Here is a 144,179-nt window from a genome sequence, read left to right on the forward strand (position 1 = left end):
AAATCTATTTAACATTTATTAAAAGAAAATGAAAGCATGAAAACTGCAGAAGATGTTTGAGTGTTACTAACTAATGCTGGTGGTGTTGCTTTCCCCACTAGTACTGTTTTCCTCCCCTTTCCTGGTTCTTTGACCAGTCATTTCTCACATGTTTCCTGAGCATTATAGGTTTGCATTTCTGCAGTTGATCCCAGGGCAGATGTTTCCAGCCAGGGCAACTCCATGGTCAGCCTGTGCCCCAGCACTCAACCTCTCAAGTTCTCTTCCTCAGCACACCCTGTGCCCCCCATCCCGGGGCTCTGCTCTCCTACCAGCCTGCACTGCCCACTGCAGCCTCACTACGGCAGTGCCCAAACCCCTCCTCCTGCCCGGAGTCAGGACTTGCTGCTGCTCTCTGCGTCAGTCCAGGGTTGTACCCTGTCAAGGCAGAAGCACCAAGAAATTCAGCAAGGGGGAGTACGATGTCCTGTCCCTGCTTGCAGTGAAAGAGAGGTGGGTGAGTGTTCAGAACAGACAAATGAGAAAAGAAAGGCCCAAATGATGAATATTATTCATTTAAGACTTTGCCTCACCTTGCCTTTCTTCTGCTGGTGAATAAAATTGTGGAGAGGAAAGGAAGCCAAGGTGTGTGTGAAATCCCACAGCAGACAGCTGGGGAAGAAGGCACTCAGAGCATCTCCCTACATCTAGTGGAAACAATTACAAGAAGGGGTGCATCAAAAATGAACAGGAGATTGATTATTTTAATATTTTCAAACTTTTTCACTATTGAATCCCCGCTGCCACCTCTGCTGGGAGGAAAAACAGATGTGTGCCACAGGTGTTTGCTGCAAGTTGCCCTGGCAGCTGGGAGAGAGCAGAGGGGACACACAGTAATTCATTTCACCGGGAAACAGCTCTAGAGGCACTCGAGTGCAAGCACTGGAACACTGCAGCCGTGCTGTCTCGAGTTAGGTACAATATGTGGAGATGTGGAAAGCATCTCCGAGGCAGCACACTCCCCCTTCTTGCAATACACAGACAGCTGTGTGCGAGGATCACTTGCATTTGCTCCTGACCAGGGAAAGGCTCAGTGTGTCGAGCAATGTGAGTCCAAAGGAATGTAACCTGTTCCTTTGTGTTTGGATTTACTGACCAAGCACTGAGCTGACTTGGCTCCTGGGGACTGGAGAAGCACATGAGCAAATGCACTTTTCTCCCCTGGTGGGAAGCTGGTTTGATGCCTTATTACTGTAATTGCCAAATCCATCAGTCATTGCAGGCTGTCTTCAAGACTTCATCCTCTTTCACCCTCTGTTCAGGAAGGAGAGCCAGCTTATTTTGACAATGCTCACAGAAAAGTGCTTGGCATTTGTTTATTCTGCACTGTATCTCTGGTCATCCTTGCTCTTCTCACTCTTTAAAGGTAAGCTCCTCTGTGTTTGTCCAGGGCTTTTGTTTTTTGGTTGGTTTTTTTTTTTTTTTTGGTTGTGGTTTGGGTTTGTTGTTGCTGTTGTTTTAATTTGTTGTTTGAGTTTTTTTGTCTTTGGTTTTGTTTTTGTTTTGTTTGTTTTTTGTGTTTTGGTTTTTGTTTTTTGTCCTCTGAATGCTAGTTACATCCAACCCCAAATTTTATTTTCAGGAAGTCTTATATCTGCTTGTATTTTGAACTTCATTACAGTCCTGTGCTGGTTTAACTCACTTTTGTAATCAGTTTGGGTAAGTTTGTGGATCTTACAGTGCTAGGCACTTTTTTTTTTAAGAAGGGAAAAAGGTGTGTGTTTGTTTTTGTGTTTTCTTTTTTTAAATTAAAGGTGAGTAATTTTAGCTTTCATAAATTAATTGAAATGGTTATGTTTTAAAAAAAAATATGTTCTTGCTTCCCTGAAAAATGTAACCTTCCCATACATTTTTGATAACAAGGTATTATAACTTCAGGCTGGGCAGAATGATTTGAGAACCTTGTAGGTGTGTGAGTGCAACGGTGTTCTACAGAGAATACAAGCAGAAGCAAATTCATAACTATTTATTTTCTGTCCATCATGTAGAAAGATTAAATCTGTATAAATACATAAATTTAGTAATTCTGGTTTCTTTTTATTAAACATACTCTTCATACACTTATTAAAAACCAGTTAAGACGGAGATGGATATATAGCTGGAAATATCTAATAAGTAGAATAATGGGATTCTGTAGTCTAAGGTGTCAGCTCTGACTAAGCTATCTTCAGAAGTTTCAGCATGGTGCTAACAAAAATAGGAGCTGTGTGATTATTTCAAAACATTCAGGATAGCAAGGCTGACAATAAAGTATTTTTAAGTGAGAATGTTGAAATAGCCACAGTCATGAAAGATATTCAGTATTCTACACAAAATGTGCTTTTATGGCTCCCTTTCAGCTGAAACATAAATGCCTGCAGCAATCAAAAATTCTAAAACTGAGTATTCTAGGTGTGAAGGACATGTCTTGTTACTCACAATTTATCTATAAAGCAGGATTGTCTTTTTAAAGCAGATAAAGGTGTCCACCTATTTCAGAAGTGCAAGGACACTGGAAACTTGCATGTATGTGATGTTGCACTGGACTATTCATGCCATATAGATAAATTCCTCATTAATTCATCTGAAGCTGTAAAACATCTGGGCATTTCATTATTACAGATCCACATTTCATCTGCCTAATGTAGTAATGGTACTGCAGAAAAATGTTTCCCTACCTTACTAAATTAAGAATCTTGCTATCTTTAAGACATTTCTCTGCTACTGTAGGAGCTGAACTAACAGGCGGGTTATAGCATCTAGTTATGAGATAAGTAATTTTGTGGACATTTCCATTTTGAGAAGTTGTGTGTCATGTAAATCCCGCCTTTTAAATAATGAGTAATCACTAATTCATCGGGGGATGCCTAATTTCTCTCAGCATCACATGAAGACAAACTGCTTTTATAAATAATTCAGATAATTTTTAGGTGCTTTTAGCAACAACTTACAAGTAGGCACTTTTAAAGAAAAAGGCTAAAGCAGAATAAAATTAATTTCTAATAATGTTGGTCTGTAATTGACTTCTGCTTTACAGATTTTTTTAAATTAAAAAAAAGGGGAAAAAAACCCAGAAATACCTGCGGATTGAGCAATTGGGACAGAAGAGAAAAAAGTCAAGATGATATTAGCATGTTATCAGTAGCAGGGTTTTTTAACAGTAAATCCAGACAAACTCCCCCCTGGGTTCCTTAGTTCACCCACATGGAAGTCATGGCAAATTCAAATCATAGCTCACATCACTCTCACGTAGCGCTGAGTTGTTTCAACACTGTTCATAGCAATTTATCAAGTACTGAAAACTCCTGTAGGGCTGTTTGACAGGCAAGTTGTCACAAGAACTAGATGAAAACCAAACACAAACAACACATGAAGAACTCAGTTTTTTTCCCAGTTCTTTCCTCAAATGTCTGCTTCACCCAGACTTTACTCACAATATGCTAGGAGCCCCGGTAGTCATGTCATTTAAGCTGGGTCATTGCAGCCCTCCTTCCTGAAGGGCTGATGATAGTTTTTTTGAGACATGGGTCTAAGGAAAAATCACGAAACTGGTTTTCAATCTTCCTATATCCCAGGTGAATGCTCTCAGGGTCAGACATCCCTTCCAGGCCAGGGGCAATCCTTGAAGGGGCACCCAGAATGTAGAAGTACCCAGTGAGTCTCAGCAGCTACCTAACAACCTTGGGTGGAGGGACTTGAAAAACCTGGTCCAGGGATTGGTTGAAAGGAGGGATAGACCCATTCCTGCTTCTTTTTTTGAGTGTGGTGCAGTCTGAGAGATAGGGTGCAGACAACCCTGCAAGGACATTCTGAGAGACATGTCACAGTGACCACACTGATGCATAGCCTCTCTGAGAAATTACCTTCAGCTCAGGGCACGGGCACCTAGAGGGTTTAACAGCCAGGGAGGTTAAACATGCAGTTGGCTAGTCGCCAGTCAAACCATGTATTCTAATTACTGTGCCTTTATATCTTTTTTTATTTCTTGAGTGAGACCATTACAGGTCCCACATGCCACACAGAGCAGAGTCAGACCTCTCAGTTTCTTTACTGTGTACAGACTGCCATCAGGGTCCTATCTGGCCAAGTGGCTTTGAAAAGCGCAACAAAGGCAAAGGCAAACTGAGGACAACAACCTTTCTCTGCAGTCTGGTGGGATGTAAGTGCTCAGCTGTATGGGACAAATCCTATGGCAGGGGATGCTGCAAGTGAGCTGACCAGCTCAGAGATGTAAATGATGAAGTAATTCAGCCTGACTTGGTGTACCCAGCTGGTGCTTTTCTTTGGCTCACTCACAATACATATTTGAATTGGGGTGCTGCACCCAATTTCATGCTTTTTCACACTTTTGCTTATTTTGAGGGGGTCTAGTGATCACATCAGAACAGAACTGATGATTTCTTGGAGCAAATCCTCACAAATTTCTTGGTTCACTTCCATGCAAGCAGGTGCTGTTTCTGCAACAGCAGAAGCATTGGCAAGATAGCCTCAAAAGGCCAGATTCCACTGCCAAGCTGCAATTTCTCTAATGTGAGCTAATTAGACTGAGGTGACATGAGTTTAGAGATCTGTGTAGTAGGAAGAACAAATCATGTTACTTAAATACCCATATATGGAGTTTAAACTTCAGGCCTCAGCTGTTTAGGCCTGATAGAACTGCACTAATGTGTTTTAATCAAACTTATTTACTCCAAAGAGACACAGTTGAACAGACAAAAGGATCCCTGTGCCATAAGAGAGTACAGTGTTATATCATTGGTAGTTTAGGTGGTGAAGTAGCTGTATTTTTACATTTCAAAACTGTTATCAGAGTAGAACCAGGTGTGAAAGTTAAATAATTTAAAATCTTTCATACCCTTAATTAGAGATCTGAAAGTTGTATTCACCTCAGCTCTTCATGTTCTCTATGTTGATGCACTGGATGATACAGCTTCAAAGATAACAATGCAGCTGATACACATTTAAAATAGAAAATATATGAGCTAGGCCTTAGCTTGTACTGGTAGCTCTTTTTTTCCATATTGATGGCATAAGAAGATGCCACACGTGTAACTTGCATACATAGGAAATTGTTGTCAGATCCCTGCCATTACTTTAATATCTAATAGCACAGACAGCAGGGCTGATCACTCTGAATGCTGAGAGCGTGCTAAGGCATTGCATATGTATGGAGCCAAGGGAATAAATGTACTTGTCCATGGCATGTGCACATATGTTCTGTGATTAGGAACACTAGTGTGGTTGATATGTGTTGATACATTTAAGATGGGCAGGCAGGGTCCTAAGCAAACCCCTATTTCCTCTGCATTACTGTCTGCTACAGTAACTTGCTGTCCATGCTTGCTTCTTGAGGTTGACTCAATAGTTCGATGAACCAGACCTTGTGTTCAGTCAGTAATCTTCTATGTGCATTCACTGGCACAGCTCTGAGGCTGATCTGTATTATCACAGGCACAGCTGTGACAGTGGAGCTGGCCCAAACTTCTGAGAAGTTGCCAGGCTCCAGAAAAGTTGGAGGTATTTCTATGTGCATTTGCTGATAGTGATCTGAGCTAAATCTTGTGTTAGTTCTTCTCAAATGTCACTGGAAAAAGTGGTCAGGTCCAAAAAAAGCAACTGAGTCATGACATCACCAGTGCCTATTGTTACATGCACCTATTGGTATAGCAGTCTTGCATGTAGGGAGGGGTCCAGAAGCAGATACTATGCATGAGAATGTAGCACCCATCTGGTCTTTGGGATGATGCCAGATGGCATCTTGCATACCTTCAGTCTTGCTTCAGCTCATAGAGTTTTCTGATGGTATCAGAGCAGAAGTTCTCATTCCAGGCAGAGGATTAATTTCTTAAAGGCAGCTTCAGAACTCTTTTTTCTCTCTGGTTTATTTTCCTAAGGCTTGTGGAAAAGAACACGAGTTAGTGGTGGTGGTAGCATATACAATTTCATTTGTATGTGACAAGCAAGGAGGGACGTATAGTCTCTTCAGCTCTAGAGTGTGGTTATAGGAGATGAAAACCCTTTGGATCAGTCCTGACATGGTTGTTTTAGATGTCTACTGCCTAGAAATCCTACCTAAACTAGTTAAGAAAGAGATCCAATCTGACTGAGGCAGGTAGGGCTAGCACTGGCAATCAGTATCAACCCAGGAAATGAGAAAGGCAGACAGGAGTTTATTGCTGTTTTAGAACACACTCCTGAGAAAATGCAGCTTGAAGAAAGAATTTTGCGTATCAAATACTTTCTGCATTGAGCAAAACAGCTGATGAGAAGGCTGAGCCCAGAACCAGATGGAGTGTTTGCAAGTAAGAATCTCTCCACCCAGGGCTTGCAATTAAGTCAGTAAATTGCAATGGAAGGGGAACCTGTAGTCAAATGAGTACTTATGCATGTAAACAGTGAGGTGCAGGTGTCTCTGTCTTGCCTTGCTATCAATTGGCTTTGCTCAATTAGAAAATCTGTGCTAAATGGAGTGCTGAAACAGATGTCTGCAAACCTTATCACCATTCAGAAATGGATACTTGCAACACTTTTGCATTCCACAAGGTTGAAGAGAAAACCATAGTCTTCATGACTATTCTTAATGCAACATAGATTTGGGCAGAAAAATTACTTAGAAGAAACAGGCAGGTTTGAGGAGGTCTCATTTCTCACTGAGAACTCAAAGAGGCTGAAGTCAGTTTGCAGACTGGACTAAGGCAGTATACTGTGTTCCCTGAAGCTCAGCTGTGGTTACATGCTAAAACATCACTCGTCACTTAGATCTTCACCATACCAAGGGAGAAAATTAAGTCATAAATTGGAAAAGGTGTGCCTGTGGCAGCTGAGGTAAGAGAGGGTCTGATCTATACAGGTTCGTATAGTGGTAGAATAATTTGGCTGGAAGGGACCTCCAGAGGTTATCCAGTCCAACCCTTCTTCTCTGTTGGATTGCTATCTGAGGAGTCAAGCTGCAAACATCTCCAAGGACAGTAGTGTTCCTTATGCAGAGTACCCTTGAGATAAAAAAGACTCTCTTAGTACTGTGGGAATGCCCATCATGCATCTTTATCTTACTGGTCCTGTCCCTGTGCACCTCCCAGGACAGCCTGGTTTCTTCATGATGGAACCCTTCTTCATGGAAACTGAAGGCAGCCAAAATAACTCCCCTTTGTTTTCTCATCTCTAAGTGGATCAAAGGCGTATCTCTTTAACTCTAATCCATCTGCTGTGTTACTCCAGCTTGTTGTCTGTGGCCTCCACAACACTCCAAGAGATCAGTGCTGCCCTTCGGAGGCTTCGTGACACAGAGCTAACTCTGTGTCATGCAGTGGGTCTCATTGAACACAGCCTGGCTGTAGAGAATGATGCTGCTTAATGTTCTCATCACATCTGAGTCAGTGCATTTGGGAAAAACCAAAAGTAGGAAGTCATATAATCATGCAGATAATACTTTGCATAATTCTTAGCCATCTTGTGGGTTTTTTTGAAGATCCTGCAGAAGTGATAAAGCAATTAATGGAGTGCTTTCCCTTTAATATTTTGTCATTTTAGAAAGGTAGTCAGTAAACTGAAATCCAGCTTGAACAATTGTAACAATGGGAAGAAGTGATGAGAACTTAAATAAAAAGTTGCCAGATAGTTTGCAGTTCCCACTGTTTCAAGTGGCAAATGGGCAGCAACTTTGAATTAAACCTGTTCATGTTCAGTCTTCACACACAATCCATAAATGGCAACGGGGAAGCTCCAGGAGCTCCAAGCTAAAGCTTTGCCTTTGTATTGTAACCAAACAACTATCCTGTAGTATACTCTCTGCAGTAGCATTTTGTTCAAGGTCTAAGACTTCTAATATAATTTCCCAAGATATCAGGGTCACCAATTATAATTTAAATTTATTGGATTGGTATCTGAGCTCAAGCACTTCAACTCTCCTGGCACCTATTTATGTGTTTTTTGGATTATATGAGAAAGGAGGCAGCAGGGTAAAGAGAAGGTAGATCTAAGGGAAACCGGTCTGTGGTTAAGGAGAAGAGACATCCTTCTCCAAAGGAGGCCTCTGTAAAGTGGGCAAATTACTTCACCTTTGGGTCAAAATGCTCTAGCAGTCTCAGGAATTCTTTGCTGGGGAATACAAGAGGGCAGCCCAGACAGCACAGGATCACTTTCTGGCTTTTGAGCTCATTCTGGTCTCGCATCCTGCATCTGTGGCATTGCTACTGTATTACAGCATGACAATCATGCTCCCTCTGGATGCACAAGGCACCAGTTTTGTTTTAATTTTGTTTTGTCTGCAACAACACATAATTCAGGAATAGTAGACTGAAGTTACCGAAGCTTAAAAGCAACAGAGTAAAGACAGGACAAAATGATGCTCCCTAGATCGTCATTCTCTATAAGTACCTCAGTTTCACTGTGATTCATTTCTGCTCTTAGGCAGGATGAGTGACTCAGCCAATGCAGGTTTGGCTGGCAGGGTGCAGCAGGGAGACACCAATATTTCATATTACCAGTAACAAAACCAGGACCTGAGCCATGTATCCAAGGAAAAGACAATAGCATCTAGTGTTATGAAAACAGATCAAGGCTAACCAACACTCAGCTGTCACTGAGATCTTGATACCTTTAAAGTCTGGGGAAAAAAATCAAACCACAAAATAGATGTAAGCTTTTAAGCCACTTTGTATGCATATAAGCAAATCTGGACTGAGTCAGCCAAGACATAATACATACAGTTTCAAGTGTCTTAGGTCAGATCTCCACAAACCTTGTTTGATTGGTCACAAGTCCAATTTGCTCAGAGCCAGTCATTTACTTCATCAAGACAGTATAAGAAACAGCTTTTCTCTTCAATGTGAAATAAATTCTGACTCCTTGCTAAGAGTTTTCACACCCTTATTTACAGTTCCCTTTATCTTTGAAGACTTCAACCACCAAAGCCTCAGACTTCTTTCCCTTAGGAAAAAATCCCTTGATAGCAGCCACTTCTGCTGCCAAGACCTCCAAACTATGACTGGCTGATTGGCAGCACAACATCTCACATAGACAGGCAGCAAGCTTGACCTGGCATAGTGAAAGATCATTGGTGCTGCCTAAAACGGCTGAGTCTTATCTATAGGTATGTTATGAAAGCTCTGCTCCCCAGACTGTTTCAGATTTAGGAAACATTTAGAAAATGTCTCTTCATATTTCCCAGTTCACGTATTAAGCACTGAACAAATTAGGAGTCATTCAAGGTGCAGCCAGAATTTTCATCAGACATCTCATCCCTTTCAGAGGGCTCTTGCACTATTTTTCTCATTATCCATCATTTGACTTCTGGTATTGTAAAGACAAACTTGGAACTTTCTTTGCATTCTCAGATCTGTGTTCATTAAGGATGTTTGTGTCTTGCCTGTGCCTTGAAGCCAGTGGAGCTCTTACTTTTTTCATGGGCAACAGCTGCAACTTGAGTGATGAGGGAAGAAGGCAGGAGAAGCCATCTCTAGCCTTGCCTATTGCATCCTCAGTGACTTTGCTGCTTAGCTTTGGACAGGTGGCAGGCTGGCAAGGCAAAAGTTCATAGTTTGGGAAACTAGCTGTGTCTGGCACCATAACTAGCTGATGAGCGCTGCAGAAGGAAAAATGGAAAGAAGCACTGCAAGATCTCTGAACATACTGGGCAGTTTCTTTTCACAGTATTATTGTCTGTATCATTTCCACTCCAGCCTATCCTCTGCATTGCCCAGAGGAGTTAAACCATATTACCACTGCTTCACCAACAACACACAGTCAATGGTTTAGAGCAAGATCTTTCCATCATCTTGAACCATAAAAAAAGGCAACAAGTATTTTTTCCTGTTAAAGACATCCCTGTGACTAAGGAATAGCTCTTGGAACATCTTGGGACAAAATGATTATGTTTCTCTTTCTGGGAAGTTCGTATATCTCAGTATATAAACTGAGGAAAACTGACTAGAAGAGGCTGATGCTCAGGGGTGGGCTGGGCACAGATCAGTGGTTGGCAAGCAATTGTGCTGTGCATCATTAGTCTTCTTTGGGTTTTATTTCTGTCTCTCTTTTTGTTGTCTCCCTTTTCATTACTACTACTATTATTATTATTATTATTATTATTATTATTATGTTTCCTTATGGTTTATTATTAATATGTTTAATTAATGTTGTTATAATTTTTTAGAATTCTTCTCTCCATCCCCTTGGAGGAGGGGAGATTTTAAGCGAGTGACTGCATGGTACTCAATTGCAGGGTGGGGTTAAACCGCAACATCATTGCAGGCTCCATCACTGCTATTATTTGCACTGGGTATAGGAAAAAGAACTCCTCCTACCTATTGTTTTTCTCAGCCTAATCAGAGATTAGGCCTATCTGTTTCCACAGAAATCATTATTACACCTCTCAGTTAACTTATGACTTTCCCAGATCTGAGCTCTCCACATGTGCAGATTGGGCTTTTGATGGGGAGGTGCAGACTGACTTGACCCTTTTCAGAGCCATCTGTGAATGCTGTCCATAATGCCATGGCTGCCACATTGATGGCACTTAGAGGGTGAAGCTCATAGTGCTTTCCCAAGAAGGGCTTTCCCTAGGTTAACTGGTTTGGGTGCTGAAACACATAGAGATGAAGGGATTGTGACAAGATGCTCTGCAAGCCAGTGGGATCAGGGAGTGCAGAAGCCCAGTCCTGTATACTGATGACCATGTCACTGGTATCTTGCTTTAATCTTATGGTTTTGTTTCTTTCCTTTGGCTTCCATTACTACTCCTCTCCACAAACTCCAGGCAAGAGTTGCTTCCAGACAGCCACAGCTCTCTGTAATGTGTAGCAAGGGGTGTTCCTGTCTTCATCACTGCTCCAGATTCCTGCTCCAGCGCTTCCTGTGCATCTAGTGTTGTAGCAATGACACTTCTATTGCATAGAGCTGATGTAAACTAGCATTACACTAAAAGTACATTTTTTTCCTTTACTGGCTGTAGGTACTTAGGTTTCTGACCTGGAGTAATGAGGCAGTTTAAATAATGTTGATAGCTATGATTGAGAGATATCCCACTGTTTATACCTCAAAGTGTGTCTCTCTGCCTTACAGATAATACTCAGCCTTTAAAACACCCAACCAAGCCAGTGGAACCAAAAATATAAATCCATCCTTTCATTATACAGTTTTAGCATGTTGTCATGGGCCTAGAATCTTTAAGGAAAAAACTTTCCTTGCATACCTTTTTATACCCATCATTGCTGGGAACTCTTTATCTGCTGCGAAAGAACAGAAATTACTCATATCAAGAATATTGGGCCCTTCTTGCTTAGGAAATCAAGTAATTTCTCACATTCCTCTGGATAGCTGTTGAATTTTGTGTGTAAGATGCAGAAACAATCTGCATAGCAAGAGACAAAGATTAGAGTCAAATATTACCCAGAAGGGAAGTAGATTAAAAAGAGGTTTTAAATGAGAGAAATATTCAAATACACAACACATAAACACACACACACAGAGACACACACAGGGTAGAGATAGCTGTTGTGATTCCATTGTTTCTTACGTGAATCTGCTTCCCTGAAGGCATGATGGCATGCATTTTAAATCAAAGGGCATTGAAAGAAATAGTGCATTTGCAACCACAGATAAAAGTAACAATGCTGCACATAAGAACAAAAGCAGATGGGACACATTTGTGTCTCTGGGGATTAAGTAACATATGGCAATGACATGCTTTACATTCTCAAAAATCTGCAAAATATTTGAAATAAGCTGTTTTTTATAGCTATCAAATCATTAGAACATGGCTCATTTTGTAAATGCTCTTGCCATTGCAGTTCTTTATGCAAATGAAATTGTCTGTGAAACAACCTGCTTTTTTCCAGATACTTTTCATGTTGCTTCTCCCATAATTCATTATTGAATGTGTGTACGTGTATGTTTCCTGTGATTGTTCTCTTTGGATTCTGAAAGCGATAGCTAAAAATCCCTGCAAAAGTACAGTGATAAACTAAAATGAAAATAAACAATAGAAGGAGCTGTGGCAGGAAGGTTTTAGGAAAATAGTTTTAAGTTCTAGGATTTAGCTCTGATAAGCATAGATTTTAATGGATTTTTTCTCTGTAAATATTCCAGCTATAAGAAAATTAAGTACAATCATTACACAACTAAACAATACTTCTCAGGATAATGGCACTGTTGAATTTGTTTTTTTTTTTAAATGCCAGAACTTTACTAATTTTCTTTTATGAAACAAATAACAAACAAAACAAATAACAAACAAATAAACAAAAACAAAAGATACATGTCAAAGTAACAGTACAGAGAGAAAAAAGTGATATAGATGTGGTGAAATACCTGCAGAAAGTACAAGGGGAGTTAATAAATGTCACAACCACAGTATCACTTCATTTTTAGACCTTTCATGAAGTATTGGGGGGCAAAATATAAAAGCAACAATGTGATGGATCAGAAACATGTTGTTGATTGTAACTTACCATGTTCTTAAAAAAGATTATAAATGAAAATTATTCTAGGAACTGTTTTTGAAAACAGAAGAAGAAAACAAAGAGACATTTTATAATTCAGAGGCATGTTAGCATGCATATATGCTAATATAAAGTGATATGGAAAGAATATGATGTTTTGTCTGAAAACTGTCATGTTAGGTACCAATAATCTTGTATGAATAAAGTAATAACTTGTGTATTTGGACTCAGATGTCTGCCTAAAGAAATGAGCAACAGCTAGAAAACAGCTAGAAGCTCCCCCTCTCAAAAAGTTGAGAGATTATGAAAACAAAACCATGGAACACTATGAAACAGAGGTAGAATGGTTGATAATACAGGTGTCATTGGTGAAAAACTAGTGGAAATCCATGTTCTGCTACCTACCATCTTGTCAATATTTCATTATTTCTTCTTTACTGTGCACAATCAACCAGAATGTGTGAACAAGGGTTCTCAGTTAAGAAGCTGACTACTTTGTGAACAATCCTGGGGAACTGGAAGGGCTGGACTCTTGCCTTATATCTTGGGGACCTTGGCATGCAAAGCAGAGCAGGAAAATCAACCAGCCAAGACCAGACATGACAGCACAGCTCCTGGAAAGGAGAGAGCATCTGTCCTTCCTGGGGATGCCATATGGATAGACTGGCCGGACCTAGCTGCAGATTCCCTTGCTGTGCAATTCTCAGCAATTACATCCTGGAAAGAAACATTAAATACAACTATAACATCTATTCTCAAAAGATTGGTAGCAGTTTATAGTTTATATAAATCACGCAATCAGTAGGCTTCTTGAAGACTTCTTTGCACATGCAGAAGGACAGAAGGAATTCAGAGAGGTGTTTAAAAGTTTAACATAGTGCGCGAGTAATGCTTTCCCTAGAGCTCTTCACAGCCAATCCAAGGATTGGTTGTGTGCTTCCTGGTTGTCTGCAAGCTCCAGGAGCAGTTTAGGGAACGTTTTCAGATTATTAAACAGTAAATCTTGAGGAACAATCCAGTCCTTGATCTGGTAATTCCATGTTTCCTTTCCACTGATAAGCCCCAGCACTGGTCTGTATCACCAGTGCTGAGTAGAGAGGAAGAATCACTTCTATTGATCTACTTGTATGGTTCTTCCTGTTGCAGCTCAGGATGCTGGTGACCTTTGCTACAAGGCTTCATTGCTGGCTTATATTCAGCTTGATACCTATAAGGTTCCTCGGGGCTTTTGTGCTATCCTGCTCACCAGCTAGTGAGCCCAGCCTTTTCTGGTACCTGGGGTTACTCCTCAGGTGCAGGACAACTTTTATACTTTATTTTATACTATATTTTATACTATATTATTGAACTTCATGGGGTTTCTGTCAGTCATTTCTCCAGTTTTTTAAGTTCCTTATGAGTGGCAGAAAACCTTGAGATGTATCAGCCACTCCATCCAGTTTTGCACCATCTAAAAAAAACCCCAGCTTGCTAAGGATGCACTCTGTCCCATCATTCATAACAATGTTAAATATAATTGTTTCCAGTATCCGTCCCTGGAGTACTCTACCACTGGCTGACCTTCAGCTGAACTTTTTGCTGCTGACTACAATCCTCTGAGCCTGACAGTTCAGCCACTTTTTTGCCCGCTGTTCCCTTATCTAGCCTGCAAGGCACAGATGAATGTGTGTGAGAATTTTTCAGAGATGGTGACAAAAGTCTTGCTAAACTTGAGGTAAACATCCTGCTCTTCCCTCAAACTTTAATGAGTGTGTATGTTTTCCTACTGCTTCAAAGATATTTCATAGACAAGGGAGACACCATAAGAGGCAGTGGGTCATAAAAACTCTCAGATTCTTTCCTTAGAAAACATGCCCTTTGCCAGTTACTTTTACTTACCAGTAACATAGGCAAGCAAGTCTGGTACTGGTTTTGGGACACTGACTTGGCAAACTTAAATATTGACATCCGTCATCTAGCCTAGTTTAAAAGATGAACCAGTGCCACTGTTTTTGATTAAAGTTGCTGTGACTGAGGGGTAGTCAGTGGTAAAGCTTATTCTACCACTAGTCCTGAGAGATTCACGCTTCCCCATCACCAGCAAGCACTCCATTTAGCACACAGAGTTGTAGTGTCAAAATGCATTAGCACAAACATAGGAGAAAAAAGCAGAATCTCTCTGGAGTATAAAACATTAAGTATTTGAAAATTACAATTTAAAGAAAAAGTCTGTGAATATATAAGGCAAACTATACTTCCACCTCAGTTCCCTTCTCCAAAGCAGCTGTAGCAGGGAGATGGCAGTGTGATTAGGCTAGCCAGCTCTTTGTGGTACCAACAGCTGCTGTGGCAGTTTGCCAGGACACCCCAGGGCTCCATTGCTTCTGAATATATGTCATTTTGTAAGCAAAACCATGCAGCACAAAAATACGTGGTCACCAATGCCAGCTCGGCAGTCTAAGAATAGATCATCTATGACTATGTTAACAGTTTTGAATACAAGAGATTGCAAAGTATCAGGATTACATTACAGAGAGGAGAGTTGAAGAAAGGATGGAAAACTAGGTGTAGTTCTTGGCTACTTCACCTCACAAAGTTTTACAGGGAAAGAGGCTCGACTTCAGCATGGATGAAGCACACAGTGCAAAGAGAGTTTTCCAAAGCCTAGAGCAAAGAGTTATGCTTAGATTTCTACAAGCCAGACCTCCCCAGGGTAGCTGCTTCAATTTACCCTGACAATGGTAGTACCAGACTGGCAGCCCGGTTGGGCCCAGAGACTGGTGAAGGGTGCTTTTCCCTTTGTAAAACCCAAGGCAGCTAGTTTAAAAGAAAGGTTGAAGTCAAGTATTATGTAAGTACTCAAGATGAGAGCAATAGTTCAGGAAGTAATTTCTTCCCGGAAGCACAGGAGCATGGGTGGATAGGTGAGCGAAACGACAGCAAATTTGCTCCAAACTCAGAGCCTCTTTCCATAGGACAACATGTGGTGATTTTCATGGGTTTCCTTCACATACAAGACATTTATGATGGAATCTGGTCCTGCTGAGGCACTGGAAAGTACTAAGGCCATAACAGAGGACTTAAATCTCTGCTTAAGTAAGCAGGAAAGATTACTTAAGATGCTGGAGGGGAGATACTGAGGTTAGAGCTCATTTTGCCATTGGTGAAAACACAGCAACCAATACTGAGTCATCAGCAAGAGCTATTGAAGGCTTGCTTACACCATTTGCTCCTCTGGATGCCTGTGATTGTGTGGAATATTACGCAAGAGAAGAAAGGGCGCATGAAATTGATGTGATGGTGTAATTTACCAAACTGAACCAAAATACTCTTCTTTCTTGTTTATTAGGCACTGCCATGCTAGAAAGTCACAAGCTCCCTTGAGTATCAGCAAAAATGAAAAGAACACAAATTAAACAGACCTATGAAGTGTTTCTAAGCTGAATTTATTATTAGTTTTAAAAGGCATGGCTGCTTTGTTGTAGGGCAGCTTGTCTCAGGCTTGAAGGGTTTGCTAAGCATAGTAAGAGGCTGGGAAGGCAGGATGGGTTTTTATAGTTTGTTTGCACTGTCAAGAAAATATTCATCACAACCTCTCTGAGAGAAGTTTTGGTCTCAATGTGCAGGGCTCTGATCAAGAAGTAAAAACCGTCATATACAGAGAGTGGGAACTGCAGTGGATAAAAATTGCTTCAGTCCAAAGTAATAATGATTTAGAGTGCAGATTCTCTGCCAGGGATTGAATTTATACGGTTCAGAGAATACACACTCATGTTGACAGGACTGGTTGACCTCAGGGAACCTGCAGTCCATGACCTTTCCTCTCTTAGGTGTAGATCTTAAGTAGAGCTCAGGCTGCCACTAGCCACAGCACCAAGATCGACACAGTTTTGGGGAAACTAGGGTTCTGAGCAGTGTGTCCCAGCAAACTTCTTGCTTTGCTGAGGGAAGATACCCAAACCTTTACCATCCATACTTGTCATGGCAAGGAAACCTGGTCATGCAGGATTGCTCACAGATGCTCTCCACATTGGAGTTGTTACTGTTTCTTGAGCATAGAAAAAAGCCTGATACTTCAGCTCCAAGAAATTAGGGTACCTGTTATCTATGCTTGGTATAAACACAATATGGCTATGTAATACCAGTGCTGGCTCACAGTTGCCAGTGTGTAGGAAATAAAAACAAGCAAATTAATGAATTCATTTGCTTGCCTTCCAGGAAGCTGTCTGGTAGTTTTGGAACCATAACTCTACTATCCATCAGCAGGAGGGACTCCAAGGAATGGGGACAATCAGTCAGAGCCCCAAATTCTGTTCAGTAGTTTCTGAATGTTACTAATGAGTTAGAATGTTAGTAGTTAATTTTTTTGAGAGTTCATAATTCACATATGCAGAAAAGCTGTGTCACATTCATGTGCAGAATTTGGGTGATATCTTTGGGAACTACTTTCTAATTACAAACGTAATAAGAGGGAGTTTTCAACAAAACAGACAAACAATGGTGACTGTGTGACAGTGTGAATGACAGACACCTTCTTTCTTTTCCTCTAGTCTCTCAGCAGGGGGAAAGCCAGAGACGCTTGTACAGAGAACTGCTGCGGAACTACAATCGTCTGGAACGACCTGTAATGAATGACTCCCAACCACTCGTAGTGGAACTCCAGCTTTCCTTGCTGCAGATAATTGACGTGGTAAGTTACTTGCTGTTTTCTTCTCTGTGGCACCCATTCAGCATAACAAATCTGATCTCTCATCTAGGAGACATATTTTTCCTTTTTATCAGGCTATCTGAGATGAAAGCAGTCTGTCTTTTGCTAAGCATCCTCCCTAAATGCTGGAGTACATGCTTTGACACTTTAGAAGAGTGAATATCGTCCAAAAAGAACAGCCACTTCTGACACAACATGAGCTTCAAAGAAATGAATTATGTATTTTTTTTTCCATTTGTTTTAAACAGAAAAAAGAATTCAGTCAATTAGAAACCATGTGTTACTACAAATTATTAATGATGCATTCTTCTCAGAGCTGTGTGGGATGCAATAACTAAAGACCAAGTACAGCATTCAAAGCTACCATCACTGCACTTACACTTTTTCATTAGATATTATAATGTCATTGGCCTCTTCTCCCATTATATTTTTACTGTGCACTGCAGCTGAATGAGTCTGCCCTGATATGAGCTTAGAAATACATAAAAGTAAAACCTGGAGGCACAGCCCTCTAATTGTCTTGACTGCAACATGCTTTTACAGAATTGGAGATTTGACCCACGGAAAATTTTAACATAATAATCCAAATCCTTTTTTTTTCATCATTACAAGGATTCTGTATGATAAACCATGATATATATAGACAGGATTTCTTTCATCTATGTGAGAAAAACAAGCCAGAGAACAATTTTGCCCATCTTCACCCTGTCAGCAGAGCAAACAAGTGAAGACACTAGTGCTCTTATCTTCCTCCTACCTTTTCCATAAACAGTATTTGGAGCTGGTTTCTGATACACTGTCACTGTCATGGAGGGAATGAGGAATAAAGGAGAGATGTGGAAACATTTGTGCAGTAGCAAAGCAATTTAACAGGACCCTCAAATATGTAAACTTTCTTAAGCTCTCACAGTCTTTTTGAAAATATGTAGTACACCCGGTGCCCTTCCTGAAGAGGCAAGCAGGACCCTGAGGGTGTATCCCCCCAGCATCACAACATGCAAGTAGCAGGTCCAGTCAGCTGTGGTATTCCTGGAGGCAGGCAGGAGCCACTCAGATAGGGTGTGTGTCTTTCTGTTTTGAAATGTTACCAACTGCATTGAACTGGAAGAGAAAGGAAATCTGTACTGTCAACCAAAGGCCTCTACATGAATGAAAGAGCAAAGATTTCCTGCAGCTAATTTCAAGTAAATTTCAGCAAGCAATTCTAGGTTTAGCAGAGATATCTCGGCTCCACAGTTCTTCCTTCAGTCCTTCTTTATTTCATTTTGGCATTTTCTTTCAACCTTATTTGAAGGTTGTAGGTACTAAAGGGCTATGTACATTTTCAAAGTCAGGAGGAGTTACATAAAACAATTTTCAACTGTTTCACATGCATATAAGAAACCCAACCTTTCAGGAAATTGGTATGTTTTTAAAGTACTTTATCTACATTATGTCAATGTCTATTATAAGAAATGTAGTTCCAGTGTTCCCTTTTGGTTGCCCACAATAGGAAATAAGTATGCTGGATGTTCATACCTTTCAAAAATGAAGCTTTTTTTCACTACATCTTTGTACCCAGTACAGACGCTAGATGTTAATCTTTATTAATCAGAACCTGTTCCAGGCTTGTGGTCTTGCAAACTGCACCCAAAGTGTTTTAAAAAACACCCGGAGGTGCCTGAATTTTTTATCTTGGATGATGTAAAAAGGTGCCTGTCTCCTCAGTGGAGGACAAAAACTCACTAGGCAGTTGAATCCCTATACTGAAAATGTCATTGTGGCATCAACAAGAGGCTAAACCAACCAGCCTAAAAGTGCACAAAACACTTATCCCTGGGTCCTTAAATCAGGAATCAATGCAGAAATATGCCAGCAATAAACACTGTACTTACGAGCCCTTCATCCTCCATTGCTGGCTGGACAGATGGCAGTATTTGTCTGCTCCAGCTGCTGAAGTAAATGTCTCTTTAAAAGGAGGCTCATTTATAGCCACAATGATGTAAAGAAAAGCAGTCAAGCTACAAGGAAGAGGTAACAGCTAAGACACCATGAGGCAAACCAAGTGGTCATCTCTGTTCAGTCAGATGGGAGTCTGGGCTGAGTAGACTCTGCCTCCTCAGCTGCCCTGCCTGGTGGAAGACAAAGCAGCTGGTGCCCAGCTCTTCACTTTGGGAAGAGGAAATAAAGCATCACAGTCTTGGCAATGGTGTATGCTTAACAAAGGGAAAAGCTGCTCTTTCTGAGGACTTGTGTGTCTGGTGTGGTCCACTACTGTAAAAGAGCAGGGTGCTAGGCAGGCAGGGCCCTAGCATGAAGGCACTTTTTACCATACTCCCTAGGGAGGAAAAAGCACTCCATGATCAGGGAAGTCATGTGCCAAGACATACTACAGCATTGCTGGACTCACTGAGATACTTTGCAAGCAGTCACTGCAATGGGCATGAGACAGTGGACCCTGTTCTGGTTTCCCTGCAGGAGAAAACAATGTGAAGAAGATGAAAACAAATCTGGTTTTTGTTGCATGGAAATGAGAAGAGGTCTGCCACTGATACTCAAAGAACCTTGTGCCTTACCCATGCCAAGACCTAGCATCACATCTGAAGTACTTCTGTCTGGGACAGGTTCCATCACATGTCTCCATAAGTCTGTTTCTTACACATACTGTATTAAAATGTAATGAATCCTAAATTCAACTTCTGCTGAGAACAGCATTGGTGACAAGCTAGTCGCACACTGCTACACAAAGAGAAACGACTGCTCTGAGATCGCTGTGGTTTTCCTAGCAGTAGTATAAGTAACTACTTAAAATCTCACCTACTTTTCTTAAAACAAAGAAAATGTCAAAGCATAACTGCTTTGGATTATGTTTTCTGCTTCTTTGTACATGTATTTGCCTATACAGGATATGTATGGTTTTTAGGATTCAAAGCCAGTCATCATACTCAAAGCTGAGAAGAACACATTCTCTGCTTGTCACAGTTGTGGTAGACAAATGCAAATTAAGGACTTTGGGTTTCGGACTTTATCCCAAAATTATATTCATTCATAACTACAGCCATGACAGGCCCATTACATTCAGGAAACAAATGAGCAGAAAGAGGGACATTACAGCCCCTGTTTAACAGCAGGGTTGAGTTCAGTTTGCCTTGTTCTCTTTGTGTAAGGACAGTTTCATGCTGTGCTGTCTCATGTGTATGCCATTTCTGAGGGTCACTTTTGCTTGGAGCCTGACCTCCAGGCACTCCCTGTGCATCAGGAGGGCATTGGCTGGTGATCTATCTTGCAGAGCACTGTCAGACACTGCCAAGCTCTGCCAGCCCAAACAAGGGTAGATGTCCAAGACTACTTCAAAAATTCTCCTCTTATTTTGTCTGAGAGCCCAGTCAGTTGTTGAGGGTAGTGTAATTAAGAAATGAGGCATGGCATTTTCTGCAGCAGAGGAAATGCAAATGTTTCCCTTTGGAACAATGTGAAAGGAAGCTGCTAGGTGAAAACTATTTGTCATCATGAATGATTGTTTTCATTTCTCATGTTGGCATCTGCAGGAGACCTTATCTGAAGGGGTGTATATGTGGTCGCACTGTTATTAAAAAAAAATACAGCTGGTGACATCCCTGCATATGGTAGAGTCCTGTAGCAATTTTCTCCTCCATGTTCAGCCTTTCAGCTGCCACTGTCAGAGGTCATAATGACAAAAAAAAATAATTGCAAGTAACTAGTGGGAAGCCACAAAAGTGCTGAAAAAAATCCTCAGCAATCCATGAGTTATTATGCACCTCCAGAAGCCAAAAAATACATAATCTTCCTGTATTTTGGGCTGTAATCCCAAAACAAATGCTGTGTCTGGAAAAATTTATTATGGACTGTTTTGATTCAATTGTACAATGTGTAAAATGATTGTACATCCTAGGGGCTGCAGGATTATCCCAGACCTCATGGCTGGGATATCACAAGGCTGCAAACAATCTCACTTTTAAACTACCAATGTTGTTGCTATGGTGTGTCAAAGTTCTCCACATTTTTGGAAAGCAGCAAAACAAGGTAATGTAGGAGTTTAGTAGGACAATAAAAACAAAGATTCACTTTGAGCTTTTTTCCTGAAAACTGGGTCTGAGCCTTGCTGTTCAGAGAAAACATGAGAAAAGATCCTCACATACTTTCACCAAGTGCTCAGGTGCAGTCACTGTCACTGTAAGCAGCATACTAGCTTAGCAGCGTAGATATTTTTGCCTTCTGTACTCAGACCTCATCAAAATGTTGGATTCAAACTTAAGCTTCCACTGGTTTCCTCTAAATCAAAGAATACAACTCTGAAGGAGTTGGAGGTTTTTGTTATTTTGGGTTGGTTTGGGGGTATTTTTAGAAAGTGTTTGGTAAGAGACCAACTTTTAAATGCAGGCATCTGTTGACATGGAAGCTGCCTTTACCAGCCTGCTCATTTCTCAGGTGATCTGCTCATCCAATAACAGGACTGTTGAACTCAGTCCTCAGGAGCTCAGACCTTTTTACTAGGGAGTTCTCTATGGGAGTGAGAGTTGCCAGAACTAGAGGCTGCCTGTCAGTGTACTATACAAAAGTTAAAGGTGAGAAAGGAGGAGGGGAGGCTATGCCTGGCCCTGGGGTGCATCCTGTCTGACACAGCTCTCCCACTGTTGGGTTTTTCACAAAATCTCTGTCAGATCCGAATGCCTTTAGCAGTTGATATCCTTGTTTTTAAATTATTTTGTTTCATAAGCTTTCTAGGGCTGGTTCTGCAGGTGAATTGAAAGGCCAGAAAGTTCAACGTTTATTTTCTAGCTCTAATTCACCTCTTCCTTGTTAAACTGACCTTACAGCATCTAGGTCATTTCCTCCCACCTTTCATTCCAGCACTCTCACACATACAAAAATCTGTGCTGGGTGTTATGTAGTAAACCCAGATCAACAGACAAGCGATTCAAGGAAACAAATAAAAATATGCAGTGCACATAAGCACCTATTCATTTGTTATTCCCAATATAGTATCAGTATTTACTAGATTAAACTATAATCCCTATAGTACATCCCGTACAAATCTTTTACAGATAGATATCTTCAACTATGTAAGCTTGACTGTTCAACTGACTCTTTCAGCCCTTCTAGATTAAAGTATCTTTTTTTTTAATTTCCTAATAATGCCTTTGTATTTATTTGTGGGCTTCCTGCATAGCTTTTGTGAGCGATGTTTACTCTGTTTCTCCTTGAAAGACCTACTCTACCAAACCACATATCTTTCTGGAAAGTTTTTTTCACTCTGATCTTGCAAGAGACAATTTGATGAGGCCAGAGCAGCAAGGCTGATGCAAAATGGTGCAGCTGAGAAGAAAAACAGACTGGACACCATTATAAAAGCTGAAAATCAATTCATGATCAAGAGCATGAAAATTCCAGACAGAAAAATTACAGAAAGGATTCTAGATCAACAGATTCATTAGAGTTAAATCCCAAAATCTAACTCTTGGTCACAGAACTCACTTATTGTTACCAATTTTCAAGTCCAGGAAGAAAAAGTAAAATTCTTCTCCATTAGCATGGAAGGATATTGAAAATTGGGAAATTCAAGGCTAATTGAGCCATGAATTATTATTTTGGCTGTCCCCTATGTGCCAGACATTATCAAAATGCCAGTCTCACTAAACCAATTAAACATACAACATCTGAATTTGCTAGCACAATGAAGTTTTGTGCCATGGGTATTATGGCTTCCTGACTAATACTACTTGCACATGCCTACTTAAAACATTATGATGGAGTTTTAATTACCTGAACCTTACTAGCATCTTTTTATTTTGTATGACTTCTGCACCACTTAGCTCAGAGTGGAGGCAGCTCACTTAGTGAGAAGAAATGCCATGGTTTGTTTTCTTTCAGCATGGTTCCCCAAGCTGTACTTAGTGCAGTGGGTCTAACAAAAGAAAGGCTGATTTCCTTCTGATATTTTTAGTTGTGGTCATCCAGCTTGGGCATCTTATAAAAATTAAACTATTTTCTGTCTGACTGGTGAAAAGACTGTACTCTGTTGTTTGTAGATGTAGGAATTTAGATCTTGACCTCTAGTACATTCCTTAATTTTGGGTAATTAATCTGAGGTATCAAAATTTGCAGTAAAACACTTAAGCCAAAGCTGTTGGGGTGGCCTTGAACCTAGTCTTTCTTAGTTTCTCTGAGTTCTCTGAGGGTAAGTCCTGAGAGACAGTGAGTTCAGCTCCTGAGTAAAAACCTTTTCTCCCATTTTCTATCCCTAATCACAGGCTTTAAGAGCTCACTTGAGTTTTGGAACACACCTACATTCATTTTTTTGCTGTGCTGTCACACCAGCATGCAAATACAGAAAGAAAAAGCAAAGGGAACCTTGCAGATAGACTGAGTGTGGATCTTGGATAAGTACTCAGGGTTGGCTTTCTCAACCATCCTTCTGCTGTTTTCCTTGTGATTTCAAATGCTGAGGAAGACAATTAATAATTAATATCATAGAATAAAGGTTTGTGTCTAATCCTGTTTGTTTGAAGCACCTGCCAACTGTGCACAAAATACATGGAGGGCTATTTCAGGAAGAGGTGTCCACCCTGGAGAATATAAAACCCACCTACATGCTATGTGTGGATATTTTGGGATTTTAATGGAGGACTGACAGCTTTTGTATGCTGACATAACACCCTTTCCCCCAGGAATTAAGCATGTATGTCAGTTTTTCCAAGCAGTTAGAGAGCAGCCCTGTGCTGGAATGCCGTGTGAACCCCTCTGACCCATCTTCCATGGCTTCCATGAGAATTATCTTTGAAATAGAGGGACAAAGTGGCTTCACTCTTCCCAGGATGTCAGAGAGCTCTGGGGACAGGGAGTTCTGCGATTTGCAGGTTTTTGTGGAGTCAAACAGTCTCAAGACCAGCGAGGCTACATTGTGTCACAGTTCACACTAGTGAACGAGATCAGTTCCCCGATCTTCAGGGACTGGTGCAAAGTCACAACCGAGAAAAATAAAATTCATTTCCTAAGTCAAGTACCCATAGCCCCAGGCAGTAGTCAGAAGTCATGTTGCATGTGCAGAGCAAGACAAAGACTGCCTTTTTTCACCACAATGGAAACTGGAAAGTTGGTAAATTCTAGGGGGTAAGGAAAGTAAGACACAAATCAAGTAGGCTTGGGAGAATCTCAGTCACCAGTTGTGCCAGTGAATGGAAAGGCTGCCTGCCCTGAGGCCCTGACTAGCAACAGAAACTGGCATTTCTTCCCTTATTTCTTACTCCTACTTTCAGCTTTGGGGAATGCATGGGTTCAGTACTTGCTACAGTGGCTTTTGTATCCAGGCCTTTGCATTTAACATCCATATCTGGTTGGTCTCTGACACACAGGTAGCCAAGGCTTTCACAAGGAATACCTCTTGAGGACTTTTGATAACCATGCATTACACAGCCTAAGGAATATGGCTGACACTCCTCTGGCACAGTCCCTCTTTCAGTGTTGTGCTTCCCAAGTACAGGGTTCTATTTAACTCTCCACTGTGGCCACAAGTGATTGCTCTAGTCTCAGGGGCTTGTAAGGGGAGGAGTGTGATCTGACAGGGCCCAAAACCTCCAATATGTAAAGTTCCTGTCTCAAAAGCAAGTGAAGAGACTCTGCTGAAAGAAGCAGATAGAGATGCAATGGTACACCCCCAAACTGGGGTGAGAAGAATGCAGGTGGTTAAAGACAGTGGGACTACACAACCTACACTGCTTTTGTAGTAGCTGCTACACAGTAGAAAGACCAAAGACAGGTTGCATTTCTTGTCGACAGTGAAAGAACACGTTAATCTACAAGACAGGAGGGAACCAAGAAAGGCATGACCTCAAGGAGAAGCCAGTGGCATCAGATGGGAGTATGATTCAAGATGAAAAAACGCTTATTAGACATCACTTCCAACCATTCATAGGAGGAAATCCTGAGCAACAAAGATGTCTAGCTATGAGCACTTGCTCAGATGTATCTTCGCCTTGATGGGCAACAAAATACTTAGCGGGTGTTTGTTCTTTTGTTATTCCTTTGTATTTTTGTATTTCTCCCCAGTCTTTCACCTTAACTCTGGGCCCTCCTGTCTGATTTCCATCTTCATACTGAGGGTCCTTTCTTAAAGGGATTGACATAACTTAAAAACTTAAGTTATCCCTACATAGTTGATGTTACCATGACAAGGTTTATTTCAGTTTTTCAATGAGAGCTCTGAAATACAAAGACTGTCCAGTGATACTTACTTGAATGTTGCCAAGGCAACCTGGGCACTCCTCAAAATTACTGGTTCTGTGAGCCTTCAACCATTCAATGCATTTGAGCTAAGTTTTAGATAATCAGCTGAAAATTGTGGACAGATTGGTGGTTCAGCAATAGAAAAGAGTGCCTTTGCAATTTTTGAGCCTACAAGCATTTGAAAGCTGGATCAATTCCTTTGGATGTTTTGAATAAGATCCCACTCAAAGATCAGTGTCTCTGCTCACAAAACTTTCCAAGTCTTCATATCAATGATTTCATGTTGCTTAACTATTCCCCTTCTTATCTTCCAATCTTCAGGTGCAAAAACAGTGGGAAAAAAATTTTTAAAATTACCTGAAGTAGTACCAAAATAGTTACACATGACTACTGAGAGTTACCTGTTCATTTAGAGACTTTTCTGATCATTGTCTTGAAATTATTTAGTGGCTGACTCAACTCCCACTTCTATGCTCTGTGAAAGGGTAAGAATTAAAGACTGCTGATCACCTGGTAACAAATGCCTTGCTACGTAGGTGACATGTAGTCATATGACGTGACTACTGAACCAGGAAGGGCTTTGGGGTTTTTTTGTCCAGGTGATATGACCCAGGTAATTATGTGGCTAAGGGCAGTTATATTTTATTTAGATGTTGACCTGGCAAGGGAGAATCTGTTGACAGGAAGTAGTGCACAATGCAGATGTACATACATTGTAAGCTTTGAATTTAGGGCAGGGAAAAGAAAACCAAACTAAACCATTCACATGTCACAGCATGTGCACCAGAACAAACCAAACTGTCACTTTACATGGGTCAAAGGTGGCTGTAGGAATAAGCAGATATTCAGGGCAGAGGATTAACTGGAGTCAGACTAGAGATAGAAAGGGGAGAAAATGACCCAGATAAATACAGGAAGGATTTAGAGAACAAGTGTTGCACTCACTAGTGACCACAGCTTTTCCAGCATTTTTAAATACTAGAATCAAATTTATTTGTCTGAGATGAACATTTGCGAACCAGGAGAACTGTCAGGGGAATTATGGAAAAAGCAATTCTGGGAGCTGATAATTTTCAGCCTCACCCAGAATCTTTGCAGGACTGCTTTTAATGCTTTGCTGCACAAAAAGATGGGAGTTGAGAGCTGGCCCAATGCAGAGGGAAGGTCATTCCCAAGGCTGACAGTGCCAAGACAGGAAAGTTGAACAGAAAAAACAGTGGGATAGATTATTCAAATTTTCTCCTGGGAGAAAAGGCATCCTCTTAACTAATCTTTAAGCCCCTCTGCATAAACCAGTGGCACAGAATGAGGGAACTGCCTCCAGCACTTCCCAAGCTCATAATTACCTTCCAACTTAGGCAAAGCTAAATGATCAGTGATCTCTTGAGACAGAGTAAACCACACACATTTTCCAGGTTATTTGTGTGTCCATGTAACAGAAAAATATAGTCCCTTCTGTGCCAAGGTACTTTAGAGGTGCATACAGCGCACAGGTCATGATGAAGATGGCAGGAACTGTAATTCTTTTCCATCTTTGTGGAAAGCTCCATAAACACCTCAGCTCTGAAATGCCTCTCACTCTAACTGGGGGTGGACTCAGACTAAAGGTTCCCATGGCCCTCATATCCTCGGCAGCCCCAGCAGGCACTTTTTCTTTGATTCTTCAGAGTCCTCCTCTAGAAAGGACTTAGCAGGAGAGCTTTACACTCAGTAGGACAAATGCCTGCTGAGTGTAAAGTCAGCTTTGCTGCTTCAGCAAACCAGGCACTTCTGGAAAACTCAGATCCTTGTTTGAAAAATATTCTGTTCAGTTGTGCAATTAGAAGGACCCATCAAGCTGCATCTGTTGACCAGCGCTACATATGGAAACATTTTCTGTGTTTTGCCAAAATGTCAGGTGCCATTTAAGAGCTCAGCAGCCTGGAGGCAAGGATGGGAATAGTTTCTGAATGGCCAAGAAAACATCCTGAAGTGGCTTTTTTGTTTCACCCAAGCTAAGAGAGATGTAAGCAGCTCAAAGCCCTAGTTAGACCTAGGAAAACAGACAAGGAAGACCATTGTTGCTCTCTAGATAAGCATTTGAAAACTCAAAACTGTAAGTTTTCCTTTGACTACAAAACATATCTAAGCACAGTAGCCCTGTGAAAAGTAGGCAAAGCAGACCCAAGACAGTACATTTAACGCTATATGAAATACCTGTCTGAAGAATTGTTTGGAGTCAAAGCTGATTAGTCACGTCATTAGTATCTGACACACAGATAAACAGATAAGGGCAACAAACTGTTTTGAGTCAGCCCGAGATATCTTCATTTGCAAGCTGTCAAGTATAAACTTATTGTGCCAGAAAAAAAGTTTCCTGGTAAGGTATGAAAGGCTCCTGATGGAAGGCATCTGCACATGATGGAAACACCCAGCCTCACAGATGTACATTGGACTTCAATGCATTCCTGTGATGTTCACATAGGTAGATGACAAAATGAGGAATGTCCTTCCTTCTCTTTCCCTGTAGGTTTCAGTGTAGATGGGGAAAATCCTTAGTTTTATACAGCAATGGCATTGGCTGATTGTTGCTGACCAGCTTTTTAATCATGTTGTTCAAGCTCTTTTAACAGTACACAGAAAGTCTTTGTTAGGAGGACATGTGCAGGTTACAGGTATAGAGCATTCTTTGGCTAACCACACAAAATATTGTTAGTACTTGATGTGCAATTCAGATGATTTTCATGCTTGCCAGCCCTACAGGACACCTCAGGAGTCATTGGTGGCCAGGAATGCATGAGTCATATGGGCTGATGGCTAGCCTCTGAGGATCTCTGGGACACAGCCTCTGTGTTTCTGGGTTGCTTTCATTTCCCAGGTCAGTAGGCACAAATAGCTCTGATGACTCTATCAATTACCAGCTCTGGGGTTATTCTTTACTTTATTTTTGAAGATGGTGTTTGAATCCTTCAGCATCTATAAAACTTGTCTCTACAAGTCCAGTCCTCTAATTTTTCTGCAGAGTTTCTTACAATTGCTTCAACTACAGCAACCAAGGGAAAAAAGGGAGTGCACAAGGACCAGGCCTCTGGAGGTGGGTTGTAGTTTGCATAGAGAGAGGAGTACATTTGCTGGAGCAGCAAAGAGGAGAAAGGGAAATGTATGATCAGTATTACAATATAAAATCACATCTAATTTTTGTGTGGCATCTGACAGGAGCAGAAGCGTTGTAGTCAGGTCTCAAGGGGACTCAAGAGGAGGTAGTGTAATAGACAGTTTTATGTGGATCACTGTGGCAACCTGTTTCATGTCTGAAATTTACCTTTCCTGGGGACAAGCACCTGGCTTCAGAGCCTAACTATGGCCACAGTGCCAAACAATCAGCAATCCTCCTGGTCAATGATGTCTCCCTTTCTAGGTTGTGGTATTTCTGTAGCTCCAACAGTCCAGTTGTCAGAAGAGGAGATCATGCTACAGACAAGGTTCAGGAGGGGAGGAAAGGCAGAATTAATGTAACTTGAGGTGAGCAGACTGGTATTTTTCCAAAGTGAATAGGGCAGTTTAGTTTTTCTACCTTGTTAGAGAGTACGTACTGCAAAACATGACCAGAGAGGGCATGCATGTATGTATGGTTTAAATGCCTACCAAGCAGCTTGCAATTGCAAGGTCTCCCACCTGAAACACTGCAGACAACCATGTAAGCTTCCTAGGGCATGGACACACACAGGGACAGCTGGGCATACAGTGACCCAGTCCCTCTGAGCAGCTCAGCTTCAGCTCCTGGGAAGTGCAGGGCATGGCTGTGGTGGTGTTTGGGTACCTGTGTATCTGCACCACAGTGACTCTGCACCACAGTGACTCTGCAGCCCGGCTCCTCCAACCCTACGGTTCAGGGTCCTGCACCTGCAGAGTAACTGCAGAAAACTGGGCACCTTGTGATTCCCCAGAGAACTTGGGCACCAACTGGGTGGTGAGAGCATCTTCATTTCTGTTATAAGAGATTCTTCCCCATGGCTTCTGCATGCAGGAATGACCCTGCAGACTCCTGCTCTGTGAAGGTGTTGTGTGAGCTCCCTCTCAAACAGCATTTGTGTGTTTTTAGCCAAGGGATAGCTTCTGCCCAAGGCCAGCCCTTTCTTTCCTTTAGCCAGAGCTAAGCTACATAGCAATGACACTTGAAGAGAACAGCACTTCTGGCATTATTTCACCATTGCTTTGCAGTGGCAGCAAATACAACATGAAATCTTTCCAACTATGACATGCAGTGTGGTATTGAAAAACATCTTGTTTTGAGCAAGTAGCTAGAAGGTAAAACTTGGTAAGGAGTTAATCCCCAGAAAAAGAATAGACATCATCCATTACTTTCCTTTTTATTGTTAATCAGTTATGATAAACACAGGGAGTCTGTAAGTTTAAAGGATAAGAAAAGCAGCCACTATTGTCTGGGCCAAAGAGTTGTGTTCCAGTGAGCTCACAACCTATTCCATGGAGTTTGGTTTATATACCCCAAAAGTCTGGATTGTCTAAAAGACACAGAAACTCTTCCATCTCTAATCAAACTGTTTCATCACTTTTCCTCTTGTCTTTCCTTCCCCTTATGTTCAAAGGATGAGAAGAATCAGGTGTTGATCACCAATGCTTGGCTGCAGATGGTGAGTAACCTCTGTCAGTAAAGAAACTCTAATTGAAAACTAATGAATGTGATTTCTTAGCAGAAAAGCAAGACTGCTATCTTATAGATTATGTATAATGTAATACAAACAGGCATTTTGAGTCCTTTAAAATTTCCCTAATGCTCCTTTTAGAATTGAAAATTAAAATCAGGAGACTACACTAATCCTTTGGACAGATCTGTTGACCTTTTGAGCATAAAAACCAACTGCATTGTTTTGCCAGTGATCAAGTAACAAAGAGTCTAGAGTTAGGGTACAACTGCATTGTTTTGCCAGTGTCTGTAGTGATCAAGTAACAAAGAGTCTAGAGTTAGGGTCATAGCTAAGAAGAGAGGCTCAAAGTGCTCAAGGCCCTCTCCATAACCAGTGATGGGGACTTATGAGCAAGCCAAACACCCAGTAAAACAGGCACCTGCACTTGCCACTTCTGGGAAAATCCCACCTCTGCCTGAGACTGGAAGCTAGGGCATCTGTCCCTGAACACAGAAGTGATCACATGCAGACCACTTATATGGTGTGGTGGGTAGTCCAGGGACCACAGAGAGCCCAATGCTTCTTTGCAGCTGGCAACACCCAGGCAGCTATCTGGGATAGTGTCTTCCCTTGTGCTTTACAAACCTCTTACATAAACATTCCTCCTCTCTCTTCTGCAACCTGCTCCAGCTAAGGATTCATTTGCATATTCACACAGAATAAGCAAAACTGACCTTCACTAAGGGAAGGTACCTCCTTTGCAGACTGGATCTTCCCATCAGGTCTGCCTGGCTGCCTGTGGTGAGAGATACAGTGTTTTCTTATGCAGCATAAACAGATCTCCTTAAGGGCTTGTGGTCAGGAAAGAAGCAGTTTTTGAAGGAAAAACCAGTGGGAGACTTGAATGATTAAACTAATTCCACTTTGATTTTCACAGCCAAACACTATCTCATATGAATATGTTCAGCTGAGCAGGCTGGTTTTTCCTCAGCTCCCTGCTGGGATTTGCAGCAGAAATGAGCGTTTTTATATTGCAAAAACTAACCAAGACAAACCTATATGACTACAGGATTGCTCGGTCAGAGCCTGTGGGTGTCCTGTCTGTCCCTTGCAGAGATGTTCCACAGGTTCAGATGTTCCATAGAGATGTTCCACTGATTAAGGTTTCCCTTGCAAGCCTTGCATTGAGCTTCATTGTAAGTCAGAAGGTTCTTCCCAAAAGCTGTTTCCACACCTTTCTCACATTAACTGTATTGAGGTGGAGGAGATGGGATCAGAAACAGCCCCTTGGCTTATAAAGGTCACTTGCCTACCTCTCATTGCAAGGTGGTTAGTAAAAGAGTCATCCAACCTTTGTAACAGATTAAATTATTTCCACCCAATGGGGAGTCTCAGACCATGGTCCACCTACCACTAACTACATCAAAAACCACTTTACTTCAGAACCAGCAGTCCTCATGGAGGTGCCTATTGCCAGTGGTTCTGCCAGTCCACCAGCAAGGGTTTGGGATGTCTGACATCTAGCCACAAGATGAAGAGCTAAGCACTGTCTTCAGTAGTCACACTGTTATTTCCTCTATATATGCCAGCCTTTCTTAATAATTAAAACCGAGCATTAAACTATTATCATACTGTGGCTATTGCTATTGGCAAAATCTATTCTGTTCCTTAGAACTTAGAAGACTTTTAAAAACTCGTGTAATCTGATGTATGTTTTTGTCAACAGTCCTGGGTTGATGTTTACTTATCTTGGGATCAATATGAATACCCAGGAGTGCAGAACTTGCGATTTCCTGCCGACCAGATTTGGGTACCAGACATTCTTCTGTATAACAGGTAAGCAAGATGTGAAATGGCTGGTAGGAGACTAGAACTAAGTGCAGAAAATCAGCCATGCTTCACTGATACTATGGGCCTTTTGCCCTCTATGGATTTGGCCTTACCCTTAAAAAGTAACAAAACCAAGCATTATCAGCTAACAGATTTTTCTAGTAGCCCATTTAATCTTCCTTACTGTAGTTCCCCAGATGTCTTCTTTAACGTTTTCTCAGTGAACACGGAGAAGAAACTATTATAGTCTCTTCAAAACTACTACTGTCCTATATGTGTCACAGAGTTTCTGATTGAAGTAAACAAATGGATTTTCATCTCACTTTCGTTATCACATATTTTATAAACCTCTCCATCATTCTTCTTATACTCTGAGCATTCGCTAATCTGTTTTTCCTTCTACAGAGATGAATCTAGCTCTCTAGACAGCATTGCTGCAGTGTTGAATGAAGTGGAAACTCTCTAGACAGCTGTTTCCTTAATGCTTTCCAGGAGAAGGGGATTTGGGGTTTTCTCTAATAATATCTTAATTCTGGACTTATTTTTTTTATCTATTGTAAACCCCAGATGTCGTTCAGCTCTGCTGTCTTACTAGATTTTCCCTGTTATGTCTTTCTCTGACAGTTTTCAGGGTAATACTTTCTAATTACCCAGATTAAATTTCATTTTGTTAGTTTCCAGAGTTCACCATGATCTATATTCCATTCCAAACCCTCACTACAAGATATCCAAAGGAAGCCTGGAGAGACCTAGATTGTTTAAGTGCTCTTTACCTCAGATTTGCTTCTTACTGTGTCTTTATTCCTTTTCAGTCTCTAAAACAGAGGCATACACCTTGGTCCATATTATGGTAGTTTATAAGAACATGCTGAAATTCAGATAGATATCAGCCTCCTCTTAGTAAGAAAAATGGGTTGATTTGATGCAGTTGGCCCTTCACAGATCTGTGCCAGATGTTTCACCCCATTTTCTTTGAAGTTAGGCTGATGTCTATAATTTTACCTTTAAAAGAAGTCAGAATTCTCTTTGATCTCCCCTAATTCACCATGCCCTTCCCTCTTCTCCACAAGCTCTCACACATAATTGTTAATGCTTCAGAGGGTATTTCGGCCAGTCCTTTCAGTTCTCAAGAGTAAATTTTATCAGCTCTGCTGAGTAGAATCTCTCTTATCTACATTTCCTTAACCTATTCGTCCCCTGTTCTGCCATGGACTCCTGCCACTGTGTGAGAATGAGTTGCAAAAAGCAAGTCACACAGGGTGCAGGATACTGCAGCTCTCTGCACCCTGTTGTTTTTTCCCTTACTTTCCTCTTTTTCCTGTCCCCTTTTATTTATAAAACCACTTTTTGTTTTCTTTTATGTCTTTCATAAATATTACTGTTCTGGACTTATGCTTTTCAGTGTCATCCCCTTTGCTTTGTATTGGGAACTGAAGACTCAAGACATGGATAAAGAGCAGATCGGAAGAGTAATGGAGGCTGTGAATTTTTAAAATGCGGTTGAAAGACAGGGCATGCAGGATGGTGTAGTGCAACATAGACCTGCACATAGCCACTACAGGCAAGGCTCTATAAGCCAGGGGATCCCTCTGTGGTTAATCTCTTCCTAAGACACCCTCTGAAACAAACCCCCAGACCTGCTTCTTTGAAGAATCGTGTCCTTGTCTGGCTCATTACCCCTTTAATTATCTCAGAATTTTGGAAGAGTAAAGAAATTCTCTATCCTTGGTCCCTTTTGCTCTTGGAGTTTCAATGAATCTCCTCCTACAAGCCCCTAAAATAACTTCTCTCCAGTGGTTTCCTCCAATGCTAGAAGCAAACTCTTGTCCTCTCTGCATGTCAGGAGAATGCAGAATTGTTATGTCAGGCCACAATTGCTGTTACAATGTATCTGTTACTACAGATATCTGGGTAAGGTAACAGATAGGTGATTTATGTGTGAGCTCCCTCATTTTGACAGGTGACCTAGAGAAGCTTCATTGACCCAACTGTCCAGTTTTTGGATACAGCTAATGTGACACTTTTGCTTCTTTTCCTTCTGCCTTTTTTCTGAGACATGCAACACTCTGTCTCTCACTTCTTTGAGGACATTGCAGCAAGGCAAGCAGCCTGCCCAGGTGCAGGCTGACAGTAACTATGAGGAACTGAGATATTTATCAAGGGTAGACACTTCACACAGATGTAGGAACTTAATTCAGCCAAAAGATTATTTTTATGTTGACAGTTACATCTTTACTCACACATCATCTTGCTTTTTCTTTATTTTTGTTCTGTTTTGTTTATCCTGTGTTACAGTGCAGATGAAAGATTTGATGCAACATTTCACACAAATGTGCTAGTGAACTACTCTGGATCCTGCCAATATATTCCTCCAGGTAGGGCACAGAGAGTATTTGTTTATTTTTAATCAAGTAATTTCAAGCAGGTTTCCTTCATGAATGAAACCAAGGTGTTAAAAGCCCGCTGTGGAAATTTTGCAACCTAATGTTTGCAACCTTGCAAACATTATTAGAACATCTCATAATGGGACAGACCCACTATGAAAATTTTAGTCCATTATTAGTGGCATTTATACTTTATGAAGCAGTAAAATGTTCTCCTGAGCAGTTTGCTCAAAACATCCAGAGGCCCATCGAAAGTAAGGTGGTGCACACCATGTCATCTTGTTTCATGTGCAGTCCAGCTAGGTCTGTTGTGTGGAGAGGTGTGTGAGCAGACATGACCCCAAGAGCAGCACTTGCTCAGCATTGAAGTCCTTCTTGCCAGGCTGAGGCTAAAAATCCAGGTGAAATGACAAGCTGGGGTTGGTCTCAGCCAGCTGGGCCCAAGTATCAGTCTCTTTTAATCTGTTTTACTGATTCCCTGTCTTCATGGTTCAGCATGCAGGACTCACCAGCAAACACAGAGGCTATCCCTCAGTTGCTCACTGTGGTGGACAAAAAATTCCTAAACTTTGTGTCATAGCATAAGCACTGTCCCCAAGCAGGTCCACAAGGCCCAATGGGGATCAGCAATGACTTCCCTCATTGCTGCTCCCCTGTTGTTCCCTATACATTAGACCCCTTAAAGCAACCGAGAACATGAACTAGACACGTTCAGAGTTAAATTCAAGTCTCAGTTACCACACAGATGATAAAGGCCGGCACTGAGCAAGGTTTAGGACAATAATGTATTTTCAAAGGGCCGTGGGTCTGAGGCATGGCCTGTCCAGGAACTCCTTTCAAAGAGCTGGTCACAGCACAGTAAGTCCCTGGGGCATACTCTTTGCTCCTGTCAGACCAAACAACACTGCCTGTAATTTGCTAGGGCCAGCTGGCACTGGAAAACAGGCTGGGCTGCTCCTGGGTGACCCCAGTATGCCAGGCAACCTACCTCAAGGCTACAGTGAGAGAGATCTTCACTGGTGGAGGAAGGGAGGTAATTCCACTCATGGCAGCATCTTCCACCTGCAGTACTTGTTTGGTTACCCCATGATGATGGTATCACACAGAATTTTTGAAGAGAAAACTTGGTCACAATCAGAGACAGATAAAGGTAAGATGAAATGCACCCTGAACAGGCTTGATCATGACTTATTTCTATCTACAGGCATTTTGAAGAGCACATGTTACATTGATGTCCGTTGGTTCCCCTTTGATGTGCAGAAGTGTGATTTGAAGTTTGGCTCCTGGACTCACAGTGGCTGGTTGATTGACCTGCAGATGCTCGAGGCTGATATTTCCAACTACATCTCAAATGGAGAATGGGATTTAGTGGGTAAATTGGCCAACCTACAAATTTTCAATAGTCTAGTTGTCAAAGGCAAACCTCAAATATATAGAAATAATATATCAGTTGGACATGGAATATAAATATTAAAAATATAGTTCTAAGAAGAAGCAAAAAAAATAGGAAAAAAACCCCACATATCAGAGACAGCCTTTCAGCAATGTTCATTGTACTGTGTCTGAAAACACTGTGTTCTGAAGCAATTGCCTGCCACTGAGTACATAAATGAAAGCTACTAGTCCTGACACATTTGAGCAGTTTGTCAGTACTAAATTTGGATGTGTCTCATGTAGGTGCATGGAACACTACTGTCACATTTACTCTAATCAGCAAAATTGATTGGTGTAAAAAGTATTCCAGCAACACTTTTACATAAATGGATCCTTCTCATCCAGAAAAACATCAAAGTGTATACCAGTACATAAAATGCACAGATTAGTATGTCTCTCTTCCATGCTTTGGAAGATACCTGTATTTTCAAAAGAACTTATGTCCAGAACTAGTTATTCAGAGAACTTCTAGTAGGTTATTTTGAACTCATTTATGTAGCTGTAAGTCACAAGCAATGTTACAGAAATTGATGGAACTTAGCCAGCTGCAAGGAGACGTTACAAAAAATACATTTATCTTCTGGTCTGTATATACAGACAAGGAAATAAGTGCCCTGCCCAACTGCATGCAGTATTTTTATCATTCAGGGCATCTGAGAAATTGTATTCAGTTTTATGAGAAGCCAGAAGACTCCATAGTGAAATCCTCCTAAAGTCCAGCTATTTCAGAGCAATCCTCTCTTCCAGTACTCCTTTACAGTGGGTATTTTGTCCAATAACTTTGCATATTTGTTTAAGAGTTTGTGGTTTATCTGCCTTCAACCCTGACCAGGGAGAACAAAACAGGGACTTATTTAGCTCATACAGCAAAAGCATTAAATAGCACCTCAGGCAAGCTGTGGCTATATCCTTTAAAAAGTCTTTGCTAAGCCTCTGCCAAAATGCACACATTGTCATATCATCTGTCATGTCCACACGAGCAAAAGAGAAATGAGCAATTTTGGCATGAAAGATACAAGGTGCTGAGTTCTTCCAGCTCTCCTGACATTTCCACTGCTCCTGCAGTCCCCATCATGGAGCATGTCAGGCAATCTGCTGCAGCGTGATCACCATGGGCAACCCTGCAGTACAGCTGTATTGGACAGCGATGTCTCTTAACCTCCAGATATGACAGACTTTGAGCTTAACTTGGCATCCTTTTTGATGAGTAAGCCTGTCTGTTTTTCCTGACAAAAAAAGAGCAAATATGTATAGAGGATCACAGTAGCACTTGTCACACAGAAAATCTGCTGCATGTAGTGGTAGTGGTAGTGAATATCACATCAACAGTATATTACCATTCACAGAATGTAGGAAGGCAGAATGCACATTCTTGAGGTTGTGATGCCCCGGACTGTTTTGTTTTGGTTCAGACGAGCTTTATTAGCTAAGCTGGGTTTGAATGACTGAGAAGGCATGAAAACAAGCCCTAGAAAATACAGAAGGTGGACCAAGAATAGCAGAGGTGATAGACATTGGCTCATAAACCATCACTTCTTGGTCCAGTCCTGGGAGGTAACTGGAAGTCCTGCATCTCTCCCCACTGCTCTGATCATCCTCTCTGTAGGTGTCCCAGGGAAGAGGAATGAGATGTACTATGAATGCTGCAAAGAACCATACCCAGATGTGACATACACTATCACCATGCGTCGACGCACCCTCTACTATGGCTTGAACTTACTCATTCCATGTGTTCTCATATCTGGCTTAGCACTGCTTGTATTCCTTTTGCCAGCTGATTCAGGGGAGAAGATTTCTCTAGGTAAGTGCTAAAATATTAATGTGTTTTACAAGCATGCTGTAAAATAGGAAAAAAAATACGTCATGGCACTATGTTGCTCGATGAAGATTTCACTAGAAGAGCAATACAATTACTTTTTTGGTTACAGGAACAAGGATAACAGCTTTCTGTATGGCATTCACACATCCTGTGCTATACATATAATATCTTGTGGACTGGGAGGAAGCTGATCTTGTTGCTGGCACAGGCGACAGTGATAATATTCTGTCATGCCTGTTGTCATGTACTTTAGTACATCTCAATGCATTTCACAGCTCATTGAGTCTTTTTCAGATGGAACATACTAGGAAGCAAAGAGTGAAGGGCTGTGAACAGCAGCAGCTGGGCACTGGATGTTCAAAATTAGCTCCCAAAACACCTAGCCATGTGTCCCTTGTGAACACAGCCATGGAAGGGCTAAATGAGATTTACTGTTGTCTGTGTTGATAAAAATGAAAAGGGTCTCCTTCCAAGAGGAGACAGGGAAGAGCTGTAAATACACCAGATTCGGACAGATGAGATATTAAGAGTTAATTGTGCATGATTCTGTCTCATGACAGAGACTCCTAAATCATATGAAATGTCCTCAGTGGGCTTTTTTTGGTTGAAAAAAAAGGTGCAGCCTGCCTTATAAGAAGTAAAGCACAGGCTATCGGGGGTACAATTGCTGTCTATGAAATATAGGATGGGGGTAAGGGAAAGAGTGATTTGAGCTGAAGTACAATGTTGGCATAAAAATAGGAGCTAATGTTCATGCATTGACCTTTTGATTTCTCAGTATCAGGATGGTTAAGTTTAGAAACAGCCTTTCCATATAGAATAAAGAGCTTCTTTTAAAACAGACTGCATGTCTTTGAGGGATGTTGTATAATATGTGATAGCAAAACCTAGGCTGCTGTCTGTGCCAGTCTCTCATAGCCCTTAACAACCATTTGGGCTTTGTGCAATGTTTTGGAAAAGCACTGTAGTTCACCAGTTTTACAAGCTTTGTTTCACTCAGCAAAAAAGATTTCTCCATTACTTTGAGAGAAGCAAGGGTTTGTGTGTATTAGAGAAAAATGAAAAGAGAGCAGATAGAGTTGCATCGAAAAACACTCACATTTGTGGAAGTTCTAATCTTCATTGACAGACATGAAGTCATGGGTTTGCCTTAGCTGTATATCAGGACAATGCTATATTTAACAGCAGAGACATCAGAGGAGCAGCTGCAGAGTTCATTTTCTTCATTCTACCCAAATATGTTCACTCCCTCCAGGTATTACTGTCCTTCTTTCCCTGACTGTATTCATGTTGCTCGTGGCTGAGATCATGCCTGCAACTTCTGACTCTGTCCCACTAATAGGTAAGTTGATTTCACAGTGCTTTGTGCACTGTGTGTGATGCCTGTTTGAGGACTGACTCTTTTTGTTACTCCAGTTTTGCATTCAGCAGTGTCAGGAATGTCAGCCTGGATTTCACTGTGTGCATGTATGAAAAGGACCTACATGAGGTTATAAAAAGGCACTGGAAATAATAGATAAGCAGGTAAATGCAAGGATTGGCAGGACACTGCAGAAATCAACACTGCAGAAAATTCATTTTTCTTCTTCTGCATTACACCACCTCCCTGCTATTACACAAATCCTTCCTGCCTCCCCTCTTCCCTCAATCTGAAGAGCAATTCAGGATACAACAGTCAAAATGCAAGTATATCATTGAAGCATTTTTAACATGTACCGAAAACTATGGGACAGATCATCATCTAGGGACTGTGGGCCAGACAGACATTGTTACAGCCTCTGTTTTTGTAGGACTGCCCCATTACCTTGGTCTCATGGGGCCTTACTGCAGGTTAGACAAAATAAACCTGTCCTATTTTATAGTCACAAAGAATGAACACTACCTGAAAGACCTGTGAGTAAAAATCAATATATCTAGGTGTTGATGGAAGATGCATTTCACAATTGTATAATGAAGGCCTCAAAAAAGTTATACAATGACTAGGTCAAAAAAACCCCATTTATTCAGACAGCTTCATTATCTGTCTTCAAGGGTTTAAGACTAGGCTTGACTCTGAGGAAGGAGGATATGCATGCAACAGTAAGGACAATGGCACTCATAGGCAAGAGTTTCTGAAAGCCTCCAAAATACTTATGCATCTCAGTGAAAGTCAGCATACTTTGAGTCATACAGGAGCTTCCAAAAAGCTAACCTCTTTCTGAGCATATGCCTAGGACACAATGGAGACAGACACAGTTCTAAGAGAAACTTGTGTGCAGGAAGGAGACACAAGCCATCTTGAACCACTGTTGACATAACTTTGCTGCGTATGATACATAACAAATCCCATTTAGAATTTGTAAAGGGGTACACTTGCCAACGACCAGTCCACTAGCTTTAACCTGAACAGTTTCTACTAATACAGTCTTCTATCATAGAAGGCAGGATTTGTAACCAAGAAAAGCAATGAATAATTATGTATCTTTACAGACTTTGATGTTGCAATGACAGACAATTTCTGCTTATCAGAGAATTCCTAAAGTTGCTGTAAATTATATCCACTACTCTCTCATTCTCTGCAAATATTTTAATTTCTTATTGAAGACAATCATGTTGGTCAGACATGATTTATTCTTATTAAATGTCGGATGGCTGTTCCCATCCCCACCCCGTTCCTCAACTGTCCAGAAATGTTCCCTGAGGACTTGCTGGCTGATTTACCCAGGGACAGAGTCACAGTGACAAAGCTCTTATTCTCTGAATTCTGTCTTTCCCCATCTCCTTGGTCTTGCAATGATCCCTTTAGGATTCGTGATGATCCCGTGGATTTGGGCAGGTGCAGATCTCACAATCAATCCATGAGTCCTTCCTTACCTATTGCTGGTCATATTCCTCATCTCTGAACCATCTCTAAACACAAAGATGTCAGAGACCTTGATGGTGCAAACTGAGGCAAAGTACACACTGCCTTGACCTTATCACTGTTCACTGTCACAAAATCATCCCCTTCTTTCAGCAGCAAGTCTATGTTTGCCTTGTTTAGCTGTTGTATAGTGTTTGTGTAGTGACAGAAACTCTTCCTGTTGCCGTTGATTCCCACACCAGCTTCAATTAATGAGTTTTAACATTTCTGACACTAACCACAATGACCAGATAGTTCTTCCAAATTTTCATTTTGTAGCCTGTCTCTGCTTCCCACAACCACATCTCTTCTGCAATGAAGCCCTACCATGAGTTCACAATTTAGTCACACTCATCTACTGGTGTGCTTACCTATTTCTTGCATTTGGAGGCACTGTGCTTTAAGCCCTTGCAGTTTTCCTGTGCTGTTTTATCTTTCAGAGCATTCCCTAGTGGGATTCCAGCTGCTAGTTCCTCCCAGAAATGACAAGTCTGTTCATCTGAAGTCCAAGCTCTATGCTCTGCTGTTCTTAGTCCTCATTCAATAAATGGTCCTGAGCTTCACTATTTCACAATAACTCCAGCCTAGGTTGCCACTGATTATTATGTTCCCAAACACTCCTTCATTGATAGTGAAGCACAACGTGCACCATTCCTGGTTATGCATTATACATGTGCTGTCTTTTCAGCAGTCATCAGGGTAGATCAAGCCACTGGTGGCAATGAGGCTTTGTGAGGCAAAGGTTTCTCTGAGTTGTTTTAAGAAGTCCCCATGTCCACTGTCTTTGCATAGTCTATTATGCACTCCCACCACAGAATCACTCCTTTTGGCCTCTTCACTGAAGCTGATCCACAAACCCTCCAGCAGCTCTAGTCCATCCTGACAGATGCCCCTCACATGCAAGTGGCTCCTTCATGTAACTTCTTCTCCTGAAAAGCTTCTGGTAGTCAGAAATGTCCCTCAACATCTCAGTTTTCCAGCAACATTATTTTTTCATGACTATGTGCAGAGTTTCAGTTCATCCTGCATATTCCCCAGACTTAATGTATTTTCTCACTCTGGAGGTGAGATCTTCCACCTTGTTTCACCATTCTTGAGGTCTTTCTTACTCTGATTACCCAATAGCATTTTTTTCCACCCTAGTCTGCTACTTCTGCATTTACATTTGGGTTGTTTTCCCCCTTCCACAGTATTTCTAGTTTAAAACCCTGACCCTATCTTTTTGCTCCACTCCAAATTTGCAGGGAGACTGCTTATCCATGTGGCTTCTGCACCCAAACAGCCCTTTTTCAGTAAGTGCTCAAAGCTGGGCTGTGCGCTTTTACATTATCTCGAGTTCTGAAAACCTTATCTTTACTCTAACAAAGTGACATAGCATCTTTTCCTCACAGTAGTCTTACAGGTGATCCCACAGAGGATATTTTAGCTCCGGAATAGAATATGCCAGGTCATGATCACAGTTTTTCGGTTTTTCAGTATGATCTCTAGTTCAGTTAAAATCCTCAGAATTAATACAAGGAAAAGGAGTACATTTGGAAAGTTCATTCCAGTTTTGAAGAATCAGCATGGTTAGGAGCAGGTTTCAGGAATAAACAAATCTTCTAAAGCATGTGGTTTGTGAAGGATGCTGACATTTTGATCTTGAAGTAGATAGATCCCTTGCTGCTCTGCTGAAGAGTCACTGTTATTGGTCTTCATGCTTATGGGGGCAGAGATACTTTGAAAATGTGACTCCACATGCTTTAAAAATCTGCATTATATTTTTAGGGCTTGAGTTTTTAGGAAAAAAAATACATCCATACCTCTCTGGATCTGCATGCACCCTCACAGCTATTTCAAAGCCACTAATGCCTAACATGCTGTACTTTCTTGTCTGACCTCAGCTTTAACTGCTGAACTCTAATAATATGGAAAAGTATCACAGCTGCTGTTGGAGTGTCTTTAGTGAGGTAGCAAAGGAGAACTATTCTAATACGGCACCGGGAAAAGTACTAGCTTTTGCAATCTAGAGCATATTTACAGTTATGTGGAAATCATTAGTTAGTTGCTCTTAGTTAAGGGGAACGTCAAATTATATTAATAAAAAACAAAGCACCTATCAGATTAAATAATCAGAAGTATGCAAGTGGGACAAGATGGTTGTTTTTTTGTACCTTTGCAAAGTGGGTCACCCCTTCCTTGGTAGGTGTTCTGCATTCTCTACCTGTTTATAAAGCTACCCAAAGCAGCGACTCTCTTACTCCACACATCCAACTTCCTCAGATGAGAGATTCCCATTTCTTAGTGGCCTACCGACTATCATGTTAATATATGTTAAAACAGGTCAACTTCTTTTCCTGTAAAGAGCAAGTGACAAGACTTGGCCTAGGAATCAGTCGCTGGCTGCTCAGCACTTTAGAGCACCAGGACCTGCTGCTCCTGCTGCAGGGTAGAGCTTTTGTATGTTCCAGTTGGACAGGCTGGCCCCCTCCTCTCACTCAGCTTTCTTGGGATTTGCATTCAAATCAGTAGCTCCTTGCCCAGCAGCATGTCTGCTCTTATGCTTCTCTAGCACACCTTCCCTTTTGGGGAAAATATTTATTTTCAAAGCCCAGTTTTCAACAGTACACATCTATGCAAAAGAAAGGCACCACACAATTTTAAAAGTTGAATCCTGCCCTTCCACAGAGATACCAATGAAAGGAGAAGGCTGACCCAAGGAACAATGTCTCTGTTTCTGTTTAAAACAGTAATCACCTCGATTACAGCAATATGCTCAATCATTTAAATCGAAAGAGTTGAAGGCCCATGACATCTACAAACATAACAGTTTGGCTAGAATCCAGCACATGTCAACTTTATGAACAATGATTCTTTCTCTACGGGGTACTGGAAGTCCCTCCTGGCACTTCAAACCTCCAGAGTGTAGCTCCTAAAAGACTGTCAGACCATGGCTATACAGCAGCAACTGTGTCCTAAACCTACCCTTCCTACTGTAGCTTAATCATGCCTCGCGGGAAGTGTGTCTTGCTGCAGCTGTGATTTTACTTACTTTTAATTTTTCTCTTTAAAGTTACCTTTATCAAGAGACCATATAAGTAGAAAACTGGAGTTCATTACTTGAGGAAAGTACGTACAGAAATGCAGAGAACTCCAGATGTGCTACACAACTAAATTACTGGTCTGACTGTGCTAATCACTGGGTAAAATCATAAAGCCTGGGTGATACAGCTCAGGTATAGGACAATTGTTTTTTTCTCTTTCTAAAAACCTATGTAATTATGCAGATTTGTTCTGCACTATAAATGCCAGTAATTTCATGTTGATTTTGTGCATCTTCCAGTCCCTACTATTGCACTTATCCAGTGCATTACATAGGAAGACATAACCAAGTCCCACTGTGTTGATTTCCTGGATCAGCAACTAAATCAAAATTTAAAAAATACTGCTATTAACAAGTACTGTTATTTTAATTAGAGCCTTTGTAAAAGATCAGGCTCTGCTTCTTGAAATTAAAGGACTAGGTAATTCATCTGAAAACTACATTAGAGGTATTTAGCTCTACACTGTAAGGACTATTTTTTTAATAAAGACATTGTGATCCATGTTAGGTGAATGGTTGAAGCCAATTATATTAGAGGTATTTTCAAACCTAAATGATTCCATTATTCTAGGTAAATAATAGTGGACAAGGATCTCGTTTTGGTAATGGTTATATGGCCATTTTTCAGGAAAGGATGAGTTCTTTCCTGAGGCAATAGATATGCACCTGAATTCCTTTAAAGTCTTCATATCCCTGATCTGTTCTATAAAACGGTGTTTTCTATCCAAAAGCAATCTTATAATTAAGACTAGGAAATCATGCATTAAGAAGTCACTAAGGAACAAATTCCTCGAAGTCAATACAGATTCCTAACTACAACTCTTACTTGTCATTACTATCCTTTGGCTGGATAAGATTAAGCCTCCTTAAGATTACACAGTTGGTGGTCATGTTGGCCTACATCCAGTGGTGGAATCCAAATAAAGCAGTGACCAGAATCAAATTTATCATGCACTGCTGTAGGAAACTCTTCAATAATGCCTCAGGATAAGTTGCTAGTTTGGGCTCATAGACTTAAAAGAACATATCTTCTAACGTAATACTTAGTTCTTTCCAAAACCAGCCAGTTCTTTAGAAAGACAGATCAATCTGCATCCCACGTTAAGTCAGACATGGCCAAATGCCATTACTCTGGAAAATTTAGGCCAAGCCAGTGAGAAGGGTAACCAGTACACCTTCCTGACTATTCTTTTCCCCTGCCTGCAATATGACGTCCGGAGGGGCAAAACTTTTGGGGCTGCATGGCACTGGCTGCGCTTCCCCCCACTTGCTGCAATTCTCTGTTTTCCTGTGCTACACTCCCACCACTGTGAGGACAGGGTGACACTGTACAGAGACAGACCCTAAAATGCCTGCTTTGAAAACTTCACACTGCTCTTTGCACTTGTATTGAGCTGAAGCTCTGCGGGCTTTGAGTTCAGGCCCTAGGTAGCTCAGGAGGTATAGTCACAGAGAAAAACAGCCAGTAGCACCCATGGCTGGACTCCTTCAGCTTCAGACTAATGCTGCAATAAGCTCTGACTTAGCAGCCCTCTGTCCATCCTAGCCCGTGCTCTGAGGAAGTAGCACTTTCAAAGTACTTTGTCAAAGCAGATAAAGCATGCTTCTGCCCAAAAGCCAAATATTGAAATGAGATGTTCAGATGTATCAGGCCAGTCAGATGATTTGTTTCTTTAGTAAACACTTTTTATTTGCAGTTCAAGGCTTCCCCTTGTACAGGAGAAGTAGTTAATAATTTCTGATTTTCTTCCATGCCAAAATAATTTCAAAGTGCTGCAAATCCTTATTTTCTACCAGCTCCCTCCAAAATAATACCACTGATTTTGAATTAAGAGTCTGTATTTTGCTTTAAAATGAGTTTATAGCAGAAAGTGGGGAACACCAGGAAGCTGATCTGTAGACAGTGTTTGAAACGGGGAACATGAGGTTTATAAATATGAGGAACTGGCTCTTCCTGTGGTTAACATTCATGTGATACTGGACATTTTGGCTGGATGTATCAAATGAAGCACAATAAAAATAAAGTTATCTCCATCTCCAGTTAGCAAAACCGAATTTCTCTGTCTTATTTTGCTAAGCTCCTCTGCTTTTTAAAAAATAACAATTTACTTGCTGCTCCATTATAATGATATTTTCCAGTTGTGTCCCTTCTTTGCTGTTCCTTACCATGCCTATGCCATTTCAGTAAGCATGAACACTTTGCACACCAGTTAAGTACCTTTGCAGCAAATGCTTGGGGTGATTTCTTGCATTTAGTCTTACAGCAAATGAGATTGGAAATTACTAGGACGGGGAAGTAATGTGGTGCTTTGTCACCTTCAGGATTTACAAATCATTTTAAGTTATGTTACTGATTGTTTTAAGTTATGAACATAAGGCATTAGTTGTTCTGACTAGAGAGAAAATTAGATTAATCCGTATTACATTTTTTGTCATCTTACAGTATGTTCTCAGCTGATGCCATCTCACTTTACTCTGTCCCTATTTGAGTTTTTGGAGTACTTTTCCCCCCTATCCTTTCATGGTCCTGTGTGGTACCTTGTCAGAATCAGGCCCCTGCTCAATCTCCTACATGAAACAGAAATTCTCATCCATGGCAGCTCTTACAGCTTCATTCCCCATGATCAGTGATGATTTTCCCAAATCCAAGAGTCTTGGAGGTTTTTTCTTTACAGAAAAATTAAACAAGAGAAAGTTTTACTTTTCAAACTCCCATTTCTATTTTTCAAAAGCATGTGAAAGGAGAAGAGTTTCAAAACACAAGTACCATAATCATATGTCCACTTATGTATTTCTTTTCTGTCTGTGTACAACAGTAAGTCATAAAGAGACTTTCTCCTCTATCTTTTGATTTTCTTGGTCTCTGAGTAACTCTGCCGTTGCCATTTGTAGACTGTCACAGCATCTGCCAGCAGCAAGCCTGGTCCCTGCCATAGGAGAAAAGAAGGGTGGTGGGAAGCCCCTCTGCTGGTATCTGAGGTTTTCATCAACTTGCACAGGCTTTAGTTCTCTCACCTGGAACATTTCCAGAAGGACCAGTGAATATCTCATTCTGAGCTCACAAGAAGCACAAAGCATTCAGCCCTGAATGACTGAAATTACTGGACTTAGAGTGGATCTAACCCAGTTATTCATTTCACGTGCAAAGCCTGATGTTTTCTGAAAAGATAGAATAGAAACAGGAACACCAGTGGGAGGCATCCAACATCCAACTTGATCAATGTGAATGCCTGAGGACAACACATGGGCATAGGACTTTGTAGGGGCAACAGCTTCAAAGCACTAAATGAACAAAAAGGATTTAGGATGGTTCCTAAAATACTGCCAGAAAGGTCTGGTGGCTAGGCCTGGTCTGTTGCTTGGGAGACAAAACCTCATTACTTGTCCCCCCCATCTACACCATGCCCCATCTCACAGGACAACATCCTATTTCTGTGCTCAGCAACGTCAGTGGAGAACCAGAAACAGAGTTTGCTAATTCAGAGCAGTATGGGGCTAGGGTAGAATGGGTGAAGATTGAAGTCCTGTGGCTCCAAGAGAAGTATTATCCATGAGCATTGTAGCTTGGTCCTTTAAGCAGAAAGGCTTCTCTGCTCACAGGGTTGCTGGAGAGGGCTGAGTCATAGTCATAGTCATATTCAGAGAGGGTGCCAGAGGTGATGTTGAATTCCACTGTGGGGAACTGCATGGAGTTCTTTTAATAATGGATGGTTGCGAAATTAAGCCAAACAAGGCAAACATTGTATCTGAGAACCATTTATTGGTAATGAAAAAACAAAATAAAAAGGATTTACTCTACCAAAGAGGGCTAGAGAAGATGGAGCAAGAGGAATTAAAATGGGAGAGAGGGAGGGAGAGAGGAGGCAGAAGGAAAAAGAGGATATTATCTCCAGAGGTTGGGGAGTGCCCTCCATGTCCTGAGGTTGTGCATGCTCCCTGCCTGTGGACAGCTTCTGGGGAGGACACGAGGTGAGGGGGATTGGGCAGGAGGGCCAGAAACCTGGACAGGGCTGGGGCGAGGATCATGGTGGTGGGCAGGCTTGGAGGTGTGCAGGGTTGGATACAGGTGGCTCAGGCAGGAACACAGGGCGTTGGTCAGGGACACGGAGGCAGGACAGACACGAGGGCGAGCAAGAGCCAGTAAGGGCAGGAGAGCCAAAAGGTCAGCTGGGGCCTGGGAAAAAGACTAAGCCTCAAGAAGCCCCCAAAAAGACAAAAGGCAAAAGAGAGAACAGGCCCCAGAGAGCTCCCAAGGCTTGTGATGCAGCTACTTTTTATATCCCCGGCTCCTCCCAAAGTCTGCCTGCTGACAGGAGACCCTTGGCCCTGCCCGATGTCCCAGTGCAGTCCATTGGCAGAGACCTGTTGCCATTGATTGCAGAGTGTCTCTGGGGTACAGTGCCTTCAGTGCTCCCCTGGTGGCTGCCTGTCCCATGCGAGACATGAACTGGAGGCCAGGCAAGGTCCTCCCAGAGACAAGGCTTTCCTCCATTTTCTCCTAGCTGCCTCCTGGACATGGCACAAGTGCAACGTCTCCCCTTTGTGCCTCCGACAACCATTGTTCAGGCATAAAAAAACTGAATTGGCTCCTCACAGGTGAACAGGGACAGCAGCCCTTGTAGCTGTCACCGGGTGATGGTGACAGCTGGTGCAAGGGCAAAAGACTGTCAGGAACAGAAATAAGCAGACTGGAAGATTAGGTCATGTTTTTAAGGAGGTGCATGGAGGACAGCACAGGAGTTTTCCTCATCAGTTCTCCTGCTGCAGTAAGACTATGTTTTTCTGCTGCCAGGAAAGAGAGGATGTATGATTAAACCCTGGAAGAAAAGATCAGAAATTCAGACCCATACCTTTTTCCTTTTTTTTTCTTTTTTTTTTTTTTTTTCTTTTTGCCTTGTGGGCACACCCACTGAGTTCTGAGGCTTTTCCTTCCCTTACAGGGGAGTGGCCACTAAGTCTAGACACAGGGTCTTAGCCATCCCTGCCTGGCTCTAGATTGTAAGGACAGTCAGGTTTTCAGTCAAGGAGATGCATGGGCATGTGATCCAGCAATTCCTTTGTGATCAATAGCTATTAGTTCTACCTTCTCCTCTTGCACAAAAGGAGGCAGCAACCTTCATCATATCTCCAGCTAGAGATGTGAAAGCCCTGCAGCTGTGCCAGTCATTGCTATATTTTTCCTCTACTTTCACTGTTGTGTCTTCAGGACTGGCAAAAGTCAGCCTTAGAGCAGTCCTGGGCATTTCCAGGACTTTGTGACTTTCTCTCTGAATACAGGACCTGCACCCACCTCGTGGGCAGAGATCTACCTGCCAGATCTCAGAGATATGTTGTACACATTTGACTGCCTCATACTAACACATAGGTCTCAAGTACCATGCACTATTTCCTCCATCCTTACTTTCCAACAGAAGACTTCAGTGTACCTTGAACAGGAGCACCCACTCCTCCCCTCAAAATGCAGATGACACATCTCCAGCCTCTTCTTTGCCTACCACCAGGCAAAACTATGACATATCTTTCTTTATGGGCTCCTGGCTCCCCTCTCGTTCCCAGTCTGTTCTGGAGAGAACTGTTTTCTATTTAATAGCTGTTCTATACAGCAGTTTCCTAACATCTGTTTCTGGGTTTACAGCATAAAAAATCCTGGGAGCTTCAATTCCTCTGCTAATCATTGTCTAGGATCTTGAGTCAGATATTATCAGGTTGTTTCCAAGTTTAACTAGGTGACTAATTTTCCAAGGATATGTGAAAAATCTTAGCTAAAGCCATTTAATGGACCACCATTTCAGTCTGGTGGCATCAAAATCTGCAGACTCATTTTGATGATATTGATGATATTTACTGACTCATGGCGGTGATTAAACCAAGAATATCAACACTGCTGTGTTTCTGTTACATGGGGAATGTAACAACTTCCATGAAACCTGGTTTCTGCTTGTGCCTGCTTGTTGACTCTATGAATAAGTGCAATAGAGACCTTTAAATTCATCTCACCCTCGGGACTATCCGTCTCATCTAGATACAGAATTCATTTTGTCATGAAAAGCCATACCTCTTGAAGCAATTGCAGCCTTGTTTTCAGGAAGGCCTTAGAACCTCATTATTTTAGGCCAGCTTTTTGCCCCCAGAGCAGTGGGATTTGGTATTAAGAAACACGGGCAGAACAAAACTTGCTTTGGAGCTTTGATTGAATTTTTATTTTTTCTTCAAGCTGCGGGAGGGAGGGCTGGGGGTTGCAAGAGGCTGCACGCTGGCGCAGTATGATGTGCTCTCCCACACTGCACCATAATGTCAGCCAACAGTAATGCTCCCTGGTATTTTGCCACTGAAGCTTTCAAATTCCCCATGGGCAATTCTGCTTTACGCTCCAGCACATCAACCTCACTTGGCATGAGGAAGCTATACTGCCACTTAGGAGATGTGGCTTCAAGCCTCAGTTCTGGCTTTCAAGATCTTGGTTTCTTTCCTGCACAGCAAATTTAGCACTGAAGGAAGCTTTACTGTTCTTTCATAGTAACTAGAACAAGTGTTTTGAGGTCTAAGAAGACTAATGAGAAATATGCCTAAGCACCTAGGAGCAATAGTGGGGCAAAGGTGGGGAACTGGTGACACTTTTTGAAGGGATACAGAGGCACCATGAGGACAGCATCTCTCTCCAGCACCTCTGCTGGTACCAGGGAAGGCCTAGGACTGGGAATGCTGGTGTTCAGTGGGTGTTGTCACCTCAACTTCTCACTGGCTGGCAGCAGGCACAAAGGTGTTCTTACTCTGAGGCCCTACACTCCTCTTCAGGGACAAAAACCAAACAGTTTTTACTTTCTGTGTGTTCTAGGCCTTCCCTCACAGGAGAGAAGGGAGCCAAGCAGATACACACCTCAAATGCACAAGTGTAGCAGACCAGAGAATAGAGTGTTCAGATGTGATGCAGTGCTTCTCAAATGTGGATCTCAAGGCATGGCCAAGGAATACTACGTGCTCTTTGTATTCCCCCACCTCGTAACCAAGTCCTCCTTTTGCTTGCAGCTCAGTATTTCGCTAGCATCATGGTCATCGTCGGTCTGTCTGTGGTGGTAACAGTGCTGGTTCTGCAGTTTCACCATCATGACCCCCAAGCAGGAAAGATGCCCAAATGGGTAAGCAGCTTTGGTGATAAACATTCTGGAGGTTACTACTGAAAGAAAAGAAAGTTGTCTAAAAGCTACAGTAAACTTGTTATAGGTGAGAGGCAGAAGATATTTTCCATTAATCTGAAGAGTCAGTCACAAACAGTGTAGTTGATGCTTATGTTTGCAATTGAAGGGAAAGAGCAAACATACTAAATGTGCTTTTCCACTAAAACCAGTTTCCCCTATTCTCCATTAAAAATAGTTCCTCCTATTTGGCCTTTGTTTTCAACCTTATGACAGAGTGAGTATTTGAGTCATTACAAAGTTATGTTATTCGCCATCCACTTTGCAAGTGCAGACCTTTAATTTCTTATCCAGCAGACACCAGTACTGACAGAATGTGCTAAACCAACGCTAGTCTCTACTGGGCAGTATGTCTGCTGCCATCTGATCTATTCCCTGTGCATTAGCATGTGGACTCTCTTTTCTCTGCATCAGCAGACTTTGTCAGCCCAGTGAGGTCTGGCACCAACGCCAGCTGGCTTTCAAATTGAGTGTTTCCTTTAGATTTTCAAGTTAGAAGAAAATTATGCTCTTTCTCCTTCTCTCCTTTTTAAAATAGATTTTAGAATAGACAAGTTGTGCTTGTATTTAGAGAATGAAAAAGGACAAAAGCAGAAGCAGATAGTCCTGGTCAACTATCTACCACCCTGTTTGTAAGAGTCTGGTTGTACAACAACCTCTGATATCTTCTTCACCACATTTTTCATGCTACACAATTATCCTGACATTTCCCAATTATTTCCCAAAGTGCTGTATGATTTAAAAACCTCTGACTTTCAAGGCAGCAGTGAATGTGAATTCTGGATGAAACTGCTTGTAGGCAAAATCTGAGGGCACAAATCTGGGAAACATGCTTCAGATGTCTTCATGGGCAGAGTCTGCAGCAGTGTAACAGAACCCATTTTATTGCTTTTTGAGGAGATCAGGCACAATGGCTCATGTTAGTCCTCCTCACAGGCTCTGCAAGTCAGCTCTTGCTCTCTACCAGTCTCGTGTTTTCTTGGCAGAAAACACAAAGTGCAACAATTTCTCATTCGGGAGAAGCCTTGTTCAGTGGCCTGACAGCTGAACTGGCATACATTACAAAACATGCCATCAGGAAGCAAAAACTGTGGGAAGCATAACTGGAAAGTGCAGATGATAGACTGTGAAAGGTATAGACCAGACATGTTGACAGGGCTGAGGGATCTCAGGAGGAAAAGAGCGAAGGTCAAGTGTGTAGGAAAGAGGCTGACCCCACAAAAGTAGGCACTTTTACTCTACAAGCCATGGCCAAGGCTCAATTAGAATTTGTGTTTGTATCTATTCTTTTTGTTGTTGTTTTGGGTTTGGGTTGTTTTTTGGTTTTTTCAATTTTTCCTGTCTATCTATGTCAGGTGTTTCTTACAGAGACACTTTGAATGACTTTTGCTCAGTAAAAATAAAAATAAAAAATCTGAAGTGAAGAAATAACTTAAGAAAAAATAAAATTTTTTGCATTACATTTTTCTGCATTTCAGGTACCAGCTGTTGCCCTTACCATTTACTTACTTCCCACAATGTTCTGTTCTTGTCAGAGCCAGGCATCAGTTTATTGCAAGCTCTAACCCTAATTAATTGGATATTGTTACAAGATTGTTCTCACCTCCTGTTTAAATGGATTTGTCTGCTGGAGTCAGTTGCAGGGAGAGGCATTGGACAATTGGGCATGTGTGGGAGCTTCTGCAGACCCAGAAGATTTGAATGGATGCATTTCCTAAACACAGCTGCTTTCTAAACCATTTGCAGTTGAGCAGTTTATTTTCCCTGCCTCTCTCTCAAGGGGTTCTGTACTTGCACTTTGCAACAGAAGAGGGAGGAGAGTGCCTGTTAGTGTTTATCCTCTCTACAGGTGTTCACTTTCCTTATTCCACTGCTTAGAATTGTGTCTTCCTTTCCATTAATCTTTGATGACTTACAAACCAGCTTTTTCCAAGAGAGGAATTTAAATCCAAGGTGTTCAGTCGAGGCATTTCTTGGCTACTCAGTTGAAAAATGAGAGCTGCTGACTGATGGACACTTTTGATAATGTCTGCTGAGCTAGCATGGAAAAAACCACTAAGGAAGGCCCAGCTCAGGTGCTGTTTGGAAGTGGATAACATCAAGTATGGACTACAGCTCAACTGACCTTTCTCTACTGACAGCCAAGGCTCTTTCATGGGAAAGAGATATGGAGAGACCAAGCACTGAGGGAAGAAGGGGTTTTGTGGGGAAAGGCAAGAGAACTGTGGCTCTTTGTCGTGCTTAAAGCAGGTTTGTTATGTTTAGGCTTCCCTTTTGATATGATTCAAACCTGGACATGCACAGTTCTCCTCAGGTGCAGATGTCCCTTATCAAGAGAGCTTTAATTGGAGACTGTCTGCTCTGGACTCGGCCAGGCTGGTGGCTGTGATGGAGGTTAGCAGTATAGCTGTATTATAGCTAGGAGAGACTCACAGAAGGGTTGTTGACCTCTAAAGACAGCTGTACCTGTGTACTTCCTTCATAGAAATCCATATATGACAATGCAGGTGGGAGTATAGATTCATATTATCATACTCAGCTGCTACCCTGTACACTGCAGCTGTCTCTTGAATTAATTGGTATGACAAGAACAGATTGATGCCTGAGTGTCTGTGTTTTCAAGGAAATAGGGCATTTGAAATCCAAGCTAATTAAAAGCTGTGTTACTGTCTTCTAGGTATTTATTTTTCTATGGGAAATGGATTTGACTATTGTTATAAAAGTAATTTCCCTAAGGAATAAAACCTCTGTCTTGAAGGAAAAAGCAGCATTCCTATATAAAAGCTCTTTTTCACCTCACATATCCTCTCAGAGTTAAGGCAGACATATAGCATTTTCTAATAAGAAAGCTTGTCTGACTAAGTGTTTTGGAATTTCACAGTCCTAGAGAATTAACTTCTCTCTTCCCTTTGCAACTGACACTGTTGACACATTGCTTGAAATTAAGACCTTTATTTTGTTCCATGTTGTCCCATTTTGAGTCCATGAGCAGTCTGAGCGCATTATAATTAAGTAAGTTCAATTAAAGGCAGAGTCAGTTTCTTAGGCTGCAACACTGTGGGTAACTATTTGTTTGTGGTGACTATGGAGGAAATAATGAAATATTTAAAGCAAAATAATATGAATAATGGAAAACAGTCTTTCAGGACTTTCATAGTTTAAATCTAACTGGCATTTAAGTACCAGACAGCCACTTGCTCACATCCCAGCTCCCTTCCCTTGTGATGGTGAGAATAAGAAAAAAACTCCAACACTTTGTGGTTTGAGAGAACAGTTCAATAATTGAAACAGAATACAATATAATAATATGAATAATATTAATTATAGTAATGAGTAACAATAATAAAAAATAATAATAGCAAGGATGAGAGAGTGTAATGAAATGCAAGAGAAACAAGTGATGCACAATACAATTGCTTGCCACCTGCTGACTGATACACAGCCTGTTTTTGAGAAGCAATTGACAGCCTCCAACCAACTCCCCACACTTTATATCCTTTTGGAAGATCCCTCTGGCTAGTTCAGGTCAGCTGTCCTGGCCATGCTTCCTCATGACATTGTGTGCACTTGCTCACTGGCAGAGCACAGGAAACTGAAAAGTCCTTGGTTCAGGGTAAGCGCTACTTTCCAACAACCAAAACATCAATGTTTTATCAACTTTGTTCTCATACTGAATCCAAAACACCACTCTGTACCAGCTACTAGGAAAATACAGCCAAAACCATGACAATGATGAAGAACAAAAAATTCACTAGTGGGAGAGAAGCGACATGGCTCATAGAAAATGGTACAGGACTGTGACATAGAAGAGCTCACATTGCAGAATTAAAAAATTTTGTAACTGTCTTTCACTGGTCATTGGTTTTGGCAGCTATTACTACTACTACTACTACTATTATTATTATTATAACTATTATTACTATTATTATTCCTATCTGTGATTACTAAGGCTTCCTCCTTTCTGAAATTATGCTTGTCATCACAGCAGTAACTTCAAGTGCTAGCTGTAATTTCCCCATTCCTCTATCTGTACTGTGCAAACACAGGAGTCAACTTTTCTTGCATCTAAAACTGCAGCTTTGGAGGAAAAGTGTGGTCACTACTACTACTACTACTACTACTACTATTATTATTATAACTATTTTTACTATTATTATTCCTATCTGTGATTACTAAGGCTTCCTCCTTTCTGAAATTATGCTTGTCATCACAGCAGTAACTTCAAGTGCTAGCTGTAATTTCCCCATTCCTCTATCTGTACTGTGCAAACACAGGAGTCAACTTTTCTTGCATCTAAAACTGCAGCTTTGGAGGAAAAGTGTGGTCCCAAGCCAAACATGACCAGAGTAACAGGAGCAGGATTACACAGGGAATCCTTGTGAGTCAAGGCTCAGAAGGGAAACCAGAGGCCACATCTGTTCCCTCCTTGTTGTTAGACTATTTGGCTTGCAACCAGGGTAATAAAGTCATCAAAAAGGCCTGTATGCATGGAGGGTCCCTCTCAAGCACGTTGTAAATGACCTTTTTGTATGCATAACACCTGGAGGATCTTATAATTACAAGATTTTGCTAATTTGCTTTGCTGCTCTTCACAAGAGCAGCAGTAACACAAGATGTTACTGAATCCACAAACATTTTCCTGTGTTTCGCAGTTAAGTGTTCAATAGGAATTCTAGCAGGCTCAGGCTCAGGCCAAACATCTGAAGGTCAGTTCACTGGAAAAAAATTCTGGAAGCACTCTCCAGAGTTAGCTCACTTAATGACCTTGACAAGAAACATATGAGGCACAATCTGCCATGTGCACGTTAGAGCATCTCGTGATGCACCAGCACACAGGGAAATGACAGCAGCTAATAGTGGCACTTAGATTTTGAACTGCTAAATGTAATTATTTACTCTTTTGAAAAAAAGCCTGCTGTAATACATGCTTGAACTCCTCAAAGGAATATAAAACAGCTTTCAAAAACCCACGAAAACCCAACCAAGGTCTTTTATTTAGATGTAAGCAATAGCAATGGGGATAGGAAATGTTCTAGAATCTGTTGTATAGGGATTTTTTTTTCAGCAAAATCTAAATATTGGCCCCCAAAAGTATTTAACTGTATATCTTTCCTTCCAATCTGAGAAATATTTGAAAACCATGCAGCTGATTTTAGGCGGTCTGCTCAACTGCAGAGATCTCAAAGTATTTGATAGAGATGGGTCTCTAAGGATCATTTTGTAAAGTAAGATTTTAGGTATTTTTTGCTTTATATGCTAAGTGGGCATTGAACACCCCTATGTTCAAGACAGATCCAAAAAAGGGCTATCATTTTAAAAAGCTAGACCCTCAAAGAAACATTTTGAAAGCAGATAGCTGAAGAACACTGGAATCTATCAGTATTTCTAAGACACTGTGTAGACTAATTATAATAGTCACAAAAAATTTTAAAATGCTTAAGAGTCTCCTGTATTTCTGCCATGATAACTCTCTTTCAGGTCCGTGTCATCCTGCTGAATTGGTGTGCTTGGTTTTTACGAATGAAAAAACCCGGGGAAAACATAAAGCCCCTGTCTTGCAAGTACAGCTATTCCAAGCAGCAGCTGAGTGTAAACAGCATGGAAGTGAACGTCCTTCCTGGGCACCAGTCCAGCAATGGCAACACCATCTACAGCTACCACGCCATGGAGAGCCCATGCTGCCCACAGCAGAATGACTTGGGCAGCAAGGGCGGAAAGATGACCTGCCCCTTAGCAGAAGATATTGAGCTTGTGCAAAAGAAAGCTTTAATGGACACTCTTCCGGTGATTGTGAAGATCCTGGAGGAAGTCCAGTTCATAGCAACGCGGTTCAGGAAACAAGATGAGGGTGAAGAGATCTGTAGTGAGTGGAAGTTCGCAGCTGCTGTCATAGACAGATTATGTCTGGTTGCATTTACCCTTTTTGCCATCATTTGCACATTTACAATCCTCATGTCTGCTCCAAATTTTATAGAAGCTGTTTCAAAGGATTTTGCATAACGTTTTCAAAGATGAGCATGATAATCAAAAATGGAATATTGCCAGTAATTTTACTAGATAATTTAACTCAAATAGAGAAGTGTACTTATATGTGCTAACATACACAGAAGGGGATTAAAATAATTTCAGGACATAATTATTCCTGATGTTAGTGATTGTAGTTACTGAATAGTAAATATATTGAACTCCGTTACTTATTTCATAGACTAGTGACACATGTAATTATGTCATAATCTGTGATAAGTGATAGACAAGAATTCAATACATTACAATACTATAATATATTTATTACAAGTTAACACTAGTATCAATGTGTTACTTTGAATTTGTGAACTTTTGGATGTCGTTGATTTAAATGACCATTGAAGACTATAATTGTTTTCAGTATGTCTGCATTTTATAATTATTATTTGGTGTGGCTGTGACATGCATTTCTCAGATCTGAAAGATGTATCTCCACAGTCTCATGATGCTGTATATCATACTTATGAAAATAAACTGTCATCATATTAGCTCAAGCTAGCACAATAACTGGAATGCTTGCTTGGTAAATTTGTTAAGACTGTATCTTTCCCAGAAAATCACTTTTGTTTGGGGTTTTTTTTTTAATTTTAATTAGGAAATATTGGTTGTGACATTGCAAAGAAAATTCTTTCTCCTTGCTGACAATCGTATATGTAATTTACAGTGCTTGCTTAATTGTTTCTGTCACCTTGAAAGTCTACTTAGTTTAAAATATCACTGCTCTCTTGGAACACAGTTGCCAACCTAATACTGACTAACTCTGTAAAATTAGGGCAGAATCTTGTGGCTCCATAATATCTAAGAAATGGTCCACAGATTTAATTTGGCTCAGATTTTCTATTTAGTCCATACCACCAAAGTAGTATTTTTTTGAAAATTCTATTAGTACAGTTTCCTTTCTATGTGGTCACTAGGCTTTGTTAAAAGGAGCATATAAAAGACTGATTTTTTTGCTCAACTTTAATGTATCAATGTTTATTATCAATTTTGTGTCCCTAAATAGTCTCTAATATAATGTCTATGTCTAAAACATAATTGAATTATGCCACTTCCTGGAATATAGGGGGAGAAAAGCACACTATTCTCAATAGCAGCTTTTTTCTACACAGTACTGTAGGTGGGAATGACACCTTTGTTGCACGATTTTATTTTCCCTGCTGATCACAGCAGAGCTACAAAAGAACATGGTTTGATGTAGACACCTTTCCCCTTTGGAGTAACAATTTTCTGAATGTTTACTAGAAGAAAATAACAATCTATTTTCTTCTCAGGCTGACTTTCAACTTCCTGTTCTTCCAGGGTTAGTAAAAAATTAACATTTCCCATCTGCATGATGGGATCCTTCACACCATCATCATTGGAGAGAATGAATACAATCATGATTTTACTTAATGGGAAGTACTTCCATCTAAAATGGATAGTGAAGCTGGTAATTCTACAGATTGAAGGAGTATGCTACTTTTTCTTTAAGGAAAAGGTCCTTCAGCTTTTCCACTATGGCCTTTATTAGGTGTTTATAACTGGCTTTAAACAGGGACTTTGCTGTTTTGAACATTAAATCTCTGTAGCAGTAAGATTAGGTCATCACAACCATGGATTTATCATACTTCTTGGAGCTCTGTTCAAAAAAGAACCTGAGGAGGTCAACCTAAGAAGGTCCTGACTACAGTGACCTGTTTTATATTTCACGTAGTTTTCCTGGTTACTTCAGCTCCAGGTGCAGCTCCAAGTAGTAACAATGGTAAAATCCCCTGCTGAAAATTCTATCCATATTTCAGGGATATCTCTTCTTCTTCATAGGAGCACTAGAGCTCTAAGTAACTCTTTCCAAGCCTGCAGGAGAAAACTCCCAATACCTAGTTATTTCTCCTGAGTACTTTGCTTCTTCTGCTTACAAAATTGCCCTTGTTGAGGTACAGAGTGTAATTCAGGAGGGTTTTTCCTAACAGAAAAACTTCAGTGAAAAGCAGAATTATTTGGGTGGTTTGGGTTAATTATAGCAGGCTTTTCTCTTGGACAGCATCTGAAATACTATTTTCATTTTTCTGTTAATTAAAAGTCTAAATATCCCATTATTTTTGCAACTTGCAATGAAGGATGCTATATGAACTGTGGAGCACTTGTTCAAGGACCACTAATATTTTTGCTTGAAAAGAATTTTGGAAAGTAATTTTCAGTGACAGGATAAAAAAGGTAAAAGCTAATGTTAAAGCACACAGTCAAAATAACTTAGCATCCTCATGCAAAGCATTGTTCCCTTACATGAAATGAGTTGTTGTATAAGAGTATTTTTAACTAGATGCATAGATCTTAGGATCAGTATGAGGATGGAAATTATCTGAAAACAACAGTGAAAAATTAGTTTAAATAACTTTTTCCATATATAAAAGTCAATGCAAATTAAAAAAATTCCATTTATAGGCCATGACTTTGTACTGTTAGATTGCCAAGACTGGATTGTCTCTTATAGACATGCCCTAAAACTCAAACTTCAATTAACAATTCTTTACAGTGGACTGAAACTACTTGCTGATGACTTTTCCAGATGACATATGAGGCAGATCCTTTTGCTATCCACTTATCACTTGGCCTTCTGAAAGGTTATAACATTGTTACACAAAGTTTGTAGAACAAACTGTGTAAAATAGAACAGAAAAATGGTTACTTTACAAAGAGAACATTGCAGAATAAAGTGTGAACCAATCTAAGATTTTTCTGAGAATTATAGTACACTTTGAAAGATTGATGCATACTGATTCACAGCCCTTTATAGCATCACCAGTTACTGTAGTGGTGTATTTAATTCCAGGAGAAGGAAAAAATCTGAAATTGATTGCAAAAGTTAAATGGCAACAAGAAACTAACCCACAGTATCCTTTCCAAAATCTGAGCACTTACAGAGATGCTACACAAGGAGTGGTGACCTTTCTGTCCCCCGATAGCACAGAGCACAGGTCCTTTTGCACTTCATCTTGTTGAGGAGCACCTTATTTCCCAGAAAGCATGATAGGTTTCTGCTATGAAGCTATTCAGCATAACAAGATGAGAATCTGTCCTGGTTTATTTATTAAACATAAAGAACAATTAATATAATCAAACATAATCTTTAATTCTGACTCATGAGTTATCTTAACATATTTAGATACACACATTAAAATCTGTGGTTTCTTTGGTTTTGATAGATAATTTTTGTCTTGCAAGTTTTCTAATTTATCTGCCACTATGAGAAATACAGCTGTGTAACTTCCAACAGCGAATGTAAAGTATTTCTATATTACAGTAAGGTTGCATACTTCTTTCATTTGAAATTAACTTTTCAGTATTGATATCAATAAAGAAGTAGGGGATCATGATCTAAATCCATTATTCTGAATTACCAAGTGCCTAGGAAAAGAGGATGCTACAAATCAGAAGTTAATGAAGAACAGGTCTAATCTGGGATTTTAGACAATAAGAATGTCAAATACTGAGAAATCTCCAAATACTGTGAAATCCCTGCAAAAGTAAATAAAGGCAAAACATTTAGGATTTGAAGGCTGAAATGCCTTCCCTTTTTTGAGGCTCCTGTTGGCACAATTTGGAACAAAAATTTAGAACTCTGTTAAATACTTGGTGAGGTTACATCTGGGTTAAGGGATCTGGCTGAGCAGTGATCCTCTGGCTGAAAGACTTTCCAGAATTACATACCCAGTTTGGAATTAGATGCTAAACAAAGGTTTCTAGGTTTTGGATTTTTTTTTTCTTGATGATGAAGAGACTAACAGAGAAAGGACGTGCAACATATGAAAATCCAAGTTTCAATGTAGGTAAGAAAGCATGTGCTCAGAATGTTGCCACCTTTTCTTTCTTGTTGAATAATCTAGAGAATACAAATGGCTCTATACTGGTGGCAGTAGAAGGAAGAGCATGTTGGGTTTATGTTTGATACTGCGGCTGTTAAAGCTAAGCTCCATCACAACTGCTTCCTGACACCATTTCAGATGTCTTCAGATCTCTAACTCTTGACTCCTTATCAAGTCTGGTAATCATAAAAATAATTCACACTATTTTTCTCCAGTCCAAGTATGGGAGCAAAAGTGGCTGTGTCTCAAGTGCTTTCAAAAGGTGCTTAATCTTAACTTCCAATACAGAGAATTCAGTTTCCCTAAAAAACTATTTGCACATTTATTACTCCTTGTTAATATCTAGCATATAAATGAATAATCTCAATCATATGACAACCCCTTCTTTCATGTGACAAAGCAGAATATCAGGATTGTTAGCTGATTAAGTATGAGTAAAAAAATCTTTATGGTGATAATCATGATCATTCTTACCGATCAAAGTCCTAATCATGGCACAGTTATTTTAATATCGGGAATGCCTTGATCACATAACAGACACAATTTTGGAAACGAAAGTTTGCTAGTTTTCAACACATAGAGAATTTATTTTGTGAACAGAAGCCTCTGAATTGTTACACAGGCTGTCAACACCCTGCTCCTGTAGATTTTCATTTAATGGAAGGAACTGATAAAGACCTTCCCAAGAAAAACATAGGTAGACTTGTCTACCTAAAAGATAGACTTGTCTGAGTGAAGGAAAAAATGTATTGAACAAAAAAACCCCAACAAAACAAAACAAAAAAACTCCACAAACCCAACTACAATTAGAATGCAGGGAAAAAAGAACTGAATGCTAGTAAAAAACATTCAGTCATTCTGATGGCAAACTCTAAAAAGAGATATTGAAAAAGAGACAAAATTCAAAAATTTGATTTTCAGAACACATGCTTAACTCATACAAACATTATGTCTTCTTGGGTTTTTACATCCAGTTATGAGAGAAAACAGGATCTAAATTCCAGACCGATGAAGGAATATGGTACTATGCCTTTAGGAGTATCCATTTCCATATACAGAAAATTATTTTTGTTTAAATAATTTGCATGGTTAAGCAACATGTACAACATTCAAAAAGAGGAAGTATACATGACACGGTACAATGAGTTCTAAAAAAATAAATTCAAAGATCATATCTGTGACACTCTTGGCTTTCAGGCATATGACATTGCATTCCAAAAATTTTCAATCCGCATTCATTATTAACATTCAATGATAGAACATAAAAATGGGAAGGCATCCTTAGAAATCTCAATATCCTCTAATTGTCTGCATCCCTCAAGGTTAAAGCTGTACATTCAGCTATTTTTGCCAACAAATAGCACTGGGAGGTTTTTTACACAGAAATTTTATGTCAAAAAAAGGAATGAAAAAACCTTTCTCATTAAGAAAAAAACATAAAAAGCAAAAGAAAATGCAAAAAAATCTTCCTTATAATGTTTTGTGAAATTGTGAGGGAGAAAAAATAGTCTTGATGGTGTTTCAGCTAGAGATTTCTGAAATCTATGAAGTACAGTAGTATAGTAGGGCAGATTGTGGTAGAAAAAAGGGGACGGCTTTTAAACTACAAGAAGAGGGTTACATTAGATGTTGGAAAGAAATTCCTTGCTGTAAGGATAGTGACACACTGGAACAGGTTGCCCAGATAAGCTGTGGATGCCTTATCCCTGAAAGTGTTCAAGGCCAGTTCAGATGTTGCTCTGAGCAACCTGGTCTAGTGCAGGGAGGTTGGAACTAGATAATCTTTAAGGTCCCTTCCAATCCCAAACATTCTATAATCCTATGATTCTATGGTTCAATGATCCTATGTCAGTACACACTGACGTAACCTTTCACTCAGCAAAGGTTTAGATTTCATCTTTCATGCATTCAAATGCTCACTTGCCAGCTCAAACAAATTAAGATTTTGAACGGAAAAATGGAATTTCAATGAAATCCTTATCTCTCATTGGCAGGTACCTGCTCTGGTTATGAAGTACTGAATATTACACTTGCAGATCAGCTTCACAGTTCCTCTGCAGTTCCAAGTGAGTCTCTGGGAGCGATAGATTAATTTCTGTAGATGAGGAATCTTCTGTGATTTTGCGTTGTGGTTTAACCCCAGCCAGCAACCCAGCACCACACAGTCATTCTTGCTCAATGCCCCACCAGCAGGATGGACTGGGCACAGAACTGGAAGAGTAAAAGCTGGAAAACTCATAGGTGGAGAATAATTCAGTTGCATAGGGAATGCAGAAACCATACACACAAGCAAAAAAACCCTAAGAACTCATTCACTATGTCCCATAGGTGGGCAGGAGTTTCGCATCTCCAGGACAGCAGGGCCCCCTCATGCCTCGCAGGGACTTGGGAGGACAAATCCCATCACCCCAAACATCCCCTCCTTCCTCCTTCTTGCATGCAGCTTGAAGTACTGAGCAGCATGTCAGATGGCCTGCAATATCTCTTTGGTCAGCTTGGGTCTCTCCCCAGCCTCCCATGTACTCCCAGCTTCCTCACCAGCTTGGCAGCAGGACAAAGCAGAAAAGGTCTTGGCTCTGTGTAAGCCCAGCCCAGAAATAACAAAAATATCTTTATGTTATCCACCCTCTTTTCAGCACAAATCCAAAACACAGCACCATACCTGACAGCGTGAAAAAAACTAACCCTACCCCATCCAAAACCTGCACATAGTCCTGTCATTACCCCAAGGACTTGCAGTCAAAAACATCCCATGAACCAATAGAATATCCTCAGGATGCAGACACTGAAAAGAACACCAAAAAGTAAAAACAGTCATTAAAATGTCACAGACAAGAAAAACCAACCAGAAATCCAGAATTCACTCAGCATAAAATATTGAAGTTCATGAAGGAAAAGATAAGGTCAAAACCACAGAGAACTCTAAAAATAGATGTACCAATATTATTCTGAATTTCATTTTAGTTAGAAATAATTCTGATGAAAAAGTTTCACTAGTTTTTATGATCTTTTGAGAACGCATATGATTAGTAGTTAAGAATTCATTTTTATTTGGGTAGCACTGTCAGTTTGATTGTATAAAGAAAAATTACTCCTAAGCAAAAGCCAAGATTTTTCACTTTATATTTAATAAGAGAGTGATGCATAATTAACCTTTGTATCTCCGTAGAGTCTGTCAGGCCATGAGGACTCTCCAAAATTACAGGTGATAGCTCCCTTTTTCCTTTAATCTAGGGAAAACAAAAAGGAGACATCCTGACATATGAACAACGAGCATCCATGTTCTGGAACTCTGTAGCAAACATTTCCATTTAGAGCATTAGTTTTTGTTTAGTTGGTTTTGAGGTTTTGTTGTTGTTGTTGTTGTTGTTGTTCTGGGGTTTTTATTTGGCTGTTTTGTTGGTTTTTATTGTCATTTTGATTTGGTTTTACTTTTGGATTGTTGGTGGGGTTTTTATAACCTGTAAAAAATACCTGTGGAAAAGCAAAACCAGGGAACAGAAAAACTTTTGGTGACTTTTTTGACCATGACACTACAAATTTGGAGTATTCTACTGAACACTATTTGCTAGTTTTAATACTGCATACTTAAACTCTACTTAGAAGTTCATAGCTAAGTTCAGGTCATCAGAAGCACATTTAAATTATGCATAGTGTGGTGATGACATGTCCTTATATTCCAGCGTCCAACTAGGAGGAACAACAATTTCTATGACCTGATTATGCATTCCTAAATGGAAATTCGTTTCTATAGCTTTGCAGATAACAAGGAAATAAAAGACCACATATTATGTGTTGGGAAGAACCGAGAATATAAAACATATTTATGGTTAATGTGAACATCTCCACATATGACCTGAGTATTTAACCTGGCTTTGACCTTATCTTTTCCTTCATGAACTTCAATATATTATGCTGAGTGGATTCTGGATTTTTTTCAGCACTCTGAATGCTGAGATACATTGACTTCACAAGGAAGTCAGAGTTGAAGCACAATTGTTTGCCAGTTCAGAAAGTTTCCAATAATGTAATTATGTGCAACCAAATCTCAAAATCCCATTGCAAAATTATGTGATTCAATAATGAATCACTATGCGATTAATAATGATTCGATAAGGAATCACTACGTGATTCAATATTCAATAATGAGCAGAAGGAAAAGGAAGTGACAAAAAGAATCTTCAGCATTAGTATTGGGTGCATAAGATTCTGAACAGGAGAAATTGAAGATTTAGGACTGTGCTAAATACATAATCTCAAGCACTAGCTCAACTCCAAATATAAAATTTGACATGCCCTGTTTGTTAAAGTCCCTTGGGTGTTCTTTGAAGATGTGTCCACTGAACACTACCACTCTAGCAAGCCTCTCCACTAAATTCCTGCTGCTGCTGAATTTAAAATGAACATGCTCTGGGATTAAGTGTCCCAGCATACTCCCCACAAACAGATCTAAGGTCAGCAGAAAAGACTGCCAGAGATTCAGGTTCTCAGCAGGAGTTTTTTTAAAGGTAAGTAGTGTTTGTGGTAATGAGGAGGACACCTAGAGACTTAGTTCTCTCTAATTATGTTAAGATGTCGTCAGCCTTAATTGGAATACTGCTGCCAGAAACATTCTAGACCACACACCTGGGAAAACGGCATTAAGCACACTCTATGCAAAGTGGAACGGGAAACAATAGCTCCAGAGAGATCAGCCAGATGAAGGGTATGACCCTGTCTCAGACACTGATGCAGTGCAATGACCTGGAAGGCTCAAGCTGTGGAGGTGCTGACTACCATATATTCCACAAGGACTGTGTTTCAGCATATTCTCCCTACTTCCCACAAGTCTTTGTCTTGAAGAATAGCAGCAGATTGCCACCAGATGTCCAGGAAAAGGCTTGACTAACAGAATTTTCAGTCAGCCGTGTGAATTTTAGATTTTAATTCCAAATTACCTTCAGAGAAAGGAATACAAAGCAAATTTGGGCCAGCCTTTCTTTAATATATCTGGACAGGTATCCTAATTATAGCTGAGAAAGGTCAGGTTCAGAATGTGCCATCTAGAATGGCTGTCCTGAGGTGAATCTCCTACAAAGCTTCCTAAGTCTTCAGAGGATATGCTGCATTGGCTGACAGAGCAGAAACCAGATTGTTTAGAAAACTACTGTACTATACTATATAGATGTTCTCCATCTCTTCTGACATACTCAAAAAACCAGCATGACCTTTTTTGAGACTCCCCCTGAGTTCTAAAAGCAAGACTTAAAAACATTATCACAAAATCAGAATTGAATCATTTGTCCCTTATTCATTGCTTCCACAGGATAATACCATGCATTTTATGCAGCAATATAACAATCTCAGCTTTTGATATTTTGGTATTTGAGGGAGTTTTTCAATAGCAAAAAGCATTCAGCTTTCTACCATGGGCAAGATGGCCAAGTAAAAATGTGGGCTTTTGGAAGGGTCAATTAAAGCACCTGCAAAACACTAAAGATTCCTATGAAATTGTCAGAATTCAGTGGTGAGAGACAAAGACATGTTTGTGAGGAGAAATGTATTTTCCACAGTTCCTGGGGATGCATGAAGACCATCTGACATACAGACCAACTGATCTTCCAAATCTGGATAAGGCAAAAAATAAACCACATATATGTCCATGCTCTTCTTCCGTGGCCATTAAAAGATGGAAAATGAGGCACTGTTTATGGTTAGACAGCAATAAGTATGTAATTTGAGACAGATTTTGATGTAAAAATACTATAGTATAGTAGCTTTTGTCATTCTCACAGACACAACAGAAGAGCTTGGTTTTTATCTCATTGATCAACCTTCAAAAAATAGTTCCAACTTTTTGTAGCTCAGGGATCACATTTTCTATCACATTCTAGTAGCGTCTTCGTAGCAAGATGACAATCAGCTCTGCTCTCAGACAGGCTGTGGAGTACTTCTCCCCTGAGATAGGGTTTTTCAGATGAAGCCTGTGTCATTGAGCTCCCTAACGAAAAAATGTGACAAAGGAAACAGCGAATTCGTCCCATGGCAAAAACAGCCATTCAGTGTTTAGTCTTCAACACAGGCAGAGTTTTGCCATAGTGTTCACCACTTTTAACAGACAGAAGGCAAATATTTTATTTTCCCTTCCCAGAAGTGCAACATGCAAACATCCTTACAATAAGAATCCCTGGTGTGCTCCTAATGTTTTCCTCTACATCAGGAGGAAATCTCAGTCAGAGCTCCGTAGTCTCTTGAGGCTGGATATAAAATTGAGGCAGAGCCCTGGTACAGGAGTACTTATCCATTGCACAGTGAATATTTGAAGTTCAGGGCACTGAATTTCAAAAATCTACTGAATATTTAGCAGTGGTTCACTGTGCTCATAAAACACAGCTCGTATCAAAAGAAGGACAAGCACCCTTGTCTAAATCAGAGTTTATTCATAACCAAGCTCAACACCAATATCACCAAAGATCTGTAAAAGTTCCCAGGAGTACAGAGGAAAGTGTCCGGATATGAAAACCCAGTAAGAAATTATACATGTTTAAATAGTGGTGATGTGAAGTTAAATCTCTTTTTCCATTCAGTCATCGTTTATAGATGTTCTCTGAGTTTATGAAATAGTCTCAGAAGTAAGGCTAGTGAATACCAGTAGTAGAGTCAGGGAATTATTCTCTCCACAACACAGAGAGAAGCAGAACACATATATTCTTTTCTGACTGCAGTGCAGGAACTGTGCACTGCTCTGTTTGTGCATAGCACAGAGAAGGTAACTCTGAAAGAGTCTGCCATAGTGACCCATTGTGAAACTTTAGTGGGGATGGATCCCTCCTGATGGACAGATCTGGAGCTGCCTGATATAGACTGACTGACCAAAAAAACCACCCCAAAACTGTGCTGCCTATACTCAAATACCAAAAAAGCCCCCCAAAACCGTGCTGCCTATACTCAAAGCAGAATTAGATCTCACTTGCCTGATATAGACTGACTGACTAAAAAAACCACCCCAAAACTGTGCTGCCTATACTCAAAGCAGAATTAGGTCTGACTTAGATCTGACCAGTATCATGGATGAAAGGAAATACTGATGGTTTTGTTGCTTACACGCAGATTTGCTAAAGTAGCTTTGAGATTGAGGAGGTCTAGATACCAGAGAAAATAATATTTTCTGTGAAATGTGGGTCCTTGCTTTCCTTTATCAAGGGCATCTGAAGGGTGATTGAGAGCTTTGAGTTAGGTGTCTACATTCACACCTAACATCTAAATGCATATTGTCATTGTTTTGAGTCACCTTCAGAACCTTTGCTTTCCACAGACATAAACTAATGGCACAAGTGCTTTGACCTCCATAAAATATGCTGGGACTCATTCATAGTTTTGTACAGAAACATCTTTCATTTTCAACAACTTATGGACCCCATGCAAGCTCACCTTTCTAAAATTAACTTGGAACATTTGGTGATTCACAGCAAAGTACAAGCTAAAGTATTTATGTAATATGAAGGCAGTAGACTGAACTCTTCCTGCACTTGTTATATGGACTGGGTGAAAGAATTCTTGGTGTATGATGGACATACAAGTTACTAAGACAATTATTTCAAATTATAAGCAGCAGAAAGATTTGTGTAATAGCAGGGTAATACAAAAGTAACTTCCATTTTCTGTTTTGCTTTTCAGCTGTTTCAGAGCATCATAAGAGATGTCCTAAATATTCAGAGACATCTCTTAAAGAAAAAGAACCATAATACACTTCAGGGCAATTAAGATTTTCACTACAATGTAGTAAACATTTCTAACATAAGGATTTAATGAAAATATTAACTGTGTGATTAAGGGTAGCTGGGAATAATGCAGTCTAATAATTATTAGTCACAATGCTTTTCATCATGTTCTACACAGAAAAAAATGTTTAGATAACATTCTTTCAAACATACTACAAAACAGAAACAAATTAATTGCCCTCAGAATTATGGTCATACCAATAATAGTATTCCTATAGGCAAACAGGGGCAAGAGGTTTTGAGAAAAACATGACACAAGTGTGAGTGTATTGGCCTTTCTTATGTATCAAGTGCACAATATTACTGCAATGCCTATTTGGAAACATAAAGCACCATTTCTAAAAGGATTTGGAAGTCTTAAGTGATTAGAAAAATCATCTCTACTGCTCAAATAAATTTTTCTGATGAGGTATCATAGCAACAATATGCAACTTCTGTTCCACTAGGGAGAATACCATGTTTCTGGTGAACAGCTTATGTTTCACATTCCTTATGTCTTATCATAGTTTATTTTCTGAAAGAAAATTTTAACACATCACCTAAAGTGCATAAATCTCACAGTTAGTTATATGATCACCCATAAGAGGGGCCAGTGAAAAGATTTGCCTGCCTTGATTTACACTGATGTATTGAAGAGGGTTGGTGCTCCTCGCCATCCAGTCTCAGCGAACTTGTGAGAATAGTTCCACTGGCTTGTCTGAATCCAGCCCTGAGATTATCAGTATTTTACCACAAAATGTCCAGTGCTTGCTCTGACCCGCAGGAGTCTCATCCCCCTTCCCTGTTCCCATAAAATTGGTGGGCTCATTAAACAGTAACTTCTAGAAAACAGGAGAAATGGGAAGAGTTCAGCTAGATGAGGAGCTGAACCCAGGTTGAACTCAATCTTCATGCACTTCATTTTTCTAAGAAATATTTTCTGAAGTGCAAGAGGGATTTTTTTCTGATTAGGTAAACTGAGGAAATCCTAAAAGTAGGTGCTTAACCAGCTGAAATTACCACAACCTGGGATTCTGTCCTGCTGCTTTTCTGAGTTGTGATCTGAGGTGACAAAGTGTTGGTGACAAAGTGCTCTGTGCTGTGCCTGTGAGGGCAGCAAGGCAGTGGGAGCTGACACAATTTAATCTAATGGTTTAAATGGTTTATCCCACTCTGACATCTCTTCAGATACAGTGGTGTGCAGCACTGGCCAGTATGGGGCACCTGGCAAGAGGCTGCTAACGCTGTAATTTGTCACAGCAGAATGTTTTTTAGCATCAGTCTTAACAATGATTACTGTTTGGGGGTCTTATTTCTTTAAGCACTTGAGTTATAACTCCCAATATTTATGCTGCATAGCACCTGTCTATACTTAGCAAAAGAACATTTAGCTTAAAAGAAAAAAAAGTGTTTTGCTTAATAATACATGCTTTGTATTCACTAGTCAAAATATCTTTGTGAAGATGTTCAAAGCACAAATGAGAATTCATGCTCTATAATGCTCTGTACAACTTCCATTGATTAACCATGATTTATGATTGGGATTTTTTTTCTCCTTTTAACATTCAAAATATTTTAAAAAATAAGTCTTGAGTATTAGGAGCTTTAACTTTTTATGCTATAAGTATAGGTACTATTTCATTAAGTAAGATCAGGATCACTACAAGTGCACTTTTGTTAGGAGTAAGTTTACTGAGGAGAAAACCCATTTTCATTTTGTTCAATCAAGAATGTTCACAATATAGAGCAGCAGCACCAAGAAGGATGAAAGTGAACCTGTCATACCAGGAAATTTAGACAAGGTGGTTCTAGCAAGTGCTTGAACAATTTCAGCTCTGTTTTTTCCTGACCCCTGTGCTTTTGTTCATGGCTGCAACTCAAGGATTATACAATTAGAGTACTTATCTCTTTATGTTGTAGAGAAAAGAGAGAGAAGAAAAAAATAGGCATCATTTAGAGAACTTTTCAGAAGCATCATCCTGTCTTTTCTGCCTTTTTTTCTTTGTTCATAGGACATGTTTCTATGGGATATTTGGGATTGTGATCCTATTTACATGGCTCACTCCAGAATTTAGTTCTGGTATTCTGAACCAACTTGCTAGTTATGCACCAACTTTCTCAGCTCTTTAAGAAATAATACCTACACAGGAAAAATGCATTTCCTAAATTTCATACCCAGAAATATACTGGTTTTTTGTTTTTTTCTTTTTTTTTTAAATTCTGCACCATTATAGTCCATTGAATTGCAGACTGGGAATACTATTTAAATTCAGAATAGATGCTTACAATCAGATTAAAGTGTTTATTAATACTTCAAGCTGATCGTTCTAAAGACAATTTTCACTGATTTCTACATAAAGAAGCTTATGCTTCTCAGTATGTTTCTAATTTGACCATTAAAATCCTTATATACATTATTAAATGAGACCTTAAACATGAGGAAATGAGATAAAATTTTAATTATTTTAATTAATTATCCTAGTTCTAGATGTTATTAAATCCTTGTTGCAAGCCCAGAGGAACAAAGTTTATTAAATATTGTGTTATTTATCTTCCCTATTTTCTATGGGAAGGGTTCTCCTTTATTTTGCTAGTACTTCACCTTATTGCTATAGAAGCCTAGTTGGTATAACTAATTTTAATTTATGGACACATACTGGAGCTTTTTTCCCCCAAATAGAGAGCTATGAGACTCATACATTGATTTGTTCAAAATCTGCTTCTAAAAGCTGGAGCTGATGCCATATTCCCAAAAGGACTGGTACGTGTTTTGTTGCCTAATGGGTTTATAATAGGAATTTAAATAATTAGAAATCCTGTAGAAACTGTCAGAAAAATGACAGAACTATGATTTACAGTTCAGGTTACTCAGAATGATATAAGATGAATGTAACAGTGTTTCTAAAGTCTAGGGTGGTCATTATTAAATGCAAGTATAGGAAGAAAGATGTCTTATAATCTCTTGTGATGAACAGAAACAAAGACAAAAAAAGATGAAATTACTTACCCAGGGGGTCTGTGGTACAATCAAGAATTATACAAAATGCCTGCAATTCTACCCAAAAACCTTTAGCATAAACTAGAAAGCTTTTCCTTCTTGTTTATGCATCCATTAGTTTGTATTTAAGGTCTCGAAATTCTTATCCTGTGTGTTTCTAAGCATATAATATTACTTTGATTCAGCTGCTATAAATGTCCTGCTTAAGAAGATTTTAGAGGATTACTAGGGTACCCGTAGGAAAAATGAATAGGATTTAAAAAACACAATGTTGAGAACTTGAATGTGAATAGCTTTTTAGTATTCCTTCAAAGTGCTCCTTTGTGAAATCAGAAAGTATAAAACCACTATCCCACTAAAAATGATTGATTTGTACAAAGCCATGGATAATATATATGCTAGCATAGAATATAAAATGTATAAATATTAAGAAGTTATTTATTAAAACCTGACTTGATAGGAAATGAGCTGAAGGGAACATCCAAGGATCCTCTGTTATGCAAGAGAAGCCAGATCTAACAAGTAGTACAGCCATTTCTCATTATTTCTGCTTAACAAACTGTGATCGTTAAATCAGATTTGCCCTTTAATCTACAAAGTACAATTTATTTAACAAAACTGTATTAGAAATGTATTTAAGAAAAATCCACAAACTTGAAACATTAGGTTGGCATTTCTGGGCATTTTAGGGAATCCTGCATCTATACTCAAGAGAAGGTTTCAATGTATTCTAAGTCTCAGCAACTGCCATGCACTGAGCAAAGCACACTCTCGTTGAAGAAACATCCATATATTTATGACATCCATATTAAAGTATTTTCTTGTTAATTAAATAGGTAAAATTAAACATCAGCCTATACATATGTTATCAAAATAAACCAAAGATTTTCCTTGAAGTATCTGAAGATATACGTAATTCACCATAAGAAAATATCAGTGGGAGACATGGATGGCAAATTTTTACATAGGTGTTGACAGATCAGTATCAGCTTTTGATATCCTCAAGTCAAACCCTGAAACTGAGGGGTTTGCTCCCATTTAAAAACCCTGATGTTATTCTGGAATACTCTGTCTTGGCTATGGAGGACAATCTGAAGTTTGCCACTGTCACACACATTCCCCAACCATCCTGCAGACAACACACAGATAACGAAAAAATATTTAGAAATCCCAAGATCTGTTTCAAGTTTGAGCACTGAAAATTAAGTCACACAGCTAAAGTGAGCCTGAAGGTGGTCACTGAAAGGGAGGCTGCTTATTTGTTGTTCTTCTGTTCTCTGATAAGAAGAAGGAATTAAATGAAACCATTAAGTCAGTTTATGTATTTGCAGATACTACTTGGTAAAGTAGTGCTTAAATAATCTACAAGCAAGATTCATGATAGAATATTGCTAGTGCCAAGTCTGGGCCAAGAATGCCTCCTTGCAACTCTACCTGCTGATCAGAAAGCTTTGCATATTGGAAATGAGGGACATCAGCAATAATTCACCATGGAAAATAACAGTTTTCTATATAAATACCTGTAAAGACTAGAACTGAATTTTATCCTATTGTTTAGGTGCATTGAGTGAGCTTGATCTGGGATGAAGATTATTGCTTCTCTGTATCAAACAAAATAGGCATGAAAACACACAACTATTCACATTCATGGAGTACAAATATAATACCTGAGTCTGAATAAATAACTACTCAAATTGTCAGACAACTGAAATATTTTCATCCTTGCCTCAAAACGTATGTACCTGATTCTGTATATTTGTCGTGTTTCAGTGTGCCAGCAAAAAAGTATCTTCAAGATTTGTAAAGGCTGATACAGTTTCAGATGCAGTATTGACAGATTTCTGCTGAACATAAAAATGCACAAAGAAATATTATTTCATATTTCTATTCTGAGTATTCTGATTGATCTGGGAGGTTTTTTATTGTCACGTACACAAAAATGGAAGTGTCTTCGTATCAGAATCAGTTCAGTTGTCAAAGTATAAAGCAATATTGGTAGTACTATAAAATATATATGTCAAGTAGTAAAAATTATGTAAACGTTGAATATTGGACATCATATATAAGCAATTGTATACCTGATTTAAACATGGTCATGGGTGCAGCTGCATATTTATGCTTTATGGCCTCTATTTGCCTCATCACCCAAACAGCTAATTTGGGTCCTCTACTTGTATATATGCCCAATTTCCTATATAAACAGAATTGATGCATGTGAAAAACAAGCACTTGTTTTCAATTTCTTCACTTGCAACTTCAAATTATGATCTTTAGCAGGATCATCAATATACATGAACTATTTTTATCTTAATTTCAGGTAATGATTGAAAGGGTTTCAAATTCTATATGGAAATACTAGTTTCTTGAAATACTTATCAGAGATAAATAAAACTTCCTAGACATGAAAACCTAAAACTAACTTGGTATAAGTACTATTTAATTACACATGGGCACACAAAAAGACTCTCTGAAAGACATAAAATGCATTTTCATTTGGTTTGTCAAATGAAAAGTGGAAACATTTTCAGGGAACAAGAAAAATTATGTCAGGTATTATTATGTGCTTTGACTTTTATCTCAAAGGGCAAATATTTGTGATACAGTAAACAAGAAGTAAAGGTTAATAAAGTGAATATGAGAAGTCTAAAGAAATGCCATGTCTTTTAAATGCAATAGAATTAATTTTTGTTTCAAGACAACTGCCAAAAGAAGAATAAAAGAAGAAATTTTTATGTGGTCTATGTGGAACATGGAGGTGTTTTGCAGAGTTTGTCTTTGAGGGCTGATGCGTCTATATCTGAGAATCTAATTCTGAGTTACCTTGTGGTTTTATGTTTTCACATCTTTTTTCTGTCATTAGTAGCTTTTCCATTTTTAAGGGTTTGGCAATTAATGGAAAAACAGATTATCAGAGTTGATATTCTCATGAATGTCACATTTCTTTGAAATCCTTGGTTGAAATCCAAAAAGATAATCTACCTTTTTTCTCTAGAATAGTCAGGGCTACATGATACCAAAGCAATACATTTGCATTTTCATATTTCATAAGAGAAAGGAACAAAATAAAAGGAAACAAAGAAAAATATCTGAATAGAGACAATTCTGCACAAGAATCATTAGAATAACCAAATATTAATGTATATGCTCTAATACAGTAAAACCGTTTTAAAGACAATGTGATGGCCTCTTATGACAGTGTTACAAAGCTGGTGGATGAAAGAGTGACTGAACTTATCTGGACTTCTGCAGGTGTTTGCCATTGTCCAACACAACATCCTTGTCTCTTAACTGGAGAGATGTGGCTTTGTCAGATGGAGCACCTGGGGGGATGAGGAATTGGCTGGATGTCCCACTCAAAGGGATGTGGTCAATGGCTCAGTGTCCAAGCAGTGACCACTGGTATCCTCAAGGTTCAGTACTGGGGCTGGCCCTGTTCAACACCTTTTTTGCCCCATGGTTGGTGGGATCAAGGGTGAGTTTGCCACTGGAACTGAGCAGTGGAGGGCAGTCAACACACTGGAGGGAAGGGATGTCACACAGGGAGACCTTGACACTCTTGGCAGGTGAGTCTGTGCAAAGCTCATAAACCTTAATGAAGTGCAAGGTCCTACACCTCGGTTGGGGCAATCCCAAGCACAAAATCAGTGGGGAATGAATAGAAAGCAATCCTGAGGAGAAGTACTCAGGAGCGCTGCTGGACAAGGAGCCTGACATGGCCTGGCAATGTGCACTTGCAGCACAGGAAGCCAACTGCATCCTGGGCTGCAAGCAAGGAAGTGGCCAGCAGTGCGAGTGAGATTAATCCGCATCTCTGTTTGTGCGTGATCCTACCCGGAGAGCTGTGTCCAACTATCCTGAGATCCCAACACAGAAAGGACATGGACCTGTTGGGGAGAGTTTATTGGAGGTCCACAAAGCTGATCAGAGGGGTGGAGCACCTTTCCTACAGAGACAGGCTGAGAGAGTTGAGGTTGTTCAGTTTGGAAAAGAGAAGACTCCAGAGGACCTTAGGGCATATTCCAGTACCTGGAGGGGATAATAGAGATTTGTACAGGGACTTTCTACAAGGGCATGTAGTTGCAAGATTAAGGGGAATGGCTTTGAACTCAAAGAGGATCCGTTTTATGGTAGAAAGATGGTAGAAATATGTGTTGTGAGGGTGGTGAGGCACTGGAGCAGGTCCAGAGAAGCAGTGCATGGCTCATTAGTCAGTACAATTGTTTAAGGACAAGTTGGATGAGGCCTTGAGTAACCTGGTCTTGTGAAAGGTGTCCCTTCCCATGGTGAGGGCATTGGAAACAGATGATCTTTAAGGACCATTTGAATCCAAACGTTTCTGTGATTACATGATTGTAGTCCAAACAAAATCTGTAATCTAAACAAGCATTTACTATCTTATGCCAAAGAACAAATCTTTTGAAACTCATAGTGGGCTGCATTCTGCAGATCAAAATGGATTTTGCTTAGGAGGGATGTTTGAAAACACTTATTTCAACAAATACATAAAGGTCTTTATCTTAACTCTTTGCAAAAGAGTTCAGAACTGTACACCCACTTTTTGGATTGTGTCTTCTAGTGTATGGGGAAAGTGACAATATAAAATACATAGTATTGGGAAAAGAAAGCACTTTCATATTTCTCAAGAAAGGAGACATTTGGATAGAAGCTCTGCCTCATCTTTGCAGCCGTTTTTCTCTGTTATCCTACACACAGTTACCTTCGTTCCCTCACCATTACTATCATAGGTGGAAGCTATGACTGTGTGGAAGATGGGGCAGTAATGATGCAGTCTTAAGCATCCTGAACTTAGTACCAGGTATGAAGGCTAATAAGTAATACATCACCAGCTCTAGAGCAGAATGTAAGAGAGATATTTGTAAGAGTGAAAAACTGTAATAACCTTGCAGAAGACACTGCGGTATTGTGAATGCCCTGTTCAGTAACCTGCAATGCCACAAATAAATTGTCTAAATCTGTTCACTGATTCCCTCATTACATTGAACAGATGCCTCCTCAGCCTTGGAGGGAAAACTTCAGGCATAAAAATAAGCAGACAGTGTTTCTTTGGAAATGTCATGAAGGTATGAAGTCAAGCAATCATGGATTGCTTCTGCTGCAGAGTGTGAGAGCATAGAGCTGCTGCCTGCTCTGCAAAGGCATGAAGATTCTCTCTGTGAATGCTCTTTCTGTGAAACCAAGGAGATAATCAGCTGGGTAATGGCTAACACACTCAGCAGAGAAGATAATGGCAGAGTTCAAAGAGGACAGCAGAAAAGCAGTTGCATAAGCCAAAGACTGACTGACGAAAAATGGTAAGCTGTGAAAGCTCCTTACTGTAAGAAAGACACTGCATTTTGTGTTAGAAGATAAAAACTGGAAATTTGCTTTTCATCTTGGAAAAGGGATGTATGGGGTAAATGGTCTCTGATCATATGAGAAAGTTAGGGTTTTTTATATACTTATTTTTGGATAGAAGACTTCAGGAAGTTTACCTATGACTTGATAGGCAGCATGTAAGAATATTTAACTACTCTGTGTATAAGGACTATATGTGGAGTCTTTAAGTTAGAAAGTTCTTCATCTTTCTGAGAAAAAAAGAAAAAGAGGTTTAAAAAATCAAAACCTCTGGGTTATATTAAGAATATTTCAAAGGCACTCAGTTTTGACTCATTAATCTAAGTCTGAGATCAGTAGTGATCACAGATCCTGGTCTTCAGTTACTTTATCCTTTGTTTCACTGGGTGCTTCAGTTTTAGAGAGTATGTGGAATTCAGCCCACCTAATTTCAGGCTTCAGAAAAAACAGTGCCTTTCTGTTAGCCTGCTATCTGGAACCCTCCCCAGTCAATGGAATGAAAAGGACACCTCACTAAGGTCATAATAAATCAGGAAGAATATCTAAAACAGATGGAATAAACATGTTAAACAGATGGAATATGCTGTGTCTACACAGTATGTGTTTTTCTTCCTTGCCTTCCTTCTCCTTGCTTTTGTAAGGGATACTAGAGACAGCTCAGAGAATAGACCTATTAGATTAACGCCACAATTAAGTCAAATACTTCTGCCTGTCAGTAACTAGTGTACACCCTACCTTTAGTTTGCCATGACAAGCTGTATTAACAAGAAAAACATCTTTGGTCTCTGCAAATGCTTTACAGCTTCATCTGGCAGCCAGTTGGTTGTGTCAGCTCTGGGCCACGTTACATAACTTGCCTTCTGCAGAGCTCTTCTCCTCCGACAAATGCCAGAAGCAGACAGCCACGACACCGCGGCACAACTGCTGTGCTTGTTATCCAAGTCAGGGCAGCCCACAGCCCCTGCCTGCCCTGGCAACAATGGCTTCGGGAAAGCAGCACCCTCATTAAATTCATGCCAGATGTTCCAAACAAGAGACACGAATGTTTCCTCTCCTTCTGTGTTAAAAGTAAAAGGCAGTGCATCCTTGCGTGGAGTGGGGTTTGCGCAGTTCTGAAAACATGAAATGACCTGAGCACGGATCACGCCTGGCCATGTCCCTGTGTGCTATGGCTGAAACCACTAGTGCTCAGAGAAGCTCTCCTGAATTGCCACTACATTAGTTCTTGGAAAAGCTGACATTGTCAATTCAGCACCAGAAAAATTCCAAAAACAGCCCATTGAATTCTGATCTCTACTTGAATGCTGATCTCCTAGTTTGGACTCTAAAACAAGTTTACAACATTTTTACTATTTTTTCCCCAATTTCTAATCACCTTTGTAAAATAAAAAATAGACATCTGTATAAAAAAATACATATACATATATCTGTATTTAAAAAATACACATCTGTAAAGAAATTTTCTTTACAGATGTATATCTCTTTAACACAGATTCTTCCACATTTTTTCCTAAGTGGAATGAATGAAAATGGTCATGCAAGTGTTTTTTTAAGTTACAGAAGCAATTTTCTCAAGAACATATTTTAAAAATATAAAAAGAAAACAGATTTTTGCTCTCAGCTTTTGAAATCTTTGGTGCACAGTGGGATAAACATCGGAAATGTTGTGAAAACAGGATTTAAGCTGAAACCAATGACTCTTTAATATGGATTTATATTCTTAGAACACACAGCTTGGAAAGTTTTCATGGCATGACTGAACAAATATGAAGTTGTATCTATGAGAATTGATAAAAAAGAAATTTCTGCCACTTTGGGATGAAGATAAAAAAAATTATAACATTAGTAATAAGTAAACTACTGTTGGTTGTAGTGGAAAATGGGATAAATATTGACTTACTGCAAAATCAGTAAAGGAACATCAATAGTATTTTTATTTAAAAACACCATCAAAAATCAGGATGAAAAGAGACTAACAATGGAGGCATATATATCCATGTGTCCGCTCCCAGTCTATGATCTTATACTTCAGATATGCAGTTTATTAATTGAACTGCCTGGAAACATAGAAATTACTTTTTCTTTTTGTGTTTCTTCCTTTGTCTTGAAATTTTCTATGTTAGCTTTAAGTAGTAACCTTTTGCAGACCTTTCTGCAGAATCATAACTAATACGATTGATGAGAGGGTTCAAAGTAGTGAAATAAATACTGTACTGATTCCTTTTGAGCTAGTCACTATATAAAATCTTCAGAAGATACTATTACTATATACAATTGTGAAACTCTCCTTAAAGAAAAAATACTCAATATATAACACAGGAAGAATGATATTTTTAATGACTGTCTCTTTCTATGTGCTTCAGTACCTTCAGATATACTTGGCTAACAGCACTAGAAAAAGAAAAAAAAAAGCCCCATGAATGCAAAAAAATATTTTTCTCTGTGTTTCGCAAAAGATATTTTCTTAAAAATATGTAGTTGTCATTTTGTGAATGCTGGTCATATGTCTGCATGAAGTCCTTTTGCAGGTTCATTAGCTCTACGAATTAAAAGAAAAAACACTAACTATATATTTAAATTTTCTTTCCATTTTTTATGGTTCTGTGAAGTTAACAGATGGATTCTAGCAACATGGAAACTGGATTTCCATTTTCTGAATGAAATAGATTTATCTACAATAGCTTTTAGCTTTACGCAGATGAGCATGCTGATTACATAAAAAGTGGCATTAAAATTTTGCGACATTTGAATGTGGGAAAGAAGAGATTTAGAGCAGAAAAAGATGTAAAATAAATGGTCTTGCAGAGATGGGCATAACCATGCTATAAATTAGCTGAAAGTTGACTGAGTACATCTTATTACAATTTAATGGTCTTGTTTAGCTATTGAAAATATCCTATTTTCAAGCAGTTACCTTTCCTAATGGGCAGAAAGAACGGCCAGGCGGGAGAGCCAGCAGCTTGATTAAAAAGATAAGGCTTGCAAAGGTAAGCAAGTTCAGTAAATGTGAAGAGAGAGTATAAAATCAGAGAGATCGTAGAATATTTACTTCTCAGAACCTCTTCCAGGTACCCTTGATTTGTGGGGTGCTTTTGCTTTCCTAATTGAGGGATGTTTTCTTTCTTTTTAGATTTCATATAGTAGGATTTTTTTTTTTCAATTTGCTAATTAATGACTTAATTTGATGCCCGTCCTCATCTTTTAAAGTACACTGTTCTTTCTCTTCTACACTCTTTTGATCTTCTCAATATTCTCAATATAAAGCTCTGTTATTTATTTCTCATTCACTTCTTTTCCAGGATGAAGGTTTCTAGTCTAGTTAATTGTTCCTCATAAAAAACCTAAAAATTTTTTAAAAAACCCCAAAATTTTACACCTGTGATGATGCTTATTGCTCTTTTTTTAACCTTTTCCAATGTTGCAGCTTTTGACAGGGGATGACCAGAATAACACACAAGATTCAGTAGGACCAACATGATTTTTACAGAGGCATAGTGTAGAATTGTGCTCCTCTCCATTACTTTCCTTCCGCTTTTTTGCCCTTTCCTGAGTGCTGCTCTTAGGTTTTCATAGAGCTGTGTGTCACAACTTCTCAGACTGCCTTGTAGGAAGAATGAGGATTTTTACCCACATGCATTATTTAAAGTTTATCTATACATCTGCCACTTTATTATTCATTTGACTGTATGAGATTCTTCAGCAGCTCTTTAGTTTGCTTTTGTTTTTACTTCTCTGTATATCTTCAATAATGCCACTTCATTGATCATCCCCTCTTAATGGGGTAGTTGCAGTCATAATGAACACAAGTGAGTTTAGCAAGGAGATTCATGGGTTTTTACTAATTGCTTGCAGTATGCATATTATCTCCTTTGGTTTTGGTTTTTGTGTTTAAACTAGTACAGAAACTCCTTCTTATTCAGTGGTTTACTACTCTTTCATCAGAGACTTTGCTGAGTACTTTGAATTCCAGAAATGTTACCAATATTACAACTGGTTTACACCTTTAATTCTTTCAAAGACCTGCACCTGATCCATGAGGCCTGACTTCACTTTACAAAATGAATTCCCTTACTGTGTGACAGTTCCAAAGAGTACTTGTTTATTCATTTTTAGGAAAAATGGGCAATGATATTCCTGAGAATAAATTGACTCATAGAATGAATCATAGAATGAGTAGTAAATTTTATGATTCTATGATTCATAGTTTTTTCAAATTTTCTCAGTCTCAGCAAAGACTGTTGCGTAGCTTCCAAGAATGTCTCTTGAATCCTTTTTAAAAATTGCAGTCACATTTGGCACAAAGTGAAATGAAGACATCACCACAATTTGAACTGGTCTCTTTACACTTCAGTGAATAGTACACTTTTTTCATCCTTGCAAGGGTCTAAATTTTTGAGGTCAATGCTACTCTGCTTTTGTTATGTGCAACTCTCAAATATGTCAGGTGTTTTATCCACATCACTTCTGCCAATACTAAAATTTAAGACAGAACAGAGAGGTTCTGGTTGGGAAATACTTAAAGTTCATCCACCAGAACTGAAAAGGCAAACTGCAATTTATGATTTCTGTAATAATTATTCTGTTCTTTGATCATTTATTTAACTGGAGATTTCCACTTCTGGCTTCTGCTATCATTGGAAAACATCTATCTGTGATTATTTTTTTTGCTCCTGCCTCTCTAGAATTTTGAGTCAAACACATCACATGTTTTTGAAAAGCAAGGGAGGATAGAAGTTTATTCTGTGTTTTCTCAGAACCTACATTTCCATTCCTGAGACTTGATATAGTTACTTGCTTAGTACTTGTACTTACAGGCACCACATTATACATTAACACTAAAATTGCAGTATATCATGACTTGTTGGAACTTGATATTCTTAAGTACCTCCAGTGATGACAGTTCATCCCATTTCATGTAGTCATAAATAAGGTGTGTCTTAAAATATAAAGGAAAATAACTAAAGACAAATATAGCAGTGTGTAAAACCAACATCCACAAATATATTTTTTAGAAAACAACATAAATATTTTATCTGAGAGTTTCTATAACAAAATGTTCTTTTATTTTGCTTTGCATTTTCTGAACATGTTTCATTGGCAGTATTTAGCAGCACAGTGACAGGATTTACAAAGCAGAGAGCTTAAATGGAAAGGGAAGTTCCCATGAACAGAAATACTTGAAAAGCAAATAGCTGTTGTAGCTTAACCCCAGCTTTAACTAAGCACCACACACAGCCACTCCAGTCACTGTCCCCTTGGTGGGTTTGGGAGACAGAATCAGAAGCGTAAAAGCTGGAAAACTTGTGGGTTGAGATAAAGACAGTTTAGCAGGGAAAACAAAAGCTACATATACATGAAAGAAAAGCAAGGAATTAATTCACCACTTCCCATGAGCAGGAAGTTGTCCAGCCATCTCCAGGACAGCAGGGCCCCATCACATGCAGTGGTGACTTGGATAGACAAAGACCTTCATGCCAAATGTCCTTGCCCTCCCTTTCTCTTCCCCCAGCTGTTATTGGCTGAGCATGAGGCCATGTGTTTTGGTACATCCCTTTGGTTAACTGGGATCAGGTGTCCTGGCTGTGTCCCCTCACAATTCCTCATGCACCCCCAGATCACATACAGTAGGATGGTGTGAGAGACAAAAAGGGCCTTGAGTTGGTGTAAAGGCAGCTCAGCAACAGTGAAAACATCTCTGTTATCAGCACTGTTTCCAACACAAACCCAAAACACCCATACTTGTTACTGTGATGAAAATTAACTGTATCTCAACCCAAACCAGCACAGGTAAACAGCTTGCTCTCTTGTTAACTTTGACTTAATACACAAACCCAATTTTTAAATAACATGGTGTCACAAAACTAATTAAAATGAGTACCTTAGTAATATTTGCTAATTCCTATATGTGTGATTTGGGGGACAGAATAAACAATTTTCTAATTGCATTTAAGAAATTGGAATTGGGGAGTTTGGAATTGGTTGGAGGTTCAGAAGAATGAACCCAAGCCCAAAACCCACAGAAAACTTATGGGAGATAACTGTTAAGAATTAAAACTAAAGGCAGAAGATAATTATTGAAACTTGCAATGGCAGTAATTATGTGTTGTTTGTGCAACCATGTAATAACAAAAACAATCTCCTTTTTTGCATATATTTTATCACCATGACTTGCATACTGACATTCCTTTCAGAATCAATGCTACCTATTAAAAAAAAGTACAAGACCAATGAAATTAATAACAAAGAAATCAGACATTATGGATGCCTAAACAAAATGAAATTGTGAGAACTGTAAAAATGAGCACCTGATGGTGGTAGAAGAGTAGATGCAGCAAAACATGATGACTAGCCATATATTATGTAGACCTTTCTATGATTCAGCTCATAGGCTTTAAAACTGGGTAAGTGTACAGTTTTCCAGTGGATTGTCATACAAGACATACAAGAACCACATCTAAGTAATGTGGTACATCTCAAAAAGCCATAAAAAATGGGAGTGGCCTGAAAGCCACTATAGTGTAGGTTACATTTTGCATAAGAGTACAGCAAATAGCGGCTTTTAAATCTTAGAGCATCTTTCCATTTATCCTAAACTGTAGGTGGGAATTTCAAGAGCACAGTTCTGATCGGACATTAACTTTGTGAAAACATGCTCTAATGAAAATGACATACTTGGCTGGGCTAAACATTTTACAAGCTCTTGTAGAGCAAACTCCCATGTAATGTTGACTTGGCAGCTTACCAGAAGTATTCCATTTGTTTTATTGCATCCTACATCATGTGTTTCTGCAATAGAGCCTTCGCTTTATCCCAGTCAATTGACTCCAGTCTGCAATAAAGCAAAATTTTTATGAGTGCTCATAGCAAGTACAATTCTGTATCTGGTCACTTTTGAAATAAACGAGGCTTTGGGATTCATAATTTTGAAAACTCTGGAGCTTAAGTGTTGAAATCAGGGTTTTCAGTCTAATATTCAGACCTAAAATGAAAATGACGTAATTTTCTGAAGAACTAAACACCATCAAATCTGTGAGCACATCATTTTGACGGTGGATTAAAACCAGAATTGAGGCAACATTAGGCATTTAGTTGTTCCATATTACTTTAGACACAAAAAACCTGCTACTGCTCTTATAAAGGTGAAGAATTACACAATTTACATAAAATGTGTAGAAATATATATCTACACTTACACTATGCAGATGAAACCTCAGCTTCTACTAAGGCAGAAGTAAAATCTTGTCAATTGTTACACAACTAAGATTTCATGGATGGCAATGTAGCATCAAGTATTCTGTCACAATAAGGATACATTTAAAAGAGACTGGCATTTTAAAGGGACCAAGTAGAATTCTTTTCCAAGTCAAGAGATATGATTTCCTAAATGTCACTAAAATATTTTGATATTGACATCTGTAAAATTCTGCCTGACAGTATGTGCACTCAAACACTGTAATCGATACCATTCTAAACATCCCTGCTTTTTGTGAAATTGCTCAGAAGCTTCAATTGGGTCAGGACATGTTCTCAAGACAAGCACCAATGTAGCTGAGGAAGATTTGTCTTTATGCAGAGGTAGAAATCCAACCTGGAGATTTTCTGTGAATTGTTTTCCAAGATTCGCTATTCCAAACTCTGCAAGTGCAGAGGTGATCAGAGGAAATAATGCATAAATGCAGAAAAGATTAGCAAAATTAACTGTACCTGAGCAGCAAATCCATTGCTTCTTGAATAATACCTGACAAAATCAGATGTATTCTATTTTTTCAACATTATACAAAAAGAAAAATAATTAAGAATTTAAAAAAAATCAATAATCTAGGATACTAATTTAAAAATATATAACATCTAGAAACAACTGCCTCAGTACATCCACAAACAAAAGAAAGAGCTCTCTTCAATCTACTAATTCAAATAATGTTATCTGTAACTGTCAATGCTTCAAGAAATTGAGGTCAGCTTCTAGAAGCTGGACCTGCTCCATATCACAGGGAGGAACTACAAAAGAGCATCTCTCCAAGTAGTCTTACTGAAGCCACTGTTCCCACTGCATTCACAAATATAGACTGTAAATGGCACTGTACAGCTGTAAAACAGGCTCTAAAAAGCAGGAAGAACAGACAAAAACTACCTTTCAGATCTATGTCCCTCCAAAACAGCTATGAATCTACAAGTTAGTCTGGGTCTACCTTAAACCCAGCTTGAAATGACTCATAGAAAGCCATGCCCACACTCTTTCAGGACTCATATTTCCTTATTCCTTTCACAAAGAAGTATTGGAGCTTGTAACAGGAAGAATTTAAAAGTAGCCATAACTTTTCTGCAATAAAGAACTTCACAACTAATTTCTGAAACCTGATCAGTCTCGAGTCTCAGGCAGCTTTTGTCACCTTTTTTTAAATTTCCTCCTCCTGTTGTTCCACAGGAAAGAGTTCCTAATCATTGTGTCCACATTCTGGATGAACATGAATTCCAAAGAACTTTGCATATGGAACTACCATTTTCTATGCCATGATTGTCTAGTCCATACCGTGTCAATAACCTTATATCTAGGTCATAAATATGACACAGATAAAACAAACAGATTTTTTCTGCTTGTAAGATAAAAGCCCTTGGAACTTCAAAGTGAACACACATTTTATTACATTCACTGGGAACACACTACAAGGATTAAAACAGAATCAGAAGACACATACTGCCTAAAAATCAGTAAATAAATCTTTGGGTCTTCTCTGAGTGAGAGGATTGAGCTAGGTAATCTCTTGCATCTCCTCTAACTTCAGTGATTCTGTGGTAACAAATAGATCATTTTCAGACAGACAGCTGTGCCCATCTTATTGCTAGAGGAAGTTTTTTGTGTGTGTAGAGGTGGTTTTGTGTCTCATCAAACAAGGGCACAAACACTGACATGGTCTGGGTTTGGGACAAGGAACAGGTAAGTGTGGGAAGAAGGGAGAAGGACTCCACATACTCTTTTGCATTGCTTCTGTGGAGGTAGAAGGGGAGTTTTGAACTGCCCCATCGAGGTGTGTGACAAGATCCTTTTATGCAGGCTGAGGAAGCAGAGAAATGGGCTTTAGGAAACTACTTACAGACAGAGCTGTGCTGGTGTCTTTGGAATTGTTCAAAAATACATCCAATGAAATGAGACACTGTCACTATGAAAGATATCCTTTTAAAACAATGGGCTGAAAATCACAGAAGTATCTTTCAAATATATCCAGTTTCTTTTGTTACCTAATTTAATGAAGATAGGACTACCAATCCCATCCTTCTGAATTTCTTTCTGTGCACTTCATCTCAGTCATGCCACATAAATCACATAGTGTCTTCAAGCCATGACACATCCAGTTTAACAAGGCACTGCTCTTGAGCAGAGAGAATACTCTGTGAAAATCAAATAAAGAGAGTTACAAATAAAAGTTCAGGAAATGCATTCCGTTCAGTAGGGAAAAATACAAGCCTATAAAACAAACAGCATTATGAATAATGTTCTATTTCCTAAAGTGATTTGAACACATTCCTTATGTCAACTTTTCAACTGAAGGAGAAGTTGCATTTAAGCTTGCCTAGAAATATGTTCTGAAGTTCCACTAATTTGTTGAAGTATTGGGTATATTTTTCTAGACTCAGGCATGCAAACAACAAGTAACTTAAAATCATGCATGGTTTAGAGGATCCTTTATCTTGGAAAAATATTAATTGTGGTCCTACATATGAATATTTTTAAGTCTAAACTCTTGGAAACCACCTTTCTCCCTTGTCTATAAATACCACTGTAAACCTCAGATGTCTAATCTTTTACGGATGACTTTAACCCAAGCCTGTTGCAAGGTACCAAACCCAAGTCAGAAGGCCCCTGGAGGCAGAATTCCATTCCATATCTCTAAATCCTCCTCTTTGCTGTAGGGTTTCAAGGCACAGAGTAAAGCTAGACAGGACCTTGTCAGAAACTCAGGAAGACCTCAACAAACATTGGTGCATATTGTGTGCAGAGTCTGACTAAGCTGTATTAGGAAGAGCTTCTCCAGATTATCCTTCCCTTCAAAAGTCTTAGCAGTTTTACTAAATAGTTGAAAGAGGAACAGATTAGCTTTAGATGAGATCAGTAACTTAATTACAGCCAAATCCTGGAGTAATTCACTAGACTATCTGAAAACATTACTCTTGACTTCATGTGCTAGACCACAGTTTCAACCAAAGATGTCAAAGACCCTCAGTTCTCACCAGTGACTCCCTTATTTTTTCTCTAGAAGTACCACTGTATTAGATGCCAAACACCTGCAAGAACTCTGGGGAGGCAAGATGACAATAAAATTAGTTTGTTTTAAAATAGGGACACCTGCAAGGCAGCATATTCTTATTTTTGTTTTGATGGTGATCAAGCAGAGAGGAAAGAAATATTAGGGAAAACAAGAGAAGAACCTGGTCCCTTTAAAGAGTTTTTATGTGACCTTGAACAAAGCTGATTTAGTCAAATGTTTCTTGATACTTAGCTTAAATTCATCTACCTCACAGTAAAAATTATCTGATTTCAAAAGATGATGAATAGTGATCAGTCACGGCAAAAGATCGTAAGAGGAACTTGCAGAATTTCTCTCAGTGAAGTTTGCTAACAGCAGCTTAAGCAAATGCTTGTAGAGAGAAATCTAGGCATCTCAAGCCCAACTGTGGCACAGAAGAGGATGAGTACTCTAGGTCCAAGAGCATTTTGTAAGACTTATTTAAGCATCTTAACCTTAAAAAGAAATTCACATATATGTATACATGCATATGTTTATATATGCTTTAAAAGGGAAAGAAATTTTATTTGTCATCTAAACTAAGACTTAATACAGAATATACACTGGAAGTAAAGCATCATTTTTACAACTTCAATGACCTCATTTGTTTCTCATAATGAACATACAAATAGAATGAATATTTACCTGAGGTATAGAATAAAGAAGTCTGGCTTACATTGTAGGACAAATTCATAAAGTCCGTGCTAATCCCATCTTCTAGGAAATATTTTAAACTTTTTTTTCTACAAATATTCTAGTTTGTAAGTGTGGACATTTTAGTGCAATTTAATAAGATGCTACCTTGGGGCATTTAAAACATGGGTAATGCAAAATGCTATTTACTTAAAAGATATTCTAAACAAACCTGCTAAAAACACTTCAAAGAAAAACTGATACACGGGATCTGTCTCTGGTAGTCTGGCCACTGCAAAATACATGACAGAGTGGTGACAACTGAGTATTTCTTGTGAGCGGGGCTCATTTTCTGTAATATTTCTTCTGCCTCCTTCAGTCTTGTAGTAATGTAAAATAAATAAATTTTCCCACTATATTTTTGCATGTTCTCTGTAATTAGGAACTGAACACTGGAGGAAACTTTCTTCTCCCAAGGCTGAAGTGGTTACGGGGACAGCTTGTCAGAGCACATTTGGTATGTAAATGTTAAGTCATGCTGAAGGAGACCTGACTCCACTTAAATTTCTCTCTCTCTTCTGTTCACCCAAGGCAGAAACTCAGGACAAAGGATTATTTCTATATTGGGTACTGTGCACTTCTAAAATAATGAAGTAAACTTAAAACCCAGAGGACTCTGCAGCATTTTGTGGCTTTAGAGCTGCAGAAGTTAATACCAAGAAAAGGTAGTAGCTAATATTCATTCTACAGGCACTGTGCCAGCAGATCATGTAAACTGACTTCCTGATCAAAAATTCTGAAGAATTCTTTTCTGAAGAACTAAAAATTATATAACATGTTCTGAAAGTTTTAAAAGTAATCAGTTGATGACCTTTACTTCAACAAAGTAACATCTCAGCTTTGCTTTCTGGGCAGGGCGGAGACATCAAAGTTATTTTCAGCTACAGAGGGACAGCCTACTCAAAATGTCAATTAAATTATGCCACACCATAGAAGTTGAAGAATGTTTTTTAAGTAGAAATCTACATGGAATATGTGCAAATAGAAGTTGTTTTCCGAGAAAGGGAAATGTACCCAATTCCCTAAGGCTCCCTTATTTAAAAAATCATAGAATGGCCTGGATTAGAAGGGGCCTTGAAGGTCGCCTAGAACCAGCCCCCCTGCCATATCCAGGGATACCTTCTGCTTCATCAGGCCCATCAAAGCTACATCCAACCTGGCGTCGGGAGGGCAGCTTCCAGGTACCCACAGCTTCTTTGGGCAACCTCTACCAGCGACTCACCACCCTCACATTAAAGAATTTCCCCTAGTATTTAATCTAAACCTACTCTCTCTCAGTTTAAAGCCATTTCCCTTCATCCTGTCCCTTCTGTAACCCCACTGGAGAAGGCCACCAGTTTCGTCAGACATTATCTACTTTGTGAAGGCACATTGTTGATTGGTCATCAACAATTACCTAACTATTTTTCCTGTGCACTTCCATATTTTCCAGTAGCATCTGACCTATGATGGATCCAGAAACACAGGTGATACTTACTGGCCTGTAGTACTTACTGGCCTGTAGTACTTACTTACTCCCATTCCATCCTTACATACCTTTTTAAAATGTGGGTTATATTTTCCCTTTTCCAGGCAATGGGGAGATCACCAAACTACCACGACTTCTCAAATATGCCGGGCAGTGTCTTAGTCACTTCCTTTGCCAGTTCATTCAGGATCCATGGATGTATCTCATCAAGTCCCATGGATTTGTGCACCTTCAGGTTTCTTAGATGGTCTCAAAATCAATCTTCTCCTATAGCAGGTGGTCCTCCAGTGCCTTCACTTTCTGCGACTTCTGCAATTAGGGCAGTGTGGCTGAAGCACTCACCAGGGGAGACTGATTCAAAAAATTCATGGAGTGCCTCAGTCTTCCCCATGTTTCTGGCAACCAGGTCTCCTGCTCCTGTCTTCTTTTAATCATCAATGTACCTGAAGTAAATTTTCCTGCTGCCCTTGATGTCCTTGGTGAGTTTTAATTCTATCAGGACTTCAGCTTTCCTAACCTTATCCCTGGCTGCTCAGACAGTATCTTTGTATTTTTCCCAGGCTGCTGTCCTTGCTTCCAACCTCAGTGCACTTCCTTTTCATGTTTGAGTTTGTCCAGAAGCTCTTCATTCATCCACATAGGCCTCTTGATATTTTTTCCTGACTTTCTCCTTACTGGGATGTATCACTCCTGAGCTTGGAGAAGATGATCCTTGAATATCAACCAGCTTTCTATGTCCTCTCATCCCTTCAGGGAGTTATCCCATGGTACTCAACTAAGCAAATCCCTGAGGAGGCCAAAGTGTGCTCCTCTGAATTCCAGGGTAGTGAGCTTGCTGTGTGCCTTCCTCACTGCCCCAAAGGTCTTGAATTCCACCATTTTATGGTCACTGTAGCCCAGGCTGCCCCTGGGCTTCCCAATCCCCACCAGCCTCTACTTGTTGGTAAGAGCAAGGTACAGGATAGCACCTTTTCTTTTTGGATTCTCTGTCACTTGGAGAAGGAAGCTGTCATCACTGCATTCCAGAAACCTCCCAGATTGCTTATGTCCTGCTGTATTCTCCCTTGAACTGCACTCAGGGTGGTTCAAGTCCCCTCTGTGGACCTGGCTGCTCCTCTCTATCTACAGAGGGACTCATCAGCTCCATGTTCCTGGTTAGGCAGCCTGTAGTAGGCCCCTGCTATAATGTCACCTGTCCCTGCCCTGCCTTTAATCCAGATCCATGAGCTCTCACTTGGCTCCTCATCCATCCCAAGGCAGAACTCCATCCACTGCAGCAAGTCCTTGACATGGAACAGAGAGCAACACTTCCTCTGTAGAAATAATCCCATCCTGGAGAAATGCAAAAATAAAAATCAGCACATTGATAATTTATTCTGATTTCTGCCTGGGAACTGCAAGCATGTCTCCCTGCATTTGATTGATGCAGTAGATTAATGAGTTCTTCATTGTCCAGAGTGTTTCCATGAGAATCTTTCTGAGAGTTTTGTCTTCAATAGCCCAGATTTTTGTACTTTTGTTGGTAGCATTGGTGCCCAGAGTGATTTGAATCCTTTGATCTTCAAGCTCTGATTTCCACAGATGCACAATATCACTAGGGAAGATTTGTATTTCTGTTGGTTGTCCTGACACTGGTGATCCTTGTTGTCCTTTTCTTCAATTCAGGACATCACAAAATCTCACTATCCCTCAACAAAACTAAAATAGATCCTTTTCTGTTTATTCACCTCTTAAGTGTCATAAAGGGATCACCATGGAGTCTCGCACTTCTGTAAATTGCTGCTTCATCCTGGTGCTGTTGCAGGGCTCAAGCTCAGCCGAGTTAGAGGCTTCATTTGACAGAGCTGTCAACCCTTGACAGCTAAAAAATCACTGCACCTACTCCTTATTAGCAATTCTACAGATAGAGCAGAAGGATCGTGTATATTCTTTGTACGTTCCCTATTGCCTGAACGTACAAACTTCCAACACTTGCCATAATGGGAATGTCTACCTCTCATACCACCGCTCTACCTGTGCTGCCTTCAGTACACTTTTAAGTTCAAGTTCTTGAAGCCAGAATCTTGGAAAAGACATGCTTAATCTTTTCTCCATCATCTCTGCTGCTTCACAGTCTGTGGACCTTTTCCCACAGCTTCTTTATTTGGCAACACCATTTCTCAGCACAGGCACACTTCCAGCAGCATGGGGAGCCTTTGCCCACTGCTCCATTCCCAGCAAGCGGCCTTAGGCTCTCCTGGAAGGCAACATCCACCCACTGGAGCTTTGACTGGATAGCAGCTCAAGTGCCACAGGGACAGGTACCCCAGCAGCTGCTGAGGGCTGCTCTGTGGTGCAGTGACAGCGCTGCTGAGGACACACAAGCCTTGCTAAGCCAAGCTGCTGAGCCCCACTCTGTGCAGCCTGCTCTGCAAACTGCTGCCTTTCTTGGCTGCCTCTGAGCTCTTCCTCTGTTAGCTGGCCCCTCTTTCAAAAGTAACTGAAGAACAGCCTGGCAACCAGCATCCTTCACATGTGTACGATAAATATGCCCATTGTATTAAAAATGACACAGCATTAGCAATAAAATTAAAAAGCAGACATTAAATTACATAAAAAAATTATAAATACACAGCATTGAGAATCAGTCATAGCAATGGCATAATAACAACAAACAAGCAACATTTTTCAGAGTTAAAAATTAAGAAGTGTCTTATGGACTAGAGCTTGGCATAAATTGGCTGTAAAATCTTCACATGGAATGGATTTCAGAGAGCAAACCTCATAATAGAAACTGATTTCCAGTGCATTTTAATTTTCTGAGCAAAACAGATTTAATGGAATAAATAGGGGATTATGGCATTCAAGTATTGAAATTAACTAATCAAACATTTTAGCATGGCTGACTTATAACTCTTTTTTGTGCTTCCAAGGGAGCAGAAATTATTCTTCTGAGGAATACTTGGATAGTAAAGGCAAACCATCCTAGGTAACCATAACAAAGTATTCTTGTGTCCTACACATCTATGGTTTTGAAGCCTCTGGGCAATACTCTATGTTTTGGACCCCAACAACACTTTGGGAGGAAGCACTTTTCTGCTATGCTACTACCTGTTCAAGTTATGAGATTAGGATGCTCATTTATACAATGCCAGTCTTAGTGAAGGGGATTTTTTTCTTTTTGCTGACTGCTATGGTACAAGGAGAGGTCACACATTAGGCAATCAAAAGTTCTGGTCACAAAACCAGTTTCATCATCCAGGGAAGTAGGTGAAGACATAACACCAAAGAATAAATTTCTTAGTTATGATTTACAGGAAGAAACTAGAAATTTGATGTGATTTGTGTCTTCTGGATGCCACCTGCTGGGTAGGCAGGGAAAGTGTGAATTCTCTGTAGCCTGTCCAATAGGTAACACCAGGAAAGGAGTGCCACTGTTTCTCTCCAGATATGTCAGTACACTTACTGCTTCCTCCAAAGCTTTCTGACTTTGGCATTCATAGATCTGGTTTCTGTAGTTTCTCTTCCTCTGCCTTTTTGTCCTTCTCAAAAGGTATCAAGAATCTTTGTCACCACGTTCTTTCACTGTAGTCTTGTCTGTGGGGGTTGCCATCAGTAATTAAAATTAAAGAGCACTGCTATGTTGTCTTAAAATTAATGTCCTTCCACCAAGACGGTTTCCAGAATCACAGCCTAAAGCTCTGCTGGTTTCTCATTAATTCCCCCTCATATGGTGGTGTTTTTGGTTTTTTTTTTTATAATAAATAATTTTATGTTCAGAAAACCAGGAAATATGTTTTAGATTAACAGATTGACCCCTTGGGGCAATTAGGCAGAGATAATTATCTTGAGTTCCTTGTTTCACACTACCTCACAAACTGAGAACTGTTCTCTATGAGAAGCAGTCTTTGGGGGCGTCTCCAGCATCTCTGGTCTTGTTTGATGCACAATGAGTGATTACTGTAGTTTGTTCAACGAGGCCCCTTAAGAACAGCTCAAAAGTCCCTGAACTTTTCATTTGGTTAAACTATTGACAGCAGCCAATATTTTTGGAGAATTTGGACCTTTTTAGGTATGAGGCCTGCTCAGTACTCTTGGAATATTAGTCTCTGAAAAAGAATCATTAGAGAAGTAAAACTTTGACTATAGTACAACATCAAGGACAAAGATCATGATATTATTGCTCACTTAAAGGGTAGCTTGTTTTGTCTGCACCTTCTTACACAGTATTTACCTACATTTATATACATAAGCACTCAGAGATATGCAAAAATGTATTTGATTTTAAGGGCACTTCTTTGTCTTTTTTTTCCTCTGTAATTTTTCTCTTTTTGTATTGCCATGTGAAAAGATGCATATTTGGACCTTCCTATTACTTCTTTTCCTTCAACTAAGAACACTCTTTCTACAAGGTAAAATAAGTTAAATTGGCTGCAATATTAAGCTTCAGCCTTTCCAACTGATTAGTAATCATTCCTCTGATGATGCCAGAAAATAATTCAGTTTTGACCATGAACTTAGGTCACCTTTCTGAAATACTTATTTACCTACTGACTCTCACTAAAAGCAGGCTATCAATATTCTATCCAGACCTGACATATCACTGTATTAATCAGAAATACTACACAGTGGTCTTTTCAGTTATAGAGCAAATGTAACATCCTTCTCTGCTCAAATGAAATAAATAAAAGATTAATAAAAGACACTGACTAAAATTTCTCTTTTCCTTCTTTTAAAATAAGTATCTTGATTTCCATGCAAAATGCTGTCTGCTATAATCCAATCTGGTATTTCTACTTCTCTTACTTTAGGTCTGATAGTCGCCTAGCTAATCCTTCCTTTTCAAATATATTACAGGATTCCACAAAATGAAGAATATTTATATCTTTCAAGAACATCTGTACTACAATCTACAGGTAAGATAGTACATACTATTGATTATCATTTGCAGCAATGAAAACAGACAAAGTAACCACAAAACTTGGTTTTAGTGGCATAAATACTTACATTATAAAACCTATGGAAGATAGATTTAAAAAATTTTGATAAGCATTGTTACGGTTAAAAAGGGCCAAAAAAACCCCCATGACCACTCCTTCAAATCCACAAAAATCCCAAACACATTCTTTGCAGTTTCCATTTTATGTTCCTAAGTCGTGGAGTCAGAAAGACTCATAGCATCTTTCATATTTTGTGGGTGTGGTTCATGGATCACCTTCATCATGAAAAGTCCTGATAGAAGCCAAAGACACAAAGGCATGAGAGCTTTCAAATGTCCATAAAAGGGAATTTAGACTGCAAGTGAGAAGAGATTCTGAAATACTTGAACAGAAGAATGGTCATTGAAACCCTTCTGAACATACAGAAGATCTGAGAAGCTGAAAAAACCAAATTTTTTTGATACAAATAATCACCATAGATAAACACTTCTTATAAAAATATTAATATGGACAGGTAGCCTCCTACACTGATTTTTGTTTTAGACAAAGCAGAGCTCCTGAGAAGGATATGTGCTCTGTATTGTATATCCAAGTCATGGATACAAAGCTATGCAATATCCCTGGTTAGACTGCAATCCCAAGTCAAGCCAACCCTTGACTTTCTGTACAGCTGCTTGAGCTCCTGCTCCCAGCACTCAGGATGGGAGACATTTCCAGTAAATTACAATTGACTCCTTCAGTTTTAGGTTACCACAGATTGTCTTCAATGTCAGGACTAACACAGTTTGTTTGTTGCCATGTCAGCGAGATCTTCATGCAGCCTACCAGTTTTTTCTGTTCCAAATTGAGTGTAAATTATCTGAAGAAAATAAAACTGGAAAAACTGGAAAACTATAGAAAATAATATATAAAACTTGAATAAAACTGCAAAAAACTATATAAAGTAGCACAGTTCTAAAACATCCTAAAGTCTGCTGGGCCACATTTTCAAAATTAGAAATATAGCAACACACTTATGAATATTTTTATGACCCAAAACCTGATTCTTAAAATCCATGCTTGATTTTTCCGGTGTGCTCACACTCTTATCTCAATCTGCACTTTAGCTTTTCAGCTCATTAAAAGCTCCACACTCTCATCTTTCAATATAGGTTACAATAGCCAATCAACTTATTCTAATTACAAATAAAATTGTGTTTCATGCCTCGTTTTCTGTCAAATCACTCTCACAATGCAGGTGGAATATTTCAGTTATTTCACCTCTTATACACATATTCTTGCTTACTTACATGACAAATTAGTACTTCCTACGTCCACAATGAAATATCTTCTGGGACTAGGTAGAAAGGAATTCCTAGAATGTCCTAGGTTTCCACCTACAGAAGTCAAACAAAACACAATAAAACCTTTGCTTATCAAAGAAGAGTAGAAACATCTTTGCAAAAGGTGGTTGCCTCTGAAACCCTCTTCTGATAAATAGTTACATGATCTGATCTTTTTATTGAAAATGATCTAGCTTAAATTTGTTGTAATTACTTAAATTCCTTTAAAGCATAATTGTTTTGGAGAAATTAATTGTTTAAAAAAATTAATTCAGTCTGGAGTTTAGTATAAAATTAACTGTGTCAGTGACAGATTCCTTTCCCCTTTTTTCCCTTAATGCTGAATGATCAAATTGTTGTGTGTAATTTACACTCCCCTGGGACCTGCAAAGAGGCAGGGAGAGTAATTAGTGCTCCCTGTTATTGGTATCTGTATTGGTATGTATATCTGCTAACTCTTGAACTACCATGGGACCTCATTGTCTATCCAATACATCTCACTCAAGGGGGAATAACTTAATTTCAGCCATTACAATTAAGATGTAAACTGTGCCTTTGAAAGCAAGCTTAAAAAAAAAAAGTATATTTTAATGGGGTTTTTTTACTTCTTTTGTTAGAAAAGGCTGAATGACCTTACTGTGCAGCTCCACAAACAGGTACTAAGGAAGAAATAGCATGTATTAGAATAAGAAACAGCTGAGAGCAAGCTGGGATGTTTTCAGACAACATTGCTGCTGGAGAAGTTGCACTGTCAAATCCTTGGCATTGCAGCTACAAACACATTATTATTTACAGCTTCCAAGCATTAGCAGCTTGCTCTGCTGAAAAAGAGATCATCTACTTCTGTGACTAACAGATCAAACTTCCACTTATCATTTTATTTTCAGAATTTTTAGGAGGTCCTCTTAATATTTGGACATCATGAGCTGCAGTAATTACAGTGTTACATGTAGTTCAGGCTATTCACAAGGGGAAACTTGCTTTTTGACAGTCTGAGACCACAGCTGGACAGAACACTCTTTTATTGATACAGTCATTTACAATAATTTCATAATAAGTGCTGAAAATTAATTTTCCTGCTAAATGTAAAGGCACATGGAGGAGTGGGATGTGATTTGTGACAGACAGCAAGGCTTCACCAAGGGCAAGTCCTTCCTGATCAGCCTACACTGGCCTTCTCTGACGGAGTGACTCCACCAGTGGATCAGCTGTCATTTATCTGAACTTCTGCAAAGCTTTTGACACAGTCACCCACAACATTTCTCTCTCTAAATTGCAGAGAGATGGATTTGATGAGTGGACTGAGAAAACAATTGGACAATTGGCATCCAGAGGGTAGTTGGTTAATGGCTTAGACTCTCGATGGACATCAGTAATAAGTAGTGTCCCCCATGGGTCCATATTGAGACCAGTGTTACTTAATGTCTTTGTTAGTGACACAGATGAAGGGATTGAGTGCACCCTCAATGAATTTGCAGATGGCACTAAGCTGAGTGATGCAGATGACACTCCCAGAGGACAGGATGCCATCCAGAGGGATCTGGGTGCTGCAACTAGGTCACCCTGATGCATTCTCTTCTCAAGGCTCAAAAATCCCAATTTTCTTAGCCTTTCCTCACAGAAGACATGCTCCATCCTTCATCAGAGCAGAGAGGCAGAATCCCTTCCCTCCCCTGCTGCCCACGCTGCTTTAGATGCAGCCCAGGACACGTTTGGCTTTCTGGGCTGGGAGTGCCCATGGCTGGGTCATGTCCAGCCTCTCAGCCACAGCACCCCTAGTCCTTCTCTCAGGGCTGCTCTCCACCTGTTCATCCCCAGCCTGTGCTGTTGCCCTAACACTGATACAGCACCCTGAATTTGGTCTTATTAAACCCTTATGAGATTTCCACTGACTCATTTCTCTTTACCTGGCAAATTCTCACATTTTTTATATCAAAACTGTTCACTTGAAACAAGGAACACAAGCTTTATTGTTGTTTTGTTCTTTAATTTTGTGTAACCTCTGAGGTTTTCACTATGCAATAGAATATAGTGTTAGATCAAAGGAACACCATCCTACAGACCCAGTCATGCTGCAGACATCTAGCTAATGGTTTTATTTGCATCCTTATGCTGTGAAACTTAAGAGAAAAACCTGATGAGTCAGTAAAAAAACAACCGATCAACCCCCCTCAATAAAAAACTACAAACAAACAAATAAACAATCCCCCAAAACAAAACCAAAACCAACCAAACAAAAAGGCCCCAACCAACCAAATAAAGCCCACCAAAAATCCCCACCCCATCCACTAAGCATGAAAACAGGGTGGGTATTAAAGACAGAGTAAATTAAGGACAGATAGGAAGGAAAAAAAATTTTCTTGTCATTTTTTTCATGTATTGAATATCAAAGAGCAGGTAAGTGCTTAAATCAGACAAGTACTTTTTAACTATCACTGTAAATCATAGTCTCAAGATGACCAAACTTCCCCAGTGTTTGTTATATTGTCTCGTTCAAGGTCTAAATGAATCGAGGCAAGAGATTTTACTATCCCAGACATCTTAACTGTCTTCTATGATCTACCAATGACAAACAAATCACACTTCAAAAACACATTCAATTTTCAGGAAAGTCCAACGTTGTAAAATTTTGAAGGAAAACCAAAAAACATTCAAATAAACATGTAGTGTTTCTTCACTGCTACAATTTAATATTTTGCCATCAGGGTTGATAAAAGAGAAAAATTACATAAGGCAAGAGAAATTGCCAAATTTTGAGAAGCTCCCCAATGAATAATTTTTATTAGTTCCATAAAGGCAGTTGTTGTACACTGCCATTTCTTTTCAGCTGTGTTCTTGGGTTCCTCAAAATGTCATCTTTTGTTTATTTTATATCAACATGTTTTTATAGGTAGGTAATTGCTGTTTGGGTTATGGAGTCAATATACTTTGTGAGAAGAAGGATGGTTGCATTGCAGACAAAAATATTGATAATAAAAACCAGTTTACAGCTCAGCAGAAGAGCCTGGAATTGTTCGGTTGAACTGCCAGGGCTAAACCTAGATGTGGATTAAATGTGGAATTAATTGTGGATAGGTTTTCTTTCTGTCACTGCTAGTAAGTTGCCTGAGTGGTAATATACTACAAGTATAACCTAAAATAAATTGTAATGCCAGACTATATGGATGTGATTGAACATCACATTAGAAAAGATCCTGGCAACAACTTTTAAAACTTTGCCGTATAACAGGCTACAAGGTAAAAAAAAAAATAAAAAAATTGAACCATGAGATATCTCAGTTTTGTGCTCAGCTGTGAAAATTTAAGGACCACATTTGTTAAAAGCAAAGTCACCATGGCCCTTAATATATAATTAGAATCATGAACAATAGAATCATGGCATATTTTAGGCCAAAAGAAACCTCCAGGATCCTGTATATGAACCTCCTGCTCAAAGTGGCACTAATCAAGTTAGGTCTCTTTTCCAGTAGAGCACTTGTCTCTGCTTGTCCAGTAAAGTGTTAGGTATTTCCAAGGATGGATATTTAAAAATCTTTGTGAGCAAACTATTTCAGTATTTTCTCACCCACATGGTAAAAAAAAAAAGGACAAAGTAAAAGAACCCCAACCCCAAACAACTTAGAAGACTCTTTAGAGTCTTCTCTAGGCAGATCAACAAACCCTGTTCTCTCAGACATTGTTAAAGTTCTCTAAGACATTGTTAGTATGTCAGGTGTTAACAACCCCCTCACTACCTTGGTGACTTTCCAGAGGAACTAACTCTAGGATATCAAAATCTGCAGCAGAAAGTATTTCAAAATCTTGATATTCAAATAGAGAAATAATTAGGAAATAATTACCTCAAATGTAATTCTTTGTGTTTTTCAATTTGGATTCAATAATCTCTTAGGTACTTGATACTGTCTGAGCAGAGAAATTTAGATAAATTGGCACATAGCCTGTTTATCTTGTATTAGTTGTAGCTACAGACATCAGAAAGAAAAAGAAACTTTTAATAACAACTATGGCACATTTCCAGCTACAGGCACAGTATATCCATGAGTACAGCTGGATGCCTCCATTTTATGCTTAATTATGGAATACTGCACACAGTTCCGTGATATAATTCAAAGTAAGATGTGAAACAGATACAAGCCCTTCATTCACTTTTCCAGTTCACCTTGCAACAGGCTGCTACACTGCTCCCGTCCACTTCCAGGGACACACAGCAGCACAAGCCAATGTATCCAGGATATCACACATCAGACCTGCAATGTCTGCTGCTTCGGAACAATGAATTACCATATTATCCCAGAAACTTTTTTCTACCAAAACTAGGTATGGCAGAAATCTGCAAACTTTGAGGTGAACTGCGCTGGTGGTCAAACTCTGGAGCAGTGGATTTCATCAAGCACCATAGGGAGTTTTCCTAAACTGGCAAAAATTCAATCTCAGTGTAGAGAGAAGTGCTTAAGTAAAGACTGCTGGGACTCTGATGAGAGGTAGCTCCCATCCCATGCAGGCACAACTAGGCATGGCAGCAGCCAGATCCCTGCATGGATCCCTCTGCATGCACCAGAAAGGATGTGGGGAACCTAGCCAGAGCTCCCTCAGACTCATGCATCCATCTGGGTGTCAGGCTGTGGGGAGGGCCAGAGCCTGTCACCACTATGAGATGGCACTAGGGACAACAGTTGTGTGAGGTGCCCCTAGCTCAGCCACTGGACAAGCTGCTCAGCCTCATGTCAGAGCTAAGAGAGGAGGCAGAATGGCTAAGGGGCATCAGGGACTCAGATGCTCTTCTGAAGAGGAGATTGACTGGTGGAGCCATGCTCAGCCCCCCCTCAGATAAGCGCCGCAGCTGGCTGCATCGTAGGAAGGGATGCAGCCCTCTCACCCTCTCAGCTCCCTGCAGAAGGAGAGGACCTAAAAGATGGGGGAAGAATGTAATCAGATTGCTTCTTGGGGTGGCAGGTGAATCCAATCCTGGCCTACCTCCTGGCCAGCACGACCAAGGCAGCAATTCTCCCCCTGTACTCAGCACTGGTGAGGCCACCCCTCAAGTTCCATGTGCACCTCTGGACACCTCATGACAGGAAGGACATTGAGGTGCTGAAGTGTGCCCAGAAAAGGGCAGCAGAGCTGGTGAAGGGCCTGGAACACAAGTGTTATGAGGAACACCTGAAGGAGATGGGATTGTTTAGCCTGGAGAAAAGGAGGCTCAGGGGAGCCCTCAGTGTTCTTTACAGCTACTCAAAAGGAGATTGTAGCTAGGGAAGGTTTGGCCTTTTTTTCCAGGCAGAAAGAAATAGGATAAGAGGAAATGGCCTCAAGTTGTGCCAGGTGAAGTTTGGATTTCATATAAGGAAAAACTTCTTCACTGAAAGGTTTTCAGGTATACAAACAGAAGTGGTGAAATCATGATCCCTGGAGGTATTATTTTAGACAGGGTGCCTAAGGACATGGATGAGTAGTGAACATGGCAGTGCTGGGTTAATATATGGATTTGATGATCTTAGAGGTCTTTTCAAATCCCTATATACCTCAGAGGTTTTTTCAAATCCTATACACCTTTCTCAGCTTCATTTATGTTTCCATAAATGAAGCTGAGAGAGGTGTATAGGATAACTTGGTCCAAGTATATTTTGTTCTTAAATTTAAATTGAGTTTGGTTGTTTTTTCTACTTCAACATTTTTTTTTACTTTTGATGTATCCTAAAGTCATCTTTGGGCACATGACACCCAAAGTGTCGAAGTTTTAAACAGTCAGACAAGTGTAAGTAAGTGATATATGTAAAACCAGTCAAAATAAAGTAAAATTCGCAAACAGAGATAAACATTGTCCATGAGAGCACTGCTTTGCATATGCCAATGTGGAATTTCCTATGCTATGAAAGAATATTTTTCTAAGAGTTGTAAACAGATGCATACTCCTGATTACAATGCTGTCACAGTTTTCTTATTCTGTTCTCCCTATTTTTACCATCCAGAAGTACAGACAGCTATATTCTCTTCAGCTTATAAGATTACTACTTAATGTTTTAAGTATGTTTAATGTTTAATTACTACTTAATGTCTGATAATTTTGAAAGACTCCACAGTATATATAACTATGTACACTTTGCTATACCTCTTCATCCAACTGCAGGTTTTCACCAAACACAGATATATACATTTATCATTTAACAGATGAACAACTCTGTAATTAACACTAGGAAGAAACCTTCCAACTCTGTGTGCTGGATCACAGGGTTTGAAGAAGGCTCACCACTAGAGAATCACAGAACCATTTGGCTGAATCAAGTGATGGTGCAGCAGGTGAATATTCCCAAAAAGAAAAATCCCATAATGAGCACAGCGGTACTCTGATATGCTAGTGCTCTACGTTTTAATTAATAATTTGTGAAACAGGAATTTACAAAAGTTGACATACACTATGCCTTTATAAACTGACAGCTGTGTAAGTGAAAATGAATATACAACATACAGCAAATAAAGTGTAAGGTTGCGAGGTTTAAACAATAACAGAAGACCTCCAAAGACTACAGGTACGTGAGACATGGTATTTCATTAAAAAAGCAGTACTCTTCTTTGTATTTCTGCATTTAAAATTATTCCTTTGACCTCCCAGAGTTTCACTTCAGTGGAAGGTTTCTTCATTTTGGCATCAGAGTTTTCTTTGAACAGTTGCCTTACAAATACAACAAAATCATATCAGTAGTAATCAGTTCAATTTCCACCCACTGGACATGAAAACCAGAAAGCAAAAGCAGGCAGATAATGGTATGTATTTTTGAGTGAGGAATAAATGCTGGTTAAAATGTGTTTTGTACAGAAAATGGTTTAAAAGTATTTTGTACAGTATTTTTCTGCAAAGTACCATTTGAAAAACTCTTGAAGTTATACAAAGTCTGCTAATGCCACTAAATTGGGAGGAGCTGTTGACTGTTGAGAGAGCCCAAAGGGAGGCCTGGACAAATTTACAGGACTTGGTGTTGCAATCACCAACAATATGAAGTTTAACTGGAGAAAGAGCCAGATTCTGTACCTAAAATGGAGCAGTCCTAGATGTGCAGCTAGCCTGGGGAACGAGATACTGTAGACAGTACTGCAGAAAGAGATCTGAGGGGGGGTTGAGGGCAAGCTGGACATGAGCCAGCAGTGAGTGCCCTGGCTGCCAGGACGGCCAGCTGTGTCCGGGGGCCATCAGGCACAGCCAGGCAAGGGAGGGGATTGTCCTGCTCCACTCTGCTCTGGGGCGGCCTCACCTCCAGTGCTGGGGGCAGTTTTGGGTTACACAATGTGAAAATAGATATAAAGCTGTTGAAGAGTGCCCAAAGAGGGGCTACAGAAATGCTGAAGGGCCTTGAGGGAAAGCTGAGGTCTCTTGGCCTGCTCAGCCTGGAGGAGACTGAGGGGAGATCTCACTGCAGGTACAACTTGTGAGCAGAAGAGGACGGGCAGGCACTGATCTCTTGTCTCTGCTGACCAGTGACAGAATCCCAGGGAATGGCCTGAAATTGTATCAGGGGAGCTTTAGCGTGGAGATTAAGACCAGACAGTGGCTGGGCACTGGGACAAGCTCCCCAAGGAAGTGGCCAGCCTGTGGCACCCAGCCTGTCTAGTTCAAGAAGCATTTGGGCAATGCTCTGGGACACATAGTGTGACTCTTGGGGTGTCCTGCATAGGGTATGATCTAAACTCAATAATCCTTGTGATTCCTTCCACCTCAGGATATTCTATGATAATATGATTCAAAATATGATATAAATTTATCATGTACATAAGTACAAGAGAATCCATATTTGTAACTTTAGCTTCCCTGAAAGTAATCACCTACTGCAAAACCAGAGAAATAATTTCAATTGCAATATGAATAAATTAATCAAAGCAGTACTGTGTCCCAGATTGAGCCAAACCATTGAATCAACACCACTTCATATGAGAAGAGGCACATTCATGGCTTTTTTAGGAACTTTAGTGTTAGGTGTTTTAATTGTTTTACAGTAGGAGCTAATTCCTTTCCAGGAAAAACAGAAGTAACCACGATGGCCAAAACAAAACATTGGTTTTTACAGACTTTCAAGAATCCAGCGGTCATTCACAGCCAGGATGCATATCCTGTGGTAAAAGGTAACATATTGTCATGCAATTAAAGGCTGATAATAAAAACTTGAGGTCTAGCCATAGAGATTGCTCCTGAGAATAACTACCATACATGGAGTAGCAGGGAGGAAAGTTTTATGGATAGATACTTTACCATCACAGGTAATATATCAGATGGATTATATGCAGAACAAAGTTACTGCACTGAGCGAATGCTACTATTTCCATTGTTACAAAATTCTTTTAAAGAATTGACTAACTTTATGATAGAGTGGCAAACTTGTGATACCTATGAACAGGTATCACAAGTGTGTGAATAACAGTGTGTATTTGCAGTCTACCCAGTACTGCCATTTTCTGCAAAAATATTAAACATACAAACAAAAATTAATTACACTCAAGTAGGTCCCAATCTGTCAATTAAGTGATGCCAAAAAAGTTGAATACAATCCTTATTTCTATTTTTTGTGTGGTTGAAGAGGTTAGCAATTGCATTGATCTGATCACCAATGAGAATTATTTCAGTGAAAAGGGAACTAAAGTGTTGAGCATGGCAAGCCATGGGAACAGAATGCACAGGTATTCACACAGGCACAGAGTAAAGATAGATCTAAGAGTTCTACACCCAAAAACATCCTAAGCCTGAGTGTAAATGCTCATATGTACAAGTGTGATGTTTCTTATGTGAGACTATTTTTTACAGCTGCAGTTTGACAAGTTCAGTCTGAATGAAGTCAAAAGCTGAAGGTATTTCAAATTGTTCACCTAAGTGACGACAGTGATGCAAGTATTGAAGTCTGGATAAAGACATACCTCTATGCAAGATTAGAATGTTTTACATTACCTATTTACAGATATTTACAAAAGTTAGCAGTTGCAAGCTCACAATCATTGACTACCCTGCAACAATCCCATTTTGTCCATGCAGCAAGTCAATGTCACAATCCTGGGTACGAACTATCAACCTAAATAGATACGCGTAGTTAAAAACTATAAATACAAGCTTTCTACAGCTGTATCCAATAAAAATCCAATAGTGCATTAATTAATTTTGAATAACAAAAGATATCATTAAATCATAAAATTTTTGAGCTTATAACCAAGCTTGGACATGCACGCAGGTAATCATAAACAAATGTACACTGGGATAAACCCATTCCCATGGCATGGTTATTCAGACTCAAGTCCCACTAGTAATGTCCCTATTTTTTCATTAAACATTCAAAATTGTTGGCAGAGTTGGCATCTACAGAAATTAAATACACTGTTATCTTGGGCAGGTTTGTACATGAAGAAACTCTGTACCTCTCAGGCCAACACCCCAGTAACAATCCCTCTGACATGTCTGTCAATATTTATTAGGCCTGTTTAATTTACAAATATCTCTGTGTAATTTAAGAAGATTACGAGGAATTAATGCATCCAGTACACCTGTTGAAATGAAGACATACATTATAAAGCCATTTTCTTACTGAATGTATAATACAGCTTTCTTGGAATTATCTAAGTTTCAACAGATGCAGGGAGCAAGAAACATTTGTTTAGTTCATGACTAAAAAATAAAACATATGCATTTCAGATTATATTAGTGAAATTTCCAAAGAATAGTAAAACAAAGTGGCTTTTAATTTCCATTTATTTGATTGCTTCAAAGTACAGAAAAGTAAAACCTACACATTTAAATACAGCCCTAGGAAGTCTAAAACCACTAGAAAAAATAGGAGAAAACCAAACAGGCTATTACTACTCAGAGGATAGCTCTGTAATACCTTCCTTATTAGGAATTAAATATTATGCAGAGCTATACAGGAACAAATAACCTTGAACTTCTGAGTACTTTTTTACCTTTTTTACTTTTTTTCACACACATAATTTTACTAGTCCTTCCCTAGAACAGCTTGTATATAATTAATTTCCATAGGTGTGGTCTACCTGAATGATGAGTGGTGTTTTTCGGCAATGTTGGTCATTGGTAGAATTAACCAAAATCTCAGGTTTATTATTATCTAGCTCTTCTTGGAAGACCAACTAAGGGAGGAAAAGTTTGTGAATTTCAGTGGAGTAAATACAAATAGAGAAAAAGTCTATTTTGAAAGCATTTATGTCATACTCTTTAATGCAACACAGAAAACTGGTAGTTATGATTTTCCTGAAAAAGAAGGTCAAACATTTGAAGAGTTGCTGTTGACCTACCTTTCTGAAACCTGTGCCAGCTTGTGGTAGGTTGACTCTAGCGGGATGCCAGATGCCCACCAAAGCTGCTCTATCACTTCCACTCCTCTATGGGACAAGGGAAAAAATATAACCAAAAGCTCATGGGTTGAGATAAGTTCAGGGAGAGATCTCTCTGCAATTACCATCATGGAAGGAACAGACTTGACCTGGGAAAATAAGCTTAATATATTACCAATTAAATCAGAGTAGGGTAATAAGAAATAAAACCTAAACCTTAAAACACATTTACTTCACCTTCCCCTTTTTTCCAGGCTCAACTTTACTCACAAATTCTCCAGCTCCTCCACACCTCCCCAGTGGTGCAAGGGAAGAAGGAATGGGAGTTGTGGTCTGTTCATCATATGTTGTTTCTGCTGCTCCTTCCTCCTCAGGGGAAGAACTCCTCACACTCTTCACCTACTTCAGCATGGAGTGTTCCCCATGGAAGACAGTCTTCTGTGAACTTCTCCAGCGTGGGTCCTTCCCAAAGGCTGTAGTTCTTTACAAACTCTTCCAGCGCTGGTTTGTTCCCTGTGGTGTAGTCATTAAGGAAAAGACTGGTCAGGGGTGAATCCCTCATGGGATCACAAGACCACCAACAAATCTGCTCCAGCATGGGGTCTTCGCTCCATTGGGCCACAGGTCCTGCCAGAAGCCTGCTTCAGCATGGGCTTCCCAAGGGGACACAGACTCCCTGGGCATCCACTGCCCTGTGCGGATTCTCCACAAGGTATAGGCAGATCTATTCCAACAACATTTTCCAAGGTCTCTGGATTCCAACAGACAGACTGTGATGTGAAAGCAGTCATACAACAAAGGAGCTAACATAAAATCTAACATAACTAACAGAAAATGCCAGAGCTTTGGAGAGTGACATCCAATTACCTTCTCCAGCTGTCTGAGCTGCGAACCTCCAGGTTCCTCCAGGCTGCCATGTAACCTTTTCCAATATGACAAAGACACATGTCACTGAGTTTGTGTTACATATTTTGAATGTCAAGAAGTGCTAGCTACAAGGGCTGCCAGCCAACAAATACAATATTTACCAAGACAAAGCTACATTTTAAGAAATATGTATTTTTTAGAATAGGCTGAAGGAGCTTGTGTTCAAATGTTTCCAAAGCTAATACACAGTATATTTGTTAGAGCATACCCTATATTAGGTCTTTGCCCAAGGTGATACTACTTGTGGACATTTTCATTTGAAAACAGTTCAGCTGTTTTCAAGGACATATAAAGTTACTGAGAGTCTGGTTAAAAATAAATAGGGATGTATTTCTTCATATAGGAAACAAGCACATCCGTAGAGACATTTGACAAAACATACTGCAAACACTATTACAAGGGTCTAAAGGGAGATGGAACAAGTTTATGGAAGATAAATCTTAGTACTTAGTACTTAGATGTTACTAAGTACACAAAAACACATCTAGCTTAGAAATGTGCCAAAACCAAGAACTGTTGACAGCTGAGAGAGTTTACAAACTCAGGCCTGCCCTATGCCTCTGTATTCATTGCCCTCACCATAACAGCAATTTTGGGACTAGTTGCCAAAGTTTTTCAGGTTCCTGCAGCACACAGAACTGCCAAGAGCAGAACAGCCTGTTCTGTGTGCTTTCTACTTCTTACATAGAATTTTGATGATGTTTTTACTTCAGTACTGTATACACAGGCAGGTGCTACACATTTCTGAGCAGGCTGCTCTACCCGCTGCTCAACCCGTGAATACAGACCAAAAAACTAACCTTGTCAGTAGAAAGAAACAGACCCTGAAGGGGTCTATAATATTACAGACTTGAGATACATTCAATCAGTCATAATAATTTTCATAAGAAAAATGACATGCTCAGTTATTGAACAGGCCCGTACTCCAGAGAGTACTGTTTCAGGAACTGAGATTTCCAGTTCTGAACACTGTAACTATAAACAGAATCACAGAATGGTTCAGATCAGAAGGGACCACCGCGGATCAGCTGGTCTGACCTCCTTGCTCAAGCACAGTCGTCCCAGAGCACTTGGCAAAGGATTGTGATCAGACGGTTCTTGAATATCTGCAGTGAGGGACACTCTGCACCTTCTCTGGGCAATCTGTTCCATGCACAGTCACCTGCATAGCAACAAAGTTCTTCCTCAGTTCTGGTGGAACTTCCTGTGTATCAGTTTCTGCCTGTTGCCTCTTGTCCTATTGCTGGGCACCACTAAGAAGATGGTCTCATCTATGCTCCTAACATGCTCCCTTGAGAAATTTATAGACATTGGTGAGGTCCCCTGTCAGTAATTTCTCCTCAAGGCTGAACAAACCCAGCTTTCTCTCAGCCTTTCCTCATTAGAGAGATGCTCCAGCCCCTTTAATCATCTAACCTATGTTAGTAAGTACAGATAAATTCCCAGTAGGTGGCACCAGGTCAACCTCACTCAGACCATGATAGAGAATATTCCTTAAGAGTCAGTATCACAGTTTTGAAAGAACCATTTAGACAACATTTTCCCTAAATTTTTAAGTCTATAAATAAGCAGATTCAAATGCAGATCTTTAAAAATGATATCTTTCAACATTCAAAGGGTTACTTACAACTTGCTGTTGTTCTGTCTTGTAGTTCTGTGTTATGTACAAATCTCAAGGCACTTTCTCCTGGACTGCTGGTATTATTGACAGCCCTTAATAGCCCCTCATTTGAATATCTGTCAAATGTGCTGTTTGCTCTAACAGAGGATTTGATATCAGTGAGAGAGAGAGCTTCTTAGACATCATTACTTATAAATGAAACATATATTATCTGTTAAAGAAAAAGAACAAAGTTTTGGCAACTTCAAATATAAGACTTCAAATGCAGGTATAATCTCTTCCTCCATATCTGTACTGGGTTTTGCTCAATAATGTTAATTTTCTACATAGTAGCTTGTATGGCTCTGTGCACTGGTGCCGAGGATACAGTGATGACATCCATTTTTTTTAGATGCTGCTGAACAGTGCTTGAACAATGCAAGTCCTCTTCTGTTTCTCATCCTGCTTGGCCACTGAGCAGGAGGGGAGTGCACAAAAGGCTGGGAAGGGACACAGCTGGACAGCCGACCCCAACAATATTCCATATTGTATGGCATCATGCTCAGCCTATAAAGCTGAGGGGCAAAAAAGGGGGAAGGAGTATGGGCATTTGGAGTTATGGTATTTGTCTTCCCAAGCAATCATTATAAGTGATGAAACCCTGCTTTCCCAGAGACAATTGAACACCTGCCTGCTGAAGCTTCGTTTGCACACAAAGTTTTTGCTTTACCTATCAAACTGACTTGTTTCAACCCACAAGTTTTGTCATTTTTACCCTTCCATCTCTCTCCCCACGCCACTGTGGGGGACTGAGCAAGTGGCTGTCTGGTTCAGCTGCCTGCCAGGACAAACCCACAATAGTTCAAACACTCCTGCTGTCTAACTTTGTGGCAATTAAATGTCAAATCTTCTATTTTCTCTCTTCAAACAGATGAAGTCTGTGTTGTAGATTTTTCTAATTCAGTCTGACTACAGAGAAGTCACTCACAGACCAGTCCAGAGAAAGAAAATTACCTGGTGAGATTTCTGTATAGTCAGAGATCCTTGACAAATGGGTCATTGAGTTTGTCTTGCTAAGGACCTCTTTCTGTGTGAAAGATGAATCAAAATAGTAAGCAGGAGGACATGCACTAGGTAGCTATGTTTTGCTTGTTAGTAGCCAGTCATTCAGGCCTTGAGCATGTCTGATAGAGTACATGGATTTATCATCCAGACAGTCTGTGTTTGAAATGCTGTATAACATTAAGAATTAAGATGAAGCACCTCGATTCCACTGGGAGAATAACTGATATAAAAACCAAAAGTGATATGAATCCCAAGAAGAAGAGCAGTAAAACCAAAAAATCACAGATGATACTTTTTGTTAGCACACCAGGAAGGAAGATAATTTCTTCAAGAAAGGCAGAAGGACTGGGAGCGGAAGTGGCTTTCTCTCACAGGTAAAGAGGCAGAAGTAGTGCAGAGTCTCTCCTGCAGCAGGGTGATAGATCTACAGCCAGCCTGCTGTTTAATTATGGTCATTGGATGGAATTCAGGGCTCCTGTGGTTTCATTTTCTGTGAAAGAGTCATGATTAAAGCACTTTGAAGGATTTGCATATGGCAAAGGCTTCAAGGTACGCCTCAAAAGAACAAGAGCAGTGGTCTGGCCAGAGTTCAGAGGAATTGGCTGCCAGGACTGTATGTACACTGGCCATTAATTCCTTCAAATACATGACACCCTAGAGAGCTGAATATTGTGGGATAGAATTCTCATCTTTAATATAGGTAATGGTTTTATCTCTAAGTGTACTTTTCTCCCACATAATTTTATCAGTCTGGTTCAAGCACTTAGGTATATATTTAAGAATGTAACACCCCTATGTGGGGAGGAAGCACCACTACGGCCCTTCTTAAGAAAAGAGACAGCAAGGCCCAAAGAGAGCAAAACTAATCTAAAACAGGTAAATTATGCCTGGATAAGCAGGAATCTGATCAAAGTACTCGAATTTTCCACTCCAGTGTTTTAACCACATAAGTTTTTTTTTGTTCAAGAGAGAAGAAGATGACAAACAGAACAAGACACAGAGGACACAGACAGAAAACAGTGAGCATGTACTGAAGGCTTAGTAACAACTTTGCCACATCCACTTATACTGTGCATATTTCCACCCTGGGTAGCACTGCTTCATACAGAGGTAACAAAAAAAACTCCAAAAAATCCCAAAGAAAATTTTAAGAAGGCAGGTAAGAGTTTCCTTTCAGATCACCATTCAGACAGGACTGGCCAGATATGAACAATGGTGAGAAGAATAAGAAAGCTTAACCACCATTTAAAGTGAAGCAGAAATCTAGTTGTACTGCTGACTGAAATAATTCTGAAGTAGGGAGCCCATAGCTATGTACCTAGGGTAGTTTTCCGAAAGCCTCAAGCCTGTTTCCTTTTGCGTGATGACTATCAGCTTCTGAAGTACATGGGCAACATCTAGTGTTAGCTGAGGCATACTGCACATTTGGGCACCTCCGTGAACAGCTCAACACCTGGATTATGGACAATCAATGACTATGCAAGAGTTTCCTTGAAAACTCTTGGTCAGGCCAAGAAGAGGCATCTCAGAGATCAGACAGGTATTATCACAAAAGGCATGCATTATGTATTTGCTTCCCTTTTCTCAATGCCTCAATGACTGTGGTCTAATGTGTTGGTGTCCATTTTAAACTTACTAATAAACAGTTTGGACCTTGAGAAAGTAGGTTAAAGGTACAGTTTCAATTCAGAAGTGATGCGTTTTAGACAAACAAGTTTCTAATACACAGGGCATCCCTGTATCTGCTCTGGCAGTCATCCAGCAGCCATGCTTCCTGCAAGCTACACATCATTCACAAGCCACAAGTAAGCTAAAAAAAAGATGCTGTCATTTGCTTCCACTGGGCTCAGTGCAAGGTGCTGGTGGCACCACTGCTACATCACGAGGTCAGACAAGCTATTAGATCCAGGTGTCATGCATCACCTTTTAACTGCATCACCTACTATTTTTCTTTCCATGCTGGACTTTCACAGACAGGAATACAGTTATGTTTCTTGGGTTTAGAATATAGAGCTGGTTTCAGCAAAGGAAGCTTTAAGATGAGTTTGGTACTCTTTTTGGCCTGGCCTGTACTATTCCTGACTCAAATCCACATTGCAAACAATAAAAATCACTTGTCTTTTTGTCACTGTACTGGGAAAATGTCTTGTCCTGTAGGTACGTGAAGGTAAGAGCATCTGTCCAATTAAGCTTAATCAAGGACCTATTCAGTGCAAAAGGGAAAATAAATGAGAGGGGAAGTGATAAGGAAGAACACAAAAAGACAAACGTGATAGAAAACAGGTAAGAGTGATGATGCCAAGGATTGTAAGTTTCTAGTCACTAATTGATGGATGATTGAAAGGGACTCCCAGGCCCGGCTTTGGAGATGGCCACCCTCATAACTGATAAGAAAAGGGGGGAAAAGAGGATTGTGAGGATTTGAGATGTTCAAGGGGAGAGGGGTAGTGACTAAGAACAATTTACACAAGAATGTTTAGTGAAAGGAGATTGGGAAGAAACAAGGAGAGGGAGTAGACAGGAAGCGATATAAAATAGCCTGGTTTGCTGCTCTCTACACTTGTCTGAACATACCCTGTGACTGATCAAGTCCTATCCTTGGTCCTATCCTCTTTATTAAATCTTTCCTTAAATACAGTGGGCGGTAGTCTTTGCCACCAGCCACCATGACAACAATGGGCATCCTGAAAAACAGAAACTGTGAGGGAGAACAAAGAAGGTGAGAGGCTTAGCTCCAGCAGCTGGACTGAGACCTCAAGTCACAGGCACACATGCATGGCACCATTTGTATCTTCTGTATCTTCTTCTGTATCTTCTGCCAACCCATTGTGTGCAGGTCTGGAGTGCACTTCACTGGCAAACCATGGGGCAGGAGAGGGTCTGTATCTTCTGCCAACCCATTGTGTGCAGGTCTGGAGTGCACTTCACTGGCAAACCTCAAGTTGTACCCATCAGCAAGCAGGAGCTGCTGGGTCTGAGCAGAAGTACCAAGTAGGCGGAGGAGCAGTGCTGGTACCTGAGGGGACCTGTGATTGTATGGGACCCGTGAGATGGGCGTGTGAGCTCTGGACCTGTTAACTGTACAAAATGGTGAGTAGGAGACTTGTGAAGCACAGAAAAGATTCAGGATCCAGTGGGAGTGGTGGATAGATAGAGCGGTGGGCCATGCCAGTACAAGCTGATTGTGTGCAGTAAGGCAGAGGTGCTACAGAGACCTCTAATATGTTATGTTTTAGCACATACAGAACAGACATAAACACCTCCAGCTGTACAGCACACTTACTCTGCATTTAAAAAAAAATTAGAAGTGATGCATTAAGAAATGCAGTTGCTAAATTGCAAACATGAAGAAGTTTTAAAACAAATTTGGGTTTTAATGAAATTAAGGTGCAAGAAATTCCATGTAAAGCTTGAACACATTAGTAGAGAAAGCAGACTAGTCAAAGCAGATAAATTCAGTAAAGTACTGGACATTTGAAGAATATTCAACTTCTTTTAGCAGCTGCTACTGAAATTTTGGAAAGGGTTTTTTGGTCAATTTTCAGGCTGTAAACCAATCTCTGTACTGTACTTCATCATTGAGATCATAATTCCTGGGCAATTTATTGTGTATTCCTTCACACCTAAACACTTCATGGATTATCAGTTTCCATTCCTGCTGACTAGGTGATGAACTGTTGAGACATTACTTGCCAGCTCTTCTGATGATGAGAATACATCATCAGCCTGGCTGCTGTGAAAGCTAAGGAAGACATAATGCATTCAGGTACTCCAAGTCTTGCAGTACTATGTGTAAGAAAGAATACACAATGAGATGGTGCTGTCTTCTACTCTAGCCCAGATATATTTAATTCCTCACAACGCTGCTGCTAACTGTGGCACTTAGCCTCTCCTTTCTCTGTTTTCCTCAGCAAAGAGAGGCTATTTTCAGGTTCAGCCTTTCTGGAAATGAACTGAAATTTGAGATCAAGAGATGAAAATCCTGTTAGGAAAGCTGGAACCTTTGTTGTTCCTCCTCTGACGTTCTACAGAAAGCTATGAAAAAGAACTACTTTTTACAGTCAATGGAAAAAGCAGTGAAGTTTGTGTAAAGGCATAGAGAAAGGAAACCTGAAGGTTTGTTGTCTCACTGGGATAGATGACTACTATCTTTCCAAGTCACTAAGCTCCACACAGTGGCTCTAAGTTCACCCATGGGTGAAACTTAAGACATCTTCCCAGGCAATGAAACCCTGCTAAGAGATGGGGGTGAAATATTGCTCATAAATTTAGTGTGATCACAAGAGAATGTCCTGTACAAATACAGAAAATTCATCACCACTTCCAAGCTTCTTTACATTCACTAATCAACAACACAGAGACAGCAAAGGACTTAAAACAATTTGGAAAGTCTTAGCTATGAACTTAGTAGAAAACTTGAAAGAATTTTCTAGAATTTAGTCTTAATTGTGAAAATCACCTCTTGAGAACTTTTTGAGCGACTCCAACATTATGATTTGTGAAGTTCCCACAGAATTGGTTTTTTTCTTAAATGTATATTAGTTTGCACTTATGAGCCTTTCTTGGCCACTAGAGGTTCAGGGGTACCCATCTTAAATAGCATCAAACAGACTGCAGACACATTCTGTTCACAAGTGTTCACTGGTTTATTCTACTGCAGGTGTTGCCATGAACCTCTATATGCAATCTGGAGTCCTAGCAAGCAACAATTGAAAGTATTACCAGTAGAGACATAAAGTACCGACTCTCTTTCCCAGCTGTGCTCATGTGATCAAAATATTCTGCTCTAATAGACAAGTCAGTGGTATGTAAATCTTTTTACAAAGCATTCAAGGTGGAAAATATGTACTTTAATTTGGCTCGAACAGCTAAACAACAGCTATGTTATAGCGGCATTATAATCTCCCCAAAGTATTATGGGATAACATGAAATCATTCTTCTGCAAGAGAAGGATAAATAACACTTTCATTAAAATATCTTCTCCTCTATTGGGAAGGTCAAACCAGTTAATAGAGTTAATGATCCGGACTCAGGAAAAGGAGGCAGTTTAAGAACACCCCAAAGAATGGGTGTCCCACTCACAGTCTTCTATTTCTTTTTTGCATAAGTTTCTTTTTTGCGTAAGTTTCTTTTTTGATTTTTAAGGCAAGAGTCTTGCAGCTTGGGTCCTCCTGTGTTTCAGTGAAGCATTATCTTATGCAAAGTCAAACTCAGTAGTGGAAGGAAGAGAGAATGGGAAATCTGGTGAGCACTGCTGGTGTCTGCGTGAGTGTGGCTGGAGCGCCCATGGCCCCGGGGCTGGGGCTCGACCGTGATGTAGCCATTAATGATGCGGATCCGCGGAGGAGGATCAGTAGCACTGCAAGGCAAGAGAAGAACATCAGTCCTGACCCAGCCCACAGCTGCCCAACAGCCACACAGCAGGAGGTGGTCAGCTGCTGTGACCCACTCTCAGTTTTCTGGGTCCGTGTGAATGGTCTCTTGTACAAGTTACATATGCCCTGACTAAAAGTCTGTGCCTCCTAAATGGCAGAGTACTGTTTTGTCCCTTCCTCACACATGTGGACAGCTCCCACACCAGCCCACAAGGATGAGGTGCTACCCAGCCAAACTGTGAAGTAGACTTGAGGGGGAACAGTGAAGAGACAGAGGAGAGTGATGACAGCACCAAAATACTGGCCCTGTCTCAAGTCTACCCAGCCTGCTCATTGCTCCCACACAAGTGGGACAGATGACCATATTCCTAACCTCTGTCGGCTAAGCAGAAAATAGATAAGAACAAAACAAGTGTTGTTGCAGAGGAGTGTCACTGCAGGGGAACTTGCTGAGCACAGCTGGAGTGAGGCTGTTTCTGAGTACATCTTCCTCATCCATGCTTCATGCACTGCAATTCATATGGACCCACCTTGTTTCTATACTGTATGATCTCTTCCACAGGTCAGGAATTACAAAGATTTACGTGACGTACTTCAAGCAGAGGAAGAATGGCTTCCAGAAACACATCACAGACCACCACATTTCAGAGTATCTCCCAGTGGTAGAGAGTACTCTGACATTGTGACGAACAAGAGCTGAATTAGAGCATACATAAGCTGAACTCCCTTAACGTCAATCCATGATGGAGGAGAGAAATTTTTATGCTCCAGACTGCTAACACCAAATGACCTGAACTGGGGGAGATCACATACCACAGCAGACCAAGAGTCTGAAGGGTCAGATACTACACAGTTGTTCTCTTTGGCAATGGACTGTAAGCAATGCTTGACACCACAGCTGTGCGACTGACACACCCGCCCTGGACTGCATGGTGCTGTGTAGAACCTGAAGACAAATCTAAAACCAAAACTAAAAGCAAGTCCAGCTGGCAAATACAAAAACCAAGTAATTTCTTCTGCACCCAATCCCCAGGTGCTGTGCACCATTCTTGTCTTATTTCAGTCCACTAAGCAAAGATGTTTTGGGAAATTAAAGGCAATTATTATCCTTTTTAAAAACACTTTACTCTTCCTTTCCCAAAGGGCTTCCAGAAGATCTGAACAATGGCCGGAGAGAAGCCAGCTGGCAGCACATCAAGGAAATACAGCCAGCAGCTGATGCATACAGGAGCATGAACCAAGGCCATTCTGACAAGCCCACTACAACACTACTAAATCACTTGAGCTGCACCTTTCACATTTTCAGGCTCACAGGAGGAATCATAGAGTTATGTAGGTTGGAAAAGACCTTTAAGGTCATCAAGCCCATCCGTAAACCTGAAAGCTGTGAATGGCCCATTCGTAAGAAACTTGACCGCTTTACCCGTGTCTGCACACCCTGAGGAATGTTTAGAACCTGGGCGGAGACTCCCAGTCAGATGCGCCCTGCGCAGGCGAGGGGGAGCCCGGAGGCGCTGGCTTTCCCTGGGAAGGGATGCGCCGCGAGGTGGGGCTGTCAGCCCAGCCCAGAGCGGCACGGGCGCTGCGGCAGAGCCCGGCAGACAGCCCGCATTTACAAAGCGCACGGGTGGGGCTCCTCCTGAGGGACAGCTGCCTTTCCTCGGCACTACGGGCACCGCTGTCTCTCAGACATCCTTTGTCTTTCCCAGCACTGCTATGCAACATCTCCATCTCCAGACGTTTAAGCTCCTCTCTGCTGCTAAGGAGTCGCCCCTACAAAGCGTTTGTCACCTAGCACCGGGGTAAGCTTCTAGCACAAAGGACAGCTTAAATAGTAGGGGAAGAAAGGAAACATAAAAGAAAGAAAAGAAAAGCAGCATTTCCTGTTACCATATTTATGCAGTAGTTTCCTAGGCTGCCGTGATTTGTTTTGCTTGTGCCTCACTACTGCCTGGGAGTACTTCAAAACTAATATGTAGCCCAAATGTGCCTTCAATTTGGTCATGGTAGCACATCTTCCCACTTTCCCTCTTCTTCTGAAGGGTTGATACTGCAAGTGCACAGGTGTCTTAAAAGTCACTGCCCACTGACATCCCTGAGCTTTGTGGGAGCAACTGCACGTGAAACACTGAACACAGCACTGTGGAGGCACGGCGGCAGATTAAGACAGACATTCCTTAGCATTTCAACTAAACAGACTATCAACAGAAACCCCAAAAATCCATTCACAATCAGCTAGTATCAACTACATTAACAGAAAGTAAATGGTACACTAAGAGACAAAATCAAGTGTAGGATTTGTTATATTGGTGAGTTTTGGACTGTGCGTGGGTTTGTCAGAGGACATGTTACATGAGCATCTGCCTCCCAAATACTTAATACTAAGGCTGAAGGGAGGAGCAAAGAAGGGAATGTGATCTAAAAGACACTATCTGACAATAGCTGAATGCCTCAAATAGAACAGCTGCTGCAGTCACATGGCCAGCCTGAGCCATGTATCAATCATAGCAGTGGTACAATTAGGATCCAAGGATGTGATAGGAAAGGCATAGGAGAACTCTGCTGTACTCAGTAGCCTGGGGAGCAGGAAGAAGTATTCTTCAGAGAGGAAAAAACCAAACAATGTACAGGCTTCATTTCAAGAACTGTCAGACTTTTTCCCATTACCCCCACCTGTCTGGTTGTTTATGGTATCACAAAAATTTAATGGCCTCAAGCTGAGTATGGCGGAGATACAGACAAGGTACAAAAGAAAGCAGATTTGGGCATGTGTGTTACCTACAGGAGGGAAACGTTAAGGTATACATTCAGTCACAGGCCCTATTATAGTAATGAGAGAAACTGGCTTTTCAAAGTTTTTTTTCTGGATTGCTGGTAAGTAAGTAAGCTTTTCTGGATGAAAAGTAAGGGATATTTGTGAACATCTGCCCCACAACATGCTAATTTTTTTATATAAACTCTGCCATCCATTAGGCTGTCATACTTTTTCAGACTGAAGTAATACAGAGACTGAAAATGCTGCACGACTATTGCCCAAGTGCAAGGAGAACACATGCCAGGGTTGATAGTTTCCTCATACACAGCAGCTTTTGGTTAATGGTCCAAGGCTTTGATCTGTACCATCTACCACTGGACCCAGCCTTCCATGGAAGAGAGGACTGCCACAAGCCCACAATCCCCCAAACCCACATGCAGAATGATCTAGACAAGACTTCCATTTGTTTTATGCCTAGTTTTCCACAAATCTAACTATGCAAAGAAAAGAAAAAGGAAGCTTTTTTTTGCCACTAAAAGCACAAGAAACTTTGTGCAAATGCTTCAGAAAGAATCACAGCAGTGGAGAAAGTGAGATCCTGTCCACGGGATATATCTACCTGTGCAGAAGACTGAGGGTCTGTATTAAACCATCTAAGTCCAGTTTGACAAGCCATCCTCCCCCTACCCAGCCATTAGCTACCTTTCTTCTAGGCGAACCCAGAGGTCATTAAATTGTCGCAGTTTTTGCTTCTTCTGCTGCTTTTTCTTCTTCTTTTTGTACTTCCTGTCTACTTTCATGAGCACATCAGTGCTGTCAGGGAATAGCAGGTGAGGCAGGAACTCTTCCTCCTCCTCTTCCTCCTCTTTCTCGGGGTGCACTGGGAGCTCATGGGACATGACATAGGGACTGTGTGATGATGAAAAGGCTAACAAGGTTTTGGGAGATTTTCGGCTGGAAGAAAGAGAGAACATAGTTAACATTTAAAAGGGCTTTGAGGCAAAATCCTGTATCAAGGCACATACATATAAAATAGATGTTGCTCCCTGGATGCTCATTCCTCTGCCGTGTATTCCTGCTCCCTCTTCCTTAAGTCAATATTGATTTTATCATCAAAATAGTGCTCTTTAGCAAAAAGAGATCTTTGGAAAAGAGGCAGTCTGTGTCAGAGGAAGAATGCAGTATGGACAAGGGTGGAGCTTGGTAATAAGCTTGCATATCTAGAAAGAGACAAAACCAGAACAACTTCTAAGTCAGAGTCAAACCACACTCTTCTAGTCTGATGTGCTGCAGAACACAGACCAGATTATTCCTTTCAACATACCTGCCCGGAGCAAACTAACTTGGGGGACAAAAGGAAGGGGCAAACAAAACAATTAAAGCACACCAGCTAATGAAACCAGGTCTGGATCAGCACCTCTCACTGGTGGAGAAGGTAAGAAACAAGCTAGCCCACAGACTATGACCAAGGCTCCAGAAACACATCTTGAAAATTACCACCTTTGAAGGGAAAGGCTTAGCATACCATTAACAGTAACCTGGTTGCATGCTGGACCCAGAGAAGGCTGAGGTTCTCAATGACCTCTATATCTCAATGTTCAATGGCAAGTGTTCCAGCCAAGCTGCCAAGTCAGGAACAGCAAATGGGAGCATGAAGACCCTAAGCACAATGTAGGAGAGAATCAGGTTTGAGACCATCTAAAGAGCCTGAATATGCACAAGGGCATGGGGCCTGATGAGATTCATCTGTGGGTTCTAAGAAATCTGGCAGATAAATTGCTAAACCACTATTAATAATTTTTGAAAACTTGTGGCACTCATTTAAAATTCCCAACATCTGGAGAAAGGGAAATATAACCCTCATTTTTAAAAAGAAGAAAGTAAAAGTCTAATCTTTTGTGTGAGGCAAGATCATGGAGCAGATTGTCCTGAAAATTAAAACAAACATGACTTCACCAAGGGCAAACAATGACTCTTAAATTCAATTACCTTCTGTGATAGCGCTGCAGCATTGATGGATGTGGCAGAGCAGCTGCCATCATCTGCCTGGACTTAGGCAAAATGTTTGACACAGTCCCACATGATATCCTTGTCCCCAAACTAGATATACATAGATTTGATGGATGGATTGCCTGGTGGATAAAGAACTGGGTGGAAGGCCACACGCAAACAATCGTGGTCAACAGCTCCTTGTCCACATGAAAAGCAGTGTTGGTGCCAGACTTGCTGAGGGTGCCCTCTGGGGTCAGTACTGACACTATGGCTGTTCAAGATCTTTGTCAGTGGCATGTACAGTGGGATCAAGGGCACCCTCAGCAAGTCTGGCACCAACACCAAGCTCTGTGGAGCAGCTAACATGCTGGAGGGAAGTGATACCATCCAGAGAGGCCTGGACAGGCTGGAGAGGTGGAGCTCAACATGGCAAAGTGCAGGGTCCTGTACCTGGGTTGTGGCAATCCCAGACACAGCTACAGGTTGAGTGGAGACCTGATTGACAGCAGCCCTGAGGAGAAGGACTTGGGGGTGATGGTTGATGAAAACCTTAACATGACCCAGCCATGGGCACTCCCAGCCCAGAAAGGCAATGGGATCCTGGGCTGAATCCAGAGCAGCGTGGGCAGCAGGGCCAGTGAGGGGATTCTGCCCCTCTGCTCTGCTCTGGTGAGAGCCCACTCAGAACCCTGCATCCAGCTCAGGTCCTCAGCATAAATAGGACATGGAACTGTTGGAGCAAGTCCAGAGGAGGCCACAACACTGATAAGAGGGCTGGAGCACCTCCCCTGTCAAGACAGACTGAGAAAGGTGGGTCTGTCAGAAAAGCAGGCTGTGTAAAGACCTCATTGCACCTCTTTGCAACTTCCCAGTATCTGAAGGATCCAACTGGGAAGCTGGAGAGGGACTCTTTGTCAGGAATTGTAGTGACAGGAGTAACAGACACAAACTGAAGAAGGGATGCATTTAGGCTAGGCATTGGGAAGAAATTCTTTACTATGAGGGTGGTGAAATACTGGAGGATGTTGCCCAGGGAGGTTGTGGTGCCTCAACCCTGGCACTTTTCAAACCCAGGTTGCATAAGACCTTGAGCAAGCTGTCTAGTGGGAGATGCCCCTGCCCATGGCAGGGGGAATAGGAACAGATGATCCTTGAAGTCCTTTCCAATCCCTTAACAGTCTATGATTCTACGATTAAGGAATCCTTTGGGCCATCCAGTCTGCACCAATTGAAAGCAGATTAGTTTTGGCACCACCAAGTTCATCCGCTTCTCATTTTCTTCTTGATGAAGGCAGATAGTACAAAGCAGTGGATTCACAGCCTTTACAAAACATCACGTCAGAGGACGTGCTGACTCATAAGAGACCAGAGCTCACCACCATTTTGGCATTGGCTTCTAGGGTTGAATGCAAAAGGGTATAATGCTGTTTTGCCACTCAGGTAAAGCACACCAAGGAGCATGAAATGGTGGTCTTAGTGGGTTTTATGGACAGATATGGAGGTCTATATGAAGGGGAAGAAACTGAGAAATTGCATCTCTCTCATAAACAGAGCTGAGCTTTGCAGACATTTATATAGCAAGTAACAAGGGAGTGGGAGTCAGACCTTAGCCTTCCAGCTGCCCAGATCCTGTATTAGGCTGGTAGCATTATTAGGAATTTCAAAGGAGCTCCAGAGAGATACGTCACTGAGACTATGTGCATGTAAAAGACAAATTGGAAACCTCAAGTTGAGCTTCCAGAAAAAGCTCTCAGGGCTATGACTACTCAGCTTCCTACAAAGATGATAAATTGAAAAAAACAACAATCAGCTTCACCCTGACTATTGAAGCTGTTTCTTTATTTTTAGAGCAAGCAACACCTCATCTATACTCTAAGGCAGGCAGTCTGCAGTGTCCTATTCACTCATGGCTTTGCTGGCCCACATTTCTCATTGTTTAGAACTGTTTTCCCTAGTTACTTGTTTATGAGCATCTTGGACAAAACCACAAACTCAAACCACTCTGTGTATACACAGAACCTAGCAGGAATATCTAACTGATCTTTATGGCTACTTCATAAAGAGAAGAAATGCAACAGTCTTCTGTAATGAAAGTGCAGACTGGCTTGGGCTGAAATTCAGGAAAGTAACAAAACCACAGACCACCGAGCAGAAACCTGCCTTTAATCAATGAAACTTCCCCAGAGCCGTGTTCTTTTTTCAGCTTCCAATGACGTTAAAAGGAGGTGGTCTGGAAGGAGGCATATTTCAGCATGGGTGCAGATTTCAAGCTAGCCCATCACTGTATGCACACTTATTTGATAGCAAATAGAGTGTAGTTCCTGGAGAAGGGGAAATTAAGTTGTGGACTAGAACACAGAGAGTAGATGGAAAACAAAGGTAATTTGTCTTATTTGCTGCAAGGAAAATCAGAGTGATCACATGTTGATGTTTATATGGGAGAGTCTGCTGCAGAATGGACCCTGCTAACCAATCTCATTCAAAATCATTGTGGTGTCACACATTGTCACACTTTATTGCCCCTGAACTGTCATCACCCTTTAGCTCTCCTCCTCAGCTGCTTCACATCATCCACTCTTTAACTCCACCTTGCAGAGTGATGATCTCTTATTAGCTCTCTCCAGCAATCTGATTTAATCTGTTTCAAGGTCTTCTGCCCATGATTCCCTTTTCCACCATTTCTCTTCATTGTTTTTGTTCCTTAACTAAGTCACAGAGTGGGCAGCCTCCTGCCCCTGTAGATTAGAGTACTATGCTGCCTACAGCCTTCCCTTCTGAACCCATGGCCACACCATGGTGGAGCTCAGCACTGCTACAGGCAGAAGATGACCTGCATCCTGCATGGCCAGACATTTATTCTGTTAGATGCAGCCTCCGACACATCCATATACCACACCTCCTTTGCAACGCCTCCTGCAGGCAATTATTTTAGAGACCACTGGAAAAGGCACACAGATTCGAAAGCTCATCCTTCTTCCCCCCAGGCCAATTTCCCATCACAGCAGCTAAGGGACAGTCAGCAAGCACCTTAATTATGGCTGCGATTATGTTGAATATTTTACAATATGTAACTACATTCTAAAATCAGGAACAACAGTTAAAGACCAAAGTGAGTCAGAAGGAGCTTGACTGAACTTGTGGTACTATTTATAAACTATCCTTTGCAATACTGTCTGCTTGGAGCACCTCTTTTGCCTTCCCTGCCTGGGAGACACCAGGGAGGAGGAACCTTTCTGTCTCCAACTACAGGCATCCACCCTATTTGCTCAGCAGATGGAAAGTACCCCTCAGGTACTCCTGTAGCCCTGCCTGCTACAGGAAAAAGAGCATGACTATCCTGCATCCTTATTGGTTCCTGCACACAGAAATCTACAACATATCTCACAAGGAACTTTTTGTTTAGCCAGAGCACAGGAAGCAGCAGACTGTGCTGCTACAGGGAAATGTCATGTTGGAGGGAAAGGAGATGGCTGCAGACTTCCTCCTTCTTGTATTTTAGAACCTTTCAATTAATATCCCTACTGTGTCTGACACCAGAGCAGTCATTTAAACTCTCTGTCTCAGTTCAACCACTTGGCTTTTTAGCCTGTCTCAAACATGAACAATGAAATAATCCACAAGTACTGACTGGACTGCTTGCAGCACTACATGGCACAATAGCTGGATACAGCTCTACATTTACATGATCAGCGCTGGGTTTACTGTCACAGGCTGCTCTCTATTTGCTCCTAGAACAAGCCCAGGATAAAAATCAAGTGAAATCTTCCTTCCAAGCCCTAGAACTCTGACGCTGTCTTATCACAGGTCCGTTCCCTCACCTTAATTGCTCTTTTCCTTTGAACCCACATTTTTCTTAAAATGCATTTAATATTTTTAAATCTGTTTTCAAGTCATCCAGAAATGCTAACAGTAAAGTGCCATCTTGTTACTCAGGTTTAATATCAAGACTCCAGGGAAGATGTTCTGTCTAATAGTCCTAATAAGAGGTTTAAGATGCAACTGATGCCAAACTGAGGGCTTTCGAAGGCACAAGAGGCTGCACAATGAACTCCCATGATGTGGTTATGGAACTGGGTGTCCAGCTACTCCAAGTAACCTTGATACCTACCTTCCTGCTAGGTGAAAATCTATCCCTTCTTTATTCAGTTGTCTGCCCCTACAGTTACATCTTTACAGTGCAGTATCAGATCTTGTTTATTCTCAAGTATATAAGCTATATAAATTATCTTTCTTTAAGCTTTAAGAAGCTGCTGTGGCTGTTTTTAGGAATACCTAAGCTAAGAATGAAAAGACAGCATGAAAATATCAGTGCAGGCTGTTTTGGGTTTGGAGGTTTTTTTTTTTTGTTAGTTTTTATCATGCTTGTAAACGCTGATACACTGGATTTTCTAGCACAACTCCAGTGTCACAGAATCATTAAGTCATGTGCTTAAGCACAGGTGCTTCTCGTTGTCAGACTATGTGACTGGCAGAAACAGGGTTAGGAGCTGGCATTCATATAATCATGGGCTAAGTCTTGAATAAATTTTTTTCATGTAGAGTTAATGATGTATGTCTATATCAAGAATCATTACAGAAACATGACCTGCCAGAATTTCAGTACCATGTTTTCAGACAACAGCTAAGGTGGTATAAAGAGAGATGAAGCAATCAGAGTATGAGAAAAACAGCTGTTACTAATTTGCACCACACCTGTAGAGCCCTTGGCACAGGCCAAGACTCAACTGTGCCTCTGCACAAATCCTATCAAAAGGCAGTACTCCTGCCTGAGAGTCCCTTATCAGAAATGTTGGGTAGGAGGGACAAGGATGTCCCTCCCAAAAAGGGACACTATGCCCAGCACAGAACATAAAAGGGAAACAGTACCATAATTGAGATCAATTTCCAATTTTCTCCTTTGTGGTTTTTTAGGAGCGAAGAGTGAGTATATCTGACAGTTACATCTTTAGTAAGAGTTTGGAGAAGGGGAAAGCAAAGATTACAGACCCTAAGCTGGTGGCAATAATTCCAGGAAGAGGTGAGTCAAAGCACAAGTAATTCTTGGTAGAGAGTGGAGGAGAAGATTATCTGGCATTCTCTAGTTACTGAAACCATGGCAGTGGATAAAAGCATCCAGTGAAAGATAAAAAGAAGAAGGAAGGGTATATCCCAAAGGACAGCTGCAGGGTGAACCAGAACAACAAGTACCCTAGCTTAAAAATGCAGAAGCAAATAGGGGACATGAGAGCAATCAGTCATAGAGACAGCTTGCAAAGACTCCGGGCAATGAGATTCCAGGCTGGGAGACAGTAAACAGAAAGATTTAAAAATTGCAATATAAAAGAAGGGGATTATTAAAAGGCACGGCAATCAAATATATAAAAGAGAGGAAAGAGAAACCTGGGAGCCTGTGTGATACGAGACAGCATCCAGATCTGATGAAGCATGCATGCATACTCTGTGGCTGTTCATTTAACAGTTAAAAACGTACAAGGGTGGAAATTTTATTAACAACAACAACAAAACAAAAAAACAATACAAAAAAACCCTAACAAACAAATAACAACAAAGAAAAACCAAAACCAAAAAACCCCAAACCCACAAAAAAACCGCCACAAAACCAACAACAACAAACCAAAGAGCCCCAACCCCAACAATAAAAGTCAAAAAACAAATGAAACAAAAAAAAACCCCAAAACAAAACCAAATAAAATCCCCTTTCTAAACTAGCTCATGGAAGAGAAAAGCTAACTGCTGGGAAGGAGAGAAAAAGCCTAGCTGCCTTAGTTGTAATTCCAGCTACCATTCCTATTTCATAATTGTTTACAAACCCACTCCCGCCAATGGCTGTACAGCTACGTAAAAGCATGCATTACTTGTTGATGGCTTGTCCAGCTGGAGTGTGTTCTACCTCGTACCCTTCTCTCCTTAAAACATCAATCACTGTGTTGTTGCCCATGAAGTGACCTGCAGTTAAAAGAAAAATGACATCAGAACTCACCAACCACATGGAGAGAGGGAGAAAAACAACAAAGTCCTTCCTCATCACAGGAGGAGTGCCACACTCAAGGCAGGCAGGGCTTTATCACTCTCCATCAACATGCACCAGAAACATGGGATCTCTAATGAGTGATTGCTGAACTTTGCCAAGGTCACTCCAATTACTACAGTCTGCCTTTCTAAAACGCAGATGTGATTGCAATTACTCTGGTCCCACAGGTTGTTGCATAATGGTCTGCCCAGGGAGGAGATGGAGTCACCATCCCTGGAATTGTTTAAAGAAAGACTGAATGTGTCACTTAGAGCCATGGTATATGGCATGGTGGTGATTGTTCAAAGGTTGGACTTTATCATCTTAGATGTCTTTTTCAACCTAACTGACTCTGTGATTATCAGGGCATTGTGGATTACTTGAGGGAATGAGATGAAGTTTGGACACCCGTGTTCAAGAGCAGCAGTGAGTCTACCACTGGGGGTGATGCAAAGATCAGAATCTGGCTACATTTTAACACTCTCCACTCTGAAAGCCAATGACTTAGATCATAAAACCGATCACCTTCTTCATTATATGCCACTGGGGCCAGAAGCTTGACCTCAGCCATGCTGATGAAAGGACTTACTTTTAGAAGGACTTAGATAGTTCTGCCCTAATTCTGTGATTTACATCTCTGCTTCATTCTCAGATGGCTGTTGTGGCTGGTAAGATTGCATTTTGGCATCATAGCGAATAAATGACTACTCAAAGACTGCAGGAGCTTTCCTGACTCTATGCTCTGCTCACAAAATATCTTCCACCATCACTCTAAATTGTCATCAGACCAGGCTGCTGAGAAGCAGAAGAAAGAGAGAACAAAGAGAGAACAAAGGCCTTGCACACTCCCTCACAGATCCAGCTTTCATAAAATATTTCTTCATTTAACAGCCTCCATAAATTAAAATTGGCCTTCAGCAAATTACTCATTGGAGTGATTCCTTGCTTCTGTAGATGTACACAGTGCTAAAACTGATACCAAAGTTACAGCAAAGTAACTCCAGAAGAACTGTTTTCTGATAATACTGTCCATAAATACATGGCAATAGAACCAACAGAACCATCCCAGTAGCCAGGGAAAGCAAGAAGTTATAAACGGAATTCTAATAGTGCTGAGAATATCAGGAGACTAAACATAAGGGATTCATGACTTTTCATTCCAAAAGGGGTTGAATGAATTGGAGTGCCAAAATTCCAATTTCTCACACCACAACAGCAAACTGCTTATGATGTGCCAGCTTAAGGCATGAATTGGATGGTACCATTTGAGCACAAGATGGATTTTCCCCCAGAGCCTAAGAGCATAAACCAGTCTAGCTCAAATGAAACCTTTTAACTGAACACTGCAATGCACACCCACTGGGTACCATATTTTCTCACAGAGTAATTGGATTTTGCCTCACCTCCTCAGATTAAATTTAGTCCTCAGAAGGAGCAAAGCTTATGTACCATTATGGTGACCTAACCTAATACTGATGGTATCTGTTGGTTCCCAATGGCTCAGCCCCAGGTCCACCTAAGCAAGAATTCCATCATGTCAGCAAAAAAGACCAGGGAACAGGAATGACTGTAATGAAATTTTGTAATTGAGTAAAATTAGCTAATGTAAAACAAACACTAGGTATATCAGATTCGACCTTCAACACAGAGGAGAGGTATGTGCAGAGGGAAGGAGAGAGGGATTAATTCCTCCTTCCCTGTCCCCACTAAGCAGAGGAAGGGGTGCTTCCAAAGGGTGATCCACTCCTTTCAAATGGCAGGGAGGTAGGACAACTTGGACTTGTAGGGAAATAGAAATGCCTCTCAACTAACAAGGATAGGGGTATATTCCAAGTGTATATTCCAAGTTCAGATGAGGCATTCATCTCATGCAGGCAACGATGCATGAGCCAAATCTCATCTTGAGAAGTGAAAAGCAGTGCCAAGTCTCTGAAATCATATTTCCTAAACCAAATCTTTCAGGAGGAAAGGGATAAGACATAAAGATAAGCAATCTGTAAGGCAATGTATTGTCTTAAAATAATTTTCCTCGAGCCAGTTTAAGAGCTGACAGTTACATGGATTTCATGTGTGAGTGAGCTACTGAATAGTTGCTCATGCCACATCATTAAACATACTACTGCTCCATCAATCTTCAGTCATCCTTGCTCAGAGCAGTGATTTAGAGTGGAATGTAGGAAATCACTGTAGCACATGAATGAATCCCATTTCAATCAGTCAACCTGCTTGAGTGATTTTCTATAGCTGGGCTCTTTATTTTTAATTTAATTTAATGCAGTGATAAGAATATATTTTTTATCACAGTTATCTGTACATACTTTCACGGAGTGCCTTTGCTCATTGTTGCCAAGGCAACAATGTCTGCATGTGAGAGGAAAGTGATGGGCTAATATTGTGAAAAGAGAACAGACCAATTGAATAAATATGTGTAAAAGAGATTCATACAAATACAAACAGCCACGGGATGTTAGATTGTTCACAACACATGAGCAATCAGGAGCCACTCAGACTAGGAACATAAAGGGTTGTGTGATGCAATATTCACTATCCAAAAGGTGGGCCATTTGCTCTTCCTGAGACAGAGCTTATCTGTGGCCCAGAGGATCTACAGATTCAACTGATTGAGCTGCAAAATTTAAAAAGTGGCAGAAGGGTGAGAGTTTGAGGTACAGGACCCCATCAGGAGCCTCTCTAGAGTCAGAACTTTTGAGTCATTACTGGGGACCACCATAAAAAGCAGTCAGTGGTGTATGAGAGATCAGATTGGTAAAAAAAAAAAACAAAACACACACACAAAAAAAAACCCAGTAAGAAACATAAGAAAGAAGTCACTCCCCAAGGTTTAAGATGAAGCATCTATTGCTGCAAGGGAAACTTAGATGATAAGTGGCATGGTGCAGGCCTCTTTCACCTGTTTTCTATTTTAGCCTAACACACTTGAATGCTCCCCAAAAGAAAGGACCTGGGCTCTGTCCTATCAGAAAGCCTGCTCTTCTCTTTCTGTACATAGCCCTGCATTATCCACACACCACTAGGTGAAGAGATGCCTCCAAGAGGTCAACTTACTCGGGCAGGGGGTGGGGAGTCATGAATCTTTATTCTTCTGTGTTCAAGCTCAAAGAGAAACTAAGAAGCTGTTGTGTGGACCAGCTCAGCCATGCACTCTACTGGAGATTAAATAAGACCCAGGCCTTTAATCTGCACTGAAAGGAGATGGCATGCAGGGACCACAACAGGCAATATGCTCAAAGAACAACGCAGCTTGACCAATGTGCACTTGCAGACTTGACCAGGCATTGTGTGCTTCTGACCTTCCTCAGCAGCCATACCCAATCCTGCAGAACATGGGCTCCTATTACTGCCCTGAAACCTGTGTCTCCTGCTTGCAGCTTTTACTGTAAGCCCTTGTGGAGCAGCTTCTATAACTGTGTCAGTTTAGGTAAGTTTTATCTAGATGACTGTGGGTTTCAGCAGAGATTGTTGAACCCAAATTCGAGCCATTGTGAGTCAGAAATATTTCTGCATCCAGCAAAAGGAACTAGGAAATATTGCAAGACAAAGGTTTAGTTTCTGTTAATAAATTTTAATTTTTCACTGAAACCAAGTCAGTAAGACTCATGAAAACTATACTCCTCTCCAAATTTCAATAAAATTTACTATACCAAGCAGATAAATAAAGTTCTTTGACCTCTTACAGTCATGTAAAAGGAATCCCCCACGTATACATAATTCTGTGTTTTCTTTAGTAGAAAGATGGCACTTCCCATCCACCCCAAAAGCATGTCAAGACCTCACCATTTACAAACATCCCAAGACAATGAATCACTGGACATACATGTAAAGACACCAAACTGTCAGGAAACCTGATCTTAACTGCTGACTTCCAAGATGTTGTGGGAACAGCTAAAGCACAGAATTATAGCACTGCAATCACAAAACAGCACAAATTAGTCCAGCCACTAGGGACATCATAAAGCTGAATGTTTATTTGGACTACAAGCACTCGAATGGACTTTTGGTGCCAAAGACTCTACGTGTCACTGAAACAAATACTTTAGAGAAAGTTTCAGAGTTATGGATCTTACAGTTATTTAGAAACTTCCTGGAAATGCCTATGGCAATTATCATCTGCATTCATTCTTCATAACTTTGCCTTTAACATAAACACAGTTATATTTTTTAAGTAGACACCGGGATGCAGAACTTGGAGTAATTTTAACTCAGCTAGTACAATTATGGAGGAAAATATTTATTATGATCCAAAGCAAAAGAAGGAAAACGTGATATGATCAATTCAATTACAAATAACTTTCCTTCATACATATGCTTTCTGCACACACTTTTCAAGAGGAAGACACTGTTTTCAAGCATGAGTACTATACACAGCTCACACTTCACTTCTCCAAGAACCAGGAGGAAGAAATTTTGCACAGTTACATTAGATAATCCAAGCAACATATGGAAAGCAGAGATCAGTTCATAAGTGGCTGGAATTGCAAATCTGCCATTAAAGTGTATCAAATGCAAAACATGTAATACTATATCCAGTAAATTCTTGTTTCTCACAGTATTTCCAAGTCCAGAAAAGTCCAGGTACCAGAACAGAACCCAAGGACAAAGAGCATGGTAGTCTCACAAATTTAATAGTGCAGGGAGAAGGAAATGACAAAGATTGAAAGGGATGAGGTAGTAAAGGGATGACCAATGATGCTGTAAGTCAACTTAAAGAATCCCTTAATTCACATTAGGTGTAGGAGTGTAAGGATGTCACATTAAAACACTTCTGGAGGTTTGCAGGTCAAATCCCATACAAACAGCCCTCCCATGCCCTCCTGTATTTTTCAAACTCCAAACAAAATCCTTCCTTTGATTACCTGCAAGATGAAATATTAATGAAATACTACTCCATAAACTTTGAACCAATTTTTTATCCTACTGAGACCATGGTAATTGTTTGTCCACAAAAACATGGTTTTCCGGAAATCTTTTATTAGTACAAAGCCTTAGTGGACCATACTTCACTACTCTTGAACCAAACAGGAAAATCTGGTGGGTACAAGGGTACAATTGAGGAACAGTGGTGTTCTCTATGCTCAAGAAAGTACTTTCCCTAATCAAATCACCTATGTAACTTCTCATAGTAGATGTTGCACAAGTAGCGTTGTACAACACAGAAAAAATGGTCTAATACCATGGAAAAGAAGCATGTGGAGTTACAATTTGCATGAGTCAAAATGAAGGTATTTTTCTTGTGAACGATAAGAAGATATTCATTACCTGTTTGTGTTGAAAATTAGGGCTCTTAAACGTAAGATGTGAGTATTTTTAATCATTTTTACCTTTGGGCAAAGTCAAACATCCTGACAATCCCAAAATTGAAGTTATAAAAGGCTTTTTCACTGATTACAAGATTGACTTTATGGCTAAATTAACACAGAATAAAAGTTTACATGTCCATATTGTTTGTTTTGTAAAAAAATTAGATAAGAGAAATAGTTTATATGCAGGCAGCCTTATCTACTGGGTATCCATTTACTGAGAGTTTTCCTTAGGTTATGAGACAAGAAGACCTTACGGAGGTGCTATGCTAGCAACCAGCACTATGCTACCAGTAAGGGAAGGAATTACCAGTGTAATATCTGAGCTACACGACTCACGGATACCTCTGCCACTGGACCTGCTGCCATTACACACCACTCCTTCCTTTCCTGAAAAGAAGTTATTAAGGACTCAAAATTCCTGTAGCTCAAAACACACATTACATGATGAAAGTTTTCCCACTTTAGCTGCCCAGTAAAGGCAGTAATGGGCAAACCCAGCACTGATAAGAAGACTGCCAGTGTCTGAGCAGAAACAGCACAGTATTTTGGTCTGGCTGACTTTGACAGCTGCACTAATATATTAGAACAGAGGTTACTGCCTCTAATGGAGAAATGCAAAGCTTTCCTCATTTCAGTGTCAGAGATGTCAGGAGTAGTGCCCTTCATATGAACCCTGGGGCGCTGGATGTGGCTCCTGCCTCCACACAACATTATCTTTCCCCTTCAGGGGTTGTTGTTCTAATAAACCCTGTCATTAGCATTCTGAAGACTCAAAGAGCCTACTAAGGAAAACAGTCTCAAAGCTGCTGGGTTGTATCTGGCATTCTCAGATTACAGAGGTACAGGCACACCTTCAGGCACTCAGCCTTTCCTCCCACCCAAGGAAGTTAAAATGCTGCTGCATTCCAGAGACAGAAGCATGCAGGCAATCAGCAAGCCCTTTGAGCCCAGGGAGAAGTGAGGTGGCCCCACAGGACTCATTTAATCTGTTTTTTAAATCTATTTTATCACTAGGTTGTCTTCCTGCCCCTCCCAAAAGCTTTTTTTTGCCTCTTCCAGGTTCCACAAATATTCACCCACTCACAGACATTTCATGACCTTACTCACTAAACATTTCAAATCTTTTACATAAGGCACAGGTGAATCTACATTCCCTGTGCAGACCATATCTCCAATTCCAAATGTACTGATGACAGCTTCGAATTTTCCATGGTGGATTCTGAATTCCCACCAAATTTCAAAGTGATATCTCATTTCCCTGAGCAACTTTTGTATTCCCATGGCTTTTCTTTGATTTTTGTTTTATGGGTATAAACACCCATACAAGATGGACAGATACATCCTGGGCTTAGCACTCTTGACTGCTTTTTACACCCACTGCTGACAGATCTTTTCTGCCATCTTTTCTTACCCAGAGAAAATAAATCTTGGTCTTCTTGCATAATTTCGCATCTAAAGATTCCAGATGGAACCGAAAATGTCAAGAAGTAAGACTGAACAGCTCTACATGGAAGTTGCACCACCTAACACATCACTCAGATTCAGCACACTTGCCCCTGGAATTTTTGTTTTGTTTTGTTGGTTTTTTTTTATGGTTGTGGGGTTTTTCATGGTGGTTTTTGTGGGGTACTTTTTGTTGTTTGTTTGGTGATTTTTTATTTTTGGGTTTTTTGGGTTTTGTTGTGGGGAGGGTTTATTTGTTTGTTTGGGGTTTTTTTTGTTTGTTTGGGGTTTTTTTGTGGTTTTTAAAATTTATTTTTATGACATAAGGATTGATGGAAAAGGGTTTAGACATGCCTATGTGGCACCTAAGGCTGACACAAAACTGACCTCTCACATCACAAGGATTGCCTCAAAACCTGCAGAAGCTGAAGGAAGCCATTTGGTGGATTACAGCAGACTGGGATAACCATTGGTGGTAACACATTCTGTCTGGGAAAAAAAACAGTCAGTCCCTGGAGGTTTGACTCCATACAGTCTGACTAATGCCAAATAAACACATTTGTTATTTCCTTTAGAAATTAGAAGAAATGGTTGCTGAAGAAGTTCTCACCAATATCCTCTTTTTCTTTGTATTAATGGTGGCTTACCAACATCCGATATACTTTAAAGCCTCAGAATGATGGTTTTTTTCAGGAGCAAGGAAAAATAGCTCCAAGAGAAAAAGGAATTTTCCAGTGTTCTCGAGATTAAGAGGACTAGCTTCCGAGGTTGTCAAATCAGCCAGCCTCTCTCACTGAAGTCAGTAATTTCTTCCACAGGGAAATAAGGAGTCTTAGATCCCTCTGTACTTCTTATTCATGAACTGACACTTTGGAGTTTCTCAACTATTCAAAGAGGCAGGGGAGACTAGAGGGAATTTAAACTTGGCTCCTAGAAACCTGACTTCAGCAGAGGTCTTGTCTGTCAAAATAAAGTCAAGATCTCAAGCTGCTAAGTATGCTTCCTCCTACATAATAAAAACCCCAACACTTTTTTCCCCCCTCTCTCTTATTCTTCAGCTTCTCCAAGAGAAACCATACGTGAGCTAAAGGAATAAAATGGAATAAAATGACCATGCTGAAGAAACACCCATCTAGAATTGAATCTGGTTTGAAACATGAATGGGAACATGGAATGCCTCTACTGGCACGTCAGCAGTAAACTGTAGACTAGATAAATATAATCTAAGCACTGAAGGGGGCAGAAGACCTGATGACAAAGAATGTGGGAAAGGCCAAGTACCAAATGTCTTTGTTACTTTATTTAGTGGTCAAACCAACCTTCAGGAATCTCAGGTTCCTACGACTAGGGGGAGAGTCTAGGACAAAGAAGGTTCACTATGGATGGAGAAGGATCAGGTTAAGGAACATTCAAATACACAAGCCATCTTCAAGTCCCTATAGGATACATCCGGAGAAAGTGTGTTAGTTTGCTTAATGTCACTAGAGGCCACTCTCAATTACCTTCAAAAGATCATGGCAAGTGGAGAAGGTCCCTGAGGACTGAAAGAAAGTCTTGTCTTCAAGAAGTGCAGGAAGAAGGATCTGGGGAATTAAAAACTGCTTAACCACACCTCTGTTCCTGGGAGAGGTGGTGGGGCAAATCAGCTGCAAATTATTTCCAAATGTGTCAGGGATAAGCAAATGGTTGGGAGTGGTCAGTATGGATTTATGATGAGGGGAAACTCGGTTCATAAAGTTCAGTAAATCCAGTTCTGCACCTGGGCAGGAATAGCTTCAGGCACCACAACAGGCTAAGCACCAACTGGCTGAAGACTAGTTTGGCAGAAAAAGATTTGGTGTCTTGGTGGTCATCAAATAGGCCTTAAACCAGCAAGATGTCCTTGCCAATGGCAAGGCCAATGGCCCCATGGGCTGTGTGAGGAGAAGTGCTGCCAGAAGATTGAGGGGGCTGATCCTTTCCTGCTCCTCAGCCCTGGTAACACATACCTGGGTCCATCCAGTGTCTAGCTCTGAGTCTCCCAGTCCAAAAGAGATGAGGACATACTGGAGAGAGTGCCACAAAGAGCCACAAAGATGATGAAACAATTAGAACGTGTAATTCTAGGAGAGGCTGAGACTATTCTGTCTAGACAAGAGAAGGCTTGGGGGCCATAACTATGCATAAATACTTCATAGGTATTTATTTATTGCAGAATTTTTCCCAGTAGTATTGTGCCATGGAAGGACAAGAGGCAATGGACAAAATCTGATATTCAGGAAGTCTGACTTAAACATAAGAAAAAGCATCTTTAGTGATTAAACACTAGAAGAGATTATTCAGAGAGATTCTGGAGTCTTCATCCTTGCCCATACTCCAGTGTTAGGAAAACTGCTTGCTCTATATGATCCTGCTCTGAGCAGAGGGATGAATCAGACAATTTCCAGAGCTCCTTGCCACTATCAACTATCCCTCAACTCTGGGAAGGTTTAGCCAGCATGCAGCACCCTTGTAAAACTTGTACAGCAGGACAATGCAGTTCTCACTACATCAGTGTTCCCTTCCTAGACAAACCAGAAACCTATGGCATTACCTGGCTGGCTGGCTACGGAATCACATGTGCCATCACTTACACTGGCTTAGCACCCAGATCCTGAACGTCACACTCCAGAATGCAGGGAAATTAGAAATGCATACAGAAGGAAGACTGCTGGTGAAAGATTATAGCTGGCTTTGCTTCACACTTTCCACCACTGGCAAAAGGGAGTAGGCCTGGCTCGTAACCCTGGTGCCTACATACATAAAGGCCTGTCCACAATTAAGATAAATCTTTACTGAACATAGTGGAATGCTGCTCACATTGCCAGCGCTCTCTCCCCATGCTTTCCTCTAATTCCCCCAAAGAGACTTTGGCTTGGAACTTTCCTTGTTGTGCTCTGGCCAGAAGGAAAGTGTTTTGAATATTTTCAGAAAAATCTGCCGGTTTTCAGTTCTCCACTTTGGTGCAAATTACTTTCAAAGAAAAATAGTTCCAGAAATTAGCTCTGACTGTGAAGCATTTTTGACCAAACATAGGGAGAGTTTGCCTGATTGATTTTAAGAAAGGCATAAAATGTACTGAATCTAATGATTATGGCCCAAATAAAAACACATAATTTGATGTAAGAAGTTAACATCTATAGCAATGCAGCTATATGAAGACCTGAAAAGGGAGGAGACTTCTTTACCACAATATATTACACATATATAAATCCCATCAACCCAGTTATAATATAAAATAAATCAGTATTTTCTGATTTTCCGCCATTTAAATAAAAATACCAAGAGTAGTTTAAATAACAAGAGAAGGTATATGTAATACCACAGTCACCCACAAACCATGATCTTGCTTGCATATAATTGATGATAAAAGTTGTTTTTTCAATGGTGTTTTGTTAATTGAAAGACTGGACTTTCCTTACAAAAAACCTATCTGTTTTAAAAATAAATACAGGGTGAAAAAAATCTGTAAAGAAAACAACTGAAACTCTTCTCTCCCCTTCTAACTAGGCGACCCTTAAATATCCTACCACCATTTTAATACAACCTTGTCCTGCAGTTTATAAGCTACTGCTAGGCGATACTTTCTTCACTGGTGTCAGAAGGGGGCAAACCACCAAGACACCATGATTTATTTCCATTCCTATAACCTTTTTTTTTTTGCTTCTCTTTTCCTACTACTCATTCTAACCTGCCTTGTATGAGCACTTTTCTGGAACCTTTTCACAGTAATTAGCAGCAGTACAACTACAAGGAATGCTTAAAACTGATCATGAGATATTTGTTCATCTTCACTGCTTGCTGGCATAAAAATAACTCTTCTACATAATTATCTATCACATACAGCAATCTGCATAAGCAAATGGCTGAATTAGCTTCCTAGAAAACAATGAAAGACTGCATTCATAATTGCAATATGCACTCAGGAAACCTCAGAAATCTGTAAAAATTGATCTGTTTTCTGCAATATATCCTGTGATGCTATTTCTCATTTAGATGTTTAATAAGAAACAAATGAAACAAACAAAACAAACAAACAAATGAGCAAAAACCCACCAAGAAACCACATGCAGTCAAACAAGGGTGTAATCAAGAATTGTGCTGCTAAACGTGGGAGGCTGCCACTATCCTCTGAACAGAACTATTTGGAAGAGCAGATGAGAACAGAGTACAGACTGGTATCAAAGCCAGAGAGTAATCAGAGACAATTTCAAAATGGGTCCAAAGCCCCCAGAGAAGAAAAAGAAGCTGTCTGGGTTCAAAAGTATGATGGAAAAGCATGAGAAGAGCCCACCGTGTGCTTGGACATCAAGCCATGTGCACATAAGCCAAAGATCAAGGATGTTCATTTAGGCACAAGGTTCCTGGGAGCGCTGCAGTATAGAAATGTTGGCAATCAGGACACAGAAAAGGGGGAAATGGAAAAATAAAAGGAAAAGAAAAAAGAAAAGCAAGATTCAAGTAAGCCTGGGAAAGGATTTTAGTACTGTCATGAAAGCTGAGAACAAGAAAGCTGAGAAATTAAGAAGGACAGGGATCTGTACTGGTCCTGCAGTGCTTCTGGGTTCTGGGGCAGTGCTGTGCACACCCCTGACAGTGAAGACACTCTGGGGCAGAATGGCAGGAACATATAGAAATTGATGGGAGGGGAAACAAATGACGCAAAACCGTCTAAAGACGTGTGATTTGTAGGTGCTGGGATTCAGAGTGTGCAAGGATGGGAAGAAGCTCTCTCCTCTGAAAGGCTCTTGCTCTTGGGACATGTCAGAGCAACACATATGTCTGCCTACATGGGCTGCTCATCACTCAAGCTGTGAGGCAGCAACCAAAGCCCAAATATCTACAACTGGCCTCCTGACAGAAGCGTAGCCACCTGCAACAGATGCAACTTGGACTTGGGGCTGGTGCATGCTTTTGTCAGAAACAGGTTCAAATGCAGTTAGAACTTCAGCAGTGGAGTGCAGCAACGTCCTGGTCTTAGCCTACAGAAAGACAACCAGGGCCTGCTTCACTGTTTTTTGTGACAGCAAGTTGCACAGAGCAGTGATACTGTAGGAAGACTGCAGATTACAATCCTCACACACATCTGAACAAACAAGGGCAGCCACCTTTCCTGACGTTCTGGCTCTCATGCATATGGCCCTTGTTATGCTAAATTTGTAACCACAACTCCCTGTTGCAAGTACAGAAATTCTCACAAACTCTGAATACAAATGCTTTTAGTGTTTAAGTAATATTTTCCTTGCCTTGTCTAGAGCTTTCATCCTCACAAAAGCAATATGCATTGAGACTAGAAAACCACACATAGATGCTGACACCAGTCTCAGTTTTCCCCCTTTCCCAAAGGCCATATGGCTCATGGTGGAGGGGATGTGATACTTCTCTGGGAATTAGCACCTATCTTTTTTAACACTGATCCTAACTTCTTCCTTTCTGTGGAGCCAGAATAAAGGATGGGGGTCATGGCAAAACAATCGTGTTCATACCCTCCACTAGTCAGAAGTGTAGGTGCTAACCTTATTGAGTTGGATATGCTTCTGGATGTGCCTGTAGAGTCCTGCTGACTGCAAGGAGGCAGAAAATGGAGTATATTTTCCCCAACTGGGCCTATTGTGCTGCTCCAATATAGGAGGAGACACAACTTCCTTGTGGAAGTGCAGTGAAAGAGTCAAGGAAGGTGCAGGAAGAAGAGAAAGGTGAAATTGTGTCTTGCTTATTCCTTTGCATTTATTGAGTCCCTTAGATTCATACAATTTGGCATATTCTTCTTTTGAACATGTCCTTGAAAGGTTAATTCAAGCACTGGTGCAGCCTCAGATGTGCTGCCTTTCATCTCAGCTCCCTATTGCTCCTATCATCTTGCATTGGTTGTCCAGACAATAAACACATGTGTGTGTCAATAACCTGCTCCTCCTGTGGATGCACTGTAGTTGACTCAGTATCTTTGCCTCTGCATACAGCAAATATGTCTGCAATTAACAGATATTGCAGTAAGCACATGCACTGTGAGCTTTTTGCACACTGAAGAAAAACAGTCTCCGACACTGAAAAGGTTTTCCTACTAGGGTACAACTATCAGGGGAAAGCTGAGTTCTGTGTCCACCACAGTAAAAATAATTCTTGCCTCTTTAAACCGAGGCAAGAATTTGCAAAATCCTTCTAAATGACATGGAAAAGATGAGTTCAGGTTGAATGGCACCACAGTCACATACCAGCTCCAAATGCAAAGAAGAAACTCTTGTCTGGGTGCTCTTCTAGCAGGTCCTTCACCCTCCTGCCCATTCTCTCATTGCGTTTGTAGATGAGCTCCTGCCGGAAGTAGCTGTCTATTTCTTGGGCAGTAATGCGTTCATGGGCTGGAAGTGTAGCATTAATGAAATTTGGGACCTAAGGTAGAAAAAAAAAATCTTCACGAAAGGGGAATTTATTTCACAGGCAACCATTATGCACGGGCATTTTTGCTCCACACAGAGTGCAGCAACTGCCTCATCCCTCAGGGCATAGCCAGTAGGACAAAACCCAAAGCAAGCTAAAAAATACTTAGAAAACTTCTAATGATGCATGGTGCCTCATTTCTCTCAATGCATCATTTCATAAGCTAGCCAGATGGATTTTTTTTTTTAATTCAAAGTCAACAAATGTTATCATTTTGCCACGTTGAAGACCCTAAATCCTGACTGATCATTTGAAGAAAGTATTTGCCCCTAACTGTCTTTAGCTACATACCTCTTTCTCAAATTGCCACAGGTATACCATAACTATAATGATAATTATGCTCTTCTAAGAGAATTCACCTTGTATCAGAGCCCTCAGGCAGCCAAAGAATAACTGTGCAATTTGAAGTAGTTAAAAAAAAATCTCAAACTTTAAGAGGGCCAGATTTTCTCAAGAAAGAACGTGTTGCCACCTCCAGTTGCCCTGTCCTGACAGTATCTTATAAAATGCTGGCTTCCTCCCCTGGGGCCCCCAAGGACAGCTGTGGCTGCACACTACCCTGACCTCTCGCCAGTGGAGAGAAAACCTGGGTCTGCTATTGTTGCAGCAGTCCTGGCTTCTTGACAAGTAGCTTTAGGCATTCAGTTATGGGGACAGTTAACTAAAGGGCCTGCAAGCGGTGATTTCTGGAGAGCAGACCCACTGATAAGCCAGGTGCTTTCCCTTGCAAGTCTGTAGCAGATGCAGAGACTTTGGATTCCCCCAGAGACTATTACAGAATCTTTCCAAAAAGGAGTTAGCCCCGAGGTAGTCATCTACTAGGCAAGCATGGAGTCAGATACAACTTACTGAGAAGTTCTGCTTAAAAGATAAACTGACAGTGTGGCAAACGATCAGTATTCAGCTCTGCTGCCAAGAAGAGTACCCTGAGGTGGAGCCCCTCACATTAAGTACAGTTTTTTCCCTTGACAACATGCTGGTTTCATAGAGCTGCTGTCTCCAAGAACCTAGGGGCAATGTCTGCAGTCTGTAACATCTCCACAGGATAGTGATGCAGCATCTGCATCCTCTTAAAATGCTGGTCTCCTCTGAGAAATGCTTTGAAACCTGTGCATGGAATGCACAGTGTAAAAGCTAGGCAGTATTGATGACCAGGATGCCTGCACCTGCAGGCAGGTGGGTGTGCAGGATGGAAGGCAGCAGCACACACACAAAGCTCAGCACCACAGAAGCAGGAGTTAGTATGACTCTGCAGCTCTGCACTGAATGTCATAGCAAAATGGTTATTCCGCACAGAGAGCTCAGGTATCAACACCTATTCAGCACTCCAAGGATAAAGCCTGTGTTTTCACTGATGTGCACAAATTGCCAGGCAATACCTCACAAACAAGAACAGAGAGGCCTGATGTCTCAGCCTGAGGTTAGTTAATCTAACAGCCCAAATATGCCAAATTGGTCCCTGCTGGGCATTTTCTCATGGTTTAAAGATCAGTTTTACATTCCATTGTGCAGCTTAGGAAACCATCTCCATAAACCCAAGTCTGTGAGGCCTCAGAAGGTCTCTTTTCCTTCACATTCAGTCTAAATCTATCTTTTCTTTGCTTCATTCAATTTCTCTTCTTTGGGCCTTGTACACAGCACACAATCATACTGATAGGGGACACTAAAAAGCTTGTAACTTGCCCAACCTTACACAAGTATCCAAGTCACAAGTGCATTTCTCTGCTCCTATTCACACAAGAGCGCCTGCTGTTGCTTTCTGCTGTCGTTAGGTTTGCTCATACCTAAACTAGCATAATTCCACAGGATCCTTAAGAAAGTAAATTATTAACTCATAGATCTTTGATGCTAAAGTGAACACGGCACTCATCCAAAAGGGAAAGCCAGGTGCACCTTCGCTGCTTGGGTGCAAGAGAGGGGTTGAGGTGGTGCGAACTCCTGGAACAAAAGGCTCAGGAAAGCAGATGTGCCAGGCAGCCAGCAACATGCCCCTGGCCCTCACCCAGAAAGGGCCTGCCCGAGGAGAGATGAGCACACGTGTTACAGGGGCTAGCACTACAGGGAGAGGTGTGTAGTAGAAGGGCTGCAGTGGCAAGACTCACTTGAGAAGTGTCATGGTTGAAGATGATGGAGCTGAGGTCCCCACAGTTGTAATGCTTGATAAGGTCTTCTGTTGTATAGGGGATCTGGAAACTGCCTGCTCGGAGGCTCTCCTGCTGCAAGAGAGTCTGATTCAAAGCAAAGACCACCTGAGGGAGGGGGAAAAGGGAGGAAAAGACAGAGTTCCTGGTAAGTTCTCTTTTCATCCCATGAGAAGGTCACAGACACACAGCCACTGGCTGAAGGCTCTCTGAAGCTGCTCCCTGCTCTGAGCCTGCCAGTCTAGACATCACCAACCCTTGCCTCCTACAGCTCCACAGGTACCCACACCTTGGATCCTGGCTTCTCAGAGGGAATGGACTCACCACATTTAACTCAATGAGGTTTTGCCTGTGACTTGATTAATACAAATGCTACAAAGGGGCAGGCTGAAGCATGGGCAATCTTACTCCCTTAGGTGACAGTTTGCCTGACCACCACAGAGCCCCAGGGCCTGACAGGCTCCTATCTTCATATCTCCTCAGCCACCTACCTAAATTAAGCATGGCTTCTCCTTGTTTGCCCTTCCTTCCTCATCTGCAAGAACAGTCACAGGCTTTTGTTTCCTGCATAGTGTCTCCTCTCAGACACCATATCTATTTCAGGCAGGAATGGCTCTCTAGAGTAGTCCAGGGAACATTGGTGGCTGTTGGGGGACACGGGAAGCTGCTCTCCCTGCAGCTGCTCAGTCTCAGTCTCTCCCAGTTGATTGCCTCCACAGGCAGGGTGCTGACAGCATGCCTTCCTCCTCAGCTGACCCCCAGGAATGCAAACATTCCCATCCCCTTTGCCTCAGTGAAAACTATCTGGCTGCTACAGCTCCGACCCCCATAAAAAGAGAAGATCAAAGAAGATCACCCTCCAGATGTGGCTGCCTCCCCACCTCCAGCACAGCAGGGCTCTCCCAAGGTGGTGGCCACAGGGCCTTACCCACACTGGCTGCTGATCCAACTGCCCCCTGCCTTGGGCACTGCACAGCCCATGAGGGTGGCAGCCACTTAAAAGGAGCAAGAGAGCACTTTGGACCAACAGGTATCTCTGAAGCCAAACAGATGCAGAATCTCTGTACCTCTAGCCACTGCAGACAGTGGCCACCAAGCTCCAGAAAGGCAGGAAGCCAAGGAAAGACTTAGGGTGGAATCTCCCCAGGGTCAACATGGAATGCCTGTGGCACCTTTGGTGAGTCATGGAGCTGCATACTCCCCTGTGCAGGGACCAGTCCTCTGCCAGCACCTGGCAAGTAAAACACGACTATCTCTTCTGAGCACATCTCCTCATGCTTACACTCATGCTACCACTGGTTTTCACACCAAAACTGGACAATTGTACCAAGCTTTCTGATTACCTACTGGTTTATGATTTTTAAAGGAAGTAAGCTCAGATATACTGCCTTGAATTTTTTAAAAAATTACTCATGAGAATGTTATTTTGTAAGCTCTGGTTACTCTCTGTGTAATTAACTCTCCTGGATATTTGCCTCAAACACCATCAAAGGCATTCTAGAACTGAATATATTTGCCAACACTATGAAACTCACACATGAGTAAGCATACTCAATGTACTGAGACTATGTGAACCAAATTTTAGGATCACAGAGCAGATGTGGAAACAAACAGGTGCAACTTCCCTCCCCTACCACAACCATCTGTCTTCTACGAAAAGGTGCAAATTCCAACAGACTTGAAATCATGCTGTCCCCACTACAGCTAGACTTACCTCTTTGGATCCAAATCACTGTGTGTGATTTGTAACACAATATGTAACCCAATATGAAAGCACATAACACAGCATTAATTCTGGGAGGGTGAACAGCAAAATTCACCCACATCTCATGTTTGTAAAAAGGCAAAGAATTTTCTTTATTGGTACAAATTGCACTCAACTAAAATAATAACTCTGTGGACAATCGGGCAAGTTACATCTAACTGAGCAGCGGCTATCTTGCAAAGGACCTCTGTTATATTTTAAGGTAAATTGAACCCACCAAACTGAAACCATTTTACATTTGAACAAAGGTTTTCAGGCAGGCTGGGATTTATCATACTCCAAAGTCACAATTTTCCATTTGTTTGGCTTCAGAGAACTCTTAGTGGATGCTAATGGCCAGACAACATTCATTGAGAGACAAGCCAAATTCATCCTGGAAATATGGGACTTCTACAGCCATGACAGCTAGGTCATGCCAGGAAAATGTCATATGTATAATCAGTCCAGCCAAAAGCACTTCCATGAGAATGGCCTATTTTTAAGCTATTGGATACCACCTGCTTGATTATTTACCATTAAAGCAGTGTGTCCTTTTCCAGCCTTCAAAACAAGGACCAGACAGTCCCTGTCCAGACAGAAGTCAGCAAACGTAACAGCCTCCTGAGCTGGTCAGGTAGCACTGCCTCAATGTAGACTAAGCACATCAAAGAGGCTTTGCAATCTTTACTGCTTGATTTTCATCCAAACACAAATCAGTTGAAGGCAACTGAGCCAGTAACTGGCTTCAGTAACTGGCTTCTGGGGAGAAAACACCAGCCTGCTGCGTGTGACATGAGAAAAAAGACGATCTTCCTCTCTCTGCTGTACCCCTGCAGCCTGTACTCCTGCTGTCAATTCCTCTGCTACCCTCAGGTCCATACAGATCTCTTCACTTCTCCCTTGCAATGTGCTTCAGGTGAAATAGATTCAGTCTTGCCTCCAAACAGACTGGGCCTGCATTGCAGCAGCCAGGCCAAGCCTTGGGGGACATTCCTTCCTGTGAACATACAGTAAGCTGCAAAGAGATACATAAATCTGCTCCAAAAGCACGGCATAAATTTCAATGATGACCTACAGTTACGGAGGATCACTGCACACAAAACACAGGAAGAGGCAACTCACCCTCTCTTCCTCCATATCTCCAATCTTACTGCTGACATGACAAAAAACTGCCCCAGTGAGGCAGCTTTGGTAGCTCTATGACCTTTGCTAAGAGTACATTTTTCTGGTTGGAGGTGTGAGAGTTGATACTGGACATATGAAGAAATTTCAGGATGGTAGCAGCTGAAGGCCTTGCCTGCCCAAATGAGAAAGCACAAAAGACCTTTTACAATGAGGTTGTGCATGTTTCATCTCAAAGAATAAAGTGCCCCAGGTCACTGCTCAAGACCCCTACATCCCATCCTGACCACAACTGCCTGGTGACAGAGCATCCAGCAGCCTGCCTTGGACCCCATGGCCATATTGGTGGTTTGTGTAGCAATGCATCAGCTGCTTTTCTTTGTCATGGAGGACTACAGCTGTTCCCTCACAGCTCGCACTTCCCCACAAGCAACATCTTTCCTCACTTAGACCTAGACCTGCATCCTGTCACTGTACATAGTACCTGAGGGGGGGTCACACCAGAACCACCTGAAGTCCCCCACACAGAGAGTGGGCCTCCACCTGGGGGCTGTGAGGGACCAGGGTGGTCTCCACTCCTTTGAGGACAGCAGCAGCAGCTTAAGTCCTTCTGCACCAGAAGCAAGAAAATCAAGATACAACAAAGAGGCAGAAATC

At 40.5% G+C, this 144,179-nt stretch overlaps 2 protein-coding genes across 3 annotated transcripts in view; one reads left to right on the plus strand and one right to left on the minus strand.

The window, feature by feature from the left end:
- The first annotated feature begins 1,176 nt into the window (after nucleotides 1-1,176).
- Nucleotides 1,177-57,093, plus strand: LOC120509481 (neuronal acetylcholine receptor subunit alpha-7-like). The gene is made up of 10 exons (XM_039724133.1): nucleotides 1,177-1,405; nucleotides 16,985-17,124; nucleotides 29,952-29,996; nucleotides 31,717-31,826; nucleotides 34,116-34,195; nucleotides 35,409-35,576; nucleotides 37,245-37,439; nucleotides 38,713-38,799; nucleotides 50,447-50,556; nucleotides 56,092-57,093. Exons 1-10 carry the CDS (start codon nucleotides 1,327-1,329, stop codon nucleotides 56,611-56,613), a joined length of 1,536 nt encoding a protein of 511 aa, XP_039580067.1. The 5' UTR covers nucleotides 1,177-1,326; the 3' UTR covers nucleotides 56,614-57,093.
- A 56,680-nt stretch (nucleotides 57,094-113,773) lies between these two features.
- The window catches only part of TRABD2A (TraB domain containing 2A), an 81,124-nt gene continuing 50,718 nt past the window's right edge, over nucleotides 113,774-144,179 (minus strand). Inside the window, exons 3-7 of one of the 2 annotated variants that reach the window (XM_039724186.1) lie at nucleotides 140,618-140,764; nucleotides 138,293-138,467; nucleotides 125,144-125,234; nucleotides 117,999-118,250; nucleotides 113,775-114,525 (exon numbers count right to left, since the gene is read on the minus strand). In XM_039724186.1, coding sequence (XP_039580120.1) covers nucleotides 114,345-114,525; nucleotides 117,999-118,250; nucleotides 125,144-125,234; nucleotides 138,293-138,467; nucleotides 140,618-140,764 — 846 coding nt within the window. In that variant the 3' untranslated portion in view covers nucleotides 113,775-114,344. Of the gene's footprint in view, nucleotides 114,526-117,998; nucleotides 118,251-125,143; nucleotides 125,235-138,292; nucleotides 138,468-140,617; nucleotides 140,765-144,179 lie in introns of both variants that reach the window. The other variant, XM_039724187.1, reaches the window with a different exon arrangement.

The sequence above is a fragment of the Passer montanus genome, unplaced genomic scaffold (genome assembly GCF_014805655.1).
Source record: "Passer montanus isolate IOZ18808 unplaced genomic scaffold, ASM1480565v1 scaffold52, whole genome shotgun sequence".
In the NCBI taxonomy this organism is placed as follows: domain Eukaryota; kingdom Metazoa; phylum Chordata; class Aves; order Passeriformes; family Passeridae; genus Passer; species Passer montanus.

Excerpts from the sequence above, each read along its gene's own strand:
- LOC120509481 (XM_039724133.1), top strand. The coding sequence starts at position 1,327 with ATGCTCACAGAAAAGTGCTTGGCATTTGTTTATTCTGCACTGTATCTC. Across the intron at positions 31,827-34,115 it reads GACATTCTTCTGTATAACAG|TGCAGATGAAAGATTTGATG; the intron begins GTAAGCAAGATG and ends CCTGTGTTACAG. Across the intron at positions 38,800-50,446 it reads TGACTCTGTCCCACTAATAG|CTCAGTATTTCGCTAGCATC; the intron begins GTAAGTTGATTT and ends TTTTGCTTGCAG.